This window comes from Equus przewalskii, chromosome 2, assembly GCF_037783145.1.
Source record: "Equus przewalskii isolate Varuska chromosome 2, EquPr2, whole genome shotgun sequence".
Lineage (NCBI taxonomy): Eukaryota > Metazoa > Chordata > Mammalia > Perissodactyla > Equidae > Equus > Equus przewalskii.
The window spans coordinates 117998050-118138901 of NC_091832.1; the positions used below are offsets into that span (position 1 = coordinate 117998050).

Below are 140852 nucleotides of genomic sequence, written 5' to 3' on the forward strand. Positions count from 1 at the left end.
AAATTAAGTTAGTGGCGGAACAACTTGCTGATTGCTAGGTCACTCCATCTTTGATTGCTGCTTCCTTTCTCTTTGATCTACAGTGATTTCATTTCTGTATCATATACTCCTGGATTTTATTGTTTCCATCTTTCATTAACAGAATGCTGTTTTTAAATGTAGAAATGACCTTATCTGCATGGCAAATGGCTTGTGTTCTTTGTTTTCTTTTTTGGGTCCCCAGCGGAATCTTGACAATCACATTCAGACTCGGTCAGCTGGGTTCATATTTAGCCATAATTCACACCCAGAAGGAAGGTGAGGAAGTTAACATCATTAACACAGGCCAGAGGTAAAATGATAATAGGAAAAATTTAAACAACTTTTTTAAGTGGACATGTGACACGTCAGCCACATTAAGTTTATGAACTCTGGTAGAGTTCCAGAAATGTTGCTCTTTCCCCAAATAATTAAATGTGCACAAGTCTATAAATACATCTATTATGGACTGAATGGTGTCATCTCCCCCAAATTCATATGTTGAAACTCTAACCCTCAGTACCTCAGGATGTTACCACATTTGGAGATGAGGTCTTTAAAAAGGTACTTAGGTTAAAATGAGGTCTTTGGGGAGGCCCTAATCCAGCATGACTTCTGTCCCCAAAAGAAGAGGAAATCTGGACAAAGACAGAGTGACGACCATGTGAGGACACAGCAAGAAGGGTGCCATCTGCAAGCCAAGGAGAGGGGGCTCAGGAGAAACGAAACCTGGTCACACCTTGATCTTGGATGTCTTGCCTCGGTAACTGTGAGAAAGTACATTTCTGTAGTTTAAGCACCCAGTCTGTAGTACTTTGTTACAGCAGCCTGAGCTGAGTAAGACAGCGTCCTCAGAGCAGAGAGCCATTTTCGGTTCTCTGCTAAACAATCATTCTGTTTCCATGAGGCTGAACTACACTGAGCATAGCTGCATGAGCTGCGGTCTTGGTGTCACTACTTTTGCTCTTGGTGTTATCTGTAGCCTTTACCAGGTGGTTTCTCTTGGCCCCTTCAGAGGAATCAACATTAAGCACAGCTGCAATGATGCGAAAGCACCTCCATCCTCTTCTCACGGAGCCCCCTTTTCTCCAGTGCCTGCACATTGCTGCATCACTTGGCGTCTGAAAGCACAGATGAGGGCCGACTGTGCTGCAGGCTCCTCTTCGCTCGGCATTAGTTTAGTACTGGACATTGTTGTAAAGGCACAAACTCTAGGATACAAACAGGGGACAGTACATGTAAAGTACTTAAGTCCGGCACTCCGGCACAGAGTGAGTGAGCATTCAATATATTTGGTTATTTTTATTACTTTTATTTTTGCTATATATTCCAAGCCAGTTATCTAGAAAATTCCTTAAGCTGATGGAAGTTTAGTATCTTGACTTTTCATACTCCAAACTGTTTTTGAGCATTGTAGTCTATTCCTAGAGTATCCAAATGTAGGCTCTATTACAAAAGGATCCTTTGAAGATAAACCAAACACAATTTACGTTTCCTCTTACCAAGCCCAGCTTTGCTTCAAACACAGATTTTGAAATTGCCACTTGGGAACCTATTTCCTTATTTTTCGCAAATAGTTTTCCCTATGTTTTCCTCTGTGCCACACTTTATTTTATAGTTAAGGTTTTTCCATGTTCGTTAGTCATCAGTTCAGATAATTGACCAGGACGAACACATTGCAGCAGGACTGGCTTAGTCAGCTTTCCCTTCCATTTTCTGATAGTCCTCACTTCAAATGACCAAATCACTTCTGACTGAATAAACTACCAGATTTTCAATAGTTTCCCCATTTGACTAGTGTTTGTTTTGGAAATAATCTGTAATGATAAAAGGGTAGAAATCCACCCGTCTTGTTGTTAGTAGCTTGAGGGCTCATAGAATATTTTGCCCAACTCACTGTAGCTTCCAAATCTGAGCAGTTAACAGTTGATTAAAACCAGCCAACCAACACCACTTCCCTCAAATGAAAACAATAGCAAAAACAGGCATTTAAAGATGCTTGTTCCTGGAGCCCTCTCCCCTGAGGTCTCGTCAAAAATACAGCAGCTCTAACTTCCATGTGGGACTCGTGTAGAACCCTGGTGAGGCAAGGAGCAGAATTTGGAAACCACTGGTCCAGGTTATTTAAAAGTTGTTTGTTTTGTTGCTCTCCAAGATGAGATTTTTTGCAATGAACCTCTCTTAAGAATTAAGAACCTCTCTTTCACTGCCAAGTATAGTACTGTTTCCAAAGATGAATCTTGAAATAGCCTGCCAGAACTCAGCAGTGGGAGCAAGCAGAGCACCAAGAAGCATGCGCAGTGTATAGAACCAGCAGAAACTGTGCATCATGAAGGGAAGAGCTTGGTGTTAAACATTTGGAGATTGTTTCTAATCTCAGTTCTACCTAAGGTCATTCACTTGCATGAGAATCAATAGAAGTTTGTCTACCTGAGTTTGTGACTATGTCATTTATACGCTTTTTATTAGCTGGGTTCAGGCTCTAGGAGAAGGATCTGTTCAGTAATTCTCTTTCATTTGGGTGGCAGACAAAGTATGGAGAAGGTGATCAATACGTGAAGGGTTAAAAACCAAGCCGTTAGCTAAGCAATTACTATGTTTCTGATTGATTTACTGTGACGTCCCTTGAACCATCGCTTGTGCATGTCTGTGCACAGCTAGAGATGTGAGTGATGAGACCTCCGCTCATCAGCTGGTCCTATTGTCCATGAGATCAAGGCATAAAGGAGTCAACAGCTGAAACTATGGCAGAGGTCAAATAAGAGATGCAACTTTTCATATCTGGTATGGAAATTAGTCCTATCAAGAAACACAAAAACTGTTCACAATACTAGTGCCAATTTACATTTATTACAAATTATTTAAAATGGAATTGACAGAAACACATAGTGCTGTTGCTCCTTAGGCAGAATGAAGACATAAAATTCTCGTGTGATAGGATCCCAAGAGTGAGAATAAAGGACTGGGTAGCCCGGTTTACTATGGAGAGAGGAAACCCACATAACCATACTTTCTAAATCCTTTAACATCCAACAAGATGAAGGCCTTTCACGTTCATCCTGTGTGGACAAGATGATGTGGAGTCCTACAGGACCTACTAAAAAATAATTTCCCTTCCCAAGTTTGCCATAGTACCATACTTCTTTCTGTTCTTACGAACCTAAAATGACCACAACTAGTGTCATTTCTTTGCGTTCAACCACAAATGTAGCAGTGTCTCCCTGTACATTACTAAAATGTACATCTAAATTATAAGGAAAGGAAAGACTCTGGGGGACATCTCTAAATTTTTATTCCCATAGTCACATGAATTCAGCCCAGCTTAGAAGTTCCAGATGCCCTGTGAGAGACTGACGCAGGCAGAATTTGATAGTGGGTGAGAAGAGAGGAAGGCTCAGAGCAGTGACTCCTGAGTGGGGCCAGAGGCAGAATTCAGGGAGGCAAGGCCTGGACAGCGGACTGCCAGCCTCTCTCGGGCCGAGGCCCTGACTTACTCACCTTCGTGTCATTAAGGCCCTAAACTTAATAAATATGCAATGAACACATGGACAACTGCTAAACGGACTATTGTAGGAAGCGGTTACTAATACAGGGAGAGAACTAATGGGATGAAAAACAAGAATACAGTAACAAGATGTACACTTAACTTACCTTGGGGCTAAGTAGTCAAAAGAAAAACAGGATCCAGAAACAACTGCTGAGACAGTTGTGGTTTTTCTGTGGAACTAAAATGACCCCACAGCTGGAGGAGCAGAGAGAAGAGCGAAAGTATGGCTAAAGGCAAAAATGTCCACAGAGGCATTTTCTTCCTATCCTTACCTCTGTACACGCTGCTTTTGTATATTTACTCCTTAAAGATGTTGTTGCAAAAGGCTTAAAAAATCTATTTTTCCAAGTAGAACATGAAGCTTGTATCTTCCTACTTAAGGAAACTCACATGAGAAAACACATGTGGGCTTATGACAGTAATCCAGAAGATTTTGTTTATTTGCACTTAGTTGATTTGGGGTATTTACATTTACTAGTCTACATATGGGTAATGTGTGTCTGTCTCTGTCCGTTACACAATTGTGCAGAGAGCATTTGGATCATGAATGAAACTAGTTTTTACCTCCTTTTTAGCCTGAATCGTAGTTGTATATGTTTTAGCATTTGATCCCATAAGTGTGATTGTGTTTGATATATATATGAGACTGTCTGTGCAAACAAACTTCATGTGGACTTTGATTTTTAACTGTAATTGTACCATTTTCTTTGGGAGCTTGTGGGATGTGGTGTAAGCCTCTGGGATACTCTCTTTATCATGATACCCAGAGGTGAGGGCTTTCTTGAGAGTGAATTCACTGAGCTGGACGTTACTTTTTATCAGTACATGTGACAAGAATTAGGTCTGACTAGGTGGGCTCTTACTTCGGTTGGAAGTAAAGAAAGAGGGAACTGACAGAAGCAGGCACAGCATCTTCACATTTTCTCTTGGTTCACCTGAGTTTCTTCTCCAGCAGGTGGTGGGCATCCACACGCTTCCAGGGGCTGGAGAGTGACTGCTTGCCTACACTTGTAGCTCTCTTTTGTCTTTTCCTTTTGCTCTACAATACTCTGGAAAAATATCCAAACCAGAGGACCCTTAACTTAATTTTCTCCTCCTCTCTAATGTTTTCTGATTTGCAAATCAGAACTAAGGCAAAAGACACACCCTGTGCAAAGTCTGAGCACTGAGTCCCTCTGCTTATTTGTAGAGTCTGGGTCAGTTTTCCTCGCCCTCTGCAGTGTCTGGGAACATTCTTAAAAAGTGAATAAAAAATTTAAACGTGAAAATCTCTACCCCGAGGAAGCACAAGGCACTCCAAAAAGAAGACAACATGCAGGGGGTCCTCAAGTTTTAGTCCCCTTCTGCTTGTGTATTAAAAAAACAACTCTGGAAAATGAAGAATTGCACAGCAGACTGACTCACAGATCGGGGCAGAGAAATATGCAGAGCTGGTGCTGTCCACACTTTAGCACTCTGCCCTTTTTTGGGGAAAAGAAAGGAGTCGCTAACGTTCTTACTTAGCGACAACATGTTGCCCGTAGCCCCCTGCACGTGCTACTGTCTGCCGGGGTCAGGTGTGAAAGCAGAGGAACCCAGGTTCGAAAATCCTAGACAGCGGCTCCGCACAGCAACCTGCTCCCCCAGCTGTTAGCCGCCGAGTTGTGCTGCGCTGCCTGGATTTCTCTGCGCGCAGAAGGAGAAATGCAACCGCTTGCGAATGCCCGCTCTCGTTGCCGTGGAAGCCTCGGGCTTGATGGCCAACCCTCGCCAAGCCCGAGCCTGCTGGGGAGGCGCGTCGCCCGCCGCTCCTCTGCGCCTCGCCCCGCAGCTGCCGCCGGCGCCCCGAAGCGCCGCGCGCCCGCGGAGCCTCCTTCCACCTTCGCAGAAGCAAACTGGACCTGGGGGGCCTTGGGGTCTGGCAGGAAAGGCTTCCCATGGAATTCCCAGAGGCTAGAAGGCAGGAAGCCAAGGAAGGCAGGACCTCAAAGGCTCCTCTGCCCCGTCCCTTCCTGTCTAGTAGTTCGTCTTCGCAAAGGGGGCAGTTGCCCGGCGCGGTAAAGATGCCAGGTAGAGCTGTGAGGTTCAAACTCTCGGAGCGTCCTCAGCGGCACCCGGTTCCTCCCAGCCCCGCAGAGACAGAGACATCTCTGCGTGTGCGGTGGGTGGGGGCTGGAGAGTGGAGAAGAGGAGACTAGAAAGTCCTAAACCAGAAAGTCTCCGGGCAAGGAGACTAGGAGCATCTTTCCCCTTCTCTGGTCCTCTCCTCCCAGATTCGAAAGCCCCCCTCCGGATCGGCGCACCAGCACAGCGCCAGCCTCACACATCCCCCGGGAGGCACAGGCTCAAACCCGGCGCGAGCGCGCACAGACAAGGTATTAACGCCGGACGCTCGCTTCCCTAACTCTTTTCTACGGCTTTTGCAGGGCTCCGTCCGGTGTCACACCCTAGAGATGGGTCGGGGGCCTAAGGAAGGGTGGTGGCAGTCCAAAAGCCCGGGGGCAGCTTGCCTCTCTCCACGTCCACATTTGCCCTCCGTCTGTTTCCAAAGGTCCTTCCACCCTCTGGAGCTGTTGTCAGGAATTAGGCGCCCTCCTGCTCCTCTGGGGTGAATCCCACTTTCTCAATTGTGGGGCGGAGGAGGAGCGGCAGGGGGGAAAGGGAGAAGCAGGAGGGGCGGCCGCAGAGGGAGCAGCCGCGGGGGAAGGAGAAGAGGGGGCGGGAACGTGGGGGGTGAGGGAGACGTTTTCACTCTTTGTCACTCTTGAATTGGGGGCGGAGGAAAAAACCCCACTGTGGGAAGCTATAAAAAGCATAGGCGGCGGCGGGGAAAGAGCAGACGGAGAGAGGGAGGCCGCGCAGAGCGCAGGGCCGCTGCCAGGGCATCGCTGCGGGGTGCGACCCGGGACAACGCTTCGGGGGACTGTGCGCGCGCGCGGGGACCGCGGCTCGCTCACACCTGCAGGGGCCGGTCTGGGGGCGGTTCCTGGTCCCTCATTCTAGCGCCCGCTAACTTTGAAAAGGAGGATTTGTGTCCTGCAGAGGTTGAGACACAAAGGGTAGGGAAGGAACAGAGGAGAGAAAAGGGACTGAGGCCGGAGGAGAAGCAGCTCGAGCAGACTCTTGAGCCATTCGGAGGAGGACTGGACCGCGGAGACCCGGGCGGACCCGCGGAGGTGCGGGGCCAGGAGCCACGCAAGCAGCGCGGTCCGCGGGGCTGAGTCTTCTTGCACCTCGGGTCACGCCTCCTTGGCTGGAAGGCTCGTCGCCTTTGATTACTTCCAGTTCCCGAGGACTTCCTGCCCTGGTGGAGAAGCGGGTCTGGCTTGGGTCACGCTCGCTTCAGGTCTGAGGCGTGAGACTGAGTTCATTCACGGCTGGGAGCCCACAGCCAAGAGGGGTCGGGGGAACAGAGTCTGCGAGCCCCCGCGCCCCGAGTGAGGGGCCCCGAGTTGGAGTCCTCTCTCCCCTTGCTTCCGCTCCCCTCCACGCTTTGCGCCTCCCCGGAGACCCCTCGCCGGGAGATGGCCGCATTGATGCGGAGCAAGGACTCGTCCCGCTGCCTGCTCCTTCTGGCCGCGGTGCTGATGGTGGAGAGCTCACAGCTGGGCAGCTCCCGGGCCAAACTCAACTCGATCAAGTCCTCCCTGGGCGGGGAGACGCCTGCACAAGCCGCCAATCGATCTGCGGGCACATACCAAGGACTGGCATTCGGCGGCAGTAAGAAGGGCAAAAACCCGGGGCAGGTAGGAAACACCCCAAATGCACTCTTCAGCCAGCTCTCTTGAGCGCGTCGTTTGCCTTTGCGCCCCTCGAGCGCGCCCCCAGGTGTGGTGCGCGCCACAGCTGGGGAGGGATTCCCAGAAGCAGGTTTGCGTGGGCGGGAGTGGCGGGAGTGGCCGGGTGGCTGCTGGTGCTGGAGCTCTTGGAGCGGGCGGCTTAGGGTCTGTCTAGCCCTTGCTAGTGCATGCTGGTGGGGAAAGTGACCAGAATGGTCCTTCTCCAAATTTAACACGTTGATGCCGAGGACGATGTTAATAGCGACGGTTATGTGTCAGGCACTGTTCTAAGCGTTTTACATATATTTAATCTTCACAACCCTGTGAGTCAGGCGAAGAAACTGAGGCGCGGAGTAGAAGCTGTTTGCCCAAGGCACACAGCTAGTGTAAGTGGCAGAGCGGGACTCCAATCCGAACCATCTGCACCCAGGTCCTGGGCTCTAAATCACCACACTTTACAATCTGGAGGGAGAATTTACCCCTTTTCACCTTCTCCTCCTCTCTCAACCACTGTCTCTCTTCAAAGAAGTGAGGTCCCAGAAAAGTGCAATAGACGCGTGTTTCTCACTCTTGTAGAACTGTAAATAAAAGAATCCAGGAGGAAGCAAAATAATGAAGTGACCACGACAGCATCGCGAGCGCGGGCGACCTGGGTGTCCACAAGGAAGACGCCGAGGGCATTTTTGCGAGAGGGACTTTTCCGCCGGCGCCTCCGTTTCTGTGTCATGTAGACAGATTGACAGTCACATGCAAACAGTTACACAAAACAGACACACACAGAGACAGGAGCGCGCACAGTCGTGCACCCGCTGTGGCCGGCGCGCACAGGCCAGGATAAGGGGCCCTGTGGGCGCTGGGAACCGCGACAGCTCCCCCTTCCGCTTCTTTTGTAGGAAGCCAAACCGAGAGCCAGTTTGCCCAACAGCACACACACCTCGCACAGCTGCACTGTCAACCGATGAAGGCAGCTCACAGCCCGGCAGGTCCCGGCCGGCTTCCGGTGTCCACCAGCGGAGCGCGTGGCAGCGGCTCAGCGCGCTCTCGGGGTCCTCCACCGCCCCTGCCCGCAGCGCGGGCGGCAGGGGGAAGGGCTAGGCTGGATGGCAGCGAGGGAAGACTCGGCCAGACTTGGCCCCCTGCTGCCCTCTGACGGGACAGTTTTGCTAGTTTTGCATTTCCAGAGCGCTCCCTAGGTTTAGAAATGTCAAACATTTCAGCTATCTTCTCAACGGAATATACAGCCTGCAAACACAGGAGTTTTTTTTTTTTAGATCTTAAGGGAAATAAACTATATATGTGCATACATACTACATGCATACGTATCCTTTGCAGTTTCTCACGCACTTGCACATACCTCCACACTTACCTGACCACTCTAGTGCCCTTTTCCTCTTGCCTTGGAAACACCGTGGCATTTTCAAGAGGATGGACTTCGCATTCTCTTAGGAGACCATCATGAGACAGGCAGAGGTTAGAAAGGGAAGATGCTCTCCATCCGCATCATAAGACTTTTCTCTAATGCTACTGACTGCAAGTTCCACAGTGTCAATGTTGAAAGAGCTTAATGTTTAGTTCAGCAGAGGACAGAGGGATGGACCCAATGCTCTTTTGAGATTCCTTTCGATTCTAATCTGTGTTCATTTGGTGAGTTTCTGTAAAGGACTTTCTGTTTCCATCACCATTGGGCCCCAACACCCGATGTTCCTCAAATTATCAGTTGTGTCATCACTGTCATTGCCAACAAGTTACATGGACCAGACGGGGGATGCACCCCAGAACCTAGCTTATCCCTTATGTTTTGATAGTATATCTGTATATAACTATGTAGAAAACATGTCTATTTATTTTGCTCCCTCTCCAAATATTTGCTCTTTAAAGAGGTTGCAGCTCTATTTGCATGTATTCAAATTGAAAATTGATTTATTTTACAAACAAGTTGAATTTCTTCTTTTTTTGAGTTGAATTTCTTGTATGCTTTCCATAACTTAGTGGTTCTATGGAATATGTTTTATTGTATTTACCTAACTGTAGTACCAGATCCTTGAAGTTTGACGTTGGGTTTGTGAGCAAATTGTAACTTATCAGAGATAATGTTCACAGAAAATAAAAACATTGAGTTGAATCACAGGACGATAGCTGGGAAACGTGAGGATTACCTTTTGTGTATTGTGGCTTCTCACTTGTTTAGCGAGAGACCTGAATATGTGTACTGTTATGAAGAAACAAATAGAAACATTTCTCTTCTTTCAAGTATGAAAAGGAATTCTTTGACTATTTAGCATCTCTTTATCTTCTTTATTCCACTAATTATGTGGTTACCAAATTCTTATACTCTTATTTTCAATAATGGAATGAAAATTAGAAAGACTGTTCAAAAGGGAGGATGCCATATATCATTTTGAGGAGAAAAATACTAGAATTGAATTGTAGGTGAGCTGAATTTTTATCCATCGTAATAGAAAAATATGATTGATTGAGAAGTTTGGAAGTAAAGTGGCAACTGATCAAACTAGCTAATTATGTAGTGTCTTCCCGAGGCCTAAGTTTGATTCCCCACGGCCCGCTCCCCCACATCCTTATGGACGATGCTGAAATACTTGCCTTTCAGAAATACAGGAACAAGAAGTCATGGGATGCAACTTCAAGTGAGCGTATTAGAAACTTAGTCTTTGGTCTTCTTTTCCTTAAGTGAAAATTAAATCATTGTTCATTTATTTTTTCTGATTTACTTTCAGGATAGAGAATTAAAATAAAAAATTGTATTACCATTGCAGAAGAAATGATTGAAGATATTTGATAATTCATTAATCTACCAAAGTGAAACTGAGACTAAACGGGCCCTGAGGTTTTCTTGATTCATCGTAGCCTGATTTCATACAAAGGAAACATTCGTATTCCTGGGAATTCTGCTTGTTCTATAGGCCAGGTGGAGGATTTGTAAATCACTCCTGGAAGAGGCGCCTTCAGAAATCAGGGAAGGTTTAGAGAGCTCATAGGAATAACGCACTGTTCTCCAGAGGTCTTACGATTCTCCTTCCTAGGTTTGCTTTCAAAGACACAGTTCTGAGTTAGGATGGAAGCTGATGTAGAAAATTGAGTGTGGTGGTATTCAGGTGATGGATAAGGAAGTAGCAAAAATGATTTGCTTAATTATTCACATTAGTGTTTTAATTTGACTTTCCGTTTGCATCTATTGCTAATGAGTTTTATAGGGTAGTGTACATATGCACATGCTCTTAGGATAAGTTAGGTTACAGGATTGTTACTGAACTTGTATGTGCCAATATTTGTATGTTTGAACTTCTAAAGAGACTATTTCAAATTTTCTAAATCAAAAGTAATTTTAAACAAAATCTCAGTATCATGTGGATAAATATATTCTGAGTAAGTTCGCTGTTACTCAACATCACCTCTGGAGTTTGAGGTATTGACTTTTACAGGCCACCTTAAAAACAAATTTTTGAAAAAGTCAGTTTATAAAATCAGTTTACCCTTGCAATTCACAATTACGTTTTGTGAATGAAAAACCTTTCGGATTTGTGTTTGTAATCACTTCTTTTAGTCTTTACTCTTTGCTTTGTCTTTTTGAGACAAACAGATTAATTTGAATACAGTGCTGTAGGATTTTGAAATATTGTTAAAAGTTGTGAGTAGAACTGTAGAAAATAATTATATTTAAAGGTAGATAAGCTTCCTGACACGTGTCTCTAAAAAGAAGCTGAAACTGGTTTGACGTAGATTCAGATCCTGTGATTTTCTGCCGTAACTTGGACACTTGACGGGTAGTGGTTTGGATGAAGTTACGTTACGTTGAAACAGAAGCTTGAGGGAGTCCGTTCAGAGCTCTAATATTCGTACATTGCACTTTCTTTAATAAAAGTGGTGTGTCTATTTGCATGCAGAAACACTCATGCAATAAACCGCATACCCTGTTGTCTGTAGGTGATCTCTTCACTTTCTTGAAATTATTCATGACTTTTTTTTTTTAACCCCAGCCCAACTTTCCCCTGCGAGAGAGTAAATATCTGCCATCTCCTCTGGACATCAACCAATGCTAAATGTAATCAGGAGAGCAAATCATTTTCAAAATTAAATTTTCCAAAAGAAAAAGATTTTGAAATAATCTCCGCTAAGGTCCCTTTTCTTCGCTGTGAATAATAGGGAATTGGTAGTTGATACAAGTGGAAAGTTAACTATTGCGTAGCAAGAATAGTATTTTAATGATAATCTCAGTATGAGCATGCATCATTTTAGTTTTGGGCAGAGTAGAGAGAGCAAGGGACAAGGATACTTAAACTCACGCAGCCGTGGCTTTGACCTGACCTTAGTCTTTCTTAGTACTCCCCTCTGATACACACCCCTTCACAAGATGTTTCAAATCTTACAGTTTTTAAAGTAGAGAAAGCAAGAAGAGTAAGTGATGTATTCCGTTCTGGGAGAATATTGCCGCTTCGTCCTCTTTTCTCTGCACAATCACTTTAAATGTACATTAAAATCATCTGTTAAATTATAGAGGCCTTTTATAATACTCAATATATTTACCATTTTAGACTCAATGTCTTCTGGCTGTTCATTCTTTGCTATTGATATAACATCAAAATGAATTACAATCTTATTTCTCTCTGTGACTCTCTGTCGGCCCTTCAATGTCATTGTCTTTCATTATACCTCTGGTCACTTGTTCTCATTTATAAAAAGGAGAGAAAACTGCTCCTAATTATTTAGCTGATCATTGAAAAGATTTATGCAATATTTGTGTCTTCCTGTGCCTCTTACTGAGTCTTTTTTTTAAAAAAAAATCTGACCAAAACCCAAAGGGAAACAAAGTTAATAATAATTAATAGATGTTTACATTGTATAAGATTGCTTTAAGGTTACATGGAAAGGTTAAATATAAAATGCGTAATGAAAATTTAGATTCCTGTTTCAGGGAAGCAGAAGTTAATTTTCTCTCCCTCCTCTGTCCACTCTTGCCAAGAACTAGAGAGGAACAACAATTCTTCTCGAATTGCTGTTTTTTTAGGACAAATATAAACCAGTCTCCCAAGCAAAGAGGTCAACTGATATAAAATACGGGAGATTATTTTGATAGGAACAGCTTTCTACAGAAAGAAAAGTCACCATCCAAATATTTTAAATAGTAGCTTCCCAACGAGACTCTCGCGCTAACAACTTTGGGTCACTGCCCACTTCTTTGGTTCGAATCAGCGAGGGGCAGGCCGTGAATAACAGCAACATCTCATCAGATGTCCTCCGGGAGAGCTCCTCCCATGAGCCTTTGTCTCTGGAATGACGTATCGAATCAGAAAGCTTTAAGGCTGAGGGATTTCGGTATCATATCTAAATTATTGTATTTTAACTCAAGTAATTGGTTTATGTAGCACTAAAAACAGAATTACTGTTCTCAACCTTATTCCACAACCACTGAACCTGTATAACAGATTATGTTTGTGGGATCTTAATACTAGTTTAGATTTATCTATGTGCTCCAAATAACAAGTGTAGAAATAAAATCAGCAAAGGCATGAAAGTAGTAAATTTTTAAAAGTTACTTATCCCTCCTCCATAGTCAAATAAAAGGGACAATTGTGCATCAGATGTCCTTTTAAATATATGACAGTGTCTAATTTAATGGGTTGGTTCTATTTATGTATTATAATTTGGTACACACAATAGCTTACATCACATATTTTATAGTTAAATGACATTTTAACTGTCCCACCCTGTCTAAACAAAAAAATAAATAAAATCAGTGAGTGAATAAGTACATTAACTGGCAAATCGTATTAAAGCACACGATTAGGAGGAGTAACTTCTTAAAGTGGTGGATCAATCCAGACATTTCCTAAGAGATGTTCGTTCTCTATGCTGTGCTTTCTTGTGTGGAATAAGAATGTTTTTCCTTCTGGGGACTGGAATAAGTGAGTGACCTTCAGACATATTATTTCCTTAAACTGGCTTGTAGGTAGTTATAGCACACAGTAAATTATGGTAAGAGGTTCCATTTCTTAATTATTTGCTCTGTGCCGGGCACTACTCCAAATGCTTCATTTGAATTAACTCTTTTGAGCCTCTCTGCAGCCATCTGAAGCAAGTCCTGTTGTCACCCTTATTTTTATAAATGATGAAATATTTTACAAATGATAAAACGATAATTTTCATGAGACACAGAGAGGTTATGCAACTGGTACAGGTTACACAGCAGCAAGTGGAGAAAGCCAAAATGCAAACCTGAGCCATCTGATTTTGGAGCCTGCACGCCTGACTACCAGCTGTGCTCCTGCAGCACGCTCAGGTTATTCTAGATTTAAGAGGGAACGTGACCTTCATTTTACCCTTCCCTCCTATTTTCTAGAGCTGTGGGTATAACTCTAGGTTCCTTAAAACCACAACAAAACCCAAACCCTCTGTTGCTGCCAGCTGCTACTCTGAGCAGTATAGTATGGTACATTATCTATCATATATAGTAAGTGTATTAGCATGTCCTGGATGCAAAGGCAGCACCATAGCAGTTCATTATTTTCGTCTCTGCTCCACTTGCCTCCTTGCCGGGTCTACTGCACGTCATCAAGGAAAACACACACATCCCTTTCTCTCTTCTACTCCTTCCCATTAAATTACAGTGTTGGCCAAGTGGAAGGGAATGCTGTGGGATAAATCCTGTTTTCTCACGACAACCACTACACACTCCCTGGTACCCATGTCCTCGCTTCTGAGTGCCGCCACTGCCCCCAGGCGGGAGCGAGGCAGAGGTCTTCGCAGTTACCTCTCCACAATGGCTTTAAGTCAGTTCGGCCACGTGCTTCACACTCTGATGGGCTGGGAGGAACTCGTCTGGGGTTAGAGTCGACTATTTCCTGTCCTTCTTCCTTACTTTTGACCCCTCCTAGCTGCCTTTCAGAGACTCAGATGCTCTGTAGCTGCACTGGTTTTCCAACAGACTAAATTCTGGCTTGCCACTGACTGGCTTAATGTCTTTGGAAAAGTTACTTAATCTCTGGTTCTTTTTTTTAAAAAAATTGTAAAATAGGGTAACAATACAATAGCAATCATAACAGTAATGATACTTTCCTCACTGGGCCATAGCGAGGAGGAGGAAAGAGCACTTAGTGACTGTGCTGTGTCATTATTACCCCATCTTTACAGAAATAAGTCAGGTCAAGCACTCAGGCACAGAATAGGAAGCGGCTGCCTGATCCTCTCGACCATGCTGGGCAGGGGTAACCAAGCAAATGCATGTGATGTACACCGAGGAAATGAATGAACTCAGTTACACCCATGGTAAAACACACAGAACCAGACAAAATAAACACACACACAGAGACCGTTGTGTTTCTTGCATTTAATGTTAACATTAAGAGGGATGGTAAGTCAGTGTTGTCTTGTAAAACATAAGAAAATAGTGCATAGTTGAGTAATTGGTGAAATTACGCAGAAACCAGGGTACATCAGACATTAACAATACTATCGCGATAAGTGGAGGTCCTAACAACCACGGCGATATGAGTTATTTAAGCACAGGAACCAAAACAATTGAACAATATTTTAGAGTTGGCTGCCAACAGCACTAATGTGATACTCTCTGAGGTCAGAAAGTCTCTGCAAGGCAAGTTTCTTGACACTTTCTGCACAGTGCCTGGGGCTGAGAGCTGGCTGAGAATTTGGGAGGTTCGCAGCCCTCCTTGAGAGTCAGCTGTCCTGCCAGGAGGGCTCAGAAGTTCGCGGCTCGTTGTTCCCATTCCATTTCCTTCGCTTTCTTTGCTTGTTTTACTTGACTTGTTTTTTTCATGATTCAGGTAATTTGGAATTATTTTAAGAATGTTAAATTGAGAGTGAAAGTCATCTCGTGGAAGTATGTGATACATTTCTTTTAACATATCGGAAACAAGCTGTTTGCCAATAAGCGTTTCTGGTTTCTGTCTACTAGTGAACTAAAAAACTTCATCCAAATAGGAGGACGGGAAAATTGTCGTTTAAAACCAACTGAAACGACAGCTCGCATTCAAATAATGGTCTTCACTTGCTCATTCTAGCTTCACTTTCTCTTAACCCTTTGAAATTTGGCTCAACAGGCACTTTGTTCATTTGTCTCTGGAAATCCAGTCTTTTCCAGCATCCATCCTCCGCACTCTGCAGCCTGTCGCCTCTCCTTTGTACCGCATACATCCCCTTGCTTCTGTCATGTTATGGTTCTCTCTTCCTCTCTGGCTCATTCCTCTGCACTCCTTTCGCTGATTCTTCGACAATCTTCTACCCAGAGATGTGGGCTTTTCCTCATGAACACCCTTTTTCCTTCTGTTCCACCTTCTCTTCTTTGCTAGTGCCATTTCCTTCTTTGGAGTCCTTTGTCACATGTGCAGAAATCCATTGTTAGCTTCATTGACTCCTGAGCTCCCTTGCCTGCTCAACTGTTTTGTCCTTCTATAAACGAACAAACAAAAAGTCCCTATATCAAAAATTAAAACTTTTGTGTCTAACCAACTTGTTAGGAGTCAGACAACCAAGCCTTTATGATTTCTCAAGGCCGTCAAAAAGCCTGGTGAAAGTGCCTGGGTGTGACGGATGCCGGCCCCGAGAGTCCAGCCTGATGGCCCCAGATTCTTCTGGTGCTCTGTCGTTTTACCACTGTCTGGCTGGTGATGAAGAAAAACTGTGTAAATTCCTATCAAGATAGGTGCTTTTATTTCTTGAACCTACTTATTTGAATGCATGGGATTTAAATAGCCTCCAATTTTTCTCTTTATGACAGACCTGCTGTTAAAGCTACTCACATCTGATCAGAATGTGCAAGTATCTATTATTTAAGCTCACAATGTTACATACTGTAATAGGCACATGTGTACTTTAAACAATAGTTATGTTTACATTTGTGGCTTGAACTGCATACTAAACAGTAATTTGTTTGCTATTTTATAATTATTTATTAATTTTTAGTGTGAAAAATCAAATTTATTTTCAACCTTATAAACTCTTAAAAATGCTTGAATATTTAAAAACCATATAAGAGGATTCTTCAGATGTGCTTAATGATTATTATTCAAGGTGGAGAGCTTTATAGAAAGAACCAAGAGAACTTTTTATAATCTACAAGTTTCCAGAACTTGTACCACAGGCGGAAGTGGGCATAGTGAGAGCTGGAGACAACTTAGAAATCGCCGAGTTTAACTCACTCATTTTAACGTGAGGCGACCAACAGGGAGAAGTTACGTGATCTGCCCGATGTACTGCGTGTAGTCAGTGCCCAGGACGAGGGGTTTTTCTGGAACTTGGATCATCTGACTTCTCACATAAGCCTTTCAAATAATCAAAAGCAAAGCTTCCTGTTAAATCTATAATAACACAGCTCCGTAGAAGAATTAAATTCAGTTGATTAAAAAGCTGGCGGGAGATAAATTATAAGCAGGGCTCTTACTCAGCTCCACATTTGTGTATGTCAAAACGTATTATCGAAGAATGCAATGGCATGATGACAATCATGTCAGGAGGATTCAACAAAATTAACGGAAAGAAGTGGCTTTGAGCATATTGTCCTGGCTCACTTATTCAACATGATACTTTAATGACATGATTAGCAAGAAGCCTGGCTGGAGAGAGTGTGCACCGGGATGGCAGGAGCAGAAGACAGAGCGGGGATAACGCGCGCCGCGGGAACGCAGACGGCTTGACCTCTGTGCAAGCATCTTCTCGGATGGGGCTGATGGTGTTAAAGTTTCTGACAGAGATGCATGGAGAGAAATATATTTACATTGCTATCTGGTGCACACACACACACAAACACACACCCCTCTGAAAAAAAGTTTTGAAAATAAACGCTCTTACAATGGGTAATGTAGTGTGACGTCTTTCAGTTTAGTCCTTTCCTTCTGTTCTGCTCTGTGCTGTTCTCTTATTCTGTCCTAGTCTCTCTCTCTCTCTTTAATCCTGAATTGATTGATGAATGAGTTGATTGATCAAAACCTGTGGTTTGAACACCACTGACCCGTTAAAGTCCTGCCTCACCCTGCAAGAAACTCAGTGCCCCCTGCTTGGAGCTCAGCAGGACCTCAGGGGTCCGCCCCTGCGGGGGAGGCGCGCGGCAGAGGCAGCAGGTCCTCGTGGAGAGAAGCGAAGCCTCCATCATCTCAGCCCTCTCCCCTGCCCCTTCTGCAAGTGCGCCTCAGCCTCTGGCTGCACGTGGTCAACCTCTTCACCTGGGGATGTGCTCAACCTCGGCCTCTTTCTCTGCTTCCAGAGTGAGCGACTAATAATTGTGCTGCATTTAGCACTTGGCTGTTTCAGGCATGTTTAATCTGAATCTGCTATTCCACAGCAGTATTGCTCTTTTGGGCTAGGTGCCATGTGTACCGTCCTACTTTATTTCTAAGACTATGCAGGTGAAGATAGTTGTAACTTCTACACAGGACAGCAGGTGAACCAGAAAGAGCACAAGTATAGAGCATCAGAAGACCTGGTTAGCCTATGTTTTAAGATACTGGACCTTAAAGGAATCATCTAACACCTTTAAGCCGTAGTTTCTCATCAGTAAAATGGTAGTCATAGTGATAGTGTCTTTTCCTATCTCTTTGCGAAATATAAAATATTGCTTATTTACATCAGTAGAGGTTGTTTTACAGAAAACAAAACTAAGACATTTCCCCTCTGAATTTATGAAGGACAAATCTGAATTAGATAGGATCAACTCAAGAATGAGTTAATCTAGTCAGATTTTACTTTTGTTCAGTTTTTGTTTTGACACGTGCCTTTTTTATGTAGGTAGAGAGATTGAAAGAGGAAGGTATTTTTTGTTTTTTTCTTTTTTCCTTATTTATTTGATTTTCCTGGATTTCTTAAAAAAATTCAGTACCAGAAGTAATACTTTCATCTTTCTGATTAAAGCTTAGGTTTTTGGTCTTTTTTTTTTAAATTCCTGCAGGTTACACAAAGTTCTCTTGCCTCCTGTTGGAATATCCTGCCTATGACATTCAAGAAGACCCCTATACCTCTTTTTGCTCTCATGTGTGAGATGAGCTACTATTTCTGTATTTTTAAAACATCTTGGAGAGGCATATTGAGGGTCTCAAAAATAGAAATAAGTATTTTTTTTTAAGCTCTGAAACTAAACTTGAGAGTCATATTTTGGGCACATTATAAGTAGTTATGGGGTTCAGAATGGAGGAAGTTCATGGAAATAGCCAATTGTAAAGTCAAGCTGTATGGGTGTGAAATCACATGGACTGTGACAGAGGAAACGCATTTCATCAAAAGTTCTTCAAACAGGAAGGTGGGTACTTTTCAAAGCTGTTGAAAAGATGTTATATATTGCTAAGGAGGCATTTTGTAGTGAACAATGAATAACTCTGATCATTCATGTTACATAGGCAGGAATCTCACCCACCATCTGTCCAAGCCAGAGATCGTCTAGGTTTCCTGCTGTCTATCCCCGCTCCGGAGTGATGATTCTCTACTTTACAGGATTCTACTTCTTCCTTAATACTGATCCTTTTTGCTGCCCTTTTTATTGCATCTCAATTGTCATTACCTTGATTCAGACCATTATCATTTCCCGGTGGACTATTACAATATTGTAATAGTTTTGGACTTCTCCAAACCATCCTCCATACTACTTCCAAGGTGAGATTTCTAAAGTAAGAATCTGATCAGGCTATTCTCCATCTTATGTCCATTTTTAGAGCGTGAGGTCTAAACCTCTCCACATGGCACATAATGTCTTAAGTTATCTTCTTTCTCTCTACTTTGTCCCGGGGCTGCACAACCGATGAGTGGCTAAGTGGCAGAGCTGAGATTTAAAGCTGAACAGTCTTCCTCGAGTCTGTCTACTCCATCACTGTGCTGTGCTGCTGGCTCATATAAACTGGAGGCCAGAGAAACCAGCTAGAGACTTTTTACTAGTACATTTCAAAATTCAGATGTGATTAAATTCTTCAGGGAAATCAGTAAACTTGCTAATTGCTCGCTTACTTTTTAGGTGTATTAAATGCTATGATCACAGTAAACAAACATTTATTAGACACATATGCTATGCCGGGCCATTGGTATAGGTAGCCATAAAAACAAATGGGGTCTTCTTGTGGAATCCAGTTGGAATTTTAAGGTTGAAAGAGGCACCCAGAAATTGTCTAGTTAATGTCCCTATTTCCAATACAATATTAGAAGTGGACAAATTGATGAGTTTTCCTTTTTAAAGATTTCTGAGGATGAACACTTGTATTACATCTCTTAGTTATCTAGCTATCTTAACTTTAATTATGTTAAGAATGGGAACATTCTGCTTTTTGCTGTAAGTGAAGCATGAACAAAACAAAGCTAGATATCAATCTCTATGTAAAAACTCTTCCTCATTCACAGAAAATGTAATCAACTTATTTTAGTCATTCTTCGTGAATTACACGCTGGTTCCCTTGATGGGCAGTCAGGCTGACCAGGGAGAGTAAGATTATCTCCATAAACAGTCATGAAAAGGTCTGTTCATGTTGGACATTATGGTGATGATGGAAAGAGGCGGTGTCTGCCTTTTCTTTTCCAAATATTTTACGAGGAATTAAATTTTTATTTCGTTTTTCCTCTGTAAATGCCTCGCTGTTCCCTCAGGAAGTCTGATCCTAATTTTATCACTTACAAGCTCTGAAGAAACATTAGTGGGAAGAGGCAGGCTCACAAGGAGTTAGAAGTATGGTAAGAAATCACAAAGCTGCACTACGGCTAAATAACAAAGTTTGCACTTCCGAAGCAGGAAGGCAGGAGTCTGGGGGCCTCAGAGTGGGCTGTGGGGGGGTGTCCAGTAAAGTGGACAAGATCTTACTACAGGGAGGACAGAGGGACACTGCATGCTCTGACACATCAAAGGAAGAAGTTTGATAAAGATGCAAGCTTAAAATCAGGCCATAGATTTTTTAAACAAGCACACTCCAACATTGTTTTTCCAAATTAGTCACTGCAGAAAACTCATTCCTTTGATATCCTCATTTAGACCTTTCTTTTGAAACTTACATGTTTATTTCTTTTAGGCCATAACTTTATGACCATAAACAATGTCATGCATCTTGATTAACATGTGACATTCAAAATTCTTGCCTCTGAGTGGCTTTGTGTTGCTTCCATAAACCGACTATATCCTACCGAAGGTGAAGATGTCAAAGAAATGTGGTACAGTTTCTGAAAATAATTCCAAAAAGTTCCACAAGACCTTCTGAGTCATGGGGTTGGTGTTGCGGTTGTACTGTAAATCCTTCAGCACTGATTGTTTTAAGGTGGAAGATCCTCGACTGGTTTTATCATCTCAAAATTAAAACATGTCTATTTATGATATTACCTTATTGTCAGGTGTTGTCCGTTAGAAGAACCCGGTCAGAATTTATGTAATATGGTTACTATTTCTCAGAGAATCATGACGTCCAGGAAGCAGTTAATGAGTGCAAGCCAGCAATGTGTCCCACCCAAAACCCACTCTTTTCCTGAAAGAAGAGGCAGGAACAGATCATACCCACGCAATTCCCTAGAGTCTAGTCTGGTGACACATGTTACTTCGTGTGTCACTTGTTAGAGAAAATGAGTGCGCTGAGGCCAAAAAAATTAAAATGAAAGTCTGTCAAAAGTTATTTTTTTTAATGCAAACACATTCTATTAAAATTTCAGGGAAAAAGCTAAACTGCTTAACTCAGTAAAAATGTTCCTGCAATTGTTCAAATTAATACAATGCTTCCAAAGAGCTCTTGGAAATCCTCGAGAATTTCCTTGCTTGCCTGTTTGGCCTACTGCTATCTTCGCAACACTCTTCAGAAGGAAATGGCTTTTTAACAAGAAAAATCTTCTTAAAATTACATTTCCAATGGGGTCTTGGCCACACCAGCTGCAACACATTGTAACTGAATTTTAGTCTCTGTTGGTTCCCATTGTTAAAAGCACAAGTGACCAACACGCAGGCCTTATGCCACAGCCATCCCAGTGTTGTTCACAAATTGGATTGGAGTGTGTGCTGTGCATTTTCTTGTTAGAAAATACAAGCTTTCAACACAGAAAAGCAAATATAGTTGATGGCCTGGCAGTTAAAAAATTAAGTAAGACTGAAAAATATAATTCTGGTTCTTAGTAAACATAATAAAAGAGAGCATAGCCCAACCTCACCAGTAATTCTGTTTTTTAAAAGAGTCCACTTTTGGGAGAGTTAGATACTAACTGGAGAGAATGCTCTGATGGTTGGGACCAAGATGTTCTGCATTTTCAAGGACGATTTAAAATATCTTAGGGAATCAAGGCAGAGTGGCCAGAGCAAGGGGTAAATTATTGATTTCAAACCCATGCTCTCAGATTTAAGAATTGCATTCTCAGTGGAGAGCCCATAGCGATCATAATGAGCTTTAATGTAAGCACTTGAAGGAGTGATATTTTGAAGCTAAGAGGTGTGGAAAGGAAAGGAAGAGTGTAATGGAAAGCAACTTGTGACTCAATCACAAAATCAAGCAGGATGAACAGGCCAACCTCTACATCAGGGTCATTGCCTATCCATGGCTAACGCAGTCTGATACTAAACATAGTGTCACTATACCTCTGCACTACATTCCTAGCAGTAGCCTACAGCCAGCAGTAGTGTGGTTGGATATTTGAGCAACACACACAATGCCTTGCTCCTAGAAGACAGGACAACTAACACTGGTTGAGAACCAACTTTATGGTATCTCACTTAGTCTTCTCAATACCCTATGAGCTTCTGTCACGTGCAGAGCACTCAGTGAATGTTTGAGAGAGGCAGTCAGGCAAGAAGGAAGATGCTACAAAAGTGACCATATGCCTTATGGGCAAGCTCAACATTTGCTATCTGCGGTCCCATACTGGTTCAGCTTCAAACTCAGAGTTAATTGATTACAGTTTTAATGTGTAATAGGTTTGTCTTGCTGAGTTAAGTGGAGAGACCACTTAAGTTTTTGAGTTTTTTTATGTGTAAAAGTGAATGAGATTCAGATGGCCATCAAGTCATCAGGCTATCATACTGATGGACAACAGATAAATGAAGAGATGTGCAATGTCATTAATGATTAGGGAAATGCAAATCAAAGCCGCAATGAGATATTACCTCACACCTGTTAGAATGACTATTATCAAAACAATAAGAGATAATAAGTATTGGAGAGGATATGGACAATAGGGAACCCTTGTGCACTGTTGATGGAAATGCAAATTGGTACAGCCACCATGGAAAACAGAAAGGAGATTCCTCAAAAAATGAAAAATAGAACTACCATATGATTCAGCAATTCTACTTCTAGGTATTTATCTGAAGAACAGTAAAACACTAACTCAAAAAGACATATGCACCCCCGTGTTCATTGCAGCGTTATTTACAATAGCCAAGCATTGGAAGCAGCCTAAGTGTCTACAGATGGATAAATGGATGAAAGAAGATGTGGCATGTTATACAGTGGAATATTATTCAGCCAGAAACAGGAATGAAATCTTGGCATTTGCAACAACATGGATGTACCTTGAGGGTATTAGGCTAAGTGAAATAAGTCAGGCAGAGAAAGACAAGTACCATGTGATCTCATATGTGGAATCTAAAAACAAAGACAAACAAAAACCAAGCTCATAGATACAGAGAACACATCGGTGTTGCCAGAGGCAGGAGATGGGAGATGGGGAGAACACAAAAATTTTTTTAAGTGAGAAAAAAATAAAGAGAAGTGGAGAGACAATCTAATCACTGAGACTGGAGACCAGTACAACTCCATGTGGAATTCATTTAGAAAGTGTGTCTGATTATTCTTTCACGTACTTCGTTCCTTGTACAAAATACTTTTTAATTATACAGAAACACAGAAGCATGATTTGCTGAAGTAGATCTTGCATGAACCGAAAAAGAAAAATGATCAGTGGCATTTAATCTGAATTGTGAGTAATTTCTCCAGTCAGTCTACATTCTTGGCTTAATTAAAATTATGAATTCTTGGTTCAAGTGCCTGCAAATTCAGATGAATATTCTGACTTTGGTCAAATTCAGATCTATTAAATGGGATTTGTGAAATCTTTGTTACAGTTACTGCATTTTCAGGCTGATAGTGCAGTTATAGATATATCTTAAAATCTAATTTTTCTCTCCATTTTCTTACCAAACTGAGAAAAAAAAGTGAATGAGATTGTTTCCCTATATTGAGGTTTTATGTTGTTTTGTTTTAGGAGCTTGGCAACTTTATAGAACTTTTGTGTTTGTAAACTCTAGAAATATTATCAAAGTCATTGTCCTCTCATCTCTGAAGAGGAAACCAAAATTGCCATAATCTTCAAGGGGAGTAACCTATAAATTTCCATTAAAGGAAAAACTAAATATTTTAAATATCTGATCATTGCTAATGGTTACTAGAAGGTAACCAATTGCTGAACAAGGACTTAAAGTTGGCTTGTTGGAAATTCAGCCTCTGAAATTGCGAAGAAGTGAGTGTTAGTTCTTCTAGATATTAGCTTTAGTGGCGGGGGGGGGGGGGAAGACAATTAATACTAATTGTTCAATAGATTCTGGATTGTGGACCATGTTTTCTCTGACCAGCTTTTCGTTAATGATCAGGAAATCAAGGTGTGGACCAAGTGTCTCATTACGTTTCAGGAGGATTAGGGGAGAGAGATATTCCCTTGCTGGTGTGATTGTTGCAAACCCAGCGACAGGAACATAGAGCGTTTTGGAATGTGCACATGCTTAGCACCTGGAATTTTCTGAGAGCTAAAGTCATACTTCATCAGTCACCAGACTAAAAAGCCAAATGCCGATCTGAAGGAGGACTTCTGAGGCAATTCTTGTGGAGCTAGCAATACACCCTACTTGTCATCTCTCAGACATAAGCCTTTAATCCCTCTTCCTAAAATTGTTTATTTTAAAATGTGAGAAAGGCTAAGGATGTCACAGCTGAGTTGTGAGTTTTCTCTTTAAAGAATCCCATCCTTCAAACGCATCTTCGGCGGGGAAACTGGCACCTCATGTGCTGAGCAGATGGCGTCCCGAGCACTGGCCAGCCCACAGGCGCAGCTGCGCCTATCTGGCATACAGGTGTCCTGATTTGGACCTTCTTGAAATTCTGACACCACGCTTTCCTCCATTGGGAAGTATGACTTGGCTATGCTATTTTCCAGTGACAACAGAAATACTGGCCTCACAAGAACAGCTCTGACGAAGGTGATAACATAACCCTCCAACTCTTATTTAGCTGGGACCCAGGGCGTGGGGTTTCTTCTAAGAGTCTGGGCCAACATTTTGGTTTTGATTTCCTCTTTTGTAATGTGTGTTGTCATTCACGTCTCCTCCCTTCACCTCTCTGAATTTTGGTACTTCTCAGAAGGGTGGGAAAGTCCCCTGGGAGTGGAAAATGGTGCTGTAATAAACAAACAAAAAGAGCTAAAAATTGTCCATAAAATGGGTGGCTTTTCTAATCATTGGCAAATATTGGGCAACCACACTCCAATGTTAAGTAATCTTCAAGGTTTAAAAATGATGAAAACTAGACAAGTTCATTAAACTTTTCAGAGCATTTGACAAAAACTACTGCAAAAGCAAAAGGAGATTTAAAAAATGTAGGCAACCAAGAAATTTAGTGGCTTTTCCTTCTGCATAATCTTTTACATAATCATTTCAGTCTCACCAAAAATATTCCTCAGTGCAGAGCCCAGATGTTTTGAAGTTTGTTTTTCTTTTTTTCGTTTAAGAAAGCAATATTTAAGAACTTTCTCATTTCTTTCCATCTTAGTAACAGCTGCCTCTAACAACTGCTCATAATGAATATGGCAGGTAGGAAAAGCCTTAGTGGAAATAATGAGGAAAGTACATAGTGTCACAATTTAGAACTTTAGGCAGTGTTCTTGCCTTATCTCTGATTCTCTCTTTCACAATATATAATTTTGAAAATTATGTCCCATTTATTAGAAGATACTTCTCTTTACTCAAGTGTGCCCTACAAAATGGCTTGGCTCTGCCTTTAGAGAAGTAGATATAATTACTCAGCTCAGGAGGGAGCTAGAAGTTTATTACCCAGAAGTGATTTCATCCCGCTGTGTTGAGATAATCCAACCTTTGCCACTGATCTAAAAGGAATCATGTAATTCGAAGAGACATTCTTATCTTCAAAAAGTGAAGGTTTGTTCTATAGAATGATGAGTTTTTTACTGGTTCTGTACTACATTACAAAGCAGACTATAAAATTAAGTACTTAGGGAAATAGACATACACAAGAAATAATATAGGTTTACTTAGAATAAATCATGACAAACTAATTTTATTATTTCTTGCACAAGGGAACTGGTCTGCTATCACTATGATGTATAGTCCTTGCCATCTGTGGTCATTTCCTTGTGACTGAATAGTCTCCTGGCTTTAAAGACCACCATAGGCCAGTGACTCCCATATTTATATCTCCAGGCAAATCCACTCTCTTGAACTTCAAAATAATATATCCAAGTGTCAACTAGCATTTCCACTAAGAGAGATTTCATACTTACCATATCAAAATCTCATGTTTTCCCTTTTCCAAACTTGCTGCACTCATGGATTTCCTCATCTCATTTGACTGCAAATCAGCTTTGTAATTGCTCAACCAAAACCCTTGGATTCATCCACAACTTTTCTCTTTCCCTCATACTCACATTCAGCCCTCAGGAAGGCCCCTTAGCTCTATCTTCACAGTATATCCACAGATCAAAATAGGCATCTCTACAAAGGTGTAAGTTAACGGTAGCTCACAGAAAAATGACTTAGAAATTTGAAGCAGGCTGAGCAAGATAAACACGGGGCAAGGCGGACCTTCCTAAGAAAGTAACTTCATGCAGATGTGAGAAACATATTTATTTTATAGTCTAGGAGGTGTTTTATCTGTATGCATTTAGAACGTTAATAAATTTTATATTCTGGAAATCAATTCAATCATCAAGTCTGCCATTACCAGGGCAGGGAAACTACTCAAGTGGCATTTATTAACAATCCCCTATAAAACACTTTGTAAATCCTGTTCTTTGTTAGTAAGAATCATTTTTTTAGTGACTAGACAATATCAAAACCCATTTATTAGCTGTGTTTCCTTGATGCCTTCCAAATGTTTTGTTTTTTAGTTTTTTTTCTGTGTTATGGTACACATATAGCTAACGGTAGATGCTAAACAGACAAAGAGGATGACTTCTTAGATTGCCCATGATGTTCCCTAATAGTCTTATATGGAGATGTGACTTGGCTCCTTAAACTCAGACTTTCAAATAGCTTTGCTCCAATATGACTCTGGTGGGGCAAGCCTTGCTTATTGTCTGGGGTTAGGTTATGATATTGTTATCACTCTATTTATAATAGTCCAATTTTGATCATGAGTATTAAATTTCTCTCCTTTAATGTTTGCATGTATTACCGATATGATTTATCTGTCATACTGGTACTTAGACATTTGAGGAAAATTGTATTTCATTTTAGCAACTAAAAGCATCTCCTTTCGTCTAAAGTTTAGATTATTCTGTAATCCTATTTGCAGGACTTAGTATTTGTGTCTCAAGAGAGATGAAAGATACAAAGGCATATTAATTAACTCTGAGGTATTGACAAATTAACCAACGAAACAGACTAGAAAGCCTAGATATAGATTGCACATTGATCATTAAGAGAAGGAGGGACTATTTAAAAACTCATGATGGAAAATTGAGTATCCATATGGAAAAAACTGATCCTGTGACACTACCTTATTGCCCACAAAAATCGACTCCAAGTGGATTAGTGTTTACAAGTAAAAAGAAAAAAATGTAAAACATTTAGGAGAAAATATAGTAAATATCCTTCAAACTTTGGGTAAGAAAGAATTTTTTAAGCAAGGCACTAACTAACTAAAGGAAAACATTAATAATAAATTTGACTACATTAAAAGTAAGAGTACTGGCCTACCCAATGACACTATAAAGAAGATAGAAAACAGGCACGTAACTGGGAGAAGTATGAGCACAGATAGACAACCCAGCTCTTGTATGACTGAGGATTAGTGTCCAGAATATTCAAGAAATTCCTATAAATCAACAAGGAATTAAAAAGGAAGTAAACAATCCAATAAAAATGGAAAAAAACACATAAACAGGCATTTAACAGAAGAGTAATAAAATGGCCAATAAATATTTGAACAGAGCCAAAGTCTTAGTAAGAAAAAGAATGCAAATTAAGATATTGACCTTCCATTTTATACACGTTGGGTGATCAAAAATTAAGAACTTGTTAAGGCCAAGTGTGTAGGAGAATAGGTGGAAGTTTAACACATTGTTCATGGGAGTGCAATCTACAACCACCATGAAACATCTTAGAATTCTGAACGTTCGTATATTCTATGACCTATTCCCAAGAACATAACTGAGAGAAATGCTTATTTATGTGCACCAGAATATATGTGTAAGAAGGGCTCTAGCAGAACTGCTTGTATTATCAAAAAACAGGAAACAACCAAGTTCATCAACAAGAGAAGGCATATATGAATTATGCTGGGTTAATACCATGGAGTGTTACAGAGCAGTGAAATAAATAAATGAGCTGTAGCTAGAAGTGAGCATGAACGAAGCTTTGAAATATAATGGCTAATGACAGAAAGAAAAAAATACATAAATAATATTGCGGAAGGTGTTAATTTTGGAGAGAGTCGGGATTGCCATATGGGAGGTATACTACATAGAGGCAAGTTACTGATATTGTTCTAATTCTTGAGTTGGATGGTGGGTTCACAGTTAAGTTTGATAACTTACAAATATTTAAATATATTTTGCATGTATCAAATATATTTTAAGACATTTTTAAAATTAAAAAAATTAAAAGTTAACACAAAAGAAAGTTCTGAGAATCTTTGTACAACTTAGGGATCTTCCATTTGGGTGGGATATCTGCAGATGAGAGTCAAGAGATAGGTAAATAGCTCCGAGCACATCCTCTAAAAAGTGTTGTCACCGTAAAAGTAACTTTTAGGGGCTGGCTGGTGGCATAGTGGTTAAGTTCCTGTGCTCCGCGTTAGCAGCCTGGGGTGCCTGGGTTAGGATCCCGGGCGTGGACCCAGCACCGCTTGTCAAGCCGTGCTCTGGCAGCATCACACACAAAATAGATTGGCACAGATGTTAGCTCAACGACAATCTTCCTCAAGCAAAAAGAGCAAGATTGGCAACAGATGTTAGCTCAGGGCCAATCTTCCTCACACACGCACACACACAAAGTAACTTTTAGAGTTTGGATGCTGATAACACTGTACTAAACAGATTAGAGAAGGTTGTGTAAAAGCAGGACTCAAACTTTAGAGGATGTAGTTAAAGCCTTTATGAGTTTCTTCCCCAACCAATGGTGCACACCTGTCCCACTCTCACATCCCCGCCTTCTGGTGTATTCTTCTCACGTTTAAACCTGGGTATCCCTCTGCTTTCTCACCATCTCTGAAAACATCGTGTTTTGGCGTGTTTTCTACCAAAGCCAGAATCTAGACACTTTTTTTTCTTTTAGAAAAGCATTCATGGTTCCAATAAAAAACCTTCTGCAAAATATGTCTCTATCTTATAACTGTAACTTCCTAGGATATTGGATAGAGATGAAGTTAATTAGAATGAATGAGGAGAATAATGAATTTTAAAATCTCAACTGATCTTAAAACTGACGTAAATTCTAGATGTTTATTTTAATCACATTTGCAAAAAATTGTTGCTGAGTTGTTCTACTGAGAATGTTATTAAACCTATTTGCTCCTTGGGTAACTTGCTGGTAAAAGGTGATAATTCTCATGCTGTAGTAAAGAAGGTTGAAATCCCTTTAAAGTCTGTGTTTACACTCTCCCTTCAGCCATTTTACTTTCATGGGATGTGAGATCTTTCAGCCATTTGGCTCTGGATGCATTTTGCATCTTGGAGAGACTGGTTAAAATGATTTTGTTATTTAAATGATAAGTTATATTTAGTTAGCAACTACCTGTTCTAAAGATGGTAAGAGTGGGTGCTGTAACTCTTCTCTTCAAGAGCAAAATAGAAAGTTACTCTTTCTAATTTATTGACACACAAAGTTGCCTTATGCCAGTGATTCTCAATTTGGTCTGTGGACTCTTGGGTACGTCCAGGACCCTTTCAAGGAGTGTAAAAGGTCAACACTCTTTTCGTAATACCACTAGGATGTTATTGCCTTTTTTCTCTGTTGACATTTGTTATCATTGGTGCGAAGCAATGATGAGTAAAATTGTTCATGCCTTAACTTGAATCAAGATCCATGGCACCAAACTGTGCTAGTAGCCATTGTGTTCTTCATCAACACACTCATCATAAAATTATACACACCCACATACATGCATATGTATGCCACTTTCTCTTAAGGATGTCCTTGATGAAGCAGTGAAAGTTAATTAATAGTATTACATCTTGATCCTTGAGTACATATTTTTTAAATATTCTGAGGGATGAAATAGGAGGTACGCATAAAGTGCTTTTGCTGCATACCATAACATGCCTGCAAGCCTTGAGTTGCAAGGGGAACCAGCTGCTTTTTTTCAGGAACGTCATTTTTTTACCTGAAAGAATGACTGGAAAACTAGCTGTGGTTATTCAGACTTAGCAAGTATTTTCTCAGAAATGAACAAAGTGAACTTGTTACTTCAAGGAAAAGAATTCATGATATTTGTTGCCATGATAAGATTTGAGCTTTCAAGCTCTGCCTAACTCCACAAACCAACATTTTCTAAACGATCAATGGATGATGTTGAAAAATCATCATGCAAAGTAGACCAAGGGACTTCAGTGTGATAGAGTGTGAAATGTTCATTGATAGAGTTTCAGATTCCATATTGCAACCAACCTCTAAGAAACTACCACCTGTCAGGTTTTGGTGTAATAATTAAAAAGGAATAGTCACAATGATATGAAAAAACTATGAAAATACTCCTCCCCTTTCAAACTATGTACCTGTGTGAAGCCAGATTTTCTTTATTTCAACCAAAACAACATATCACAAGAAATTAAATGCAGAAGCAGATAAAAGAATCCAGCTGTCTTCTACTAAATCAGACATTAAAGGGATTTTCAAAAATGTAAAAGAATGCCCTGCTTCTCACTGAAATTTTCTTCTGTTTTTGAAAATATAGTTATTTTTCATAAACATATAATGGGGTTATCATTATTTTTTAACATAAAATTTTATATAAATATAATAAATATATTTTTTTAAAGTTTTAACTTCTAATACGGTCATTATGGATAGATACAACAAAGATAAACAAAAGCTTTTTGGGGTCCTCAATAGTTTTTAAGACTCTAATAAGGTCCTTCGACTGAAAACTCTGAGGACAACTTTCTTAGGCAAATTCTTGGTCTTTCTCTTCCAGTGGTTCAGAGCCAAGCAATTAGAAAACTTCCAGCAGTTTCAGAACTTAACAGGAGAGCTAGGAAGGCAACTTGGTCCATTCTCCTTAGTTTGAGGTTCTAGTTTCTGAGACTTACTGCCTCTTAGTAAGGGTGAAGCCCACATTTAGTCTCTTAACCAATATTTATTGAGAACATTCTATGGGATAAGTATTGTTCTAGAACTGGGAATACAGAAAAAAGACAAATGCCCCCGTCCTCTCTTAGAAAGGATGTTTAAAGTAAATATTGGATTTGGCTGAAATTGATAACAGTGAAAGATTGTGCGAAAGCACTGATGTGTACCTAGGACACTATTTCAATTTAGAAAATAGTGGTGGAAGTATTATCTTTTTTATTGCCTGCCTACTCTAGTGTTTAGCTGTCTTAATAAAGGGTTAACCTACAATTTCAAAGGGAATCATTGGACATTTTGCAATTGTAAGCTGATGGATCTTTAACCAGGAACCAGAGCTATAATATAACTCAAAGCACATTCTGTCAGGATCGTAGTTACCCCTTTCCTAACCGTCTGGGAAGGCAGCCTCCTTCTAGGTAAATCAAATCATTTCAACGGAGGAAACAAACCACAGATTTGTCCTGTTTTGTTTTGTTTTTAGTGAAAACAGCAACTCATTTACATGTATAAAGTGGCAGTAAACTTCACAGATGGCAACATGCTTTGGGATGCTTAGAGGAAAATAAATCCTTTAGAACTACAAATGCGAAGAATTGAGGAAGCGTCACCTGGGGCCAAATTCCTATTCCCTGTGATTCCAGAAGAATTCCCACAGAATTACGGAGATTAAGAAACTGGTTAGCAAGTACACATTTAAACAAAAATCTCTGTTAGCCAAGGAGCATGAAATCGCTTTCTGTGTCACACAATGCCTCATTCCACTTTCATACTGATTCGAGAGCATCCCTTCTAATGCTGTGTCAACGTGAGGGCCAGCCTGTTTTATTAAAGTGACTTACTTGAAAAACACTGCTGTCCCTTTGCCCTCCCCCAGCTGCAAGTTCCCTTGTTGAAGCACGATTTAATAAATTTATTCTGAAATAAAATTTCCTTTTTCCTTTGCTCTGCCCCCTTCCAGCTGCAATCTCCTACCGGCTTTGTGCAATAATTAATACACGCATTTAAAGTAGGAGCTCATCTTCTGCCCTCTCCCCTTCCAGCTGCAGATTTCTAGCCCTTCCGCGGTTTTTCCAGCTTTCTGTTTGTAGTAATATTTCGTAAAGGCAGAACAAGTCCGACTCTCCCAGACCCCTCTCCAAGCCCGCACTCTTCCTGACTCTCAGTGGTTCTGATTCTCTCCAGTGGAGATGAGCCCAGGCCCTTTCTTAGTTGCAACTTTACTTTTAAATTACACTATTTAAATTTTATTTTTTAATTCTTCAGTCCTCAAAACATAACTAGATGTGCATTAGCAAAGAAAGGACATGTTATAATTTTCTAGTGCTGAAATTAAGGGGACTTTTTTTTTCTGTGTTTGAAGGACACAGACATTCTACCTTTTGAACTGATCATTTAGTGGGTAATCTATAATTCCTTCGTATTAAAAATGTAAAGATATGAAAGCATTTCAGTTGTTGAAAAGGCATATTTGATTTTACTTTGATAACCTTGATGTCCGTGTTTGTTTTCATATCAGATTTGCAAACACAAAATTCTCTGCTATTTGGCAGGTTATGAAAAGGCGTTACAAATAATCAAATATTCCTGATCATAGAGTAATGAATTGATATTTTTGTTATACAATCCAGTTTTGATTATGTTTATTTGTCATCTTTCTAAAATACCCTTGAAATTTTCTGCTCTGCAAAATATCAAGTCTAAGAAACCCTTCTATTTTATTATTGCTATTAATTTTATTTGACTTGTAATTTTCTTAGACTGTTAAACCCTGAAAACTTGGAAACAAGTATAAGCCTAATTAGACACTAAATAAATAATCTGAAGTGTGCAGACAGTTCAGTTTGCACGTGTGTGTGTGCGTGTGTGTGTGTGTAACATCAAAGGAGTTTGGCCCTCCCCTCCCCTCTTTACATCACAGCTCGAGTTCGATGAGCCTTCAAAAGTGCCAATCTGGTGGTGTTCCTCCCCTTCACAAGGAAGTCTGACTGCCTTACCGTGACTTCAAGCCCTTGGCTTACAAAACCACTTCCCTCCGCCTGTACGTGGGGCCGCTTCCTTTTCCCATCACACATTCCACTTGGATACCTGTTACTCATCCTACAGGCCTCCTGAACTTCTCAGGACAAACAAGACTCGTAGGGGCTCCGATAGCACCTTGTATTTCTCTCATTATAACTGTTGCTATTCTGAATATTTTTGGTCAGTATGACCCCTCACTGCCCATTCCCAGCCAAACTGGAAGATCAGATCCTTTCCCCATTGTATACCCAGTGTCTAGCACAGTAACAGACACAGAGGAGATGTGTAGCATCATTTGAATGAATGGATGAAAGTGAACTATAAATCCTTTCAAGTCCCTCTCAGCCCTGAAATAGGCTTCAGTGGCTTTTTATGGAGGCTCCTTAGGTTTCAATGGTGGTGATTAGAGAACACCTATTTTCTTCTGACCCTGTTTGATCGCAGGCTGAAACATAAGTAGGGACATAACCAGTAGAGGGCATTGGCGTTGAAGCGAACAACATGCAGTCAGGAAAGGAGAGGGATAAGACATGATGTGGAGGTCTCTTGGGGAGTTTTTCTGAGCGTGGATGTTTCCCAAGGATTCAGCAAACCTGTGTAATGACATGCAGTCCCCCCTACTGTTGACCTTGAGTCTTAACAATATCAGGTATGTCAGTACGTGTCTATACTCGCCATGCAGCATGACCTGGTCGCTAGTACACCAGCTCCTCAACTTAGCTACAGGCCGGAATCGCCAGACGCCCAGGCTGCACCTCAGACCGACTGAACCACATCTCCTGGTGTAAAATCCAGGTATCATTAGTTTTTAGAGCTCTTCAGGCAATTTCCATGTGCAGCCAACTTGAATCCTTATTTTGCAGTGGTATAATTTAGAACAGTATTTATTTAAAAATACTAATGGAGTCACTCTAGTTATTTTCAGGGGTGTTGACATAAATGGCTACTTTGGTAAGGAAAGACAATACATATGAAAAAATACTGGTTCCCTACTGCTGCCTTCCTTAAGCCCATGCTGAAAAAGAACTTGAATTTTTTGTGACCATATAAAGTGCAGCCTCCGTTACTGTTGAGTTCATTGACACAGGAGGAATATTAAAGTTCCACACAGGAGCTTCAAATTAAGCATGAACTTAAAAATCAGCACAAATCTCCTATTTTATTATTATTTTTTTAATGAATTCAGGCTCATTCTACTGGGGAAAAATCATTAACATCAAAAAAGCAAAGTTACTATGACCGTGGTTGCTCTTTCAAGATATACACACCCATTTATTTTATCCATTAGCTCTAAAAATTTGAAGTGAAGTTCTATTTTAAAGAATGCCTTCTCTTTACAACATCTAAAACACCGTTCCTTTGAAAAGTTTTCACAGTCTATCAATGTTTGACATATGAACACTCCTTATTTTCTTCACTTTCCTCTCTGAAATGATGCATTTTACAACCAAGGAAGGTTAAGATTTCATTCCAATTCACTCTCAAAATGCTTTACTTCTCAATCAAAATTTGAGAAGAATATTTTCGCCAAAAGGTTCTTACTTAACAGTTACATGTTTCCTTAATTTTCATTTGATTTGCTTTGTACAAAAACAGGACACAAGCCAGAGACTGTTGCCTGCCCTCTCACTTCCTTCACCTAAGTCAAGCTGGGAGGCATGCCCTGTGGGTGTGGGGGAGAGGGGGTCAGAGAGCAAAATGAAAAGTGGGAACCACCTGCACTCAATTCAGCCATCAAATGAATCATACAGAATTTAACACTTGACAAATCCTGTGCACTTAACGTGATCTTGGAGTCACTAAAGATTTCAACCAGATCCTAGAAATTTGAGCCAGACAAACAAACCTTGGTTACCAAAAGATTGTTTGCTGAAGGTATTCTTTTTCCCACAACCAGGTGCTGCTAAGCATGGAAAGAGGATCTGAGCCTGGGAAGACTCCTTCCCTGGGGCTTAGTTAGGTATACAGGAAAATGGAGTGCTTGGAAATTATCGTTGAGATGTTGAAATTCTTCCTTCTGGTTCATGCTACAACACTCACCCACATTACCAAAATTATATATTCAAACATGATTATCATTAATAACACAGAAAAAAAGACTTGTTGAAAAAAAAGCCACTTTAATGTGAGCCCTCAAACCATTACCTTCTAGCCCTGTAATTTTTATTTCCGACATTTACGTGCTAGCTCATTAGCTACATTCAACCTCTTGGATAACCTTCTTAGCTCCTTAGTTTTTATTTCCAACATTTTCTTAAATGTTGGAATTGGTCTTTGAAGCCATGACTGGTTTTTATGTGGAAGGGTGCTGTTTATTTTAACCCCCAATGGCGTTACGATTCTAGTTTCTGTGTGGTTACGCTGCCCTAAGACAGGAGACACAGTCCTCGCTGAGGAGCTTCTCCGGCGATTCCGGTATGCTGCCAGACATGGGAACCCTCTGCTCTAGAAACGATAGTGTTCATTAAATGAGACTGAAAAACGTCTGCTTGTAACTAGTGTAGCTTAGTCACTGGAAGAAGATACTTCATGGAACTCTGCTGATAACAGAATGATCATAATATACTTTGTCTAATGGAGAGGATAGGAGTCCATTAGAAACCAAAACCAAAATAAAAATCTCTGCGTTTTATCTCCCCACTTACAAAAATTTTTGAAACTACCCTCTACCGCTTTAATTGCAAGTTCAGAGTAATAATGAAATGGGATGCGCAAGGTATATAGGTGAATTAAGAGAATGGTATACACCAAATACCATATAAGGAAGAAAGAATAGGATGACGTTTGGCATCATCAAAATATCTCCATATATTTTGGGGAGAACTGTGTTAAAGGCATCAAGAAGGAAGAAAGAGATCCTCTAGAGGTTTCTGCTGTTTCACATTTTTTTATTTTCTATTTTCTGTTTTTTGTTTTCTCTTGCTGCCATAACAAATTACCACAAACTTAGTGGCTTAAATCAACACAGATTAATTGTCTGACAGATCTGTATGTCAGAAGTTCAACACTGGTCTCTTTAGGCTAAAATCACTGTGTCATCAGGGCTGAGCTCCTTTCTGGAGCTCTGTGGGGGAATTCATTTCCTGGTCTTTTCCCATTTCTAGAGGCTAGCCACATTCCTTGGCCTGTGGGACCCCCTTCCTCCGTCTTCAAAGCCAGCAATAGAAGGCCAAGTCCTTTCTCATCGCATCTCTCTGATCTTCTTCCTTAGTAACGTTTCTAAATCTTAGAGTCCTTCTGACTATAGCCTGAAAAGCTTTTCTAGTTTTAAAGACTTATGTGATTGTATTGGGCCTACCCAGATATTCCTGAATAATCTCCCCATCCCAAGGTCTTTAATATCCGCAAAGTCCCTTCTGTCACATAGGGTAATATATTCACAAGACCCGGGGATTAGCATATGGGCATCATTGAGGAGCTCTTATTCTGCCTACGACAACATGTGTGACCTTTAAGCATTTATTCTGTATACCACATCTTCTATAATTTTATTGAATTATAGAATTATAAAGTGTGGTAAATTAAAAATATTTATTAGAAGTACTTTTTTGACAACTGCACATGACTTGTGCTTAATGATAGAATAGATGTTAATAGATTCTTACTGGGGCGTTGGTCTAAATCACCCTTGACAATTTCTTAGGAAGACATTGCTGTGACTCCTACCTGGGTCTATCGATAATAACCAATAGGATTTGTTTTTTCTTCATTACTGGAATATTTTACTAGAATTGTGATCTCTCTGAGTAGTTAGTAAATGAAAAATGCATATCTCTAAACATTTGTATCACAATGAAGTGAGACACCACAGTATAGGAAGCTCTCTGGGACTGAAAGAGTAATTCAATAGCATGTTTATACACCCAATCCCTCACCCACTCTGATTATGCAGTCTGGAATGGTGGGCTTAATTTAAATTGTCCTTTCTCTTGCACTCTATTTTGTAGATTCTTGTTCTCTCTCTCTCCCCAATCCACGTAGCATTATGAATATAAGTTATGTTGAGTCGTGTGGCTTCATCGATTCTAATTTTGACCATCCCTCATAAAGGAGAAAAAAGTAAAACAAATAGGGAATATGAATTCCGTGTGAGATTGCCCCATCTAGTAGTTCAGTTCGGAATGCAAGACTTACATAACTTCTAGAGCGGTGCTTCTCAAATTGTAATGAGCATGCAAATTACTTGAGGATCTTGTTTGAATGCAGATTCTGATTTAGCAGGTCTGGGATGGAGCCTAATATTTTCATTTTAACAAGGTCCCGGGTGATGCGTTTTTGCTTGGTAACCCTGCTCAGTAGACAGGTTAGTTGCGCCCTCCTGATGATGTGTTGTTGCGTGGTAACCCTGCTCAGTAGACAGGTTAGTTGTACCCTGCTGATGACGTGTTGTTGTGTGGTAACCCTGCTCAGTAGACAGGTTAGTTGTACCCTGCTGATGACGTGTTGTTGTGTGGTAACCCTGCTCAGTAGACAGGTTGGTTGTACCCTGCTGATGACGTGTTGTTGTGTGGTAACCCTGCTCAGTAGACAGGTTAGTTGTACCCTGCTGATGACGTGTTGTTGTGTGGTAACCCTGCTCAGTAGACAGGTTAGTTGTACCCTGCTGATGACGTGTTGTTGTGTGGTAACCCTGCTCAGTAGACAGGTTAGTTGTACCCCGCTGATGATGTGTTGTTGTGTGGTAACCCTGCTCAGTAGGAAAGGAAGCTGCAGGTTCAAGCATCTGGTGCATGTGCTTGGCTGGGGGGCCATAGAGGCAGAGCTGCCATCTGTGGGATTATGACTGAATGCCTCTAAGTGAGAACCCTACCAAGGCGGAACCTAGGGCAGTGCCACCGATCCTCGTATAGCCCTTGGCTCAGTGATGGTGAAGGTCCAGGGGCTCTCCAGTTGGCCAAGGGCACACAGGGGGCCGTGGGTGGCGGTGGAGCCTAAGCACTTCTGATGAACTGGAATGATGGTAAATGATGCTGGGCAGAGTGAAGCCAGGGGGAACTCTGGCGGAGGTCTGTCGTGGTCCTGTGCAGATCCCTCATCTGGCCTGGGTGTAGGGGAGAAAGACTGAGCCACCCATTAGCTAGTCCCCTTCAAAGTTTCCCCCAGTATAGCAGGCAAATGTGGAGAACACCCTGTGAAGAGGAAGGCAGAGATCCACAAGCCCAGGACCACTAAAGACAGCCAACAGCCACCAGAAGCTATGGGAGAGGCAAGGAGCAAATTCTCCCACAGCACCCTCAGGTGAGACCACTCCTGCCACCACCTTTTAAGTACCAAGCTTTTAGTGGACTTGAGCCGTGAAGGCTCTCACTTTCAATCTATCCATAATCCTGTAGTAGGTTCCATGAGTTATATACTATTAATCATTTACAGAATGGAATAACCTACATGACACTATAGTAAGAATTTTGTATATGTTATCTAACTTAATCCCCACCATGGTACCCAGAGATGAGTATTATTCCCATTTTATGGAAAAGGAAGAAAAAGCCGAGAAAAGTCAAGTGATTTGTCCAAGATCACACAATTTATAAGTTGCACAGCTGGATTCAAACATATGTACGTTTATTCTAAGACCTGGGATTTTAATGACTGTGCTGTGGTAACTATTTCAACATGGGGTAGACCCAGAACCCCAGGTCCAGAAGGTAGAATATTAGAATGAGATTAGCTTTTAATTTTTTATGCCATTTTCAGGGCATACCATGTTTTCTTTTGACTCAACATTTGTTCAACGACTAGTGATTTTCTCTTCCTTTTGCTTTTTCTTCTCTCTTTCTCATTTTTTTTGGCAGTAGCAATCACTGGGCCAGCAGAGCAGAAGCGTGTGAAGCCCTCTAGCCAGTAGACATTTCGAGTCACATTTTGAAGAGAATGAAAAAGTCAAATAAAAGAATCCAAATGGCAAACACTGTGAAGCCATTCCTTCGTAAAAATAAATTTTTCGGTGAAGAGGTCTTTCATTCGGAAATTAGATCCAGCTTCTGCTTGTGTAAAAAGCAAGTCAAAGCCAGGGAGATCCAGCAGGTGTGTGACTGCACGGCCCCAAGGTCAGCCTTAGCGTGCCAGGTGCGAAGGTGTGGGCTGAGAACACTGGCACGGTTTGTCTGCGTATCTCCGCACTGTGAAATCAGGCATTGTAAAGAAACAGCATCCTGTAGCTAGTTCTCAATGATATAATTCAGGACAGATTTTTTTTTTTTCCCCCAACACATGGTTTTGAAATCGAAGATTTCTTTTCTTTGAAGGAAGATGGAAAAGTCATTATGTACCAAGTGCAAAAACAATTAAGCACGGAGTAAGATTTTCATGGCACATAACATTCCACTTCCTGCTTACCTTTGATTGGGTGGGTGTATTTCTTGTCAGCCAAGACCAGTGGGTTTTCCAGGGCTGAGATCTGTCAGAGTCGAGTAAAGGTAATGATGTAATGGTAAGGCTTTCCCATTCCAAAGGACAATGATTTTTGTCTGCTCTGTATTCAAAACGTTTCTTTTTCCTAGTTATCCCAGAAATTGTCTTTAATGCATTGTTATATGCCTTTGCTTATGGAAAATAAGTAGCCTTTCATTTCTTTAGGTTAAAAAAATAATAGTTCGAGGGGCTGGCCCAGTAGCGCAGTGGTTAAATTCACATGCCCCACTTCAGAAGCTGGGGTTCACAGGTTCAGATCTGGGCACGGACCTATACGCTGCTCATCAAGCCATGCTGTGGTGGCATCCCACATAAAAAATAGAGGAAGACTGGCACAGATGATAGCTCAGTGACAATCTTCCTCACCAAAAGAAAAAAGTTCATTCTTTTGTACACACAATATATTGTCCCTTATGAGCAAGACAATGCACCAAATGGTGTGAGAGATGTGAGGTCTTTTCCTTCTAGGACCTTCACAACCTACAGATACTCTGGGATCAGAGGGAAGAAAAAGAAGGAAAATGATTTTCTTTACTGAGCATGAGACACCTCTCAGGCTATGGGCTAAGAGCTTCAAATATATTCTTTAATCCTCATGACAATCAGTACTAGTTGATTTGTGCCCTGGTCCTGTTGCCTCAAAAAGCTCTTTCCTTAATTTAGTCCTGAAGCCACAAACATCATCATATAAGATTGAAATTGTTTGTTTAGAGAATTCTTAGAAGAGGAAAGGATTTAGGATTGCCAAGATCTGTTAGCTTCCTAGGACTGCTGTAACAAAGGACCACAGACTGGGTGGTTTAAAACGACAGAAACGTTTCCTCTCACAGGCTGCAGGGAGGAGTCTGAAATCTAGGTGTTGCAGAGGCATGCTCTCTGTGAAGGCTCTAAGAAGGTTCTGTCTTGCCTCTCCCTCCCTTCTCATAGTTGTTGGCAATCCTTGGGGTTCCATAGTTTTGTGTGTTCCTTTGCGTGTTCTCCAGGCTGGTGATGTTGGAGAGTTATAACACCTGGTCGCCTTGGGGCTATATGTGTCTAAGCCAAGAGTAAGTTTTTTGCTTTTTTTATTTTGTCCATTTTGAGCAGAGGGCAGAGCCCTGTCCGTATGACATGGAGAGACGTGGAAAGAGGTCAGGCCCTAGACCAGTCGTACCTGGGTTTTCTCTCCCAGGCGCTTCAGATCTCTGCGTCTATAACGAGGCGCAGTTAGTGCAGTTCAGGGAGTCGTGGACTGAGAATAATTACTCACCTCACCTCTCTCGGACTTTGCACTTCCTGCCTGGATATCCATGGACAGAAGACTTCATTCGAATTTCAAGTTCTTCATCTTTGAAATGGAGGTGATAAACATTGCTTGAGGATTTCATTAGTCAATACATTTAAAGACTCTGGTGTCGTGTCTGGCACATAATGGACTGTAGAATTCTGTTCTCTTTGTCCTTTGCTGATGTAGGCACACTATGTCCCACAAAGGGGTCACAATTTAGGAAACCTGGAACAGGGCCCCTCTGTTAGCATGTAGAATAGGAAAAATAGTAAGATGAACCAAGATTAGCATATATCATGACAGAAAGATATTGAATAGTTACAAATAACAGATTGAGGTTTGCAGGTATGAATCGCCCTTTTGCTCCCTGAGGGGGAGCCTCCGTTGTGAGCGATGTTTCAGGCGCTGCCAGTAGTGTAGCGTCCAGCGTTACAAAATTGACAGTGCGAGTTTGGCTTAGATTGAAAAAGCCATGGCATTGTAAACAACATTCTTGCTATATTGTTGATGAAAGAAACACTGTATTTAGTCTCCAGTCATGAACATCATTTCAAAACAGTTGAACTGTGGTTTTTCAGTCTATAACACCAGCAAAGAAAAATCTACAGCAAAAGCAAATATGCCATTAATTAAGGACTATTCTTCTTAAAAGTAAGAATTTATTAGGTATATAGCAAATCAAGTCCAATACATAAGTTTTAGTTGGTTTTTATTGTTGATTATTCATAAAACTATGCATTGTTTTAACTATTTTGGCCTGTTGACGTTTACATTTCTGTCCTATCACCCTTTACACACTTTCCTTTTCTCCGGTTACAAGTGCTCTTATCGCCTCTTTATGTATTTCTTTTCACATTACATATTTCATTATCATGTTTATTCATTTTCATAGCGATAAGGTTCCAAAACATTCCCCTTTCTTTCACAGGCACAGTTCTTCCTACTATAATTATTTGAAAAGTTGAAGTCTTACCAATTTAAAATACTTCACGTTATACTTAAAATTTAAATTGTATATATGTCTGTAGAACATTAAAGTGAAAAAGATGAAAAAAATACAAAAGTTTGACTTAGAGTTTTTAATTAGCAATTTATTTTTTATGTAGCCATATCCTCTCTAACTAAAGAAATAAAGACTGAATTAGAAGAAGAAGTCCCCTTACAAAAAAGATATGTACATACGTATGTGTGTTCACACACACATGCATGTATATAAAGATTTTCTCTATAAAGCAGGGTTACATCTAACGCATTCTCAAAACCCCACCGCCTACGATGAGTCTGTCTTTAGCAAGGTGGTGTACAAATTTCACCTGGGATGCTCACAGCAATTCCGGAAGGCAGGCACAGGATTATTTTCAGAAAAGTGAAGTAACTTGGCTAAGAACGCAAAAGCTGAGCTCTGAGATCAGAATATTAATCCAGGTCTTTCTCATTCCAGAGTTTGTATGCTTTCTCTGAAGCCAATTCCTGACTTTTTTTTCCCTAAAGAAACTTAAAGTGGATGCCTCTAAGGAGTTGCTGTGTGCGCATGTTGGTTAAGTCAGTGACCCCTATTTGTAATTCTTCCGCTGCCCCCTGACAGTTTTCACATAGTACTCAGGAAGCTATGTGTATCAGTTGCAAAGTCACATACTTATAGTGTGATCAATGCATGTGAAAGCAGAATTACTTGCGATTTCATTGCCTCAAATTTAAACTCTCCGACATGGTCCTCAGTACGAAGTACTATGTAATACTCTCTAACCAGCACAAATAGACCGATTGCTCTGTCCAAACAGGACATGGGGCAATTTTCCTGATTATCTATAGACCTTTGGATGTGGTTCATCTTAAGAAAATTTGACAATAAATTTCTTAAACATACACTTTTGGAAAGTATTATTGATATTTTACGGAACTATTCCTTTTACATGAGAATCTGTTGAATATTTTCATTTAAAATTAGTATTATAATTTTTAAATTCACTCTTCTTTTTTGACTGGAGCTACTGAGTAAATGGAATTTGTTGTAATCTGCTTGCTGGCATCCATTTCAGAGACTGCCCACCGCAGAAACATTGACTGGTGGTCCTTACTGAAGTAAAGGAAGGGACGTGGATAGACCTTTATGTCCATAAAAGTGATTACAACAATTGACAGAAAAATGTGGAGACACTGTATATCCTCTTCTTCCAGAAGAAATTTAAGCAAAATAACTTGTTTTGTGGCCAGACTAAGGGCTACCACCTTGTGAGGCTGAAACAGAATGGACTAGAAAATCCCAGTGCATTCAAAATAGATTAGAAAATACGGTTCACTTACTTTGCGGGAAAACAGAATGTCTTGACAATGAGAAGAAAAGACGACGTTCCTCTGCTGGGATATTTCACGCTCTCCAGGCCGGTGGTTTAGCATTCTCCTGCCTCACCTACCTAAACATTCACAAAAAGGGTGTTTCCTATGCCAAATGGGCTCTGGATCATCTTTGTTCTTGAAGAGTCCTGATAGCTTGAAGCCTGTAATTCTAGAAATAAGAGCCTGATATTAAGCATCTGCACATGTTGTCCATTGTCTCCTCCAGAAGAAAACAATAGTTGGGTAAGACTACACTCTGATGGAATCCATTTTCACCAAGTAGGTGCATGTAGTCAGATGTAATTTGGTAGACTATAGAAGAGAAAAAGAAGAAACTATTTAAAAATGAGCAGGGCAAAGTGTCAGAGTAACTGTTTACATATAGGTGCATAATTGCAGATCTGAATATTTATTTCAATACCTCTGAGTCTTGGAGACTTTTGAGAAGAAAAATCAGTTTCTAAGCCACCAGCACCTTTATCACAGATGTTTTGGTTTGTGAATTGAATATGTTCCTCTCCTCCAATAGCTTTTTTTGGATGAAATTGTGAGGAAGTTTTCTAGTTGACATGATAAAGGAAGACTTGAACTCTGAGGAAATTATGAAATTTCTCTCTCAGGTGCCTGGGTAGCTGATTGCCCCCCGATAACCTTGTTGATCCTCTTGGTAATTTCCGACATTTCAGGAGGAATTGAATCTATTTGCATATGGACATAACATGGATAAGTATGATCTATATATTCCCACCGAAACATGCAGCACTTGGCTGGTAAAAAATCCAAAAACCTGATTTTCACAGGATGAACAAATAAAGTAATTGAAGCATTCGCCCTGGAAAGAATGGCTAGCAGTATTTTGAGCGTTGATATGGAGTGACTGTTCATTCATTCAACCAGGTATTTAATAAACACTTGTTGAGAGCCTGTTGTGGTCAGGCCCTGTGCTGGATGCCGAGGCTGTGGGAAGAACTCTTGCGTGATACAGCTGATATGAGGGGAAGAGTTCTTTTCTGTAAGTGGTGGAAAGAGTGGGACTAATGGGTGGGCATTACAGAGATTCAAATCTTGAGTTTTGCATAAGGTACAAATTTCTAAAAATCAGAGATTTTATAAAAATAAATGGGCTGTTTTATGTTATAGAACTTTCTAGGAGTCTTCTAAAGGTAACTTTATGTCAGTTTGTAGGGAATATTTACTATGATAGTTGATGAAACTTTCTATGCTTCCTCTCAACTCAATGATTTATTTTTAAAATCACATGAAATTTACTATTCGTCAAATTAAAATTAGGTTCCCAGAATTAACCTTGGCCTAGAGAAAAGGCCAAACTAGGTGTCGGACAGACACTCCTCAGCAAAGCAGGAAACAAACCTACTGGTTGTCTTCCTGCCACGACTGCCTCCAAAAGGAGAGAGGCAGTCTCGTGCAGCTGTTTCTCCTGGTCCTGCTGGTTTTCAGACTAACGAAACAGGCCACCGAGGGAACTACGAAAACCGGTCTCCTCCCCTGACCCAGTGATTCTGTGTATGAGGTTAATCACCAGACGTTGCCCTTTCTTTGATGTCTTGGAGTGTGAGGGCAGTGGTGGCCTCCAGGACCTGTGAACTTCAACACCCACATGATTTCAGAGTTTACCTTAGAACTCTGGGCTCCAAAGAACTTCATTTAAAAACCTTTCTTGTTTGTGTACTAAACTTACAACCTGCTTCAGTTACAACCTGCTTCTGATCAGGAATACTGATCAGAACACTTGAAACAAGAAATCTCTGTTTATGCTTTTTCCCTTAGAGTTGCATGTTCTATATTCTCCGTAAGTCGAATCATAGTGTATTTTTTAAATCTTATCTACAAATCATTGTAGGTGATTTGTATCTGAACACTTATCATTTAAGAGATTCTGTGACTCTGACGGTCTTCAATGGCAAATATATGCTGTTTTTGTACATTCTATTTGATTTTCATTACAAATGAAAGATTTCCGAGGTCCAAACTTTTTTGATTTTTAATTGTTCAGGACTATTTTCTCCCCCTTAAGATCTCTCAGTATCACAGAATTAAGAGTTTGGGGCAGATATTCACACAGCGGATAAGGTAAAAATATAGAAGTAAAATTTCTCTCGGATTTCTCATGGTGAAAGGTACTTAAAGGTTCAGAGTCCTGTTCCTCAGTAACCTCGCTCTGCGTGCGAGAGTGACGTGCTTTTCCTCCTGCGTCATGTAGGATTATGAAGATTCATATTGGTGGACTTATTTTTCAAAGATTCTTTCAGCAAAAGGTGAATCCTTTCTGTGTATCTTATTTCATGAAAAGCAATAGAACATCCATTGAGACTTTTAGCTAATCTGAAAAATGACAACAAATGGGATTGGTGAAATTTCTGAGATAAAGTTTAACTTTAATTTATAAATTCTTATATAAAGTAGTTTAAGTAGGAAAAAGACTTTGAGAACTCTAATGAACATATTTCCAGTAGTGTCTATAGCTAACTAGAAACGAAGTAAAGATTAACAAAAACACTATATATTTTAACTCCTAACTCATTAATTTTCAAAGATGTTGTCTTAGAAAATGACATTAGGACTATAATTAATCTTTATATAACATTTAATATTATTAGATCCTGGAAACATAAAAAAGGAAACAAATTGGATTATAGGAAGTTAATATTTTAGGTAATAGATCTAGTGTTATATATAATTCATACTGTTAATGGTATTCATAATATTCTCCATAACAAATGAAACAAATTTTTAAATAAAATAATATACCAGTCTTGAGAAATTTTCTGTGGTAGAGCAGCAGCATATTTTACAAGAAAAATGAATGCAGAAGTGGGTCCTGCCGTCTCCCTGAAGCTGTTTGAGCAGAGTTGCTGCCTGTGCCCCTCTGATGGCCACACGGAGCCCTGTAGGACTTGCTCTAGTGTCGGGGCTGCAGGACAGTCCTCGGAGGAAACCCAGGACCTCAGAGGAGAGCAGCTGGGGCCAGATGGGGCCGGGGGAGCCGGCAGAGGGTCACCTTCATAAGTTCGTTGTCTGGGTCTCCTTGTTCTTCCCTGGTTACTCCCCTTTTATTTACACAAAGAAAGTCATCGTGCTGAACTATAAAAGAGAAGAAGAGAATTGGTCTCTAACTCTTAAATGATTTTTTTTTCTACAATAGCTGTTTCACTCAGTATAACCCTTTGAATTATTTAATTCAGAATTATTATAAAGTTGAATTACGAATTTTTAATGAGGATCATTTACCAGTGACTGTTTTGGAAGACTCCTTCTGGAAGAGAGAGGGATGGATGTGTCTAAATCCCGGGCTGAAATTGTACAAGTGGACTCTGAAAAGTTGTCTTTAGTGAATGTAAGCAAAGCTGCAAAGGTGCTGTGGCCACTTTGGTCTTTGGAACCAGCCAGCAGCACACGGGCGTTGCCCTGAAAGCTCTGAGAGCTTGCCTTTGGTCCTCCTGGGGTCTTACACAGGCTGGTAACAACGCAGAGACAAAGACAGGCAACTGGCCCCACTGGTGAGAAGAGAGGATGGTATGTGAACCAAATAGTGGAGAGGCTGCTAAATACAGTGTCTGCTGGCAGTTTCCACAGACCACAAAATGCTCTTTAAGTTCTTCAAACCAAATTGCTTCAACCACTAGATAAGGTTTCAATGCGTGATACGATTAGGCTGCAGGCTTTCTTCCCCCTCCAAGTTAATATCTTTGTTTTGATTTTGGCTGGGGAAGTTCCTTTGTTGGTCAGCCACAGCCTTTCCATTAACTCACATAAATTCCCCCTCTCACAATGCTTGCCAGCTTTCTCCCTACCCAAACAGGACAGATAACATTAGCAGTGTTGCATGAAACGTCTAAATTTAAAATTATTTTTCCCACAGCTTCCGACCACTGGATTGTGAATAACTTCAGGACTATTCACAAGCTTCCTAATCAAAGCACCGAGCTTGGGAATACTTTTCATTTTGACTAACAACTGTATCGCTATGCATGATATTAGAAATCATTCATAGGTTTTGGAAAATAAAGGGGTACAAGAGTTGCTTCAGAGATTACTTTCTGATCCTGTGAAATCTAGTTGGACTGTTTTGTCTGCCCAGAGCAGCGGTCACTGGGAGGGGGTACGGCTCCCCCTTCAGTTCCTAGGAGCGTGGAGTTACCATTAGGCCTCTAGGCCTAATCCAGCAGTCCAGTCAGTCTGCAATCCAAGCCGCCAGCATGTTTACTAAATTGCTATTCGTTGTGAAGCAAACTGGTCCTTGTGGATCCTGTGGCAATGACCACGTGAGTAAAGCTAGTTCATATTTCCCGTGTAAATGAGCTAGAGAATTGAGTCTATTACTGGGACAATTAGGACCCGGCATTCATTGAGCGTTCTGCCACGTATCAGGCTTGGCTAAATACTTCATAGACATAATCTCTTGAATTACTGACAACAAACCAGAGTGATAAGTATTATTTTTCATGTTTTACAGATTTATGGGCACAGTTCCTTTAAAGAATTTGCCCAAGGGTATATGGTCACCAACAGAAGGACTGAGCTTTAAGCGGGACCCTGAAGGCTCTGTCCTAAACCACTGACTCCATGCTATCTAATTCAACTCTAGCCAGCCAGGCTTTGGCAAGAATGGAGAAGAAGAAACTTCCCTGTACTTGAACTAGTTTCTGATTCACAGGAACCCAAAGAGAAGTCCATATTGGTTCTGTGCAGTAGCCATGCGGGATCTCCATGGCTCCTGAAAAGATCTCCATTCAATCCGTGTGCAACTCTTTCTTTCTCAGAGGACATGGGCATAGCTGGCGAGGTCTCAGTAAGACATCTGTGTGACAAGAGTGATAGCAACAAGCCCAAAGAGTTTTTATCTTCTGCCGGGCACTGTTCGAAGTGCTTTCCATGCAATAACTCATTTACTATGCTCGTGTGCAATTACTCATTTACAGTAACTCAGGCACTCTCATGTTCTAAAGGCAGGGTACAGTGGGGGGAGATTTTTCTATTCAAATATATGTGTCAAATGCTACCCACCATATTCTCTTTTTAAAGATTCACATTTCACATTAGCCTAGTAAAGTCTCTGAGAAGTTCTGCAGTAAAGAAACTTATCCTTGTTCCAGTCAACATATCCCAACTTTATTTTAATATACACTCCCATCTCCACTAACATCTCATATATAGTATAGATTAAGGATTGCTATTCCAGATCATTAATAATAGACTGAATCCAGAAGCAAACCCATGGGCAAAACTTTAATGGGCAGGAGGTGGGGAGGGGACAACACGTGGGGACGGATGTTACTCCAGCAATTGTAAAGACCACACTAGAGACACTGGCTCAGGTAAGCAAAGCTGCATTCCACACGTCAATCAGAAAGTTGTTTGCCAATGCAGACATAAATATAGAAAAAGTTTGGCCCTTAACCACAGGTTGGCGCTTAACCAACCCAAAGCTTTAGAATTTCTATTTCCGAATGCAAATCTTTCATCTTCTAATATGGTGATTCCAGGATTCAGGGCAGACTAGCAGCAATCTGTGACTGCTGATGATAGGACAAATCTGTTCAAGCAGAGATAATCTTGTTACATGTACTTGTAAAAATCGTTAGTGTTTCATAGCCAGCTACTTATCTCAGAACTCAGAGGACAAGTTCAGTAAGTGACTTAGATTCCTTTCTGGCTCCATGGCGTCACTTTAGAGTTTAGCGTGAGGATGGAAACAAAAAGGAGTGAGGCAAGGTTGGCCATGGAAACAACTGGAGAGAGGATCCAAGGGGCATGATGAGGATGGAATTAACTGTCATTGGAGATCAGGGTTTAGAGCTGAGGATGTAGGCTGAGTGGTCATGAAGCCTTTGCAAAGTCTGAGCCTCACAGATGAACCTCAATGATGGGTGGGATTTGGAAAAATATGGATGAGGAGAAGTAATATTCTGATGTGTGTAAGCTTGTATGTGCGTGCATGTGTGTGTGTGTGTGTGTGTGAGAGAGAGAGAGAGAGAGGCCAGGCAAAAAGAAGGCATCAGTAGGGAACAAAGACACTGAGACAAATTGGGCCTGTGCTCTGGGATTGCAAGAACTTGATCTGGCTGCATGGAAGTGCTCATATGAAACATTAGAAATGTGAATTCAAGTTACAGAGTTCTTTGAAGTCCAGACCAAGAATTTGGACTTGTTTCAGTAGTCAAAGGAGCTCTGAAGGTTCTCGAGCGGTGGGTTGATGTAAGAAGCAGGGTCTTGGGAAGACTCACCCAGTGGTGCTCGGCGGGGTGATCTGGAAAGAAAGAGAGAAGGCAGGGAGCTCTGCAGCAGGCAAGGTATAGAGCGCAGCCTGGAGAAGACTGCATGGAGTGCGGTGGAACGGAACCAAGAGGAGGGCCCTGACGGATTACTGTTATAAGGGTGAAGACAGCTTGAGAAGAACATAGGAGTACAAACCCGGGTGATTCCTAAAATGCAGGTTGAAATGATTAACTCGGAATCACACTTTCTCTATGTAGCACGTCAGTTTTGAATAATTACACTACTAATGTAAATAAACTCATTGTTTCATACCAAAAAAGTAACATTTCAATAATTGCCTGTAAAAATTCTCTTCACAAAGGATTTTTCTAATCCATTGTGGAAAAAAGAAATGTGCTCTTTCATAATTTGTGAGGGTATATTAACAATTTTTCCTAAGTAATGTACACTGTGGATTTATATGGGAAGGGCATTCCTCTTTTGCATAAATTCTATGCTCACATAGAACAAAATTTTGTAATCTAGAAAGAAGTAATCTGTTACCTGTTCTATTTAACATCCCACCTTCAAAGTCTATGCTATTGATTTCAGCTTCTTTATGGTAATCATTTTCTTCTATATGCGCAGAAGGAAAAAGAGAAAAACATAGACGAGTCATCTTTATTTTGAACACTGAGTGCATTTTCCATTTGCCCTTTCTGACCCTTCTCCACCCTGGTCAGTGCCCTAGGAAGCTAACCTGTGAGAAATGCATCAGGGGTACCCTTGCTTCTGGTTACCTGTTGAGTTTGGCCATCAGAAGAGACCAGCAGGAAACTGAACGGTAGCAGGAATGCAGTGGTATGTTGCAGAGGACCAGTCTGCACATTTTCCCCCAATTCTATTTTTAGTGACATTGTGCTGTTAGCTTGCAATCAGCCATGATGGGAGAATTTATACCAGGGACATGAGCGAATGTTGCAAATCAGGGTTTTCATTTTTGGACAATCAGGTTACCAGCACACCACTAGAGGAGTGTGGCACCAGGTATTCACACCTGTTGTTCCTTCTCTACTTGGCCATCTGGGTTGGCTATGTACTTCAACCAAAGGCGTATGGAGAGACTCTTTCCATAAAGCAACATTATTCAGGTTTCTGTAACCACTCCCTCTCTTCAGGCTTAGAAGAGAAAATGGTTCCCTATGCTGTTCACCTCAGACTACAGTGCCATCTCTTTTGTTCTCTAAATCCACACCATACAATATCGTAGCCACTGGCTACATGTGGCTATTGACCACTTGATGGTATGACTATCAGAATAGTATAACTGATGATTTTTAAATTTTATTTAGTTAAAATTAATTAATTAAAATTAAAATTTAAAAACAGAATTAGTATAAAACATTTTTTTCCATTAAACATAACTTTATTGTTTTGGTAGAATTATATTTTACTTGAGAATTTATTATTTGAACTGAGATGGCCTGTGAATGTGAAATACACACCAGATTTCAAGGACTTACTATGAAAAAAAGAAAAACATCTTACTAGTAACTTTTTCATATTTATTACATGTTAAAATAATATTTTAAATATGTTGGACTAAAACATATTTATTATCAAGATTAATCTTACGTTTCTTTTCACTTTCTTCATGTGGTTGCTAGAAAATTCTAAATTACTACATGGCTTCCACTATTGGACATTCCTGCTCTGAACCTGGCCCACACTACTGTAAATAGCCGCTTTATACTCTTTTCAAATATACACCTTAAATATGCCATCAGTTTCTGCTTGGTGGGACCCTAACTGATACCAATACCAAAAAAAAAAAAATCTGTGACTAATTCATTTTATTCCTTATAAGCTAAATTTCCACTCTATTTTTAAAGAGAAAAGAAACAGACTTCTGTTGATGGATATATTCAGTGGGCACTATTAGATAGCTGTCACTTGCTTCTAATGATGTTTCCTAAACAATTTTTACAGCGTGCTCTAGTGGAACAATCCTCAAAGATGTTTCTGTAATGGAAGGAAGTATCAATATTGTTAAGTAGCTATCAAATGCCAGACAATTTTTGGATAGATTATCCAATTCAACTCTCTCAGTAATCCTGAGAGATGGGAATGTTTTGAGGTATCTTCATTTTACAGAGCCGAGAACTCAGGCACGAGGAAGTCACTCACTAAAGGTCACACAGCTGGAAGCATGGAGGACAAAGCCAAGACCAGATTTGCTTGACTTCATAGCCCAGGATCATTCTAGCACACCAAACAATAAATATTCCTTACTCTAAGGCATTTTAAAGAAAATTTAGGGGAGAAAGTTGTTGATTTTGCCAGACAATGATTTAAAAACTTTCCTGGCAACGTAGGGGGTCTTTGGCGCTCCTTTTCCCTCTCACCCAGTCTCTCAGACCACATTCTACTTCTTCCTCGGCCCAAGGGTAACCACTTTTGAACAGACCTAGAAAAGGCCATAAGCTCACAATACTTCCATGAAAAGTTGCTTCTGAGGGTGGCTTGTCCGGTCACTTGCAGGAAGCGAGAGCCAGAGGTTTGGTAGAACCAATCAGGCTGCGTCGGGCAGGCTGCGTTCTGCTGAGCCCAGCCCTAACCCCAGCCTTGGTCTCACCCCATCCTGCTTTGATCTTTAATCTGAGTGTTATGTGGATCATTAGATAGTCTTGCTTCCCTTTGATGACCCTGGGAAGGATGAAAACAGAAGCTCAGAGGTGTAAGCTGTACCCAAGTCACAAAGGGATGGAGGTCCTTGACCCTGGGCTTGAAGACGTCACATGCTGCCTCCCGTTCTTATTTTCCATGGATGCATAATTGGATCCTCCTGCATTTGACTCTGACTTTCAGTGTAATTCTTCATGGGAGTTTTGAAGTGATGTTTACACACATGTTAGCACTTGTGGCATTGGACTTCACGTATACTCCCCTGCTAAATGGGTGTGAAATAAAAATATTTTTTTAAATGCAGGTAGGGATTGTACTTGAACCCACGTTAGGTCTGGAATTGGGCACAGCTGTGTGACATTAAACACTAAAAAGGGAATGACAAGAACGTCCAGATCTCTGTAAAATCGGTCATGGCTTTGTACTCCTTTGTGCTATCTGATTAAATGGGACAAAGCAAGGGATGCTTCCTCCTGTATCCACTTTATATTTTTGGTCTGATCTCGTACGACTGCGTGATCATCTAGGTCTCCTCTCACTGGAACTCTTCTGAAACTGAAGGCAGAGGAAATGGTGCTGAGGGATTAAAAGTAGAGCTTGGAATGAGGTGGACCTGAGTTCAGCTGTTATCTAAATGCCATGTGATTGTGGACAGTTCCTTCACCTCTCGGTTTCCTAATCTTCAAGAAGAGGATGACATCATATCAGTTAGGATTCTTCGGGTATAAGAAACAGAAATCAACTCTTAAGAAATTTACACAAACCTTTTTTGAAAAAGGAATTTATTGTAAGGATTTGAGGTAGCTGAATAGATCAAATGAGTGAATGAGCTGGGCCTCAGAAGAGTATGAACCCATGGAGCTCCAGGATTCTAGAAAACAAGACCTTATGGGCATCATTAGGGCACCTCAACCAGAACGAAAGAGGTCTAAACAAATCCCATGCTTTGGCCTCCCTACTCAAGATGCAAATTCCCAGGAAGGGTCTGAGTGGCCTGTTTGGGGTCCTGCATCCCTTTCCTTGGCCAACGCAGAACAGGACAAGGTAGGTGCCCACACTGACAAACTACAGTAGATGAGGGCGGCTGAGTTCTTACATAAAACATCAGGGTGTGGCTGCCCAGGAAAGGGACACAGGTGTTGGACGAGTAAGGAAAGGAAGTGTTTTTACAGACTCTTGACTTACAGAGTCATCATGCCCTTCACATGAGATCATTGGCATAGTACACAGTAACAGTACATGTGAGTTGTCAATAAAGACCACTTTTAAAAGTTATCGTTAGTAAAGAGTTCATAATCCAGTTTATTCTTCTCTACTAAGAATGGTCATGTTCTCAAAGAGCATATTTTACACACACACATGCACGCACACACACACACACACACACAGAGCAGTCCCTTAGATTTTACTAATAAGGCATTGTAACAATTTGCTATCTAACTGGATGGAGATATATGGCAAACAAAATACATAGTAATTATGTCCCAAATAGTTAGTATGCAATTATTTAATTCAAAAATCTGCCTTTGCTATTTCAAACATAAGCCAGCAATAAATCCCACACCATCTATTTTAGTTAGGGTAAATCATAGTCGTATGTGGTCGTGATTATGGGTGATTGTGGGATAAAGAATTTAATCTTAGAGTATGAATGAAATATACTCTTGTTGACATTTATGCATGACAGTTGGGGAACAATAGGGAAAAAGCTAACAGCTAAGTGATATAAATCCCCTTACAGGAAGAATAATGAAGAACATTTATATCAAGGACTCTGATTTTTAATGATAGTTCTGATGATTTTGGAAGCCTGGGCTCTCCATATTTAGAATGCACCAGCTGCTTCAAATTAGAGAGACTATAGACTCTTCCGACATGGGTTCATTGATGGGGGGTGTGCGTGTTTGTGTGTGCGCTAATGTCTCTCCAGTTATGTGCAAAGAGAAAAATCTAGAATACTTCCCTGAAGTATTAGTTTATAGAGGAATATATTTGGTGCCAAACTGCTTTTCCACACTAAGACTGCCCATCTACACTGAAATTTCTAACTCTTTAAAGAACATTAAGAGGGAATCTACTATTTACACTTGACCTGAAATTGCTTATGGACTGCATGACCACACGAGTGGCTTAAAAGGAACCAACTCTATATTTTTTTTAAATTTCTGCTTTCACTTCACAACAGACAACGTCTTCCATTGAAACTAAACAATTAGTGCCATCAAAGAAAGGCCTCAAACAATTAACGTAAGACTCAGAGTTATTTTCCTCATTGGAACTCTTTAGTAAAAGGCACAATATTTATCCAAAGTGCAGAGGAACCAACGTATACCCTCGCTTCTGTAACACATCTCCATAAGAGAACCTCCCGCTACACTGGTGGTAGCTATTTGGTGTCAAGATACAGTTCCTGCCAAACTTTTCAGGGAATTCTGTGAATAAATAGGAGTTGAAGGAAATTTAAAATTATGCCATTTTATAGTTGCATTGTGTAGCAGCCCACTGTGGGTATTCAAATGACTCTGTCACCACCCTTCCATCCTGGAAATATCTTAATATTCCTGCAGGGCCTCTCGACCACCATTAGGGACAATATGGAGGAAGCTTGCCTGGCTGAGATCTAAACTGGGTCCTGATGAGAGACTCGGGTTGGTTTTGTACTGTAGATTTGTATATCTGAGTAAGATTCCTTTCCTTCCTGCCTCGTTTACTTCCTTCCTCCCCCTCTCCCTCTCTTCCTTTCTTCCTTTTAGTTAAACATTTTGTTTTGTGATAATTGTAGATTCACTCGCAGTTGTAATAAACAACATAGAGAGGTCTAGAATACCCTTTGCCCAGTTTCCAGAAGTGCTAACGTCTTGCAAAACTGTAGCACAAAATCACAACCAGGATATTGACGTTGATATAAGTCAAGACACAGGACATTCCATTCCCCAGGGATCTATCATGCTGCCTTTCATAGTCACATCCACTTCTCTCCTGCCCTAATTCTGTCATTTCAAGAGTGTTCCATAAACGGAATCACACAGTGTATAATCTTTGGGGAGTGTTTTATCTCACTCAGCACAATTCTCTGGAACTCCATGGGGGCTGTTGTGTGTGTCAATAATTCATTCATTTTTTTTATTGCTGAGTAATATTCCGTGGGATGGGTACACCAGTTTGTTTAACCATTCACCTGCTCAAAGACAGATGGGTTTGTTTCCGGCTTTTGTCTATTAAGAATAAACGTGCTACAGATATTTCATCCCAATGTTCATAGTAGCATTATTCACAACAGCCAAGTGGTAGAAACAACCCAAATGTAACATCAACAGTTAAGTGGATTTTTGTATGAACAGAAATTCTTGATTTCTCTGAGATAAAAGCCTAGGAGTGCAATTGCTTGGTTGTATGATAGTTGCTATTTTTTTTTTTTTTTAAGAAAATGCCAAACTGTTTTCCAGAGTATTGCACCGTTTTCATTCCCGTCAGCAATGTCTGGGTGATCCAGGTTCTCTGCAATCTCACTAATGTTTGGTATTGTTGCTAATTTTTTTTTAATTTTAGCCATTCTGATAGGCGTGTACTAACATTTCATTGTGCTTTTAATTTGCATTTCCCTAGGAACGAATGGTGTTGAGCACCCTTTCGGATGCCTTTGCCCTCTGTCTATCGTCTTAGGAGAAATGCCTCTTCCTGCCTTTTGCCTCCTTTCTAATTGGATTTTTTGCCTTTTCGCTGTTGAGTTTGAGAGTTGCATATATATATATTCTATATACTAGACCTTTGTCAGAGACGTGGTCTGCAAACATTTTCACCTACTCTGTCACTTTTCTTTATCTTTTTAACAGTCTTTCATAGAGCAAAAAATTTTACATTTTGATGAAGTCTAATTTATCATTTTTTCTTTCTGTGGATTATGTTTTTGTTGTCAAGTCTAAGAATTCTTTGCCTAGCCCTACTTCCCAAAGTTTTCTCCTACATTTTTTTCCTAAAAGTTTTGTTGTTTTATATTTACGTTTAAATCCATGATTCATTTTGAGTTAATTTTTTGTATAAGGTATGAGATTTAGGTTAAGGTTATTATTTTTTTTCTATAGATATCCAATTGTAAGAGCCAAAAAGAAACAGAAAGAGGAAGGGAGGGAGGGAGGAAAGAAATGGCATCATTTTAGCATAATTAAAAAAATTCAATGGAGAAAGGATAGTCTTTGCAATATATTTAACCAATTTATTGTTTTGGCTACTGCTTTACATAATCTACAGCATCTCCACTGTGGTTTCTCTTTCTGTAAACTTAGGTTTCAGCATCTTTGTGCTATGAGCTGTGATGCTTAACGTGTATATGGAAGGCCCAAATTTATATTTTCTCATATATTTACAAGGTCAGCATTTTACTCATCCAGTTACGTGCTTTCATAATTGTCAAGTTAGTTAATTAAAAAGAGAGAGAGGTGGAAGCAGGTAAGCCATTCTCAGTGTTCTCTATGTTATACAATGTCCCCAGGTCAGCAGCCCCACTTCCTCTGGGTTTGTTCCTGTTCTGGTGCATTAGGAGCACCAGAAGCTAGGGAAGGAGGCACAGGTGACTGTCTAGTTAGTGATTGTGGTGACGAGAGGAGTAACTTATGCAAACAGATCTTGTACATTCCTTCTTCCTTCCCTCCTTCTACAAATGGTTAATAAATACCTGGGAATAAAATGTTGAACAAAGTAGACAGGTCTTTGTTTTCACAGAGGTTTTATTCTAGCGGAAAAGGAAGAGAATAAGTAAACAAAGGAAATAATCACAGATTGGAATAAATGCCAGTTCATAAGGTTTATCATTGCCATACATTGAAATACTCCAAACCTTCAAATATTAGCTGTGTTGCTTGTAATATTAGAATTACAAAATGCGTCATCGGAAAGATATTAGTGTTGAATTCATTGGCAATATTTTATCGATTTGCCCAATATTTGTTGAGTATACCAACATTGCCCTAGTTTGCTACTATAACGCCAAAGAAAAAAATTGTTTTGATCTCTAAGAATTTATAATTTAGCTGAAGAGATACGAATATACATAAACACATAAATATATGAAATGTATCATATAAGGAGAATGAATTGTAGAGAAAGGTTAAAAACAAAAATCATTCAGTGAAGAGGAAACATCCCGTCTCTTGGGAATGATCATGGAAAGGCTTCGTTGAGCAGCATCATGAAGATGGGCTTTGCAGGAACCCTTAAAGGGAGACAGGATTCCAAACAGAGAGCACGGAGGAGACACAGGGCAGTGAAGGTCACCCTAGGAAGGGCCCGCGTGGAGAGAGAGCACAGCTCCTACGTTTCAAGAGCGACAGAACGACCAGTGTGATGTTACAGCTTAGAAAGTAGGCAATTCAAACACGAGGGGAACAAATGTGTGGTGATGCATGCTGAGGGCTCGTGGAAAGATGCTTGTTGGTACCTCGACCCTCTGCTCATAACAGCCTCCAAAAGAATTCCAACGAGATTGAGGCTTTAAAGAGGATGAAAGAATGTTTTTGTAAGTGTAATCACTTTTTAAAATTTTAGACTGAATACTGGATAAAATGTAATGTTTTAGAAGAAAAATCTTTATTTTCTAATGAAAGGCTAGAAATATTTGTTTGCATAATGTGTCAACATGAAATTACAATAATTTTGTTGTTAATTCAATTAACTTTTAAAAAAATTCAGACCACTCCTTGTGAGTCCTTCGGGCACAATTTTGCTTTACTCTGACTCCATCCCTTTTTCCCATATAGGCTGACCCTCCAGTAATAGCAGAGTCAATCGGCATCGTAAATAATTGAGTTATTATATGCTCATCGGCAAATTAGGAGCAGATCCTTCTCACCCAGTTGTTTTACAAATGGGCGGCATGTTCAGGGGCCAGAGGCCTGACCTGTGTTGAATTCATGCTCATGCCACGTGCCCTCTCTGAGCGGGGAGATAATAATATTTACTTCATATTATTGTCCTAAGGATAAGACGAGACCATGGATGTGAGTTTTTAAAAAAACTGGTAGAGCGCTCATCTAATACTCCTAGATAACAGACTTCGCGATAGTCTGGACTGCCCCTCAGCACCTCCGCATTGGCCCAGGGCCTCCCGCAGCAGCTCAGAGTGCCTGTTACTATCGGTAGCGTTACCGAAAAGAGCCACAATACCGCAGTGCATTAGTCTGCCTTTACGCACAGAATCTGTTTAATGAGTTTGTTGATGAATGAGTGAACATTATGTGAACTTGTTTACAGAGAATTTAGCATATCTTATTTAATCATAGTAAATCATTCAGAATAGAAAAATCATATTACTGTGTCCAAAAAAAAACCACCCCAAAATTCACAGAATTATTACCTGTTATACTTCTGGGATGATATACATAGTGAAATGCTGAATAAAAGTAAAATTCCGTGTCTTCCATTGGCTTCACCTTGTGTTTAAGCAGACATAACATGTGATGTAATATGCAGAAAATTTAAGAAGTTTGAACCTAAACATTGGTTTGAGCCTAAACATTTAAACAATTTTTGATAACATATGGATAGATATATGCATATATGTGTGTATATATGGATGCACGCATAAATATATCTACAGGTAAATATCTATATATGTAAATACATGGATGGATATATGTTATAGATATACAATCACATAGTCTAAGTTGAAATTAATAATGCTAGTGCCTCAGAATGTGCTGTTTCAAATCACATTGATAGGGAAACAAAATAAACATATATAGCTATACAGCAATTGAAGTTAAAATTAAAACTTTATTTCGGAGCTCTTACAGCATCTTACGTGGGAGGAGCTTTCTGTAGGCTAGATTGGTGTAGCAGATACCATAATACATTCACCAAAAGGAAATTTTATGTGTAGATTTGTGGATGAATACTTTAAGACTTACGGTAGTAAACTGAACTGCCCGGTTTTATGGATTGCCCCCTTATGAATCTATTTGAACATTTAGAACAGTCTTAGGTGGTTAAATGTCAAGGTTTAACAAACAAACAAACACCTGGGTCCTGTGACGTATGAGGAAAGACGGAACCTGCACCTGTGCCCTGCTGCAGCGAGTGAGAGTAAGTCAGCAGTAAGGCTGGGAACAGCCAGCATCTGCCGACGGTTACACGCCGAGCAGAGCAGATCCCGGGCACGTGCAAGCCCTCACGGTTTGGTCAGCAACACTGTCCCACAGTGATGCGGGGCTCCTTTAAGATGTCACATGTATGTAATTTACCGTGGAGTGGCTTATTTACGGTACACAGGAGGATACCTTGCTGGTTGTTCTCCTACAGTTATTAAATCTTAGCAGCAGTTAAAATCCAAGATACCGCATGACCTTGCACAAAATGACAGGATGCTTCCTACACTCTTTCTGTCTTTGAAAAATTAAGTAGTCTGATCAGAACTCAAGGAAAGGGAAAAATGTGAGTTTTTGAGCCAGATGAACTTGCCTTCAAATCCTGGCTCTTTATTTAACTTTTCTTGGCCCATGCTTTAGTTTTTTTGCACAACAGACAAAACAATATGTACCTTGTATGGCCATTTTGAGTATTAAATGAGATAATGGATGGAAATATACAGAATAACGCCCAGCATCTGTTAGATAGCCGCATTCCCTCGTCCTCCCCCAGCACGTCTCCTCTCCCCTTTGTATCGTCCATGGGGAAACCAACAGAAGAATCAGAGTTTTATAAATTCTAAAGTTCAAAATGTTGAATGTTTTCTTACTGAAAAGTAATGCTAACTCATATGAGAAGAACGAAATAGCTTTTCATATATTGGTGCCTATAAGAAAAAGCCAGAAACTGTTCTAAGAACTTTACATATGTTATGATTTTAGTCCATACGTTAATAAATATCCCATTCAGTAAATATTATTATAAGCATTTTCCAGATGCTTATCGTCATTAATTACGAGGAAAAAGTACCAACTTATATTGGCTTTATAACAAGAATGCAGACATGTTTATCCTTCTTGTGTTTTAACAGAACTTTGCTTTGCACTTAATAGGTAGTCAAGAACATTAGTTGATTTTTTTTCTTGAGAGTTCTCATTGCTGAACCTAGAAAGATGTCGTTATAGAGACTGCCTCTCTGATCCAAGCACCAATTAAGAAGCTCTAGGTAGACAGATCTATTTGGGTAGGAAGCGGGAAATCAAGAAATTTGCTCTGTAATTTGTGAATAACCTTGATAAATTTTGCTTCTGTGAACCGGTTTGTTCAGTTATGTAAAGATGGTGGGGGGCGGGGAGAAAAGGAGAGGGAGGAAGGGAGATAACACAATGCTCTAAGTTCTCAGGTGTGAGAAATTACTAGTGAGTTGTCCTTGAAATGATCAGATTGCACTTCGGGAGGTTGCACTAAAAAAGATATATTAGCAAACAATTTATCAGAGCACTGCCAGCCTGAGGCCCTTACTTCTCTGGATCTATTAACTAGCATCACAAATAAATGGATGCTCCATGACAATGGATTTAAAGCACCAAAGAAATTAGTGTCAGGTTGCTACATCTGGATTATTTTCAGGGTGGAAAATAAAATAATGAGATACCAACTGGGCCACCCACTGCAAAATGTGGGTGACCAAGTGAGCCAACGGGACCTCTAATGACTATTTACTCCAAAGGACTCTGCATGTAAACTACTTCCAGACTGATGTGGTGCCAAGCTCAGAGGATTAAGTCTCTCAATGGCTTTTGTTGATTAGCAGCCAAGGCATCTAGGAACAAAGTAGGGGTCTCCTTATTAAACATATCAAGAATATTACTTTCAGACAAGTAGAATGCAAAGAATGGATCAAAGAACACTATAAAATAGATGGAAGACAGTGGAAATAAGTAATAACAGCCTCACTCATGCTCTGGATTTAGGGAAGTTTGTTTAGTTCAGGCGTTACTTTTCAGAAGACTTTGAAGCACTCACATTAGTGATCCGGCCTCCACTGGAGGCAGTTGTGTGCCTGTCTTTGGTGCTGACGACCTTGAGGGCGGGAGTTTCCCTCCTCTGTCTCACCAGTATACTATATACCTTCTAGTCCTTTCCTCCTCCAGCATGAAGCAGAGTATAGACATAAATTGTGTAATAGTTGTTTCTGAAATATGTTAAATTGAATTATGTAGCTACTATTGCTTTAATCATATAGAAAGCATGAGGAGGAGCGTAACATGGTTTTGTTTTAGGAGAGAGAAATCAGTAACACAAAGAAATTGCATGTCCAGGAGGAATAGTTCAATATCACTTAATGTGTGGCTGGGTTTATCCTGATGCAGGGGTCTTGTATATCTCAGACTAATCCAATCCCCTGAAGCAATGCAAACGACAGAGTACATGTGGAAAATCACATTCTCTATATGTTTACCCAGAGAAAACACAAGCAAGGAAACGTTTGCACACTATGACAAAAGTCAGCGCTAGAGTAGATCCTAAGATGGCCACCCAAACAAATGTTTACTTCTGTAAAGCAAAGCAAAGCAAAGCAAAGCAAAGCAAAACCTAATTTGGTATTTTAGGAGTCTGAAACATAATAACAACGGTTATTTGATTCTTTTTTTTCTGTTTCCAAATAGTCGTGCTAACATTTTGGAAACTTTACCTTCCTGGTCGTTCTCAGAGAACTGGTCAATTGCATTTAAGAGTAAGATTTCCTAAGACACACTGTCAAATGTAAATTGTGGCTGCCAGTTTGCCCTCTTTAGATACAAGGCAGCCGTGTGGGTATTAGGGGTTCACCTGCAGTTCTGGAACTGCACTGTCCAGGTTTAAGAGTTTTCCATTGATCAGTGATGAAGTTTTGCCACACTCCTAACGTTCTGTGGGCTCAACAGGCCCTGTGCGGATGTAGCACTTCACAAACTAGACCAGAATGGGGAAAATTAGATTGAATTTTGACCAAAAGCAATGAGTCTATGTTGGGTCAACCATTTGAGAAGTTCTGTAACAGCAACAGGGCCTGCCAATCAAGACAGCCTGATGGATGCGCCACTGGAAAAAGAAAGTGTCCTGTAACAATAACTCACGATGAGGAGGAGGATGAGGAAGATGGGGATGGCCATAATGACAGCTCCTGTGGAGCGCTCGCTCTATGCGGAGCACTTTGCTGAGAATTTCACATCCATCATCTCACTGACTCTTTAGAGAGATAACGGCCAAAATAGATAACCATTACTCTTCTCTAAATGGACTACAATTGCATGTGTGCAGTTATACACATATTCAGAAAGCTTCAAAATGTTCATTTACATTTTTAATCTAACAATCCCATGGAGCAACAGAGAATGTCCTCATTTCTTTACATTAATTAACTCATTCAATCCTGACAATAGCCTTGTAAGGCAGATAGCAATATTGTCCTTATTTTATAAATGTGAAAACTGAGGTTGAATAAATTGTCAAAGGTCAGGCACCTCAAAAGTGGAAGAACTGAGATTCAAACCCAAGCCACAGGGCTGGAGCATGCTAAAGTGACCCAGACTCAAAAATACATGTTCTGAGGAAAATAATGACAGTGGTTGGCTTTTCATAAAGTCCTATGCACCTCATAATATCCCTGAAACTGTGTGGGAAGCATCTCCTTTTCCTCTATTCTGCATTCAGCTCTGCATAGAAACAAGAAGTTCTCCAGGTTGTCTGTCCCAGTCAGTTGGGATGCCACAGAGCGGAGCTTGAGGGAGGTTGGAATTGTAAGAATGGAGAATCCTTGACCAGTTTAACCCCTGGGGAGAGTCCTCTGCTCTTGAGGACCCTGTGTCTGCCTCTGTCAGCTCTTTTCCTTTGCTTCCACCAGTCAGTTCCAAGTGACGTTTTTCTCCCTGTTTTCCTTAGCTCATAAAGTGGCAGAATATTGTTCACACCTGAAGCAAACACTCAAAGTAAATATCAAAAGCCCCAAACTGGAGCCTGAAATTTTGGGGAAAGGCTGAATGAGGGAAGCCAGATTTCAGTTCTAAGCAAAGACCGTGAAACTGCTTCTTTGGGGTAACTGACTCTTAATTTTTTTTTTTTAAGCATAAATCAGCCTCATCCTCCAAGAACCCACCACTCAACTTAATTCCAGAAAGAAACTGGGATGTGCTTTAGGTCAAGGGCCAAATCTTCTTCCTGAGTACTTTTGTTTCACTCTGGGATGTCTCTAAGTTGACCACTTAGGCTTCTGCGGAATCCAAATTGGCAACATGGGAAAGGGAGGAGGGGGGACTGTAGATCTTGAGTGTCTTTGCATCTTCCCTGCAGTGGGGCAGTCAATCCTAGCAACTCCTCTCCTCCCAACCTGAAGGAACTGCAGCCAGAGCCAGCTCTTCAATTTTCCATAAAGCCCGTGTCTGACGACAGCCCAGGAATCCCGCCAACACTTTCGAAGCCAAACTGCCCAGAAAGCCGTGTGGAAAATGAAGCATCAGTGACTGCATTATGCAGTTCGTTTTACGCAGTAGGTCTCTCTGCTATCTGTTGGGCACACTGTGTTTCACAGCAACTTTAATTAAAAGTAAATGCAATATTTGCAATAACTTAAATATGAGGCAGGATTCCATTATTTAGATTCTTTCTTTCAGTCTCAATCGTGATCAAGACCTCCTCAGTGGAGACAGAGAGAAAAAAATATGTATGTGTGCACACATGTACACACATACACACATACACACATGTACTAGTAAGCTGGAGAGAGGACTGGTATGAGAACTCGTTGTATCACCTTAAGCAAGTTGCTTAATTATCCTCATCTATAAAAATGATGCTAACAACCAAAATGAGACACGCTCTGGAAAGAGTTGAGGAGCCACAGCAGTGGATGGGGCTCTACTTAACTTAGCTGTCTCTGAATCTTCTACCTGTACTCTGTCTCACTCTCCGAGGTTTCCTTCCCAGCTCCCTTCATTCATTCATTCTTTCTTTTCTTTTAACAAGTATTTATCAACTCTACTAAGTGCCTGGCATTGTGTTCTAGATGTTTAACAAAATCCTAACGGAGAAGACAGAGCTGTGCCCTAGGATCACGTGATCATTCTCCTGAAACTCCTTCTGTGACTTCCAGTTTCTTTTACACTCAAGACCAGTGTCTGGGTCCTGGCTGAGCAGGCCCCCTCTTGCTCTGTCGCCACCTTGTTCTCATCCCTCTGGACGTTTTAGCCTTTGTTTTCCTCATGCTGTCTCCTGCCACAGGGACTTTACACGAACCATTTCCACTTTCTGGAACCATTCTTCAGCACAGCCCTCCCTTCCACCAGTTAACTCCTCAGCCCCCTTCAAATCTCAGCTCAAATGTCGCTTCCTTGGAAGGCCTGTCTCTGACCCTTCGTCTGGATGAGCTTCTTCTGCTTGTGCTTCTAGGGCACTGCGCCACATTTAGTCAGGGTTCCGACCTAAGCTTCTCATGTTTGTTTGTTAATCTCTCTCCACCAAACAGCAAGCTCCATAAGAGTGAACATCGTGTTGATCTTCTTCCATCATTGTGGAGCTGGTGCCTCCCCCGGTGCCTGACCTATGATAAATGCTCAATATTTGTTAGTTGAATGAATGAGTCAGTGAGTGGATCCACCAAAGAACTTCACTGTCATCAATTCTTATCCCTATCAGTGATTGGAAAGCTTCAAATAAATCAGTCCCTCCTTTAAAATAAAAAAAAATTAAAAAGTTGTGCACATCTGTAGTACACAAATGGTAGTAATGACGACAATTCTTTGAAGATAGTTCCTTACTGTGACCTTTCTTCTTCTTGTAATCTATTCTTAACCAGAAACCTATGGCTGAAAAGCCTGGTAGTTCTGAGACAGCCTCCAGAGAATTATGACTTCCAGGCTCTTCATTAAGATGCATGTTGTTTAAAGAGGGAAAGAACCAGAGGCTTCCAATAGGCTCTCTCAGACAACTAAATGCGAACAATGGTCAAGGCATCTCGTTTACTTCCTAACAGATGAGATTTAAATAAAAAACACACGTCCATTCTTGGGAAAATTAGAAGGGTTGAAAATCTAGAAGCGATGGAGAGTTGGCTACCAGTGAAAGCCCCAGGAAATGGATGAGATTGGTGTTCAGTTGCAGCTTTTGTGGCTGGAGTTGAAGTAATGCTACATACACTTTGGCGGATAACGCATGTTCCCACATAAATTCCATTGTGTGTGAAAAAAATGAACGAAGTGCATGCTTTTGTTTAAACTCAGAATCTGATTCCAAAGTTTGGAAATGTTTGTTATTATTCTTCAGTGAAGGAATATTATGTCACAAAAGCCAACTTTTTACTAGAGTCACTATTTTAGCTACTGCTTTTTGGCAAATTATTGTGTTAAATTACTACTTGGTCATTATCTCATCATTTCAATCACCTTAAAAGTATAAATCAATTATCCATGACTTATTACAGACATCCAAACCTAAGTTCATTTGTAACTATGTACTTAAAAGTCTTCAGATTTTCCCAAGTTATTTTTAAATCTTAAATTACTATATGTATCACTGGATTTTTCACTGGACTTCAAATACAACCAAGAACTTCTTAGTGCTATTAACATTCTTTGGAAGAAAATGCAAAGAATTATATAAAATATTTAAAAACAAGGGAAGTAGGTTACACATATTAAATCTCATTTTTGGTTACAGGCTCCAGTTTTTATTGCTTTTTAATTGGGAGGATCATTATGACTCTTGGCTTTGACATTCTTGGGAAACCTATTCCTGCCAAACTTTTGGAAATAACTCATTAGACTCTCAAAAAGATATGTTGCCATAGTTTTAACACAGTGGCTGATATTAGCTATTCCAAGAAATAAGAAATATTGGTTATCCGGATATCAACAAAACAACATAAAGGTATATTTCTATTTTGTATTTTCAAAACTGCTTCTTAGGTGGTATTTAAATGTCAAGAAACAAAATTTATAAGAGATAGATAAAGTAAAAAGGATGTAGGAGTGTAAGAGAAATGTGGAAGGGGAAAGATTTCTTCTTTTACCTTGATTCTGTTTAAAATCAAGTAGGCTGTGTGATAATGAACACTGTATCAGTCAGGGCTTTCCAAAGGAACAGAACCAATAGGATAGATATAGAATATATTTGTAGATACAGATACATGAGAGAGAGCGAGAGAGAAAGAGAGTGAGGACGACATATAGATCTCTATCTCTAACTAGCTATCTTTTAAAAGAAATCAGCTCACATGACTGTGGGACTGGCAAGCCTGAAATTCGTAGGCTGGAAACTCAGAAAGAGTTAACACTGCAGTCTTCAGACAGAATTTCTTCTTTTCTGGGAAACCTCAGGTTTTGTGCTTAAGGACTTTCAACTGATTGGATGAGTACCACCCACATTACCAAGAATAATCTCCTTTCCTTAAAGTCAATTGATTGTAGGTGTTAACCAGATCTACAAAATACCTGCACAGCAATACCTAGATGGATCAGTTGGATTCAATAACTGGGCACATTAGCCTACCCAAATTGACACATGAAAAAACCATCACAAACACCAATTTGCTTATTAGTCTCCAACTTTCTTATCTGCCCCTTGCTGGCAATTCAATTCATAGTCTTCATTTAAACTTCAAAATAAAGAAGTTTTGAAAACTCTGGTACTTCTGATAATTACCTTTTCTTCCTTTAGTTGCTCATTCTTTAATAATTTTATTGTATGTTGGTACATTCATCTGAGAATCAAAAATGGAGGAGATACACGAAGCTCGCTCTACCCACCGTGTCCTTGATCAGCAGGTCAAGTATACAAGATCCTGTTGGCAGCCTGATGAAACTTAGGGACCCCTTCTCAGAATAATGTTTAGATACAATAATAGAACTAAAAGGAACACCATTTATCTTGACATATGATTACTTGAATTTGTGATATAGCAATATATGTGTTTATTTCTGTATTAAATAACAAGATCTAGGTGCAGGTTTAATAGCTACCATAATTTTAAACTGGTGGTGAGTGGAAACAGTGTTTTGAGATCCAGAAATAACTGTAATGTGATATGCACATGTCTGTGATTTCTGTTGTTGACAAAGTCACAGATACTGCTAATACCACTGTGATCGCATTGTGCCTTCACAATTGAAGGACATGCAGCTAGAGGTTAGTGAAAATAAAGACGTCGTGTTTTCCCAACCAAGTTCAGAGACCTCTGGTTAAGAACCAGTCCTCTGTGTGATGAGAAAAAGAATGACGGTTCGACCAGCTGCGACTTGGAGATTCTGCGTGATTTAATTTCTCCTGCTTCGCCCCGATGACAAGAACATTAACAGCAGTAGCTAACACTTACAGCACTTATTCAGTGCCAGCCATTGGTCTTAGTGCTTTATATGTTTCATCACATCACTCTTAGAAAAACTTTACGAGGGAAGATTGTGCAGATGCACAGAGAGGCGAACTAATTGCCCAAAGTTACACAGTTTTGTAAGTGATGGAGCCAGGCCCATTACGGTCTTTTAACTATTGTGGTATACAATTGATAGTTGGTTTCTTTGTATTTGCCTGAGTTTGGTAGTGAATGATGGAGGGGCAGGATTATGTGAGAAATTTTTTTCAGTAGAAGAAGTTGCAAAACATATTTTGAATATCATAAATTTGCATAAGAAGTTTATTATTGTCTATCTAATTTATACATTGTTGTAACTCAATTGTTCATGTCAGAAACACAAGAAAGAGAAAACTCACATTTGCAAAGAAAGCCTGTGATTGTTAACTATTACCAGACTTTTTCTTCTTCTTCTTTTTTTAGTACAAGCTGTTGGCAGTTGCAAACATAAGAGTTTGAAATTTCTTTATAAGGTTAAGACATTTTAAAATTTACTGTTACATGGTTGTTTGACTCTGTAGGAATTCTGAAACAATTTTGTTGTGAAAATGTCAAGATCTCAGAAGTTTTAATAAGGTTAAAAACTTAGGAAAATTAACATAATGTTAAAACATGGCTACTATCATTAAATGTTAAATATTTTTCGACTCTAAAAATTTTGCAAAAGAGATAACCGACAACATGTACCAACTTTTCAGCAGAGTCAAAACACTTTTTTTCTGAAACATTTAATGGGCTGAGGATTACAGTTTAGAACACGCAGAAATTTAGCCAACTTTTGATTTTCCAGAGAAAGGGAAGGTGAGATGGCATAAGGATTCCTATGTAGCGTCAAGCCAAAATTAGTATTAACATTAATATCAAAATTTTCCTTTATCAAAATATTAGTTAAGCTTCTAACAAATAGATGAATTATTTAAATCGAATTAACCTCTTCATATATTAACTTGTCAAAAGAGAAAAATTTGGATAAAAAGAAGGAAAAAAATCAAATGCTCTGATTCCCCAAATATGCATAAATCTAATGAATAATAAATATACAGTGACCATGTTATTAAACCATTTTCTTCAAGTAAAGCAGGCCTATGACAATAGAATGAACAAATCAGCAAGAAAGAAGAAAATAGGAAAACTATAAACCTGCCCACTTTATTGTTCTTTTACAATTTAATTAATCATTATTAAGATTCAGTAGGAAAAGAGAATTTAATTATTTACATGCATTTTTCTAATTATAAATTATAATTAATGTTAAGAAAAGTTTACACTTTTTGTAACACTATGAATATCAACATGAAACATCCTGAAACTTCAAGCAGTGTCTTTTAAGGCTAGTTGATCTTTTATTTGATGAGCCATAAATCACTGTTTAGAAATTTGTAATGGATATCTAGATATGCAAGTTCTTCTTTCTGCACATAACTAGTTTTATCCTTTTTGCCTAAGTTTGCACCCATTCAGTTCAGTTTTCACACCAGTGAGCAAACTGTTTCACAAATTCATGACATGTTAAGCAAACTCAGAAATTACATGTTAAAAATTACTTAAGCATCATTGTATACGAGCTTAAATGAATATCTATACACTCTATGGTAGGAAGGGCCAATCAGTTTCACAAGGGGTAAAAAAATATTTGTTAAATGAATAAATAAGGGACAGAGGAGTGAATTTCTGCCAACCATAACTCTCCCAACATCCTTTATTTTCGCAAACTACTATTGTCATGGATTTGCTCATATTTTGGATTTTTAACTTATTCTTTGTTAAGCATGTTCCATATTAAAATTTTTTTTTGGGAAATTCCCATTAAAATCTGACTATTCTGTTCTAGGAATAAAGTTACTTATGCAAATTTTACAATTTTACAAATTGTGGGTCTAGGTCCTACTTAATCTCTGTATCCTCTTAAGAAACATTGGAAAAAATAGGCATAGACAATCAAGTAGATTTCGCAGATAAACAGAGAGATTTACATGAAAGAGAAAGGGGTAATTTCCTTGTGTTGAGTACTGCAAGCCAACCTTAATGGCACGAAAGACCAATATTCTAAAGTCCCTGAGAAAGAAGAATGAGATCAATCAAGAATGCAGACTTGTATGAAGCAATCAGGCACTCATAAAAACAGCTTAATATACTCAATTTTTGTGATGTGGAGACTTGGGCTATTTCGTTCCTAATCCACCAGGAAAACCCTTTTATATGTTTGGAATATTTTCCCACACAGGCAAATAAAATCTTTTTTTAGACGTCTTGTGAATTTAGAAAGTCAAATACAGTAATTGGGCATATATTTTTGGCTTTCCAAAATATTGTCTGCTTGATATGGTCAACTATTAAGAAAAGAAATGCAAACATATGTCCGTCTTTAATGTCATTTGTTTCATCTCTTAAATTCTTAACAATAACCTTTATAGTCATTTTGTTTTATTTAAGGAATGGAGAGAGCAAGAAGAAAACTGGATCAATTAGGCAGGAGAGCAACTGGTTGAACTGGATACCAAAAACTAGAAGCAGCTTGGCTTAAGCTCATAATTTTTGTCCTCCTTGGTTACTTAAAATTTTACCAAACCAGATCCTTTAAAAATGATGCTAGGCATGCACCTACGAATTTAGACTTCCTTCACCGGTCCCACCATCTATTCCATACAGTAGGACTTTCTTTTTTTTAATGGGAAATTGAAAGTGACAATATCACCCTTGTTTCTTGAATATAGGTGCAAATCTTGGAAATTGTAGGTAATGTGTAATCCAGGCATATTCTCCTGGATTTCAGATTTGCATCTATTTTTGATTGATCCTTTTAAAAAGGATTGTGATTAGTATTTATTCTTGAGCTGAGGATAATTAATATTCTGTTAATAAAACTCTCAACAAAGATAAAAGATAGTAAAACAGTTCATTCCAAGGACCCTTAATATAATTTACATACAGTTTATATGTCTAACATACCTTTTAACATACATTATCACGTTATCAGTCATTTATATCCTAGGTCATAGAAATTGCGAAAAGAAGTTTTGCAATGCAGACAATTCTGAATGAATTCTCAGTTCTTTTACTTCAATAGAAGTGGTCAGCTAAATTTTTTCAAGAGTTCTACTTCTTTTTAAAAATGCTAGTAGAGTATCATCTTAACAAATATGGACTACATTCTTTTACTCCTTAGATTAAATGCTCTTTAGACTTCAGAATTCCCATATTTGATAATTATTCCCAGATCCTTTCCTGTGGATCATAAACCATATCATGAACTCGCATATAGAGATGAGCTATACACTTTACTTGTCCTTAGAGAAACTTCTAAACAACTATAGCAGATTGTGATAAACACTGCAATAAATGGAAATGAGTTCAATTGGGAGCCTGGGTGGGAGTTCCGTTTCTGGGGCTGGGGTGCAGGAGGAGAGAGCTCCACAGGAGGGTAATATCCACTTAACTCTTCACAGGGCTTTGTCATGACTTAAACATAGGATTTCTCATTTTGTCAGTATTCTGTAGTTAATAGCAACAGCTTAGTACCAAGAAGTGTTTTTCATTTGCTCTCTTTGCATTTCTGATTATGGCACGTAACACCGTTTGGTCTATCTAGGTGTAGCTGCAATTTCACCAAAGGTTTCCATGGCACGTCAGATAATTGTTGACCTTTATTGGAAAAAAGTAATAATTGGCTTCCCCTTTGAATTGTTAAGTGTGAAGGATGAGTTGTGGTGAATTCATGGGTGATATGTTGTGTGTTGAGTGTGATTCTACGGGAGGAAAAACAATTCTCTAACAGATACACTATGGTGTGGTGGCTCCTTTGCCTGTCCCATAAAACCTCCCCAGACGTCACACTCTACCTCAGCAAGCGGAGCCAGCCACAAATCTATGTTAAAACTATGTTCACCTTGGGGCTGGCCCTGTGGCCGAGTGGTTAAGTTCGCGCGCTCTGCTACAGGCGGCCCAGTGTTTCGTCGGTTCGAATCCTGGGCGCGGACATGGCGCTGCTGGTCAGACCACGCTGAGGCAGCGTCCCACATGCCACAACTAGAGGAACCCACAACGAAGAATACACAACTATGTACTGGGGGGCTTTGGGGGGAAAAAGGAAAAAAAATAAAATCTTTAAAAAAAAAAAAAAAAACTATGTTCACCTCACTCTTCCTTGCAGAGAGGCTCAGCTCTAGAGACGCTTTCCTCTTCTGAGTTTAGAAGGATAGGAGGAAAATATAGCTGAGGGAGAGGGGCAAAAAGCCACTCAGCCTCCAGTTTTGGAGACGTCATGAGTATAACATTAGAAGAGAAAATAAAACCCATTACATTTCCAGTAAGTTGGTATTTTAGAAGATAATTAACATTGAAATCTAGCACACTCTGTCTTGTTCATTATTACTTAATTTATGAATAAAAAAATAATTTCCATTGAGAAGACATGTGAGGTTGCCTCACTGCACAGTTTCCCAAGGCTCTCCTTTGGAAGCAAAGCAGTGTTATTAACTATGAACTTGTGAGGTCGTATTCCACAATGGGGAACCCCCTCCGCATTGTCCAGAAATGTTTCCATTCCAGTCTCTACAGACACAGCCTCTGTTGAACACTAGTGGTGGTTTCTGCATACCATGAACTAAAGCTAAAGACCTGCTTTTCTCTGTCACATAAAAACGGGCATCTCTCAAATCTGCTTTAGGTTGTCATTTGAAATAACGGAGTGGCGTGTTGAAGAACGTATTGTGTCTTCATTAAAATTCAATTACAACAGTCATCTCTTCTTTCTCTCTTATTTTCCTGTGATAAAAACAAACTTTTAGGTAATCCAAAAGAAAACTATAAGCAAACGATGGTAACAGTATGTCAGGCGAAATGAATCAACAAACAAAACAACTCCAAACTTCAAAACTCCAATGCACAGTCCTAGGAGGTTTAGATAATGGCTTACCTTCTAAATTTTTTGTCTGTGAAATTTTAGCAGGCACAGAGGGAACTTTGGCTACATATGGGAGAGTAAACAGCTTTCCATCACACCAGCTAATTTCTATTTCAGGGCTTTCATGTAAATCAATGAGAGTAATAACGCTTTTATTTTTGGTGAGGAAGACTGGCCCTGAGCTAACATCTGTTGCCAATCTTCCTCTTTTTGCTTGAGGAAGATTGTCGCTGCGCTAACATCTTCTTCCTCTATTTTGTATGTGGAATGCCGCTACAGTTTGGCTTGATGAGTGGTATGTATGTCCACACCTGGGTTTCGAACCCGTGAATGCCAGGCTGCCCAGGCGGAGCATGGGAACTTAATCGCCATGCCACTGGGCCGGCCCCTAGAATAATAACACTTTTACAACATTTAGAATGTACTTTAGATAATATATTATCTCATTCTCCCACTCCATGATGCATAGGTAGAATAGTTCTTATTACCGTAGTCATGCATTTGTGGGAACAGAGACTTGGCTGATAATTTGCAAGAGATGGCACTCACAGTCTACCCACAACGCGGATTTTCCCCACTATACTGCACACCAGGGCCGTGTCGCCATAAGAAAACCAGACAGCAAGAGCTTAATAAATTTACTAGATTCATAAAGTAAGTGAGTACAGATTTGAAGTCTAAAATATTTGATTTCATTACCTGAGAGAGATAGCGTTGTACTACATTATCATAAGTTCTGTGTCCTGTGATTCTGTGATTCTGGAATGTCCGAAGGAGGCTGACATAGTGCCCTTTCTGCAGAGAACACTCTGAATCTCTTGATTAACTCTTCACTGGGCCATGTTGTAACTTAAATGTGGGATTTCTCATTTTACGTGAGAGGCTGCCTCACATGGACACAGAAGAAACTCTCAGTAGCCTCTGAGCTTCTGAGGGAAGGGAAGGAAGGATGAGATGTCTCAAAGCTTTCCCTTTTCATCTACTGAGTAAGGCAACTCATCTACAACCTTGAAAATCATCAAAATATGATCAATCCTCCAAGCGGTAATGGTTAAAGCCTTCTTTGTCTCCCATTTTTCTGTATTAAATGCTTGTTACTTTGTTCTTTTCATGTACAGCAGAACTACTGGGAAGGTATAAACAGAGTTTACACCAGAAGGGTGGCCTAGCCAGCTCTTTAACTTTGTGCTACATATGTGTTTTTGTCTGTTTTATTTCCATAGAAAAAGGTGAAGTTCAATCCCCTCCTTGACTCCAAACAGTGATGGGAATGGCCCAGCACTCAGGGCTGGTTGTCCTGGTAACAGCATCTCAAATCTTATGCTAACATCTGGTGTTCTTAAGCTTAACAGCTGGTTGTCTATGGAAAAATTTGAACAAGGAGTTGAAACACAAATGGGAATACCACAAAATAAAAGTGGTTACCTAGGAGGAATACCAAGAAATAACTAAGCTAAAGCAGGAAATTAGATGCAACTTGCAAAAGACAGAAAGAAATATGTCAGAGATTTTTAAAAAATGGATAAAAGATAATGTTGTCTCCCCAGAATAAAATAAGATGAAGATTGTGAGTTTAAGTTTTGCTTTACTTTTATAAGCATATTGACTAACATGTTGGGAAGATGAAAGATCAAGATTAAATTCTGTAGAATTTGGACTAACAGAAATAGATTGCTTTTTGGAGTGTCTATAAATCCTAAGAGAAGTGGCAACCATGTCTATAAGTTCAGTTAAACCTCTTGAGAATTCATGGTAAGGTGTTTGAAGATTAGAAAAAGCTCAGGCCTTCCACTAGAAGTGGTTGACCAGTAACTTTTAACTTCTTATTTCTGTTCATGGAATTAAACATGTTATCATTATGTTTGAAGGATTTGAGGCAATTTTTATTTTTTAGAAGATGATTTTTACTGAAGGACTCACCAAATACATACTGGCATTGAGGTAGCGCTCATTTTAAATCATAGCCTTAAAACAAATAAAGAATTTTGGCATCAACATCACTCTTCATTTTGAAGGGCACAATATCTGATTATTTATAAAAAGTAGTTAACAGACAGTCATAGTGATACATCTTCATTGCATCTCATAAGTTGGAAAGTTCATTAAGTTCCCAATTCCGATAGATAAAAAAAATCCTGCTGTATCTACTGTCAGACTAGGTGATACCAGATTATCTGAATAGAAATGGGTCCTTTCCTAAAGGAAATTGACCAAAGTCAAGCAGAGGCTTTCTTGTGGTTTAAGAGATAATCACAGAAAGTTAAATAAAACCTTCGGACTGATGAGATATAAGAGTTACTCTGAGTAGACTTAATAGGCAGAACCAGAAAAGCTGGATAGGAATGAAAAGGGAATTGGACTTTTACTTGACATGGGGAAGAACAGTTTTGGAATTCATTTCCAAAATGGAGCGGACAACCCCTTGAGGTCATAATTTCCTCATTGGAGCCAAGGCTGGATGCCCACGTATCAAAGATGCTGAACACAAGCTTCAAATAACAGCTAAATAACAACAAATAACATGAGTCAAATAACAGCTAAGCTCACATCCAAATGTAAGATTTAGTTTTCTCTTTGTTTAGTCAACACGACACTAAACATGCAGTTATTTCCAAACTTAAATTTTGTGTAATGGAATTTAGAAAAGATAAGCAAATAATTGACTTCATTATTTTCCATATTTGCAAATGTTTTCCCAAACAGTAAACATATCAATTTTTTTTCTTAAGAGCCATATTTTTAGAGAAAATTTTAAAACATTAAAAATTTAAAAGAATAATTAAGCCCCTGACTTCCACCACCCAGAATGAAGAACTTTTAGTGCTTTTCTATATTTGATTAAACAATAAAATGTTAGAGTTTAACATATTTAACTTTATTGCTAAGGATGCTCTGAACACTGCTTTCCTTCACTCCCTCCGCAATCTCATCTTCTGCTCCACTAGTCACAAGGTTTTGTTGGTCTCCTTTTAAACCTTTTGAACCGCTACAAGTTTTCCCCTTTTGGGAGGAAGTTTAAAGAGAAATAGGAGTGTCATGAGGAAGAGATGGCTTCACTGAATCATGGTGAGTGCCACGTGCAACACTGAGGATGCTGGAAGAGAGCCAGAGATGGTAGGAACGGGAAATGTCTGGTGTTGCAAGGGACAAGTTTGAGTCGTTATTGTCTAGACGCCATCTGCACAAGGCAGTCAAAGCCACAGAAGTGGATGGAACTCTGGAATAAAAGATTCTACAAAAAAATTAAAAATCTGTTTAGATTTACTATGTTAGAAAGGAAGCGAATGAAAAGGACCTGGTTAAGACAAGATGAAGAACCAGGATAGTGTGTGCTGGAAACTAAGGAGAAAATGATGTCCATAAAGGACAGCCATATCCTGGGAGAAGAGTAGCGAATGGTCCAGTCAAGGACAACACTTTGAGTTGGGCTCTTGGAAGGCTCAGCACGACCAGGATTGAGAGATAAGCTTCGGCACATTGGCAGCATCAGATTTGAGGTTAAATGGTGAGTTAAGGAATAAATTAGCAGCCAGAAAGAGGAGACGACGTGTGTAAACTACTCTTTCAAGAAATTTGCCAATGAAAGAGAGGAAATTTCCATGGTAAGATTTTGGAGACTTTGTTAGAAACTCTGTTTAGAGACTTTGCTTTTAGTAAGAGATTTTTGCAAGAGAAAGAAAATTTGCTAGTAGATGGGGAGAAATAAACAACACACTATCATTTTTAAACTAACCTCTCCCTAGTCAAATTCAGGAAAACAACTTATTCAGGTAGCCGGGCAAACTTTTACAAGAGAAAGGAAAAGCAGTTGCAGGAGGAAGAGTCTATGGAACCTCAAAGAGAGAAGTAGGGAGGAAAAGGACCTCCTTAATGCTAGAGCAGCAAAACTATGTTTATAAAATGTATCTCTTCATTCATTTATTGAGCATCTATTACAGGCCAGACCCAGTTTTGGATGTTGGAGATAGTTATAAATGAAACAAAACAAAAAGTGCTTGGCCTCATGGTGCTTACACTTCAGAGTATAAACAATTAAATGATTAGAATATAGGGCATGTCAGATGGTGAGGAATGCTAGAAAGAGAAAAATAAAGAGGTAAGGAGGTGAGGGAGCGGTTGAATGGGATGTCGGGGAGGCCTCAATAGAAGGTGACATATGAGCAGAGACTTGAAGGAGAGAAGGGGGTGGACCACCTGGCTCTCTGAGGAAGAGCTTTCCAGGCAAAGAGAAGAACTGGTGCTGGGCCCTAAATTCGAGGACTCACAGTGTGGAGGAATCACAGCAAGGAGACCAGGGGACTGGAGCTGGAGCGAGTGGTAAGAAAGAAATACAGGGTCAGCTCACGTCAAACAGAAGGGGCTCAGGCTCTCGTGCTGCGTGAGACACAAAGCCAGTGGACAGTCTTTAGCGAGTAACCGACAAGGTCGAACTTCATTTCAAGAGGCCCCCGAGGGCTGCTGTGTTGAGAATAAACGGTGAGAGAGAAATTCTGGGATGCAGGGCAAGGATGCAAGCCTTGGAACAGGGTGGACAGTGAGAAGAAGCTGGATTCTCAAAACACTTGGCAGAGAGAGCAGCCTGGATTTGCTGATGGATTTGGATTTGGAGTGAAAGCAGGAAGCCGGCTCGGCTGCAGGGTTTCCGGCCTGACAACTGCCATCACACACTCGCTGTTCACAGAGATGGGAGGGTCTGCCATGAACAAGAAATAGAATAGCGTTTGTAACATTTTTTCAAGCTCTCCAAAGGATCGTTCCCACCCATATGGATTTTCACAGAACGTGTTATCTGCTGGGACCTTTTTGAATTGGAGTAAATTGTTAAAGTTTGGCAATTCAAGACTTGTTTTCCACTGAGTGGGAGCCGTATACACAAGCGATTGCCTGTGAAGCACTAACACAGAGCATGGTGCATAGTAAACACTCAATAAATGTTGCTTATTAGCAAAATTTTTTGTAATGCCAGACTGTGCTAACAGTGTTGATGCTATTTCATATTCACCAACTGTTCTGTCTAGTTATCTAGATTTTCCTTCCTTTTGGAAACAAACAATAAAAGAAGGTAATATCATACTATTTCTGTAATGCAAAAGAAAAGCAGATTAATGACAAATAGCTCCCGGGAAATTGGCAATATTCTTATTAGTTGCAACAGATAGCTTGTTAAAAACAAAAATCAAAAGAAAACTTCATTTTTAGATGATTTCCTTTATTCTACAGATGAAAAACCAGAAGCCTACAGATGCTAAGTGAAAAGTACGAAGTCTGCATACTAACTGCTGGCCAAGTCAGGACCTGAACCCAGAGTCAGTCTCCCAATCCTCAGCGTCTTGGACCACTATATGTTATCTCTTTTGTTTGAATCCAAAAACCATTTGTACAAAGATTCTATGCCTTTTCAAGCAACTGCTTTTAGAGTCACCAGAGCTATACACGGTTTGTTTCTTCCCCTGATTATTTGTGCCTTTATTTGATGTAGGGGCAGAAAATAAATAGAAGTCATAGCAGTGTGACCGGAGCTGTCATCTTTTTACTCAAAGTAAAAAAGAGTCAAAATGGCTACCCACCCACAGAGCAGAGACCTAGAAATGTGTGAGTAATTCAAGTCACCTGGTACCAGCGGCTCCGCAGGTGATTGTAGCACACCCCCTTTGCTGGTAAATGGTTTCCTGGTGTTTCATTTGGTCCCAATGTCACTGCATAAAGAGGAAATCTCAGACATCAAAGGAAGAAAGAAGATTAAAGGATCCCAGCACTTTAGAAACAAGACATTGTCAGCTCTACCGTTTACTCTCCTGCAAGGCTCCTCCTTACTCAACCTCCAGCTGAGTGGCCAGGAGAGCACGCACAGATCTGGCAGGCAGATGTTGGAACATATGTTGGCTATATTGCAAGTTGTCGTCTATACACTTGTATACACATAGGGGAGCAAAGAAAGTGGTTTGAGGTTGGTGCTGAAACACTGGCATCAGGTCATGCAGAGATCCAGGGGAGGAGGAACGCCCCAATTGGTGTTTTAAGACCTTTTAGTGCAGGCAGAGTAGGAGCCTGGCATGAAACCTGACTGGGGTAGGATTAACCTATGCATAGAGCTATGTCCACAACGTCAATCAGATAGGGTAGTCCACAGCCGTCTATTTGGAAGTGCCTCAAGTGATGGTAAAGAAGCCCTATTCCCTTGGATTGTTAAGTAAACTAATTCATTCATCATCTCATGACCATGCTAGGAAGGCACGGTGTGTCAAGCTCATGATGGGAGACTCGTCTAGTTCTGGCGTTTGGGAAGTACAAACTTGCACAGTTTAGGAGTTTCCTCAGACATGCTGGAAGAGAGAATAAGTTCAGCTAGTTAAGTAAAAGGGCTGAGCTTCAGCAAGAAATAAGATTCTAATTTACATGGTAATGTTTAAGCTGACAAAGTGCTTTCACCCACATTTTCATTTTGATGTTGACCCAGTCAATAAACACGTGAAGCAGAGAAAGCGGACACCTCCTATAAGCCTACTTTGTTTAAATATATAATATCCCTGATCGAATTAGCAAAACCTATAATTAGAAAATAGGGATCAGGCAACTCAAGACAGCACGGTGGTTCTCAAAGTATGTTCAGCAGACCAGCAACATCAGCACCACTTGGGAAATTTTTAGAAATGCGACTCTCAGACCCCACTCCAGACTTAACAGAAACAGAAACGTTGAGGCCGGAGCCCTGCCATCTGTGTTTTAACATTTCTTCCAGGTGATTCTGATGCAGGCTAACGTTTGAGATGCACTGGTCTGGTAAGGAATTCCTGGGCTCTGTTTCCAGTGCTAGCAGGTCACTTACCAGTCGCTGAATAAGCTTCCTTACCCATAAAGCTGAGGTTAATGCAGCCTACACAAACCACTCAGTGGGCGTGGGGGCTGGTATTTTGGGGTGATGGAAATGTTTTGGAACTAGATAGAGATAGTGGTTGCACAGCACTGTGAACGTACTAAATGCCACTGAAATGTTCACTTTAAAATGGTTAATTTTGTCATGTGAATTTCACATCAATAAATTTTTTTAAAATGCCAACCTAACTCGCCTCCCTAATCAGAGGAGAGAACGTGCGTGAAGGCTCTCTGCCAATCAGAATGTGAAATACAGCGGTGAGTTTATGGGAAGGCTGCTCAGAGAGTAGCTATCCTTTGCTACTTTTATTTTTCCTGAAAAACAGAAAGATCCCTGTCATGTCAATTAGACAGGCGTTTAGCAAGTATTGCCAAACAATGCAACATTTTAAAGAAAAGACTTTATCTTTATAGTACCTTTCAAGTAGCTGTCTTGGGGTGAATTTGGGGCGGGCAGAGGGGAACCCAGCTGCAGCTGATGTGGTTAGTACTAAGAGATTCAATCCTACACTTGCAGGTCGTACATACACCCCGGTTATTCCAAAACCAAAGGAATAAAGAAAGAAAGAAAGAAATTGAGACTCTACGTACTTAGAAAATTTTCACTCAGTCTGGTATCCAGTCTCTTTCCCTCATTTACCCATTCCAGGATGATGAAGTTCCTGTGTGTTCCCCGAAAAGATGGGCTGAGAGTGAGCGTGCTGTCATCACCTGGGCCGTGACTGCCCACAAAAGCAATGGCTTGTTTCTGCCTTATTAATAGGTGTCTCCTGAGGGCAGTGACCATGTCTCATGCATCTTTACTACCCCTAGGACACCGACATTAGCAGCACCTCAGGAAATAATCAGTGATGGCAATGGCTCAGAATGGATGTTTTCCCGTCGGCCTCTGGCATAATTTTCACTCTAGAAATTTGAGGATCAGAGGCTGGAGCATTAATTTATAAAGCTAATGAATTCATGGATACCTCCATGTAGTAGATGGTGAATAATCCCATTTGTCAAAGCTCAGAAGATTACTCACACAATCAGAGGTCTTGTCAGCCTGAGGCAACCTTACCAGAGGTGGGCTTTCCAGTCTCTCCAAAGTGAGGATGGAATTAAGAGAAGGAGAAAATTCTGATTCCATGTTGTCAGGATGCTTCCTGTGCTCTGTGTGTGGAACCAAGTGATTTCAGATTATGTTTAGAGCTGGCTGCTCCTTGAAGGTTAGTTTTAGAGTTATGCCTATCTTGCAGGAATTCTTTAGTTGTTATTTTAATGGAAATTTCAAATATACACAAAAGAAGAGAGAATAATATGAGTGAACCCCCATGTGTCCATCTTGTATCTTTAACAATTTTTAACTCATGACTGATCTTGCTTCATCCACATTCCCCAACTCATCCGCATTTTCTGCAGATCATTTTAAAATAAATCCTGCACATCATGTTATTTCATCCACAAATACTCCAGTTGTTTCTTTAAGAGGCAAGAAGTTTTTTAAAAAACTGCTATACTATTATCAAAACTAAGTGTTAACAGTAATTCCTTAATATCATTAAATATCCAGTAAGTAGAATTCTTGAATGCTTACAATTTTGGAAATTATCGAGGAAAAGTGATTACAATTAAAATTTGTGATTTGTAATAAAGACCAGTGGTTGGTCTTTATTCATCTGTAAAGTGGCACACTGATAGAATGCCTAGGCAAATTGTGAAATCTTTTTGTAAAAAGCACATCTGCAAAATATCTGTAGTTTCCAGGAGCCTGTTATTTTCAGGGTCTCATGAAAATATGTGCAGTCTGTGGAGAAGCTCTAGCAACCATGGCATCTGTTAGCAGGAGGAGTCTTTTTGGCTGGTGAGATGGTGAATTTAAGGATCCGTGGCTGGGCTGGGGTTATGTGGAGAGTCACTGAACTCTAGTGAGAAATGTAAAAGCTCATCCTCACCACACCCAGGTTATGCACCCAAATTCCCAGACAATTTTTGTATCATTTTCGGCAAAGTCTGTCCTCAATGAAAACCATACCGCTCTATCACTGGAAACACATTTTGCCTGGGATTGGGTATGAGTTGAGGACTCAGCAGTAACCAGCCAGACGCAGGACACGGGTGCGTGTTATCACCCCACCTCTGTGCATCCAAATGTGTTTATCTAACGATGGAAAGATCCTCCTGCAGACATTACCAGGATAGAACACACCGACGTTAAGTGACGTTCTCCCCAGAGCTCCCCAAACATTTGTTGGCAGTTGTGACAGAGTTAACTTGTTAATGATACTTAAGAAGTTCACGGTTTTGAAGACAAAGGGTCCTATGTACAGTTGCTATTAAATATTAATATTAATTGTTATTATATAATAAGTAACTGGCTGATTGCTCTTTTAACTGATTCATTCTGTGAAACTGTGTTTTAAAGATCTATCATTTCTCTTTGGAAGCTTCCCAGAAAGCAGGACTGGATGTTTTTAGCAAATTTACTGCTATTTATTAATGTCTCTCTATAAGAAAGGCATCCTAATGTTTCTTGGAATCATCATTTGCAAGTTGTAAACAGTTTTTAACATACCATTTATAAAAGTGCAGCTCCGATTTTTGTTGTTTTGAGATGAGCAGTTTTATTTCAAGAGCTCACTCTTGGCTTTTCCAAACGGTCCTGTTTAAAATCCCAGGCAGAATTTGATCAGTGTGTACTAGACGGTGCTGTGCTCAAGGAGGGGAGATGAAAAGCAGCAGGTCCTTATGCTTTTGATCTGCCCTCAGAAAAGAGCCTGCTGGTGCTGGGTTTTGTAATAAAAATCACTTATTCCAACATTAATGTGGAAACGACTTGTTTTGTGAATAAAGTTCTGGTGATCTCATTTAAACCCAGGAAATGTTAGATCCAGACCGTAATCCATCCTCTCTGAGACCTGCTGTGCCAGGTGTGGCGTCTCTGCTCTTCCTGCAGAACAAGGGGATCCAGCCACTCTGCTCTCCAGCCCATGCAGCTACACTGTGCAGGAGTCCGAGGGAGACCTAACCTGTTCAAACACACAGTGACATCCCTGCCTGGACTCAAAACATGTAGCTTAGGAAATTTGATCTAGAAGGTAGTGTTCTTATTTCTTGCCTCTTTGCCCAGGCAACAGGCTCATATTATCTTTCTACAAATACCAAATATCAATCCAGCTTAGGCTGAATAGTCATTTAAGTTCTCAAATTTGAGAGTGGGGCCTGAAAAACATATGGGTGTCTCTGAAATTCTGATGTGTGGGCATGTTGAGGGGTGTTGGATAGGTGAGTACAAGAATCACAGACGTGACGTAAAATGAATTTGGTTCAAAACCTAGAAGCACTGTCCACATTTTTTGGTAAAAATTGACACGCCAGTGAAATTTAAGTAATTTAACATGGCTGGTGAAAACCTTGTTTAACTCAGTTTGTTTAGGATCATAAGCAAGTCAGACATCAAATAAATGATTTGGTGTGGTGTTCCAGGAGGCAAGACTTGGAAAAACTACGTGTGTTATGTACTGGTTGCTATATTGCTGAGACTAAGGTGTATCAAGAAGTTGAATCCCCTTGGTATTCCATTGACGTCCTCTCAAGATGTTTAAAGGAAGCCATCATGAGTTACTTCTTGCTTCTTTGCAATAACACCTCATACTGGTGGAGGTTAACTAGGAACACTATCAGATGTGATCCACCAATGAGAATAATATTGAGATACAAAGCCAAAAAAACATTAGACAGAAGTATTCAGGATGGAGTGTCACCAGCTTCATCTGATCCTCACAAGTACCCAGTGTCATAGCTCTTCCCCACCAGTAGGCTGAACCAAGTCCCTGAGGACAATTAGGAAAGAGGAGAAACACAGAGACATTGCTGCGAATGGCTGTGGCAGAGCCCACTTTTCACCTTAGATCATTTATATGTGAAAAACGTCAGCTGTAGGAACGTAATGTAAAGGACTGATGATAGCGCTTGAAAGTGTGGATCGGAGGCTCAACATGCAACACTCGCAGTCGAGTTGCTGGCTGGAAAATTCCTCATCAACCAGCCTCCTTTCTTCTTGAGCACATATGATGTCACTAGCTATGTAGTTGTAGGTTACAGACAGTGTATGTAGCACTTGGCTGATTTTTTAGAATCAATTGCAAAATATATCCAAAATCACCTCTTAATTTTCAAGTTCTTTCTTTTTACCATATTCTGTTGGGTACTTATGCAGCATTTTTGTCAGTTCAATGGTACAAATTTCCAACTACTGTTGCAACAAAATCTCATTCATTAATTCATTACTAGACAAAATGTGGAATGCTAAATTACTGCAGGCATTATGTGACTACTGAGGATACAGAGATGGAAGGTGATTTCTATGATCAAAGACCATAGAGAAGGCAGATGAAGAATTCAACGGGGCATGGTCTATATCATGGTAGAGATAAGCATGAGATGTCAGCAGAGTGTGGGTTAAAGAGGAAGAGTGAGAGCTGGGAGTGGGGAGCCAGCCCGAAGTTTTCCCAAACGTGAAGTTACTGGGTGTAATCTCTGCATGATGACTTGGAATTATTCTGATGATGAAGAGAATGGCGGAAAGGTGTTCCCAGCAGAGGAAACTCTTTGCACCTGCATAGTCATGAGGGAGAGTGGCGGACTGAGGGATGTGCAGGTAGCCCCATGTAGCTGGGTGTATAATGCAAGTGCAGGGGCAGTACACGGGGATCACAGCCCATGCTAAGAACAGACATGCTTTCTGGTCATCTCTACTGTAACATGGATGCCTTCTTTGGTTAAAACGAACAAAAACAAACAGGATAGATTTCAGATAGCATGCCAAATGTAGTTCTAGAAACACTTTACTGTTGGACATGAGGGGAAAAAATTTGAAAAAAACATAGGATTAGAGATTGTGTAAAGTCTCTATTAACCACTTGGCTAATGAATTTTGTTCAATTTGTTGTCTAAATTTCCTATTAATCAAGATAGCACTTGAGTTGTGTTGAGGTGGGACATATCTACCCAAATCACCGGGGTCCTTGCTTTCTTGGCTCCACCCCATTTCTCTTTCCCTCCAGCACTCTCCCATATCACATTTTAAAGCCCCACATTTGCTGCAAATTCTGCTGGAATGTGAGGCCAGACACAGAGGTGTTAAAAAAGAGCCCAATGCCAGTACATCGGGGGATCCTTAGTAACGAACAAGGGCTGAGAAAAGAAACAGCAGAAATACAGAGGAGCATATTCTTTGCACAGTCTGGGAGGACCAATGGGATGGAGGGGAGGTGTCTTAAGCCTGCAGACATGATTTCATTTTTTTCATCTAGTAACAAATCATCTGACCTCTCTTGCACTATTGAGAATGTGCTGGTCAATACATCAAAGCAGATGTACTGGGATGTGGATGGCGTGGGGGAACCAACGTCTTTAATGTATTTTCTTTGGGATTACTAACACATTAGGCCATCACAAGATGTACGCATTTCTGAGGCTGAGATTTGAAAATGAGGGTCACACACACAAAGGATCCGTCATCTGACTCATAATTTCCTCTTTTTCCAATCCTCTAGCAAAGCATTTAAGTTGAATTTTTTTGATAGAAGTAGATTATAAGCCAATGAGAGACGTCTTTCTCTATGCCACATTGTTCGCTAGATGGACATTTCCTTTGTCCTTACGTGCTCACTTTACCTTCCTTCTTCCATACAATAAGAATTTAAATTGGTTCATGGGAGGAGGAGGCTGAGAAGTAAGATCACATGTGTATTGGGATACTGATTATTTTTTTGAAAAATCTTTTATTTTAATAAACAACATACAGTCATATTATTGCTATTATCAGACATTAAAAATAAAAATACTCTCCACTATGGGGCTTTTCAACCCTCGTCTTGTAAATGCAGGTGAAATAAATGAGTCCTTGGCTTTTGCAGTTTCATCTTTCAGGAAGTTAGGCACCTCTTCCACCAGGAGCTTTAACCCTATCATTATGTTAGAGACTCTCTCAAACATAGTTTGTCCTGGTCTTTGGAACCCAGAAATGACAATATAAATGTACTAAGAGTGCTCTTTGCGTGCATTTCTAGGTGAGATCTGCCTTATCAACTGAACAGTCCAAAAAAATAAAAATGAAACACAGGCATGGAGCACAGATCCTTACCTATTTTACAGGTTATATAAATATCAGCTTGAGATACCTAGAGAAGGATTCAAGCTGGGAAATGGGAAAGAATAAGGTTGGTAAAACAGCTGATTATGTGAGATAACTTCCATTCCTTTCTCTTAGTAACAGACAAGCTGGCTGATCCATAGCTCAGGAGTTGAAGTCCTTCATCCTGCTGCACATACAACTTGCATCCCAGTCGCTCCATATCTCAGTAGCATAGAATATCATAATGATTCTAATCCAAGACTCTTCACAGACTTACTGTTTTTTTCCCTCCAACTGGCAGAGGCAGAAATAGATGAGTTATTTAGGCAGAGTTCTGTGTTAGAACTCTTCATCCTACTATTTAGTCAAAAGGTTTCTTTGTCGATTCAATCTTTGTGGCTATCGCTATTGAGTAGACCGCTAGCTCCAACCCTCTGGGTAATCGTTTTGGGCCATGCTTCTCAAATCATTGCTTCTCCTCCCAGCACATCTGGAGGGAGAAAACGCTGTCTGCCTTCCTGTTTGTGACTCTAAATTTGAATGATAACATTTTATATTTTCCAGCAATATTTATACAAGGCTTAAAGTAGTTCTTAAACAGAAATTGTCTTCTCACTGCAAATGAATTTTGAGGATTATAGTTTTCTGTGCTTTTTTCCATCTTCCCGGCCATAAAAGAGCAATCTTTTCAATTTATAGGCTTCCATCAACTGTTTCCTCAAAATCAGAATAGAATGTGGCGAGTGGCTATTTGACTATTAGACTCGCCTCATTCCCAGAGGAAATGAAAGAGAATTAAATGAGATAAGAGAAGCATAAGGTTTTCATGTTCTATACCAGATGAAATCAGCCAACAATAAACATTAGCTCAATGAAATAACTGTTGGAAAAATGGATTGTTTATATATATAAAATTTGAATATTGCATTGATAGTCTGATTCTGCTAATAGGTGACATTTTATGAAACAAAAAGAAAATTTTTAACCAAGAAACTTCAGCCTGGATTCTTGAAACTCTTCTAAGGAGCCCTGGCTCTAGGAAAGCCAAGCTCTTCCAAGCCTTCCCAATGTGAAAGCCACGAGGCACAATTAGAAAGAATCCGAAATTTCACTCTGAATCTCGTAGTATTAGTTCTTTTCAAAATTTTATTAATTTTAATAGATAATACACACACCCAATTCAAATTATAAAATGTTTAAAAGAGTTTACATGGAAACTAAACTTTCTTCTTTTCTCTGTTCTCAATAACCCTGTCTACCTTCCCATGGGTGAATTCTGTTACACATTTCTTGAGCATACTTCCCAAGATAGCACAAGATAACTTATGTACATGCGTGTCTACATGCACAAACACAAACATATATATACACACACACATACATCTTCACAGGACTCTCGTATCCTCATTTCTAAACCCATGATAAGTGAAAAATGACTCAAATTCATACAACATTTAAAATTCACAAGTGTTTACATTTGGGCACAGAAAAATATATCAACATTGTCCTATTCTATGATCATAAAGAAGGTCTTTTCTAAACAGCAGTTTGAAAGTGTGTTATGTTTTCATATCTACCTGGTCATCAATACTTGAATTTTAAATGTGCTTTTCATTGAAAAGGGAAATTTGATGTCATACAAAAAATAGAAAATAATAAAAACACACTTCATCTATTTATCATACTTGATATGGGGAGGAAGAGTACTTGTTATGAAAAGACCCACAGGATACAAGATGCAAAGAACACAGCAAAGCTGTGTGTTGCCAACAAGACACAGGTGTACACCACATGAGGCTGTGAGCAATCCAGCCATCATGGGTGTGTTGACAGCTCTGAGTCCACCCTGTGTTTCTCCCAAAGTGCACTGATGTGTTTGCTATGTGTTACTTTACTTTTTCATATAGTGTTAGAAACTCTCAGCCCACCCCTAAGCACAGTGGCTAAGTGCTGGGAGTCCAGGTGAACCCTTCTGGAAAGAGTTGTTGTTGTCAGTGAGTCTCTCACCTAGACTCATGTTGATGTCAGGGAACTACATCCCACTTAGACCCATGTCTACCTGAGAGATAATATTGAGTCCGTATCTCATGAGGCCCAGACCTTTTCTGTATGATGTATGTATAGGAGGCATGTCTAATCTTTGCAACAATTCTGTAGAGCAGTGTTTCCCTGTCTTACCTTATCATATGGTCACCAGAATGGTATTATTGAAAATATGAATTCTTGGACAACTTCCAGTCCTATAGAATTAGAGTTTCTATGAGAAGGAGCCTGCAAAGAAGTATTTTTTTAAAAAACCCTGTGAGACTTTTAAGATTAGATAAGTAGACAAACGCTGCTGACAGTAGAAATTATGTGCATCTTATCAAGGAGGAAACAAACTCAGTTAAGTAACTTGTACCAAGAAATTAATTGTGAAGGTATATTCCAATTGCAGTCTAACTCCAAAATTCTTCCTTCCACATCACCCTTCTGAGGTCATAAAGTTCAGGCAAATTTGTAGGGCTAGAGTGAAAATTTGATATTACAGACATTCAATCCTGGATTTGGAAGAAAACTTGAAATTGTATAGTTTCTTCCTCCATTTTGGTTAGGACAGTTCAACTCAAGCAATCGCAGGATTATAAAGGGCTTTATAACCATATACAGAGTATAAAGGGCTCCAACCACTGCTGCCCAAGCAGTCCTACGATGCTGCTTTTTGAGAGGGATAGCAGGGTTTTGTCCTGTATATTCCAAACTGGGGGGAAATGGGTCAAAAAAAAGCAAAAATAGGAAGCCAGGTAAACTACATGGTTTAGATTTCTCTGGGTGCTGAGACCACTTAGGAAGTGTTAGCTCTCCTCATTCACTCCGTGATCATTAGCAGTAATACTCAGGTTACAGTTGAGAATTTGGTCCATGTTCAAAGTTGAGAATTCCCTGGAATCTCCTTTCTGCTTAACGACATGCAGAGAACAGGGTGGAACAGCCCAAGTTAGAGAGGACCTTGTCTTCATTGCACAGAATTATTGTTTCTTGGGACGTGAGTGAGGCTTTCTGAGAACACTGGGAAGGTTAATGGACCACTGGCAGAAATCCATCATTCCTAATTTATAATCCAGGCAGTATTAGCAGAAATTCTCTCAACTCTGCACTTTTATATCAAAAACCAAATGTCTAACAAATTTAGCCTTAAAATGGATATGTGTAAAAGGTACAGGTTTCACGGTGTGTACAGCATGAATTGTTTTAAGGCAATCAATCTCCAGATCTTGGACTTCCATGATTCTTTTTCTTAAGATTATCTGGGAATATGCCTGTGTTTACAATAAGTCTTTTGCCATTTTACGTGGAAAAAACGGCAAAACTGTCATGCATTCCAAATCTTGATATACTGCATTAACCAGAGGTAGAAAAACCTTTTTTGGATGACAAACTAAAGTAGAACTTGGCCTATTGGTTTTAACAAAGATATTTTTTTCTTTAATTTTTTTTTGTGTGTGTGAGTAAGATAGGCCCTGAGCCAACATCTGTTGCCAATCTTCCTTTTTTAGCTTGAGGAAGATTTTTGCTGAGCTAACATCTCTGTCCATCTTGCTCTATTTTCTGTGGGATGCCACCACAGCATGGCTTGATGAGTGGTGCTAAGTCCGTGTCTAGGATCTGACCCATGAACCCAAGGCTGCTGAAGTGGAGTGCGTGAACTTAACCACTACGCCACCAGGCCAGGCCCCTGACAAAGATATTTTTAATGGTTGATCAGAGCATGATAAACACAGTAATTCTCTTAGCACTAATTCTTTAAAAGTGAAGCTTGGCCCCAGTTAATAAAGTTCTGGATACAAAACATCCAAAATAGTTGCGATGGTTTGTATATTTTAAAATTTAACTCAATGTCTTCTAAGACTATCTAATTTTTTCAAGTAAAAATACCTATCAATAGATATGTTGTGATTTTTTTTAGGGTCACCATGCATTGATCAATATGGTCGGTAAATCTATTTTATTGAATCATGGCAAATTACTATGAACTTCATCTTATAAAATTTCTAATATGTATCATATTAACAAAACCAATTTAAACATGCTGAAAGATTTTACCTGTCAAATGTATGAGAGGCTATATGTTTTTCAAAATTACTTTAGGGGTAACAGACAAATATTTGCAGATCACTGAGCTAGTTGCAAGTGTCTGGATCATAGCTGATGTTCAATAAATAAATGCTGAATAAATAATTATTGAATATTGAAGGAGTAACAAAGCAGCTGCCTTAATGAACCAGTGGCACACATGCAGAACATCACAAAATATCTGAACTTTTCCCCTCAAATTTAATATAGCTCAATCCTCCTGGCTTTATGTTCAGGATCCTCAGAGATGCCTCTAGTACAACCTTACCCCCCGGAGGAAACTGTGGACAGAGGAAAGGCTCGGATTGCACAGCCCTCGGCGTGCAGTGTAGAACTCCGCGTTGATCAGACTGAGTTCTGTGTCCCCACACCTCCCACACTTGCAGTTTTAGTGTATGATTTTGAAACAACCACCTGAAAGGGTAGCATGCCTCGCATGTTCATCAGAATATAGATCTGTCGTGTGGAATGTCATGACGAGGGAAATTAATCTTTTCTCTGGGGACACAGGAGAAGCCAGTCTGATCTGGTTTCCCACATGTAATTGCCAACCTTCTGCTGTGCTCTCTCTGAGACCCCGGACATGTTCCAGTCCCCAGCCCTTAGCTGCCACCTCCCTCTGTCCACTCCCTCCAAATGTTTTCCATTCCCACAGCTGGGTCCTCCCCCTGCAGGCTTTCTCCTGCCCACCCAGTTGATGACGTTTTTTTGGCTCCAGAAACCTTCTGAGATCGTTACAAACAGTGCTGGCGGGGACAAAGGATTGTCCCTATTAAAACAACAACAACAAAACCAGCCTGGTCTTGCAAGAATCCGGATGGGTGGCCATCCCACATGAACACTTTGGGGCATTTCCCTCTTCTGCCCCCCACTTCCGCTCGCCCCATCATTAAACAGGAACGATGTCATTATTTTGAAAACTTGGGAGTTAAACTAAGGATTTAGTGTGGCCAAAGGTCTATTCAGCAGTCAGTACAAGAAACACTTTTTCTCCTTTCTTTACTCTTAGGAATCTAATTACTTCATGGTTGCATTTGCGTGTTCAAAGGCATGGGCAGCAACTGAAAAAAAAAGAATAAGTCTACCCTAAATCTAAGTCTCGAATTAATGGGTCTTTTCTCCCTGCAGTTTTGAGAATAATTGAAAAAATAAAAAGACTCAGTTCCTATAAGATGCAATAATATTTCCTTTTATTTTGTTCACGAGAATATTATTTAATTATCATGATTTTCATGATGGACTTTTGCTTATAACTCTGGCTACACTGAGTTGAAGTGGACATAGAAGTGTGGTCCAGAAACTGAATGAGAAAATGCTGTTTTCAGTCTTGTCAGTGTTTTCTGCTGGCGTCTGTCCTTCCAGTGGCTGCAGCAGGACGTGCTGCTGGTAGTTGGAGGCTTCCAGAAAGAGAAGAGGCCAAGTTTATTTTTCTAATCTCTATAATCAGTACGGAGGTCACGACGCAGTCACCTTCCCTGTGAGTGCGTTACCGTCACTCTTACATGCTCCTCAACACCTCGTAGAGAGGCCTGGGAGCCAGCCGGGGCTCCGGATCCCCGAGTCCTCTGCCGCTGGGCACATGTGACTTATTTGCAGAAGTTACTTAACCTCTCTTCACTTCGCTGCTAAAATTTTAAATAATGATTCCAAATTAGGACAGAGTAAATGGACTTAAAAAAAAAATCCTTTATACTAAAAAGAAATGCTAACTTCTGATAGACTTTATTTTCAAGCTGTGTCCAATGTGTTCACTCTTTTTTTAGTTCGCGTCATGGTTGTAATGATAACTGGCGCTGCTATTCATGGAAATCACTCTATTTTTAGCCTAGAAGGGATTGGGCACAACTTCTTTGTTTTTCGGCCTGATCATGGATGGCTCTCACATATTCTTAACTTATGGCCCATCGTCTGCTGTTATTTCATGTCTCAGATGAATTCATCTCCTAGCTGTGACTGCACGAAGGCGAGGAGCCCAGGATGCTCATGCAGCTGGGTTTCTGGTTCCGTTTGGGGGCATTTCAGGGCGGGCTGGGTACTAGGGTCTCTCCCTGGTGGTTTCCCTTCACTCCCAGGCTTCCACACAGACTATCGCTGTTCCTCAGACTATTCGCCTGGAGCCAAGTCAGTGAAGAGCCATCAAAATGCACAATTAATCATTTCCATAGCAAGTAAAAAAAAATCAGTCTTCTTATTGGTTTATAAAATAAGTACCAGGGAAACGTATCATTGTGTGTGTTAGACGGAAACTTAGACTATGGTACTCAAATTCACTTTTTGTTTCTCACAAAACCATCATCAGATGGGATCAGGAATAGCCTTTGGAGGCCAGAGTAAATGGAAAATAAAGGTCTTCCATGGGACAGTTTCTGGATGGCACTTTTATTAATGTGTATAATTCCCTTCAATGGTCTGTTAATTGCCACATCATCACTTCTTCAGGATCCTCCATAACTATTTAACCAAGTACTTCTCTCTCTCTTTCTCTCTCTCTCTCCCTCTCTCTCGCTCCCATCACTGGCTCTCTCCCTTTCTCATCTACTATGAGACCATTTCCAGAAACGTTAAAGGAGTTAATGTAGGAAAAAACCCAATACCAAGCCCCAGAGCCCTCACACTTGAGTTGAAAATGCCTCGTTTAAAACTCTTTACTGAAAAATATTGCATTAGGCTGAAAACACTAGAATTGCTATTTGTGGGTCAGACCCATATTTTCTTATGTTCTCTGTTTCCTTGCTAATGGTTGTGCCAAGGGAAGTTTTCTGGCTGAGTAGTTCCTTGCTGGGGGACATCGATTTCAGAAGGCGAGGCATGCCCCCGAATATCTCTTGCTTTCCCTAAAACCTGCTTCCATCAATTTGTCTCATCCTTTGTTGATTTTATTCATATATAAAGGCTGTTTATTGGAGCCAAGTGTTTCATAAGCATACTAGAAGCAGTGTAGTATAACTTTGCATTTCAATTATTAAAATTTATTTTTTTAATTGTCCAAGAATTCCTCTTAATATTATGTTGTGGGATTCCATTCGAAGTACAAGTTCACATTAACAATAACCTTCCGTTAAAAAATATTTCCTGCATACTTTTTCTGCTTGTATCATTTCTATTCTAAGCCAATTGAAAGATATGTTGGAGCATAATAAAACTCCACAATACACATCCTCTCTTATATTTTCTCTCTTAGACAAATGAGCTTCCCTCTGAAAAAATTGAGAATTTTATCATATTCCATTCAAATAAAGGACTACTGCACATATTACTTGTTGTGATAACATCTGCATCAAATATTTCCCATTTCAAGTATTTTCCATTTCAATATTTTCCATTTCCCACCAACTGAGAATGGGAAGATGATGATGTGCCTTCCACAATTTTCCGCATAAATGAACTGCTGCTTTTAGCAAAGAACTTACTTTCTAGCCTATAAACCACTTTTTTTAGGAATGGAATAAAGTATCATTCTATATTCAGAATCCTTGAAGATTTGTTGTCTGAGTTGTAAATTGCACATGATGTTTTAGGTGGCACGTGTTTATTTCCATTGAAAGAACTTGTTCTATTTTTGAGGAAGCAAAAAAACTTGTAAGACATCAAATGTTTCTTGCAAAACAATTCGATGAAATAAATGTTAATGAATCAGAAACATGTGAATTGTATTTCATTCAAAATTAATGGGTTTAAATATGAAAAGAGTGAAGTGCTTGGGGGAAGGAGTATGGCAAGGCGGGACATGTTTTCATCAGTCTTGGATTCTTGAAAAACAGCCTAATACTCTGAATTCAACCTCATTTTCTCTTAAACCTAATGATGGAGGTCCAGAATGAGACGATAATATGAAAATTCACTTTATAGCTTTATCTGGCTCCAATTATAATGCAGGCATTAAACATCGCCACTGTGCAATCCTTCAAAAGCACTTTCAATGTGAAGTCTGTGGTTTTTCTATTTTCTTTCTGTAACGATGCTGAAAGTATATTTTTTCCCATAGAACAGCATGTAAAGTTTTCAGACTCATACATCAACTTCATATTTATTTCCCCTTTCTAAATGAAGATGATCAGATCTAAATGGAAAACACGTGAGGGCTGAATGTGTACAACATATGGGGGGAGGGAAGGCAAGGGCAGTGGAAGAAACAGAAAGGGAGAAAGAAAAGGGGAAGGAACAATCGGTGCTCACACAGGCCCGCAAACCTCATTTCAAGAGTAAAACACTCAAACCACACTAATGATTTGAGTCACAAAAATTTATCACATAGTTTTATCTTCACATCATTTTTGCTTGCTTAAAAACAACTACATAACTTCTTTTTATTTTTTGTATATTTTGATTAAATAGATAACCATGCATTACTCTGAAAGTCAGGGGGAAAAAAGGAACTATAGAAGGCAAAATAAAAGACTCACAAATAAGTATCCCTGTCAAAGTGCCTCAAAATCGGATTATGTTTGATGTGTGACATTTCAGCAGTTCAGTTCTCAGTCTCTGAAAATAGGGGCATTTTAAGTGTTCCAATAACTTCCAAGAGGCAAGGAGTACAAAACTAGAGAATATACTTTTATTTTTGGAGATAATGTATGACACACGTACGTAGCCTTCTGAACGTACACCTGGTAGAGAATTGTATCAAAGGAAGTCCCTTCTGTGTAAATTGAAGATGCGACAGCCTGTTGGGCTATTTTTGTACTCAAGGAGTCTGCTTTTTTGTCTCCTGAGAACATGACCATGTGATTGGACCTCAGCATCTCTCTGGCCACTCAGAACTCTGCTGCTGCTCATCGCCGAGTTTGGAACAAGGACTCCGCTCCTTGATTTCTTCATGCCAAATAGTTCATTGCCTCAAACCGTTCTGGAAGTGGTTCCCCTCCTTGCTCCTCAGAGGCAGGAATTGTGAAGAGTCACTCTTAAAATATTTGTTCCATAATTGGGCAGGAGATGTGTTTTAGCTTCTGGCACGGCCTTTGTGGTTTTGTTTAACCTTCCTTCATCCTAGTTTAGCAGATGAACAACAGAATGGCTGGGCTGTTCATTTACACCTTAAATCAGTGACAAGACAACAACTACGACTGTTTCTGAGCCTCCCAATAATGCAAAGTCTAAATCCTAACTTCAAAGTGTGTCCATGAAAATATGTGAATAGTGTCAACTTTATCTTTGTAACCATCGACAGTTTATATTTATACGGTCCTCACTTATGTCAGTGTCACTACGTGGAGCATTATTGCAATGGTGTCTTTCCTTTGGAGAGGACACACTGTGATTTATTTTCCATCGTGGTTTGCTGCAGTAGTTTTCCTAAGCGTTACCAGGTCTAATCTTTGCTTTTGATGTTGTTCCCTTTCGTGCCAGGCCTACCCCTGCAGCAGTGACAAGGAATGTGAGGTGGGGAGATACTGCCACAGTCCCCACCAAGGATCGTCGGCCTGCATGGTGTGTCGAAGGAAAAAGAAGCGCTGCCACAGAGACGGCATGTGCTGTCCGGGTGCCCGCTGCAACAATGGTGAGATGGCGCTGGGTGTGGACGGGCCGCAGGAGGCCTAGCCAGCAAGTAGGCTCGTTCTGCTTAGGCAGACCCCTGGAACGTAAGGAGCATTTCACAGCTGGCAGGGATTGGATCATGGTTTAGACTTGTGTTCGGTTACCTTGATCACCTCCCAAATATTAGTTTTCCTGGGCTCTGATCATCTTCTGTATTTTACAATCTGCGCTGATCTAGGATTCGTCTCGTTGAAGTGTTGCATATAAATTGCTAGATGTTCTATTCCACTAAACACGTGAGTGAATATATGCAAAAGAACCGAAGAAAGGAACCTGCTGTGATTCAGCAGCACAGCTGTGAGTCTGTCTGCCAGTTTCAGCCCAGTTTCACACCTTGATTGTTAGACTCAGGCGTCCTTCTTTGAAGGCTCCACCTTGTGGCACACTCAGTTGGTGATGGAGGGATTGGCTCCTCCAAAAGGAAACACAGGAGTCCGTTCCCCAGCCTTTCCATAAGCATGGCTTCACCCAATCTCAATGAACACAGGCAGACAATCAATGTGAATGATGAAATGAAGAACCCCAGACGACACATGGTCAAACCGTTCAATAGTTGCAGAAGGTGATCAGAAACATACACTCAGTCATAGAAAGCAACACAATCAGGCTCACATTCCTATACTTGGTCCTGACCTCTGGGCATTGTCCTACTGGAAGTACCTTGTACAGGAGGTGATGGGAAGAAGACTTGTACCATTAGGGATGTTTACGGTGTAGACTAGGATTGTGTTATTGACTGAACAAAGGAACCTGGATCCTGAGGTTGATGTCTGGTCAGTTTTAAAGTACTAATAGCTAATATTAATTTAATACATGCTTTACTATGTCACTATTCTAAGTACTTCACATGTATTCACAATAACTTAGTGAAATGAATTCTAGTTTTTTTCCTATTTTTGCCCAGGGCCAATTGGTCTTAAAAGAGACAAGATTCAAATCAAGGAAGTCTGGCTTAGGGCCAAACTAGTCAATACTCAGTCTCAATAAATTTGTAAATAAATGAATGGATGAATGGATAGATAGATAGATAGATAGATAGATAGATAGATGGATAGATAGATGATAGCTAGACGGCTTCATCCCTCACATCAGGAGAATACTTGGCTAAGAACCACACCTTGTAGAACCGAACAAGTCTAACTGCTCACCTGACCATCTCCAGGCATCTGCATCCCGGTCACCGAGAGCATCTTAACCCCTCACATCCCGGCTCTGGATGGCACTCGGCACAGAGATCGAAACCACGGTCATTACTCAAACCACGACTTGGGATGGCAGAACCTAGGAAGACCACACACTAAGATGCCACATATAAAAGGTAGCACTATCTGTAGTCCTGTGTTTACTTTTTCTTGTTTTATAATGAAGTAAGAGAAAAATACAGACAATTAATTCCATTGGTTTTAGAAAAAAAATACTAGTGAGATACTTTAGTGGCAAGATTTTAACAGAATTTATTAATTCTTAATTTTGAAGATGCTAGAGGTTTCTTAGAGATCTTAAATCCTTAGAAGACATCTATTATGAGAATTGCAGTACCTGATCAAGCATGCCATTTCCTAAACAGGCCTGCTGTTTAGAAGAAATCTCCTCTACCAGCATTTCTGTCACAGATCAAAGGATAAAGGATTCTGAAAAATAAATGGGAAAATGTTCGCTGCTATGTGATTAAGTCACTAAGTTTTTGAGTATCTTTCTCACCTTTGCAGATTCAGAAATTTTATTTCACTAAACAACCAGGTAAACAACTGGATTCCTAAACCAGCTTACCAAAAATAATTGGTTTCTAGTGGGATTATGTATGGCCATAAAAATCCCCTTCCTTGTAGCAAAATATTTGGGAAGCCTGGTCACTAATAGTAAAATTTGAAAGCATGAAACACCTCCATTTTTATAGGAGGCTTTTGCAAGTGTATTTCGTGGAACACTACTCTTTCAAGACATTCTGTGAATAAATGTGCCCTGTGTTCAAGACTTTTGCGATAATGCATCTCCCCAGTTTTGTAACATTATAATAAACATTGGTATGTTAAAGGCTTTGAGAAGAGCAGCAAGGCGGAAAATTGATTAACATTTTTAAAAACTTTATTTCCCCAGCTTGCTTGACCACAAAACCATTTCTCCACATTCATGTTCCACAGAGCTAGTTCCTATAGAATATCTGACCTGTTAGTCCAACCTGGAATACTGATGCTCACACGGAGAGCGTAAAGAGATTGACAGTTCCTCATCAGGGATCCTTTGTCTTGTCTGCACTCCCTGAGGGGCTGAGCCCTCCATCCATGTCTCCTCTTTCAACCCACTGGATTCACACACATTTGTTAGTACATGAGTATCCTTCCTTATTCCAACAGATATCTATGTCACAGTACAGTTTCCAGTTTACTAATTATTTTTATATAATTGTATGTGCAATATTCTGATGGCAACTAGGAAGAGATCTTATGTCAATGGCGAGTGAACTGTGTCCACATCACACAGTGGGATTGGTGACCTCTGGGAGGACAAACAACCTTTTAGAGCAGGGTTAGGACGCTCCGGCCTGTAAGCCAACTCTGTCCACCTGTCTGTTTTTGTAAATAATGTTTTATTGTGAAACAGATGTGCCTGTTCTTTTAGGCATTATCTAGAGATGCAAGATAGTGGCAGAACTGAGGAGTTGTGACACAGATCATATGGCCTAGAAAGCCTAAAATATTTACAGTTTGGCTCATGACAGAGAAGTTTGCTGACCCCCTCTTTCTGGGTGCCCTTTGCTGACTTAATCCTTTTTTCTGAATTAAATGCCCGGATTTGTGCTTCCACAGGTTTTTCTGCCGGGTTCTCGGTTGACTGGGGCTGTGTGCTGTGTCTCTGCTCCACCCTGTATTTCCCAGGCTCCCTGTCAGGGGGCTTCTGGACACATGGGTTTGGCTGTGGTGGGAACCTGAGAGGCAGAGGAGGGGAACAGCCAACACTTAGTCTCCCTGCCTCAGGTAAAGCTCCTGGCAGAGCTGTATCTCCATCTCCTTGGGGCTTCAGCTCCTGCCAAGTGGATCCATTGGGATTCTAGTCCCAGCCCGTGATTCCAGCCCCGGATTCTGGCGTCACTGGCTCCTGCGGATCCCCCAGCCTAAACGTGGGCGTGTCTTCCTGCTGTGCTGCTGTACCATCCTCTGGGACTTCTTAGCCCTGCCACTATCTGTTTTGAACACTCAGAGTTTCTGTTTTCCTGGCTAGACTCTGACTGATGTGCAGTCTTAGGGGTCGCTGAGAATTTCAGCCCTCTCCTGGTTCGCACCTTCCGAGAAAGTATCAAATTAATTAATTTGAAAGCAATTCTTTTTATTTACTTATTTTTCACTCACCTAGTTAAAAAAAAAAAAAAACGATGATCAGGGAAATATCTAAAAGCAGAGCGTGACAAAGTAAAGAGAAGCACAGTCCTAGCTGTTCATTAAACTTCATATTCAGACAGCTAATAATGGAAATAAACAACAATGGATTTACCTGATTATAGGGAGAGCCAATTGATATGAATCCAAGACTTTTCATTATAAATGGTGACAACATGGAAGATAGTACAAGTAAAAATATTTTATGTGCTTCTGTTGCAAAGTAGAATTTTTTGTAAAGTGTCATGATAATATCTTTTGGTCACACGTCCGCAGGGCATGACGGAGACCCCTGCCTACGCTCCTCAGACTGCATCGAAGGCTTTTGCTGTGCTCGTCACTTCTGGACCAAAATCTGCAAGCCTGTGCTCCATCAGGGGGAGGTCTGTACCAAACAGCGCAAGAAGGGCTCTCACGGGCTAGAAATCTTCCAGCGGTGTGACTGCGCGAAGGGCCTGTCGTGTAAAGTATGGAAAGATGCCACTTACTCCTCCAAAGCCAGACTCCACGTGTGTCAGAAAATCTGATCACCCCAAGGAGAGGCGCCGTCAGCAGAATGTGAATCTGCATATTCAATGCATCATCGCACGTTGGAAAAGAGGACTTGCATCCCAGGAGAATGGCTAAAGGAACGTGCTGCGAATCTAGAGCACAGAAAGAGAGAAAGAAAAAGAGAAGCAAGTGGATGAGAAAGGGTGACGAGCGTAGTACAGCCAGTGTGTTTCCATGATGCAACTTGTTGATGTAAATAATGTACACATTTGTGAAAATGCTGTTCCTGAAAAAAATCACCGCGTGGAAATTAGTGACAGATACTGTGTGACTTTCCACAAGTTTAGCTTGTGCTGGAGGATGTTTCCTTCAGGTTGGTGATGGCCCATAAAAATAATCTAAAAGCCATATTTCTATTCAAACTTACAGTTTAACAAAATACTCCCAGTGTATCTTGTCATATGATAGGCTCTAAAACATGAGAAGAGTTGTTAACTAGGAAATGAAAGCATGGAGCATAGTTAATCTGCAACACAGAATCACCTCTTAACTTGGAGCACTGTGTCTACTGCTCAATTAAAGGGCTTGCTAGACAAGAGAAAAAGCAGTCAGTATTTTCCACATATTTTCAAAATAATTGCAGGTCTTTTATCAAGGCCTTTCAAAAAACAACCTTGGTCTTGCTCAAACTGCTTATTTACATTTTTCAAAAATTTAATTTCACGTATAATTAATAAGAACTGGTGTAATAAGACAGGAACAGTCCATTCAGATTCGAAAGGAATCACATCGGATCTCTCTTAATTTTATGTGATTCCTACCCTGGATGTCTTTTACTTTCCAAACTATGCCCATTAAGTATGATTAGCACAGAGCAGTATTTTCACAGGTTACAAGTATTTTTAAGATCTTCAAAATAGGTGGGAAACAGAGCTAATAGATGATTATTTTTGAAGGCTTTGGCATTCCCTATGCTTTGGTAGAGTTAGACTGGTGAGTACACACATTCTTTACGTCCTCTGCAGTACAGCAGGGACAGCTGACACAGAGCCTTCAGTTCCGTCTATTCTGCACTGAAGCAGAGCAAGGCAACGGGAAAGACTGTCAAGGATCCAGGTTTGGGCAACGCATAGATCATAGGTCTGACGTGCAAACCGACTTTGCATAGTTGAAGCCCCTGGCTGCCCAACCTAAATGGAAATTTTCCATGGGATTTGCTATCACAATATTTACTATGCAGATGAGTTCGGTGTGAGGTCACTTGACCTCAAAATATTTATTTTATATTTTTGAGGTCCTTAGATAATCTCAGTATGAGGAGGTCTCACAGAATGACCTCCCAGAGTGAGATTCCATCGCCCTCATGAGCTTCTAACCTGCCAATGACACCACCTGATTTTGCTGCACCAATCTCTCTCTCAAACAACTGTTTTATTGCCAAAGATACAGTTTCCGTTTTCCGAAGCCATTGAGATTAAAAAATAGAAACAGAATAACTTGTAAAATCTACATATCGCTAATCTATGGAAACCATAGGTTCCAAATTCTTTGAAACCATTTTATTGCTTTTTTACATTACTCAGTCCTAAATATTACGTCTAAAGCATAAAGCAAAAAAAAAGTTATCTTGTAGTTGTTACCTTTGACCTTTTCTTTTGTATTCTGCAAGTCACTCCTTAGTTTTCTTTTACTCAGACCCCATCTGCAGTCTCAAACTCAAGGTCTCCCAGCAGAAATTGAAGCTGAGCCCACGTCTATTAAGAATTTCAGCTTCCCACACATATTTACTAGGATGATTAAGACTTACATTTTCCCCACATGTCTGCTAAAGCAACAATTACAAGCTAATCTATCCAAGAAGGAAAGTCTGTACAACAGGTTTCTACAAGCTTGGCAACATGAAAATGGAACATTTCAGTCAAACATTTCCTATATTGCAATTACATTCACAATCTGGTTTCTGCATTATTCCCCTTACGTACATCCCTTCAAAAATTATTATTTGAAGTAATTTATTTACAGGAAATGTTAATGAGATGTATTTTCTTATAGAGATATTTCTTACAGAAAGCTTTGTAGCAGAATATATTTGCAGCTATTGACTTTGTAATTTAGGGGAAATGTATAATAAGATAAAATATATTAAATTTTTCTCCTCCAAAAATTGAATTCAAATTTCCTTGTGTTTTGCTTATGGGAAAACTTCCACTGAACCATAGATTCTGAGTTCAACTGGACTTGGTCTCATTTTGCAGTCTGCGTAGGAATCCTTTGGACGACACCACCAGGAGATGATCCAAGGCAGTTTACTATTACTGAAGGCAGCCTATTTCATGGCAGGACAGCTGTAATTGATAGAAAGTTATTTTTTCATTAAACTAAAGGATTCCAGCTTGTATTTTCCACCCATTTATTCTGACTTTGCCTTCTGGAACATCTTGGAACAAGGGCCCAACAAACCTCTTCAAATCTACCTAGCGTATTTCCTGTAGTCTTCTCTCCAGGTTAAAATTTTCCAAAATAGAGATGCCAACATGCTTTGGGCATTGTTTCATTCCCCTCTGGCACAAAGAAGCTATAAAATATCTTTAGCCCTGTATGGATACAGGCTGAGTTACATGGCCTGAGTGAACTCAAATCCACTTTCTGGGAAGGTCTTTCTCTGCTTCCTGAACCCAGAGATGTCAGGAGCATTTGACAAATGGTACGCACCGATTAAGAACCCATGTTGTATGAGAGATGTTAATGGGCTGGAAATGTGGAAAATCAACATTCTGTGCCATAGTGGAATGGATTAAGCATAGCTGTGGCAGTTAAGGAAGCTAAAACAGTCCCATAGCTAGAGGTCAGAAGTGAAGATAGCCCCACTGCTGAAATAATTCCCACATTATTCTAATCCACCACTTAAGTGTATTCTTAAATAGTTATCCATTTCCTCAAATTTAGAACAGCTATATTTCCTAGCTACAGTGTATTTTCAGACTATAACAGTCATGAGTGATATTTTTCTTTTCCACTGAGCTCAGTGAGATGCTCTGACAAATCATCCTGACTTCCTTTTTAGCCAAGAAACAAAATATGCTATCGCAGACTTAGGAGTTGAAGGATGAAACAATCAGTTATATTTTTCTCCTCCCCCAAACTCAGGCCATTTGAGAAAAAGGTTAAGAAAGAAAGGTAGATGACAGATGACCTTATGGCTGACAAAGTTAATACTGGAGAATATGGTGTGTATCTGTGGACAAGAGCACACCAGGAAGGGACAGACTCTATGCCCATTCCCAGGCAACACCAGACAGCATCGGTGCTACCGGTGGGAGCTGCCCTGTAAACTGTGCAACGTGGATGAGCAGAACAGAAATGACACACTTTCTTCTGGGAGTTAGTGCCAAAGAAGAATGGCAGGGAACAGAGAACCATGCCTTTCTCATTCAAGAATCTCATTTGAAATTCTCCAAAACTGGTGCTTCATATCCCATAAGAGGAGTGAGGAATGGAGTAAGACAAGGACTATCATACACTCTGCATTAAACTAACATTAAGAACTAGAAAAAAAGAACCTTCCCATGTCATCACCCAGATCTTTATATTCTTAACCCATTTTACATATCCATTTGTCTAGATGCCCCACTTTTGAATATAAATTCTCTCCATTAAAAAATCCCTAGGAGAAATTAAAGTACAAAATTTAAATCCTCTCACATGTTAAAGTCAAAATAAGTTGAAGTCTCAATCATCCTCCCAATGCCAGCTGCTCCTTCTTTGTGGGTCCTCTCAGGACTAGCAGTGGGCAATTTAGATTTTGTCTCTAAAAGATTGCAAAATGGATGAAAATAGTTCACTAATTCAATCGATTTCAAGACCACACTACAGTCAGGACTGGAAAATCACTCCTTTCTCTTTTTACCATCCCAAATTACACCCATCATATTACTGAACACAGTCTCTCAGAGGTTTTGCAGTGAGATTAAATGACACACTGGGCATCTGATAATAAAAAGTAAAAAAGCACTTCCATCATAAAATTTCAACAATACAGCAATGCCCCAATTTTGAATATAAATCCTGTCCATTAAAAAATTCCTAGGAGAAATTAAAGTACAAAATTTAAATCTTCTTACATGTTAAAGTCAAAATAAGTTGAAGTCCAAAGAAATCAAAGTCTGTATTTATTAGCTTCCTCTTTAGAATGAGGAGTCCAAAGAAATTGAAATTCAAAATCCTCAAGTTAATGCCTACAGTTTTCCTCCCTTGTCGTATTTTCCGCTCCGTCTCCGCCGGGGGACTCTTGACACCTGGAGGAAGCGTGTCTCCTTCACCCGCCACGGCCTGGACAGCGTCTCACTGGAATGAGAGGCTTCATTTTTAATAAAGGCCAATGAATTTTTAGGACACACAAGATTAACTGAAAGATGTCACCACATTTAGAAAGCAAGCCAGTCTCCAGCTCTCAGAGCAGATATCTCAAGCAATGTGCTGTTAACATATCTAGGGCACAGTATTGTCAAAAACCATGCCAGAGATGCTTGGAACCTGAGCGAAGGAAAATAGATGGAGAAAATCTTTGTTTTTGCTTTGCTAAAAATGTCAACCAATCCAAATCAATTGTCTGGAAACCCATGACCTATGAACTTAAACTTACTTTGGAAAAGTGTCCAACCAAGATGTTAGATATGGCATAATATTTTACCATACGGTAGAGTGGGAGGAGAATCCACCTATGCATTCCATCTATCTAAAATCCCATCATTTTAGAGAGTGAGTTGTATTAGAGGCATTGCTGCCTTCATGTAAAACTGATCAGGTGTAGAAATCAGCCATGACATTAGCCTCACTGGGGCTTCTTTCTTAAGCACCTAGCATATTCAAAGCATCACCAGTGCCTCACTGAGAATAGGTTTGGTCTGGAGATGTGGCCTCCACAGCATCTTGCAAGCTGACTGTTTTTAGGGGTGCCACAGTGGCTGCTTCCACTGCTTCATGCTGTGGAATTACTTATACCCTCACCCTGCATTTGTTTTAGATGTAGAAGCGCATCAACAGATTCCTGAAATAAAATTGCTATTGATCTTTCTGAAAACTATTTTAGCAAATGGTGCCCAGGAGCCCATGAGACACTCCCAACTTCCATTCCCTCACTGAACACATACTCACTGAGAGCAACTTCTACGCCCTAGGCAGCCTTGTAGGCTCAGTAAGTAGAAGCAGAGAACCAAACCAATAAAGTCCATCCTCTCATTGTGTTTACATTCCAGTTGTTTTTTAGGGCAATAGCTAGGAGGCAGAAAAATAACTAAAAAACAGTTCAACGAATAGTACGGGAGACAGAGATGAACACTATGAAGAAGACTGACGCAGGTAAAGGAACAGAGGGAGATGATCGTGCTGTTTCAGATTCTGGGTCAGGGAACATCTCTTAGGGGAGGAAAATATGAGCATGAACCTGAATGAAGTGAGGGGGTGGTGATGGAAAGTTCCGGAGAAACAGTGGCACAGGAAGAAGAGCAAGTGCAAACTTGACCATGGGAAGGAGCTGAGGGGGAAATGGGTGGGATGGGGAAGGGGGCGACGTAGGAGATGAGGTCAGAGAAGGAGCTGGGTCAGGTGGTATAGAACATCAATTGACGGTCAGAAGTGTTCTATTTTGAAACAGATGGATGGCAAGACCTTCTGAGCATGGGGGTAGCATGAGCTGAGCATGATCACCAGGGCGCTGTGCGGAGAGCAGGCTGTAGGGAGTCCAGGGAAGGACCACTGGCAGCTTAGACTAGCGAGGTGAGGTGGAAGCATGAGGAATCAGTGGGTTCAGGGTATGCTGGAGGGGGAGCCAACTGGATTTGCTGTTGCACTGGATGTGGGTTGTGAGAAAAAGAGCAGAATCTCTCCAGCCTGGCATGAGGATCAGAAACACAGAAAGAGAAACTGTGGAGAAGAAAAAAAGGTTAAAAAAGTTTCTTTCCTATACCGTGTCCTTGTGTTTAATACATAAAAAAACAAAATGCCCTTGGTAGAATACTGAGAATTCATTAGAATATTGCCCTTTGTAAGTTTCTCACCAGCCTTCTAGATAACTTAAGGAAAAACTCTGTGAAGAAGGGATTACATCAACAAAAAGAGAGAACTTGTTGGATGCACTAAGGGAAGCAGTTGCAGACAAATAGAAGAATGGGGGATGGGGGCAGGAGGATAGAGAAAAGAGAGTAAACAGGGGCCTGAGCACAGAGATTGAGCAGAGGTTCCCAAGAGAATGTGTGAAAGAGATGCATCAAGTGGAATGCTGGAAATCCTAAAAGGTGCTAATAAGAAGCTTCAATTTGATACAGATGTCAAAGGGTGTCAAGGAAAACTTACGGAAGAGGATAGCTGACACACAGCAGTAGGTTTAGAAAATTGTTTTAGCAAAAGGTGTAGCTCCGGCAACACTCCCATTGACATGGGGCCAATGAATTGCATTAAAAAGTAATTTGTCAAAGCAAGTCCTAGTTCTCTTTGAGTCTTAGGTAATTGTGTAGTGTAGGACCTGGAATGCTAAAGAAATAACAATATGCAAGTAATTGAAGTACTTTCATGAGAAATACATTTGCCATCATACTTCTCACACATACGTCATGAATATCACAGCGCACAACCTTTTAAAATTTCCTGGGGTCAACCTTTCTTATAGATGCCACGGACTTGTTTTATTTGCTCCACACCTTCCCACTTCACTGCACCTGCTGTACCAGTCATCATTCTGTGTTTAATGGCCAGTCAGCCTCCAGGGCCCGGTAACAGATGGAGAACATCAGATCAGCTAGTGCGTGTGAAATATTCTAAGTCCTACTTAAGCTTTTCAGGCAGACTTTGAAATTGAGATCATTTCACTTCCATTTCTTTTCCTACCTTGCCTATCGCTCCCTACAGCTCTATTCTTGTTTGTTCCACTAGCCATTTATCCTGTGCCCAATTGTGTGTTATCCTTAAAGCTTATTTAGATAACAGTAAGACTGAGCAATGTCTATGGAAATGTCACAGTATCTTTCAAGCTATTTAACACATGTCCATGCCTTATAATTTTCCAAGATCCAAACATAATGATGCTGTCTTTTACAGTGCCTGAGAGGAATCCACAGCAAAACTCTTTTTCACATGTTTCAAGGGACTTAGAATTCTCTTTAGGGGTGCTGGCCGCATGGCTGAGTGGTTAAGTTGGTGCGCTCTGCTTCTGCGGCCCAGGGTCTCGCCGGTTCAAATCCTGGGTGTGGACATGGCACTGCTCATCAGGCCACACTTAGGCGGCGTCCCACATGCCACAACTGGAAGGACCCACAACTAAGAATGCATGGCTGTGTACTGGGGGGCTTTGGGGAGAAAAAGGAAAAATAAAATCTTTAAAAAAAATTAAAAAAAAAAAGAACTCTCTTTGGGGAGTAAACTCTCCAGTACACTCTGGGCTTTGGTTTGGTACTGTTACAAATCAATGTCAGCTGTGGAGAAATGTGGGAATGCTGTGCCAAACTTTCCTTAAAATAAAAGCGGTAAAGGTAACTTGAAAGCAGTTAGGATTTCTTTCTTTAATGAGTGTGAACTTGTTCAAAATACTGCTTAATGATTACAGAAGAGAATGAGTATTTGTTGTTTGGGAAAAACAAATTCAGGACAACCTATCAGTGTTAAGAGTGGGATAGGCCGAAGACACTGCCCCTCTGGAAGAAAGGGACAGGCAGAGACAACTCAAGACGATGCCCAGGGGGCAGGGGATGTGTGAAATTTCTTTTGGAAAAACTTTTGTTTTAGTAGCCTTGAAATATGTCAAAGGGAAGGATTGATTGGACAAAAACTGGCTGTTGGGGGTGTGAGCTTCACTGAAAAACCAACAATTTAGGGAATTTCCAAACAGAACACTGTGTTAGTCCAACATTCTCCGATTCTTCAGTCATCTTACTGAGAAGCCCGATCTTACCTCATCATCAGTTGGCAAGGATTGCTCTTCTGTAGGACTCAGACACATAGTTATCCAGCAGTTTGTACTTTGCCTCAGAATGGCATCACAAGTGTCACTACACTTTTTTCCTTACAACAGGCTTTTAACTCTCGTCTCTTTCAAGTGTTTGCCAGGTGCTGGCTTAGTGGTATCTCTCTGTGATCTCAGGTCATTCTTCCCACAACCTCTCTAGAGCCGTGAAGATGGATCCAGGATTTGAAACCCTAACTCTTGGAGGCCAGAGCTGGCACTCTTGTCCATTAGGTTATGCTGTCTCCACTGGAAATAACTTCACCTTTTAGGACTATGGGGATTCTGTGGTTTGCCTACTGTCACAGAGCTCGTTAGTGTGAGAGTTGAGCCCAGCGGCTATCCTTCATAAATGCTTCTTTACTCCAAGATTACTCAGTACTTCCTAAAGCAGTTTCCTTATTTTCCCGAAAACCACGGCTGTGAGTGCTGGAATTAGGCCTAACAATATATTGTTCTCTCCCTCAGCAGACATTCCTTCCCAATCATTTCTTTCAGGAGACAAACTTGCCCAGGTAGCATTTTGGATCATGTTAACAAGAACAGCTCATGGGTATATAACCCTCTACAGTTTATAAAGTTTACAAATAAACACTGTGTCATTTGACATGTGGACAACTCAAAGGTAATTCAAAAGTTCAACATTTCACAAGAGTGAAAAACAGCTTTGTTCTTTTTTCTCAGGATTGCTTTGGCTGTTTGGGGTCTTTTGTTGTTCCACATAAATTTTAGGATTCTTTGTCCTATTTCTGTGAAGAATGTCATTAGGATTCTGATTGGGATTGCACAGAATCTGGAGGCATCACAATCCCTGCCTTCAAAATCTACTACAGAGTGGTAGTAACCAAAACAGCATGGTACTGGCAGAAAAACAGACACACAGATCAGTGGAATAGAACTGAGAGCCCAGAAATGAAACCACACATCTATGGACAGCTAATCTTTGACAAAGGAGCAAAGAACATACAATGGAGAAAGGAAGGTCTCTTCAATAAATGGTGTTAGGAAAACTGGACAGCCACATGCAAAAGAAGGAAAGTAGACCATTATCTTACACATACACAAAAATTAACTCAAAATGGATCAAAAACTTGAATATAAGACCTGAAACCATAATACTCCTTGGAGAAAATATAGGCAATATACTCTTTGACAGTGGTCTTAGCAGCATCTTTCTGAGTACCACTTCTACTCAGGCAAGGGAAACAAAAGAAAAAATAAACAAGTGGGGCTGCATCAGACTAAAAAGCTTCTACAAGGCAAAGGAAACTGTGAATGAAACAAAAAGACAACCCACCAACTGGGAGAAAATATTTTCAAATCATATATCAAACAAGGGACTAATTTCCAAAATATATAAAGAACTTATACAACTCAACAACAACAAAACAAACAACCTGATCAAAAAATGGGTAGAGGATATGAGCAGATGTTTTCCAAAGAAGATAAACATATGGCCAATAGGTACGTGAAAAGATGTTCAACACCACTAATTACTAGGGAAATGCAAATCAAAACTACAATAAGATATCACCTTACACCTGTCAGAATGGTTATAATCACCAAGACAAAAAATAACAAATGTTGGAGAGGATGTGGAGAAAAGGAACCCTCATACATTGCTGGTGGGAATGTAAAATGGTGCAGCCACTATAGAAAACAGTATGGAGATTTCTCAAAAAACTAAAAATAGAAATACCACATGATCCAGCTATCCTACTACTAGGTATTTATCCAAAAAGAATATGAAATCAACAATTCAAAGAGATTTATGAACCCCTATGTTCACTGCAGCATTATTAACAATCGTCAAGACATGGAAGCAACCCAAGTGCCCATAACTGATGAACAGATAAAGAAATGTGGTATATATATACACAATGGAATACTACTCAGCCATAAAAAAGACAAAACCATCCCATTTGCGACAACATGGGTGGATCTGGAGGGTTTTATGTTAAGCAAAATAAGCAAACAGAGAAAGACAAACACCACATGATTTCACCCATATGTGGAAGATAAACTAGCACATGGTTAAGGCAAACAGATTAGTGGTTACCAGAGGAGAAGGGGGTCAGGAGGTGGGGCTGTAGGGTTAAAGGGACACCTATGTATGGTGACAGATAAAAACTAGACTACTGGTGGTGAGCATGATGTCTATACAGAAATTGATATATAACAATGTACACCTGAAATTACACAATGTTATAAACCAACATGACATCAATAAAATAATCAAATAATGATAATAAAAGAAAACAGTATCAATTTCAGGATACAGATTAAATAAAAATTACAGCTTGGAAAAAAACCAAAAACCAAACCAAAACAAAAAAGAATGGAAAGCAGATATGGAGTTTTTCAAAGCAGGATTTAGGGAGTATGTGGCTGGAATTAGCTTTAGTATGACTAACACGCTAAAACAGCAAGTGAGTCTCCATCTCACCCCACCTCACACTGTGTGTGATAACACGGCTCAGAGCAGAAAATTAATCACCGTTTCTTTGAAAATATTGTTTTTTAAAAAGTCAGTTTAAGATTCCATTGAACTTGTACTGCTTTATGTCCCTTACCAAAATATTACTTCTATTTAGATAATATACAGAATTACTAAACATGATGGAAATATGTAAATCATTCTTTGACTGCACACTTTTTTTAAATGTCCAGTCATTCTGCCAGGGAACCAGAAACACAGACTGAACAGAACGACTTGCCAATATCACTGGGTGGGGGCCATAGGAAGTGGAGGTGGAGATTGGCCCAAACCATGACCAATATGCTTTGATTTTACACCTGTGCTTTACTTGTGGGCCAAGTCATTTTATGCACTCTTTTAAAATATTACTATATTTCTTTGCCTAATGTGGCCTAGAGAATTTAACAGCTTCTGGAGGAATGGTGATTTCTTATACTACAAACAGTGTTCCACTGATGGCATCCGTCCATCCACCCACCCGCCCATTAAATTTGGCTCCTTAAAAGGGAAAATGAGGGGGCCAGCTCTGTGGCCGAGTGGTTAAGTTCTCACGCTCCGCTGCAGCAGCCCGGGGTTCAGATCCTGGGGGTGGACATGGCACTGTTCATTAGGCCACGTTGAGGCGGTGTCCCACATCCCACAACTAGAAGGACCTGCAACTAAGATATACAACTGTGTGGGGGTCGGGGGGGAATTGGGGAGATAAAGCAGCAAAAAAAAAAAAAAAAGAAAGTTTGGCAACAGTTGTTAGCCCAGGTGCCAATCTTTAAAAAAAAAAAAAAGGAAAATGAGGCTGATTGTGAGTTCAGATCTTGTTATCTTAAAAACCCTGGATTTGATGAGTAATTTTCACCAGAATATGAAAGGTACTCTCGAGAAGCATTTCTTTCTTTGAAGAAAAGCAAGAACTTGAAGAATGAGAGTCAGATAGAAAAGACTTTGTATAATGACTGTATTTCGCTGGTTTAAAAAGAAAAAGCCACAACTTTTAGTTTATAAGTGGTTTCCACGAAAACGTGCTAAGTTGCAAAGATCATTATTGCTTATTGTATGGGTATAATTATTAAGTTGTAATATATAGGAAATCACTTTAAAAAAACGTACTTGACTGTGCTGGATGGTCTTCCTTTGCCCTCCTGTGTCCCAGGAAATTAACCCAGTGGGCTCCCTACATCTCCAGCTCCTGGCTGGTTTGGCCAAAGGGAGACACCTGAGGAAGATGTGACAATGAGACGAGGGCTCAGAGTCTATCTCCTCTTGGCTCTTACCTGATGTGGCAGAGTCGGACAGTGATGCTATTTCTCCACCAAAGGCCACAGATGGGGATGAAGACCCTTCTAACTCCTCTCTGGGTTTCACGAATGATGCCTTCAGACCTAGCAGTGTGAACACCTGCTGATCCTAGCCCTGACGGCACCAACATCCCGTGCGCTTTTCCTTAACCCTGCCTACACCATTGTAAATCCCTTCATGCTAAGTCCCTTCATCAACCTCTCCTCAGTTACCTGTCTCTGTCTGCCTTCTGTTTCCCGATACCCAACCTAAGGATAAGTGTTCCTCTGTTTTCCTTTTCACTGTTCTCCTTCACAGTCTACGACAGTCAAGATGTAGCATCATAAAGATGGTCAATTATCAAGGCCAGGCCTTCATATGACTTCCAAATATGTTTAGTGTTGTCTACAGAGTGCTGGCTTGTATACTAATTTTAGGAAAATTTGTATTATTTGCTAACATTTAGAAAATTGAAAGTTCTTACATAGAAATCTGGATTTCTAGATTCTCCTGAAAACAAAAACCCAAAACACCCTGAACTTCAGTAGAATGTTGGCCTGCATTCTGCCCATCACCTGTTGACCAGAGCTAAGAGGGGCGCTGTTCTCACTCTTTCCAGCTTCCACCACTCCCTGATGTTTCTGAGTATCAGTTATTTCTTTTAATTGAGCTTGGGCTTTTCTTCTTATTGTACATTTAGAAAAAAGTGAAATGTCACACATTCCTCTGTTACAAATACTCCAGTGTCCCATTACCCTCAGAATGGTCTCAAAATCCAACATGATCTGGTCTCTGCTTTCCTTCTTGACCTGGCCCCTCTCTCTCTCCCCTTCTGTCACTCCACTCCAACCAAGCTTATATTCTTTCTGTTCTTTGAACTCACCAAGGTTGTTCCCATCAAACTCACCCTTCTCCAGCCCTTTGCCTAGCACAGTTTCCATACGCACGCCCCCACCCAAACGTCACAGGCTTCCTTCCCTAATTCATAGAGATCTATCGAAAGCTCTCTCTTCAAAAAGGTCTTCTCTCTAGCACCTGAAGGTCTCTATTTTGGTTGGAGGATCTAGTGTGTATGCACACAACTTCAGGATCTTCTTCTTTCTTCTGAATCCTGTACCTGTGTGTGTGTCTAGATATATATATATTATATATATACATATATTTTATTTTTAGCACCACTACCTCTCAGCTTCTCCACCGGCAAATCCATAAATTGCAGCAGCCAGTGAACTAATACCACATGACCTCTGCGTGGTCCAGACTGTGAATGTTGCTTCAGCCCTGGGATTAAGGAGTAGAAGAGTTATTGTGTGGTATTAAAACCAGATGGTGTTATTTTAATTAGAGTAATGGGGGTTCTTAATCAGAGAAAGTGCACTAACAAAGCCAGGATATATCATCATGACCATTAAAAAAATAGGCAAAGAATTGCGAAGCCATTACTTTAGAACATCCTTGAAATTTTTCTGTAGAAATGTCTCTGTTTCCATTAACACGTACTTGTGAGACTTTTCCAAAATTCCTTCCATAATCTTTTATTTTTTTAATTCTTTCAATGAATACACAAAAAGCATAAATGTCTTAACAGGCACATAAACAGTTCTGGTACTTCATTTTTGGGGTGTGAGTGTGTATGCATGTGTATTTTCTGTGTGCAGAAGGTGTGTTTTCCTTAGAAATAAATAAAAGAAAAGACAAATCCTCCCTTTGGAACAATTAACCACAAAAGATTCCTACGAGAGAAGTGAAGTTTAATTTGGGAGGGATGAATGGAACAATCTGGTCCCATAAGTAGTGCAATATACTTAGCTCCATTCCAATCGTTTTAATAACTCACGCCCACTCCTTATCCTTTTCACTTGCCTGTGTAGCACTTCTATATATACCTCTAGAGACCGGAGCATTCTTTCCATGTTTCTGACACTTTTGCTTATATGTATTGGGGCTGATCTTCTCTCCTCCATTAGATTTTAAATTTATGGCGCACCAAGAACTTTATAACTCCCCACTCCACTTAGTATCCCCACAGCTGAAGTCTTACCTCCTTCGTGAACTCTCCCTCAGACCCTGCTGACCCCTGGTGATCCTTTCCTTCTCCAGATTCATATTGCCTTTTTCATTGCATCACATCCCACAGCGCTGCGCTGTAATAACATTTAGAGAGCACTTGTTATACGACACACACGTTTCTCTGTACTTCGTTTGCATTACTAAAGTTAATTCTCACGATAATCCTATGCATCAGGTGCTGCCTTTATGCCAACTCAATAGACCAAAATAAAATATTTGCTCAAGCCACACAGCCAGTAAATGCTCTCACCCACCGAGGTTTCTGAATTTAGAAACACTCTTTTTAACCATTCTGCTTGATTATGTTACACTATCTCCTGCATATGTTATGTCTATTCATTTATGAATTACGTCCTATAAATTAGTTGAGTCTCAGCCAAATGCTGTTGTGTACTCACATAGCCGCTGCAGTGCCCAGGTCTGCATTATAGGAGACACTCAGAAAATGCATCCTCGTGAGTTCAGAAGCTGAGGTTGGAACTAAGCCACCCTCACGAGTCGCTGCAGTCCCGCGTCAGCCCACCTCGCGGCAGGCAGCCAAGTTTTAAAATCTATGAGACTTGAGCATTTCTATTTTTGAGATCATCGGAATATTCCGAGGAAATGGATTTATGCTATGTAATTGAGGTCATTATTTTCAGGATCTAAGGAAGAAAAGCTGAGCCTGCAACGCTCCCCTACACCAGCCTGACCAGCAGTACTGCTCCCTTCTGGGCTAAAATGAGTTACAGTGTAGCTAGAAATACTTTGCCTTAATTTATGCTGTGGGGAGAAACAGAGATGACAGGAAAGAGAGGCGAAAAAGGAACCACTATTCACCAAGCCTCCCTTTATCTTATCACCCAAATTTACCTTAAATCTGTATTTTAAAGAAGTCAATTACAAGAAACCAGGATATCTGGGTTTCTTTCTGATCCTTGTGCAGGAATTCTTAGACCCTTATGGTGTCAACAGACAGACTTATGGGTGATTACAAACATTATGAAATTCTTTGTAAGCCGTTGTGTTTCTGTTGTTATTGTTTGGTTGCAAGAGTTCATAGCTTTCAACAGGTCCTCAACAACTTCAGAACAAGAGCACAATAAGACCCACTGCTTTCCTGAGATTATAATACGTTATAAATAACCTGAAAGTTGTTCACTGCTCATAATCAAATAGAATAGCTAATATGAAACTTCCGTGACAGAAAATTTTCAGGTTTTAATATATAGTGAAAATAAACAAAATTGTTTGCATTTAGAACAGCAGTTCTCAGAATCCTTTTACACTCTTAAAAATGATTTAGGATCCCCAAAGTGCTTTTGTTTATGTGGGCCGTCTCTACTGATAGTCACCATAGTAGGAATGGACACAAAAAGCTATTAAGACGCAAGCATACACAGGCACACGGTCCATCAGCCTTCAGATGATCACACTGTCAGAGTGACCATCGTGTGGCCTCTGGAAAACTCGCCTGTGCCATCATGAAAGAATGAGATTGAAAAGGAAATAATGTTTTTGTCTTACTTTGAAAACAGTTTCAATTTGCATCCCCCTTGAAGGGTGTAAGGGACCCCCAGGTATACTCAGATGAATTTTGAGAACTACTGCTTTAGAGAAAATAAAATCTTGTAATTGGTAGTGTTTTCCCACTTCATTTTGGCTTTTGGAAAGACGAGGGCCAAATGTGAGACTCACCCCTGGGGACCAGAGTGAACTTTACGAAAGTGTAAATGCCAGCCTCACTCTAATTTTCTCCCTTATCTTTTCTTTGTCCTACTTTCAGCACATATTTATTTCATCTTACTACACTGTGTACATATTCACAAATCCCCAGAAGTCCTTTTTGGAGCAAGATAGTATTTAAAGACATACCAAAAAGGCACTAAATCGCCATAAAATGCTGAGATGGGGACAATAGTTTTTTAAAATAATTTATTCTGAAATTACTAAGTGCAGTGTCATGATACTATTAGAAAATCTGTACCTTTGAGCAAACTAAAAAGTTTATGATGGAATAATTTTAGATATAGAAGGGGTTTGGATGTTTTAGTAAAATCTCATCTTTTCACAGAGGAGGAAAGTGAAGCGATGTTTTTGCTCCAGTTTCCTCCACAGTTAAATATGGATTTTTAAAAAAGAGTTTTTCAGTCCTTGAATATAGAAATTACCTTGATAGAAATGCAAGGTATTTTGTCATGTTTTTACTGTTGACTGTGATGAACATTTGATAATTCTGGTACACAAGTGAGCTGTGATGCCATCCACACACGTGTGCTCCGTACATGATGGCCAGTGTTACATACGACAGAGCAATGGTGGTCCTGGGGGCAGTGGGTACACTGCAGGAAACCAGGGCTCCTGTCTGTATATTGTTCATCATCGACAACAAAATATCATACCTTTCACGAGCAGCTGGTGGCTTTCCCTCCCTGCCAGTAGCCCATTGTTAAAGACAAATGTTTGAAAACAGGAGATTTCTCCCACGAAGCCATAAATCTGTGTTTGTGGTATTGTCTAATCTCTGTTGTGGGAATGGATCTGACATCACCATTTGAAAATTATGACTTCTTTCAACCCAAAAACCAGAATGCAGAAAATGGTGAAGAAAAAGTTCCTCTTTCTATTCAGGCAAATGTCACAACTGTGTATAGTTCTGTTACCCATGTTGAGAGGCAAATGGACTTAGGGTTTACTATCATTTAATTAGAATTATCTTCCAGGAGATGTCATGGTTTATGTGCTCACTAAAGCAATTGAACTGAGCCCTCACTTCCTCTCTAGCTAATCCTGGGCTGGAGAATGCAAATGTCATCACTGTAATATTACAAGTCACAGAAACAACCCAGAAGAGAGGATTTTCATCCAAGGGTTCAAGTCGAGTCCATGTTTCCAGATCCCCAATCACTTCCCCAGGTCCTTTCATCAAACATTTCTAGTGTGCATCACACCTTGCTGAAAATATTCCCTAAGCTCCCCTCATCAGAGTGACATGATGCAAAGTTCTGCCTTATGGTAGGAAAGCCACCTGCCCCTGCGTCTCGGTGCACCCCGCTTCAATTCCTGACAACACCGCCAGGAAGATAGTGTGGCTTTCATTGTCCTCCCTTCTTTCTTAACATCTGAGCACATGCTGGAAGTCATGACATCATGTGCTAACCTTCCTCAAAGACATGCAACAGCTTTCAGGCAGGATGCTCAGAGAAAACATGAGACACGCGTCCAACCTCTTCTCTGCTCATGGGCGACCATCTCCACATCATCACAGAGGGGTCTGCTCACAGAAGGTCATTCCATGATCTGATGGTGCACCTGGGAATAGAAGCCAGAAGCCCCAGCTCTCTGTGAAGTGTTCCAACTGAAAAACACTAGGCCTGTTTGTTTGGGGAAGAAAGCACACTCTGGCAGCAGCCCAGAGATTTGGCTAAGGGGAGGATGGTCGTGCCTTTCTCAGTCCCAAGTGAGCACCCACCCAGATGCCTTCACAGTGGTCCCTAGGCAACTGTGACTTTTTCTGAGTAACTATTTCTCTCAGTGCAAAGACGATTCTGCTCCATGTTTGATAGTAATATCAAGGCAACTTTCTTATTTCAAAAAAGAGAATCAAGACTGGAGAAGTGCTGCTCTACCTGGAAAATCTCACACACATTCTTTGACCTATGAAACAGATCAGAACAAGCAAACAAACCCACCCCATTGTGCACCTCCATAAACTCCAGGCAAAAAATATATTCACTTTTCTTTTTAGGAATTAATAAGTTTTTGTGGCTGTGAGTTGACTTAGGTGTTTTGGGCAGCTATCTCAGGTGATACCGTTAACAAGTGAACATTTTGATCTTATTCAGACCATAGAAGCTGAAAGCTTCAGTCCATCCTCTCTGTGTCCACCAGCAGGGCTTAGCTCAGCACCACCAGGGGGGAAATAGTCAGTTAAAAGAAAAACATAACTTGTTTTCCATCTGCATTTCAAAACAGGTTCTCAATAAGTATTTGTTGACAATAATATAAAAATCTGTTGAAACTCATGCCTGTGAAGGATGGTCATTTCCCAAGCTCATTTTATGGGGGAAAAAAAATGGGTTTCTAGGGAGAATGGGGTAGTTCACGGGATATTGCAGAATAATTTGATAACGTCTGCTGTAAAAGTATTTTGAGACACATCATTCCACAGGCAGGTCCGGCTGCCACATATTGAATTTAACATGTCCTTCAACTTTGTTTTACTTTCCGTCCTGTGTAATTACCCTCTGTTGGCATTACCCTAATTAGCCAAGGCAATGACGCCATTGTGTCTATTTAAGTTTTAATTTTTCAGAAAGACAAGTCCCAAAGGAGGAATCAGAAATTTTTCCTTTTATACATGCAGCATGAGTCAGATTTTAAAGTTACTTTTTATTCTTAGTTATGAAGTTTCCCTATAAACAAACCCCCCCTCTTAAATTATGTTTAAAATTTTTCAACTTAAATAATTATAACCGTATAGAGATAAGCAGACATTTGTCAACCAGTAGCCTAGAATCCAGTATACGGTGACATATAACCTTGTATTAAGGAGTGCTAAACACGAGTTAATTACCAGGACAATGGGAAGAGATCAGAGGGAGAGAAAAAAATCAAAGTAATTTTTAAGTTAGTAACCTTTCACCTGACTCACGTTGGTCGGCATCCAATATTGACCAGAGGGACTGGAATTCATTCTGATGATGTGATGGTAAAAAGTTGAGTTCAATGAGTCTGGTGGTCTCGGCACTGTTCCCAGAGAACTCCATTCCCAGCACATAACTAAAGGACCTCCACTTTGGTCCAACTGGCAATCTATTCTGTCAAAAAAGACTCAGGGTGGAAATGGCCCATGGGGACACATTTTTTCCTTCCTACTGACAGGCTTCATCTCTGAATGAGTGGAAGGAACTCTGATGGTCACCTCTGGAGAAGGATGGCCAGGACCCTGTTCTCAGTCTGACTTGCGATTGCAGTGGACTCAGGGTTTGAAGGAGTCCTTCTCAAAGCCTAATGCTATCTTTGGGGAGCATAAAGGAACATAAAATTTATCACTTGGAAACAGAGAATGATTTCATGTGCAGCCTTCGTATCAGAGTCCTCAAGGAGAAGTGATGAATAAGCTGAGAAATTTTATTCAGCAGAACTCTTCCCTTGGGTATGGGGCAGAGTGAGCCACAGCCATCTTTATTAGAAATTATGCATCTGAATACTCCCAGACAGAGTGAGAGAACATGCACAACCCCACTGTAAAACCTTTTTAAAAACCCTTAGACTGCATTAGTGCATTAATACACAGGTGCTGGCTCTGACTGCCTGATATGAAAATCCCAGCTGCTCATCTTTAAAAGCTAACACTTTCCATTATGAAGTGGTTTTTTTGCACCGGTTTTCCTCTTTCTTTTAATTCATGGTATTCATCTATAGAGTCCTTATGTGGTCCCTGTGGTTTCTAAAATTACTAAAGGAAGAGACTCTCCCCAAAGTTGTTGTAAGTGGCTGGGTGCATGGTTCTTGTTCGTGGATCAAGCTCCAAGAATACATGAAAATAAATGCAAGCTGGGTTATGGAGAACAGATTCTGTCTCTACAATTGCACCATTCCACTGATACTCCAGTCCAAATGGATCATCGTCAAGAGAATGATGCAAAGCTCAGACGTTCCTTGGAGAGTTCAGTCCCAGTGCAAAAAGGATGCAGGAAACCAGAAAATGAATTACAAAATTAGTTCTATCACAGAGAGCAGAAGAAGCCCCAGACAAGATTCACAAAGAAGCAAAATCACACCCTAAGCAAGAAGGTGCAAGATCAAGGCTTCGTCAGCACCTCCAGATGGCATTTTACTTGGCTTCTTAGTAACGCCCAACACTGTCTGCACGCCCTCTGTCGTGAAGCATCCTCTCACTAACGTCCTGGCCAGCCTCCTCCTCGCTGTCCTTCCACCTGGAAAAGTTGATGCTTTTCAGAGAACCAGATCCTCTTTCCCTCATATTCTGTAGCCTCTCCCAGGAATGTCCTATCCTGTCCTTTGCCTTTAGATCCCATTAGCTTGGTAGCAATTCCTCACTTGGTCAGGACTCATTCAGAGGCTTGTGACAGCAATTCAAATTAAACCAAGTGAATTTCCAAAAAGAGTATTTATTGACTCACACAACTGAAAAATCTAGGCCTATTTATTATAAGGGTGCTGTGTCTTCATTCACTTAACAATTTTTATTGAAGACCTACTACAAGCCGAGTGCCATTTAAGGGTTAGGGCTAGACAAGCCAACTAAACAGACAACAGTCTCTCACATCACGTAGTTTACAAGAAACAAACAAATGAATAATTTTAAAAGCACACAAATAAAATACATTGTATGTTAGATGCTGGTAAGTGATAGGGAGAAAAATAAGGCATGAAGGGGAGATGGGGAGGGCCAGAATAGAATGGGGCCGCTATTTTAAGTAGTTAGGGAAAACCCTCACAGACAAAGTTACATCTGAGTCAAGATCTGAAGGAGCTGAAGGAGTAAGCCATGTAGACAGCTGGAGAAAGAGCATTCTAGGCAGAGGAAACAGCAAGTGCAAAGGCCCTGGAGTAGGGTAAGCCTAGAGAGTGTCAGAACTGCAAGGATTCCAGAGTAGCTTCAGAAAAGTGAGTGAGGGAGACAGTCATAGATGGAAGCAGAGACGTAACCAGTGGGAGATCACATGGGGCCTTGTGGGCATTTGTGAGGACCTTGGCTCTTTACTCTGAATGAAATCTGACCATTGCTTGTGTTTTGAGGAGAAGAGTGTCACGATCCAACTTATGTTTTGATGAGATTATTCTGGTCGCCAGAATAAGGGAAGCAAAGTTGGAATCAGGAAGACGAGTTGATGGATGGATCACCCCAAAACTCAGGGACTTAATGCCATAAGCATTAGCTATATCACTCATGCATCTTCAGGTCATCTGGATGTTTTCTTCGTCTGGTCTCAGCTAAGCCTACCCATGCATTTGTGGTTGGCTGCAGGTAGCTCTGTTGACCTTGGCCCTCCTACATTTTGGAAGATTGGCCGACTGTAGGCTGGCCTACGATAGTCTCAGCTGGGATGTCTGGCATCTCCTCCTCACCCTCCAGCAGGCTCGCCTGGGCTTGTTCATGTGGTAGTGGCAGGGTTTCAAGTGACAGAGCAGGAGCAAGCAAAACCTTTGTAACCTGGCTGCAGAACTAGCCCAGTCATCTCTGCCACATTCTGTTAGCCAGAGCAAGTCACAAGGCCAGTCGAGATTTAAAGAGTAGGGAAATGATTCTGTCATTTTATGGGAAAAGCAGCAAAATCATTTTGCAGAGGGTTTACTGGGAGGCTCGTGATCCACAGTAGAGTATTGTTGATAATAGGTGATTGAATTCTCTATATTTTGAAGGTAGAGTCAAGAAAATTCACTGAAGAACTGAAGGTAGCGTGGGAAAGAAACGAGTTGCAATGGACACAAATGTTTCTGTCTCAAGCGATCGGGATGATGGAGATGCTGTTAACCTGGGAGGAGGATGGAACAGGAGGGCCAGTACTTTGTTCTCTCCATCAGGATTCTGTCTCTAAGCTCTGACTCCCTCTGTAAGCAGGCTTCCCTCATTGCTGGCAGTTTCTCAAAGAGAAATGGAGATTCCATCACCAGGGAAAATGGATGTTAGGCAAGCCAGAACAATGTGCGTCCTCCACAAATCTGAAGTCTGTCTCTACTACCAAGATCTCTTCTTCCACCTTGGGTCTTGAAGATATTGTCACTTGGATATTCCATAGGCACTTCCAGCCTAACGTGTAAAAAAACTGTATTCTTCACCTTTCTACCTCCCCTGAGAACACCAGATGCCCTCTTGTGGTTCTTACCCCAGTGAATGGCACCACTATCCCTTCATTTGCCCAAGAAAGAAACCTGGGAGTCATCACTCATGTCTGCTTTTCCCTGCGTTCGAGGAATCATGAAGTCCTGTGCATTGTCTATTCGGAACATCTACCGGTTTGGCCCACCATTCACAGGATTATTCCTGCAGCTCCCTGACTGATCGCTTTGTCTTCACTCTCATGCCTAGTTAAGCCATCCTTTCCTCCTAATTCATTTTTCTTCTTGCAGACAGTGTTATTTCCATGACAAAATGCAATCGCATGATTTCCTTGACTGATGCCCTACCATCAGTCCCTATTACTCTTAGAATAATACAGCCTGAAAGGTCCCTTGCTTCTCCAGTTTCCTGTTTTGTTTTATTTTTACTTTTTACCACACCGACTGTCAGACTGTGTTCTCAGTGTACGAAGCCCAGTCAGTTCCTCTGAGGAACTCACCATTTTCCTCTCATCTAGGGCAAGTGAATATTCTATTTCTTTCCCCTGGAATATATATATATTTCAAGATAGGTCTCATATCTTCTAGGAAATATTTTTGCTCCATCCTTCCATTGATCTGGGACATTGCTTTTCTTCTATACTCTCCCTATCATAACACTTTCTACACTGTGTTGTATGGACTATTTATTTGCCAATAATCAACAACTCGATTTTAAATTTCATGAGTAATGGTCATGTATGCCTTCTTGCTCACTATTTTCTCTCTCAGTAATTGGTTCATATCTGTCAGTCAAAGTATCATATGAATCAATGACTAGAAGAACTCTTACTTGATCCTTTTTTGTGGAGAAAACTTTAATCATCATATAAGAGGTATGAGCTTCCTGAAAGTGGTTGGTGTTGTTTCAGTATTATGGAGGTAACTCTCAGAAAAGTTTGTATAGGAGCCATCACAAGGACTAAGCTGAAACACTGAAGAAACAGCAGAGAGAATGAGAAAAGAGTTATGATAGTTTGGGCGAATTTTTCAAAAAGTCAAGATGAGCAAATTCCCATTTTATTGGTTAGGGTTCAGTTGGAGTAGCAGAGATGCAATGAGTGTTATGGAAAATTTGTTATGTTTGTTATGTCTAGTCAGTTGTGGAGGAGTTGGAAATAGGGTCTAGAGTTTGGAGCTGGAGAATCAAAGGGGGAATTGCCAAGCAGTTACTCTAAAAGCCAAGTGTATCCACTGCTAACGTGAATCCATGCAGGGGGAGCTTGTGCTAAGATCTATGGGGAGCTCTTCTCTCTGTGTAGCTGCCACCTACAGATGACCAAGCGGCTATAGCGTAAAGGGATGGTGGGAATGCCAAGAGGCCTAAGTATGGACTGCAATGATCTGAAGATCAAATAAATTCATGGCATATGGCAGAAAGAATGAGATCTAGTCTTAATTATAATTGTTTTAAAAATAGAAAATATCCTGCCAAAAAATAAAGTACAGGGGCCAACCCTGTGTCCCAGTGGTTAAGTTTGTGTACTCCGCTTGGCAGCCTGGAGTCTGCCAGCTCGGATCCTGGGTGTGGACCTACCTGCTGCTCATTAAGCCATGCTGTGGTGGCATCCCACATAGAAGAACTAGAAGGACTTACAACTAGGATACACAACTATGTCCTGGGGCTTTAGGGAGGAAAAAAATGAATAAAGAGGAAGACTGACAACAGATGTTAGCTTAGGGCCAATCTTCCTCAAAAAAAAAGAAAGAAAAGAAAGAAAGTACAAAATGTTTAGACTGGGTTTCAATTATAGTTAAAAAATGTAAATACAATGAGTTAGAAACTTTGGGTTTATGTTGTGGACTTGGGATGCAAATTGAATGTCTAATAGAAGGTGTCCCATGAGTTAGTAAATTTTAACAGGAGGTGTCTCTGTGGCTAATGTTAAGGATATACTCTGTAACCTTGAGTCCCGGGTGGGTCACCTCCTCCTGGAGCCCTGTGTCTGACTTTGAGTAAGATCTTAGTTTCTTCTCCCACAAACTCTGCCCTTAGCCTCAGAGCTTCTTGACTGAGGATATTGGGAAAATACCTGACATCAAAATACTCTCTCCGCAAAGAAGGCTTCATCAGTGATGCAGCCTTTCAATTATTAAACAGACCATCTGACACAGCCAGCTGAAGTATCTGCATTTGGATGCTGTCCCCAATGTCCTGGCTGTCCAAAAGACAGGTGATATCAAGCAAGATGGCAGACAGGTTCACCAAACCAACAACGAAAAGATCATACCAAATGTAACTTCTACTGCCCCTCTTCAAAGCCACACAAAGTCAGTCTCTGGCAATTCTAATATTGTCCCTTTGTGCCGGCGTCATGGTAAAGCTGCTGCTGTGCAGAGGCGCAGCCTCAGAAGCCTCGAACAGGGCAGTGAAAGCTTTCAAGGTTCCTCCCATAATGGGATTAAATACAGATTTTCCAAAATCACCTCCCTTTTGCTAGATAGAACCTCATATAAACTACTTGAGAGCTATCTACCACTTCGATTCAAAGTCGGCCACCGTTACTCGTTTTCAAACCAGGGGAGGACATTTAACGTTTCCTCCGATTTATTCCCACAACCACTTCTCTCGCCACCACCCCGGGAAGGCTGCTGCCCTGCCCATTATGTATCCTTTCAAATAAGTGAGCTCTGACACTGTCATTTAACCCCTCTCAGGGCACTTCTCACCATTTCTGCCTTTGTCTTAGTCCTTAAGATTTTCTGCCTGCAGAGAAAGGGTCAGAGCAGAAGATTCCATGGAGAAGGAATCTTCCCTACCACAGGCCATTACTCATCTTCTGACTCATCAATAAGGCTGGGGCTCAGAACTGTCGATTTTAATTAGAATTAATTTTTAATAGAATTAAAGCAACTGTCTTGAGAAATGTCATTGGCACATGACGTTTCATATTAAGTGTGTGTGGGGGGGGTGCTTGAAAAGCTCATCGTGTACAGTTCTTAAAATTCTGTTTAAAGAGACAAGAAAATAAAGTAACAAACAACTTTTATGGAAAACTGCGTACTTAACTCTTTCTTTTTTTGGTGAGGAAGATTTGCCCTAAGCTAACATCTGTCACCAATCTTCCTCTTTTTTTGCTCGAAGAAGATTAGCCCTGAGCTGACATCTGTGCCAGTCTTCCTCTATTTTGGATGTGGGATGCCTCCACAGCATGGGTGCTGAGTGGAGGAGGTCCAGTGCCCTGATCTGAACCAGCAAACTCCCGGCTGCAGAAGTGGAGTGCACAGAACCTTAACCAGTTGGCCACAGGGGCAGCCTACAAATTAACCCTTGTTTAGGAGTTAAATGCTGAAAGTTATTTCCAGGCTTTCAACTTTTTTGAATATTAGTGAAGAAAAAATTAAGAACGTTCACTGTCAAAAAACTGAGAAAATTTTGGGGCTGACCCCGTGGCCCAGTGGTTAAGTTTGCGTGCTCCACTGCAGGCGGCCCAGCGTTCCATCGGTTCAAATCCTGGGTGTGGACATGGCACTGCTCATCAAACCACGCTGAGGCAGTGTCCCACATGCCATAACTGGAAGGACCCACAACGAAGAATATACAACTATGTACCGGGGGGCTTTGGGGAGAAAAAGGAAAAAAATAAAATCTTAAAAAAAAAAACCTGAGAAAATTTAAATTTTATGGGACATAATTTTATCTTTTAAAAATCATAATTATTTATATTTCAAATATTTTACTATTATTTGATATCAGTATGTTTATTTTAAGAGAGAATTTGGCTGCGTTAGCTGAGTAGCTGACACTAACTGATAGAAAATTTAAGACTGAAGTCGCTACAGAGAGTAATGTAGACTCTGCCCCCTCAAATTCACCTTTTCCCAGGAAACCAATTGCCATCTTTGGACAAGTCTCAGCGTCAGGAACTGACTTAAGAAGAGGATAGATTAAGAGCATAATACTCTATCTTATTAATGCATATGAGATGGGAAGCAGAAATTCAGATTTGAAAGTTGGAATTAAAGCAGAGATTATTCTTGTTGAAAGGGCAATCTCAAACCTTTCTACTAAATCAAAGGAAAAAAAATCAACATCCCAAGCAGTCATCAAACCAAGTGAAACTTACTATGTAGACACATGGACAACTGAAACAGGCAGAAACTAGAATAACTCTTTGAACATATTCCATTGAAATACTTACACATTTTCTGGACTAAAATAACGGAACAAAAAGACGTCACTATGTAATCCAGCACCCAAATTCTATTTAGGGGGCTATAGTAAGCAAAGCTGATAATATTTGAGGAGTTGGCCACATGTGAGTTTGGAGCTCAGGACCATCAGACTGGACTCTCCAGGACGCTGAGCGTTCATCCAGCAGAGGGCAATGGCGCGCGCTCACAGCGCGGCTCTCAACTGGAAGAGCAGGACAACACAGTTGGAACTCATTATAAACATCTTCAAGCTTTGTTACTAATGAGCCATAAGGCGTTTCAAATCTTCAAGGTTTATTGAGATGTTGATGGGAAGAGCCAAGAAGGGGCAAGAACCAACTTCTGAAATGCTGTATCTCAAACAACAGAATCGGCGGATTTTGCAGCGGTGGGAATCTTGCAGCTCCCTGGCGCGTGCTGGCTGGCTCTGTTTAATCTTTTTAACTCTGTTTCTTACTTTTTTCACTTAACACTCTTAAAAATCATCTTGTCATATTGTTGTATGCAACAATAAAAACAGTGGTAACTAGTATTTATTGGGTATTTATAATTTTGTCAAGTGCTACCACTCTTTATGCATGGACCAAGTGTCTGTGTCCCCCCACATTAGCACACTGAAGCACTGCTCCACAATTGATGGTTTTAGGCCGGGGGCCTTTGCGAGGCGATCAGGACTAGATGAGGTCCGGAGGGTGGAGCCCCCGATGGGATTAGCGCCCTACAGGTCAGGAGAGAGCTTGTCCCCTCCCTCTGCTCTCCGCATGTGAGGAGACCAGAAGTGCAGTCTGAAAGCCCAGAGAGGGCCCTCACCAGAACCCGACCATGCTGGCAACCTGGTCTTGGACTTCCAGCCTCCTGAACTGTGAGAAATAAATGTCTGTTGTCTATAAGCCACGCAGTCCATGGTACTTTATTCTAGCAGCCTGAATGGACTAAGACATGGTATTAACTCATTTATCTTCTCAGTAACACTATTGCATGCGAATTCTTATCATTTCCTTTTTAAAGGTGAAGAAACTGAGGTCCAGTGACTTTCGTCCGTCTAGCTTACTGCCCCTCAGTGGTGAATCGTATCAGAGCATTTCCTCCACCACTTTCTACCTAGGTGGTGCTGTACTGCAGAGGTAGAGATTGCCTCCAGCTCCCCACCGTGGCAAACGCTACTGCAGCGATCCAGTCAAACTGTCCTCCTGTCCAGGAGGAACTCTGAACTGTATATTCACACATGTAGTTACCTGGTTGAAAGGTATATCAATGTTTAATTTCTCTAAGAATTGCCAACTTGTGTTCCAGAATGGCTACACCTGGTTGTAGAGAGAGTTCTTGGCTTCCCACATCCTCACTAATGAATATTTTAATATGTATCTTTTAAATGTGTTTATTAATTTGCATTTTGCTCGTTGCTAATGAGTTGTATCATTTCTTTAATAAACTTATTAGCCATTTGGATTTCCCATGTACCATTCCAAAATAATTTTGTGTGGTAAAGTCCAGTTTTCACTTTAAAGCTTCTCTTTTGAGGTCTTATTCAAGAATTCCCTAACCTTAGATCACAAAGATGTAATTTGATATTTTCTTCTATCAGCCCATGGTTTCACTTTTCAGTTAGGTTAAAAACCACATGAAATCCACTTCTGAACCTGGTGTATAGCAGCGATTGAGCTGGTTTTTCCATATGACGAAGTTTTCCTGACACCGTCTTTTCCCAATCATTTCGCAGTGACAATTCATCGACTAAGTTCTCACACACGTATACATCTCTTTTCAAATCTCGATGGTGTTCTATTGGCCTAGTTTTCTATTTCTATGCTAGTTTTGCAATTTTTTCACTACCATATCTTTATTATATTGTAATTTTGTTAGCGTTTTAAGGTATAATTTGCAAACAGTGAAATTCATTGTCTAGGGAGAGTTCTACGGTTTTGGACAAACACAAGTCAGTGCAATTACCACTGTAGCCAAGATATAGAAAAGAATTCCATCACTCCCTCTCAAACACCTCGTAGGCCTTTGTAGTCAACATACACCTCCAACCCAACCTCTGGCAACCACTGTTCTGCTTCCTGTCCCCCTAGATTTGCCTTTTCCAGAATGTCACACAAATGGAATCATACAGCACGTAGCCTTTGAGAACGGCTTCTTTCACTTAGCATAATTCACTTGAGACAATCCATGTTTTGTGTATCAGTAGCTTGTTATTTTTTATTGCTGAGCAGTAAGCATCCTTTGGACATACCACAATTTGCTTATACATTCATTAGTTAAAGAATATCTGGGCTATATTCCATTTTGGTGGTTATGAATAAAGCTAATATAAATACTTATGGTTTTTGTATGAACAAGATTGCCAGGTTATATGTTTAAGCTTATAAGAAACTGCTGAACTGTTTTCCAAAGGAGCAATAAGATCGTGCATTCCCTCAGTAATGTAGGAGACTTCCAGGAGCTCTGTGCCCTCTGCAACATCTCCCTCCCTCCTTGCCTGCTTCCTTCCTTATTTCAATGGGCAGGAACTGGCACCTGATGGAGACTTGAATTTACTTTTCCACTGTGACTAACGATATTGAGCTTTTTCTCATGTGTTTTCTTGCCATCTTTGTATCTTCTTTTGTGAAGTGTCTCTTAAGACCGTTTGCCTCTAATTTTCATTGGGTTGTTTGTTTACTTGTTATTGGGTTTTGAGAGTTCTTTATGTAGTCTGCATGCAGGGCTTTTCAGATGTGTGTTTCACAAATATTTTCTGCCAGTTTGTGGCTTGATATTTTTCTTAACAAGGTCTTTAGAAGAGCAGAAAAGTTTAGTTTTGAAGAAGTCTAATATATCGATTTTGCCTTTTATAGATAGTGCTTTTGGAGAGATATGCAAAGAATATTTGCCTATCTCAAAGTCACAAAGATTTTTCTCGTATGTTTTCTCCTCAATGTTTTATAGTCTGGGGTTTTACAATAAGGACCACAGTTTACTTTGACAATTTTTGTATATGTTTTGATGGATGGTCAAGGCTTATTTTTCTGATTGTCCCAGTGCCATTTGTTGAAAAGATTGTCCTTGCTCCATTAAATTTGCTTTGCACCGTTTTGGAAACAATGACCACAAATGTGGGTCTATTTCTGGGCTCTCTGCTCCCTGCCACTGTTCTGTACGACTCTCCTTCCACCAGTGCGACACTGCCTCGATCCCTGCGGCTTTAGAGGAAGTCTTGAAATCAGACATGGTGTGTCTTCTTTGTTCTTCTGTTTCAAAATTCTTTTGGATATTCTAGTTCCTTTGCCTTTCTGTGTATATTTTAGAATTTTCAATCTCGAAAATTTCTGGGAATTTTTAGTGGGATTACAGTGAACGCATAGATCAAGGTAGGGAGAACTCAAGTTTGGCACTATTGTCTCTTTTGCTCTGCGGACGAGAAGAAGCTGGGTGGGTGGATTTAGCTCCCACAGCAGCAGCCTGGCCCTCCCTCAAGTCTGCACTCCTCACAGGAGGTTCTTGACCGGCTCATAATTTTTCTCGTCTGTGCCCACTTGAAGTCTGTGGAGAGGAGGCTACAAATTCATGCAAACTCCCCTCGTATCTAGGTTCACACTGGCCCAAGTATTTTATACCTGCATACTCACCCACACTCGGCTTTAGCGATTTGTAAATTGCAAATTCTTCCTACCCATTTGTATGGCAGTACTGTCTTTCTGTCATGCTCAGACACGAGTTGGGGGCACTTGTCTTTCTTCAGATTAGGGGCAAACAGGTCTCTCTGCAACCTCAGTTCACTGAGATGCTGAAGGACCATAATGAGTTTGTAGATACACTGGGGTTTTCTTGTCAGAGTGGGAGCGATGCTTTCTCCATCTTTCTACATCATGGGTAGAAGAGCCAGAAGCTATTATTACAGCTTTATAATATCTTTTAATATCTAGTAATAAGTCCCTTCTCTTTGCTCTTTGTATCTTCCATATAAATTCTTTCCATATAAAACTTTGTTAGAATGCTAATTGGTTATACTGTGGAATAGAATTTATGTGAAAAGACACATGCACCCCCATCTTCACTGCAGCATTATTCACAATAGCCAAGACATGGAAGCAACCTAAGTGTCCATCGATGGATGAATGAATAAAGAAAATGTGATGTGTGTTTATATATATATATATACACAGACAATGAAGTATTATTCAGCCATAAAAAAGAATGAAATCTTTTTCTGTGGTTACCAGAGGTGGAGGGTGAGGGGAGGGGGAAATGGAGGAAGTTGGTCAAAAGGTATAATCTTCTAGTTACAAGATAAGTACTAGGGATGTGATGATGTACAACATGATGACAATAGTAACGCTGCTGTGTGATGTACATGAAAGTTGTCAGGGGAGTAAATTCTAAGAGTTCTCATCACAAGGAAAGATTTTTTTTTGCTTTTTCTTTTTATTGGACCCACATGAGATCATAGGTGCTAATTAAACTTATTGTGGTAATCATTTCACAATATATGAAAGTCAAACCATTATGCTGTACACCTTAAACTTACCCAGTGATGTATGTCGATTATATCTCAATGAAACTGGAAACACAAAAGAAACCCTGCCATTTGCAACAACATGGATAGAACTTGAAGGCAATATACGCTAAGAGAAATAAGTCAGACCGAGAAAGTCAAATACTGTACGATTTCACTTATACGTGGAATCTAAACAAAAACAAAAATAAGCTCATAGATAGAACAGATTGGTAGTTGCTAGAGGCGGGGCGTTGGCTAAATGGATGAAGAAAGTCAAGAAGTATAAACTTCCAGTTACAAAATAAGTAAGTCATGGGATATAATGTACAACATGGTGACTATAGTTATAGTTATTTGAAAGTTGCTAAGAGAGTAAATATTAGAAGTTCTCCTCACAAGAAAAAAAATTTTATAACTATGTGTGGTGACCAATATTAACTAGACTTATTGTGGTGATCATTTCACAATATATATGAATATCAAATCGTTATATTGTACACCTGAAACTAATATATCAATTATATCGGAAAAAAAAGAATTTATGGAAAATTTGGAGATAATTGGCATATTTTCTAGGTTAAGTTTTGCATCTATAAACATGGTTTGTATTTTCATGCATTTGGAAGTTTTTATGTTAAATAATAGATATTTATTTTTTAGTGAGATGAAATTCACATAACATAAAATTTTATACTAAAGTGCACAGTTCAATGGCATTTGTACATTACAGTGTTGAGCAACTACCGCTTCTATCAATTTTCAAAATATTCTCATACCCCAAAACAAAACCTGTGCAACCACCACCGTTTCTGTTTCTATGGATTTACCTATTCTGGATATTTCATATAAATAGAATCATACGATACGTGACTTTTTGTGTCTGGCGTCTTTCACTTAGCATGATGTTTTCACAGTTCATCCACGTTGTAGCATGGATCAGTACTTGATTCTTTTTTATGGATGAATACTATTCCATGGTAGGGATATACTGCATTCTCTTTATCTGCTCATCTGTTGATGGACATTTTTTCCCCACCTTTTGGCTACTGTGCATAGTACTACTATGAATATTTGTGTGCAAGCATTTGTTTGAGTGTCTGTTTTCAATTCTTTGACTTTCCACCTTGCAGAAGAATCGCTGGGTCATATTGTCATTCTAGGTTTAACTTTGAGGAATCACCAAATTGTCTTCCACAGTGGCTGCACCATGCTACGTTCCCACCAGCAAGGTATGAATGTGTCAATTTCCCCACACCCTCTCCAGCACTTATTTTCCATTCTCTTGATTTTAGCCATCCTAGTGGGTGTGAAGTGATATCTTCATGTGGTTTTGATTTGCACTTCCCAAATGACTAATTATGTTGAGTATCTTTTCATTTTCATTCCTTTAATGGATTTTTTATGTTTTTCTATGAGAAGGTTTGTGTATTGTTTAAGATATTTTTAATTTTATTATTTTATAAAAGTTATATATTTTATAATTTATTTCTCTTGTAAATGGAATTCCATTTTTTACTTATTTTCTAGCTGTTTGTTGATGATAAAGAATGATGTCACTGATTTCCTAAGTTTAACTTTCATCCAGGTAAACTCTCGTTATTATTTAAAAATTGTTTATGTTGTATTGTCTATATAGATTTTTTTTTCTCTTCCTTTATAATCAACTCTTATGCCTTTTCTACCTGTATCTTAACTGTTTGGTGTCTTAGTCCATTTGGGCTGCTATACCATAATACCACTGACTGTGTGGCTTATAAACAGCGGAAATTTATTGCCTACAGTTCTGGAAGTCCAAGATCAGGGTGCCAGTGTGGTCAGGTAAGGGCCCTTTTCTAGGTCACAAACGTCTCATTGTACCCTCACATGACAGAAGGAGGTAAGGGAGCTCTCTGGGGTCTCTTTAAAAGAGAATTAATCTCATTCATGAGGACTCTGCCTTCAGGACCTAATCACCTCCCAAGGCCCCACCTCCTAATACCATCACACTGGGCATTCAGATTTGAACATATGAATTTTGGAGGGATGCAAACATTTGGACCATAGCAGTTGGCAAGGATCTTCAATATTAAGCTAAAAAGTAACTGTGATGACGGACAAACATATCATATTCCTGATCTTATGTTATCTAAATTCATCTAAATTTCCTCCATTAAGAAGGATACTTTCTTCTATAGGTTTAAGGTATACAGACTTTTATTAAGAAATTTTGATCTAGTCCTTGTTTTCTGAGGTTTTAAAAATCACTTATAGGTAATTATTTTATGAAATGCTTTATCTGCATTGTTGTAATACTCAAATAATTATGTGGTTAAAAAGAAGGTGATTTTAAAAAAGGAATAGTTCATGATGTTGAATCATCCTTGGTTTCCTAGCATATTTTGGACTCAGATGAAATTTACTTAAAATATTTACTTATAGATTTAAAATAAAAATGGTCTATCACATTTTTGTTGTACTGTTCTTGACTGGTTTTACAGTAAGTTGTGCTAGCCTCCTAAAATTTACTGGTGGACTTCCCTTCTTTCTCTATTTCGTGAAAAAAATACATAAGGTAGATATTTTTGTTTCTTCAAAGTTTAGCAAACTTCAGCTATAAAGTAACACAGACCTGGGCTTTTAGTGGGAGAGTGATCGGAAAGGAGGAAAATGGTGTCTCTTTCTTTTATCATTTCAATTTCTTTCAATAATTCAAATGCTTATCCTGGGCTTTGGACACTAAATATGCCAATTACATCCTCAGCCATTGTGAGAGTTATAAACACTCTTTGATTTCCAAACGGGATTGATATTGACATAAGGCCTCTGGCTGAAAACAATGGTTATAGATTATCGACTTCATTAGCATATATTGTTCTAAGTATTCTTATATTGTTTTTTTTAAATCTTTGTTGTATCTGAGATTACTTTTCCCTTTCCTGGTACATTTTTGCTTTGCATATTCTTTTTTTACCTAATAAATCTCGTCAAAGTTTTGACTTTTACATCAACCTTTCACTTTGGTGTTCTTCTTTTCTCGTTATTTCTTTACTGAAATGATTTTTGCCTTTATATTCATTGCATTCTTCTTGTTCATTCGCTTTGTCCTGTTGCTCTTTTTCAAAATGAAATAACCATTATTTCAATATTTCTTGCTTTATGGCTAATGTATATCAGGCTATAACTTTCTTTCCAAATTCTGCTTTAGCTGTGTACAATAAATTTTAACTGCAGTGTTTTCATTTTCAGTTCTTACCATTTTATAATTTCCCTAAAGATTTGCTCTTTAACTCAAGGGTTTTTTCATAGTACATTATTTAATTTTTTTCCAGACATTAGGGATTTTTTAAAAGTTCCTTTTAATTATTAATTTCTAATTTTATTGCTTTGTGATCAGAAAACACATTCAGTACAATATTCATTCCTTTGAATATATTGAAGCTTCCATATGGCCTTGCAAAATTTAATTTTTGACTGCCTCGTGTTTAGTCATGCAACAAATATTTATTAAATATCACTTTGTGTCTGGCACTCTTTTAAGCACTTGGGAAAAGTTAGTGAATAAAACAAAATCTCTTTCCTCATGGAGCTTATATTCTACCAGAAAGAGAAAGATAATCAACGATAGCTAATAGATAAATGGAAAGTTAAATAGAGACAAATGCTATGGGAAGGAAAAATGTAGAGTTGGGTAGAGGAGATTGGGAGTGCCAAGTTGGTAGGATTTCAATTTTACATAGAATGATCAAGGTCAGCTTTATTGAAAGGTGGCATTTGAATAGAAAGCCAAAGGAGGTGAGGGACTTAGTCATCATGCTGTCTGGAAGAATGTCATTCCAGGGAGAAGGGCTAGCCCACACAATGTCCTGTGGTAGCAATCTTCCCAGACTCTTCAAGGAGCACGTGGTCACAGAGGCCAAAGGATAGCGAGCCTTGCAGACCACTGTGAAGACTTTGGCTTTCATTCTGGCAGAGATGGGAGTCATGAGAAGTTCTGAAGAGAGGAGTGATGCGATTCTCACTGAGGTTTTGAAGACCGGCTGTTGAGTGAGAGATAGACTGTGGAGTCAAGGATGGAAAGAAGCAGAAGGGTTAGGAGACTGTGGCAATAATCAAGATGATTCGCGATGATGAATCACATCACGGTTGTTGTAGGAGAGATGGTGAAATATGGTTGGATTGTGAATATATTTTTAAGATGGTGCAAACAGGATTTCCTGATAAATCAGATGTGGGGAGTAAGCGAAGAAAGGAGTGTAGGATGCTTCCAGGCTGTGGGTAAGGTAGGTTTTAGGGAAATGATAAGTTTCGACAAGATAAGTTTGAGATGTTGACTAATAAGCTAAATGTTCAAGTCAGAAGAAATCTGTGGGCTGGAGATACAAATGTGGAAGATGTATCTAAAATTGGATGACAGCTAAAAAATGTAAAGTTTTGATATGTTGAAGGTAACATTCTCTATATATCTATTCATTAGACTGAATCATTATTTAAATCTTGTGTGTCTTTTCTTGCATATGTGTTCGTGATTGCTATATATAGTAGATAATTGCATGGAGCCTGAAACCATAGTGTCGGGGTTTTAATTCTGGCTTTAACACTTTGTGGCTGTGGGCGAGTTACTGAACCATTCATGTTCCCTCTTCTCATCTACTGAATGTGGATATGAGAGTACCCAAACCTTTGGGTTGTTAAGAGGACGAAACGTGTTATAATACGTAAAGCGCTTAGGGCAGCCCCTGACATATAATGATCACTTTATATGTGTTCGTTAGTATGTGTTGCTAGCATTATCATTTGACCATTATAAACATCTTTTTCCTCAGTTATAGTTTTTATTTCCAATTCCATTTTGTCTGATGATATGGTTGCTCCCACATATTTCTTTGTGCTCAGTATACATTTTTCCTTTTCTTTCATTTACATTCTCCTTTGACTTATGTATGTCCTCCTGCTGACAATGTATTGCTGACCTTGTTTTCCTTGATGCTGTTAGTCTGGTTTTATTCTGATTGGCAGTGGGTTTTCCTTTAGACCTCCTGTAACATTTGTTACACTAAGATTGATCTGCAGCATGACACTTTCATCTACCACTTTATCTTTGTTTCTTTGTTTCTGGTTTTGTGCTTCCATTGTACAGATTGAATTTTCTTCTTTCTGCTGGTTTAAAACTCATGCATTTTTTAGTTTGTTTTTGGTAACTTCTAACCAAGTAAGACCCATTCTTTTTTTTCTTATCAATTGTCTAAACTTCTCATGATCTGTATGTTCCACTCAAACAAATCAGCTCCTGTCTTTCTTTTTGTCAACTTCCCCCAACCAGCTACATAGGGGGGTATTGTCTGTTTTTTAAATATTCTGTGTTACATGGATTATCTTTCTTCCTTTTTTTTTCTTTTGAGGAAGATTAGCCCTGAGCTAACATCCACTGCCAGTCCTCCTTTTTGCTAAGGAAGATTAGCCCTGAACAAACATCTGTGCCCATCTTCCTCTATTTTATATGTGGGATGCCTCCACATCATGGCTTGACAAGTGGTGCATAGGTCCGCACCGGGCATCCGAACCAGCAAACCCCAGGCTGCCAAAGCAGAGAGCAGGAACTTAACTGCTACACCGCTGGGCAGTTCTTTCCTTCTTCTTTTCTTTCCTTTCTTTTTTAGATTGCATGTGCATAGTAATGCTCACCATTACTTCTCATACACATCACAGTGACCTCCTGGCTTTATTTCTCTACTTAATGGACAGTGTCCTCACCAAGCATTTTCAAAGTGGGTTTTTGCATGGTAACATTCCTGGGAATATTTTTATATTGAGTTCTTATTTAAAGGATAACAACTAATTATAAAATTCTAGATTTTGTATTCTTTTCCTTTAATACTTTGAACATTTTAATAAATGTTTTACTTAATTTTTTTAGTATGTCCCTAGTCACTATAGACAAGGCAACTTAATTCCTGCTTTCTTTTGATAATCTGCTTTTATACTTGGAAAGTGATCAGAATGCTCTCCTTTTTTACATTTCACTCTCACGTATCTGTTGGGGTCCCTACCCCTAGGACATAGCCCTTGGTCCCACAGGGTGATCCCAACTGCTAGGTTTGGGCCCTGCTTCTAGGGCGGAGCATTTCTGATTCTCACTTGGAATACAGTGAGCGTATGTGAAGGCTCATCACACTCGTGAACAGGGCCAGGGCTGGAACTGCAAGCTTTTCAACTAACACCACACAGGTGAACTCTCTCTTCAACTCTCTACCCTCCCACTTGTTATTTTCTGCTTAGTTTCTTGGAGTTTTGCCTTGCACATGGGAATCTGAGAAAATAGCCAAAGACTTATGGAGAATGTCTATGAAGATTTTCATTCTCCTTCTCTGCCGTTTCCTCTTCTCCTTGGTGTTGTTCCTCAAGTCGCAGCCACGTTGGGCTCCATCTCTGTGGCACCTGTGGAAGCTGCCTTCAGAGAATAAGGGAAGGTACCATGGAGCTCACCCATGAGCTTCTCTCTTCTCAACAGTTGTCACCCCCACGTCCTCATGAGCTGGCTGCTCTCAGCGCCTTCAGACAGTTGCTTTACGTACCTTGTTCCGCATTTATGGTGATCTCTGCAGGAGACCTAGCTCAACACAAAACCAGCCCTTGCATTATGATGAGCACTAGTCTGCATGTTTTCTATTTCACTTTATGCACAGCCATACTGTGGCCTGGAACCCTGCCCGGAGCTGCACCAATGATAGTCTCATGCCACACCCCTTCACCTATGAGCCTCCTTTATTAGAGCATTTATCAAAGGGTGAAGATGGGCTCTGACACGACTGAATCTGGGGGCTTCCACAATGTCATCATGACATTGCTTCTCTTCAACTGCTTGTCACCTTTTCCTCTATGTTGACTTTATTTTCACGCAGGTGACTTTCTAATGGCAGCAAGGATGAGTCCTAGCATCCACAAGCTTATAATATTCTTTTAGCTCATATTCCCAATTGGAGATAGCATAAAATTCTATCACCCATCATCTATATCAATCCTCCCTCAAATAATTCTGATTTGTACTGATTGGGTTATATATTTACCTAGGACTAAGCACTGTTTCTAGAGGGATGCAGTACACTGAGAGGTCAGCCTGGATCGCATACCTATCCTGTGGTGACGATGTGTTGCCACAAATTCTCATCACCATCAGAATTCCAGAGTTGGAAAATATCAGTTATCAAATAAAACAAGTGTGTCTAGTTATCAGAATTTGCTAGGTAGGCAAAACAATGGTTGGGTCACAGAGAACGCTCCCTTGGGACTACAGAGATGAAACTGAAGAGGAGATTAAGTCCGGTAGGTGTGAGGCTTGGAAACAACCTTCTATGGAATGTGAACCTTGGGAGCCGCTAGGGGCCATGTTCCCAGCCTCTCAGAGAGAGCCATTGGCCAGTGTGAGAGAATGAAGCTAACTAACAGCAGTCCTGGAAGGCATCAAGCTGCATGTTCTCTTGGTCCTTGAGTTCCCAGCTACATCTCTGTTTCTTGGTTTCTTGGTTTCCCTGAGCCAACACATTCTTATTTTGCCTAAATTATGTCACTTGCAAGCCAAAATCCTAGGTATAACTTTCCAATATGGTAGCCACAAGCCACTTGTGGCCACTGAGCACTTAAAATGTGGCTAGTCCAAATTGAAATGGTTTGTGTCTATAAAAAATACCTGGGTTTTGAAGTCATAATATAAAAATAGAACATAAAATGTCTTAGTAATGTTTTAACGTTTACATCTTTAAATGATATTTTTATATATTAGGTTAAATAAAATTATGAAACTAATGCCATGTTTTAAAATTATTAATGTAGCTACTAGAATATTTAAAATTATAAATGTAGCTTACACTATATTTTTATTGACAGTGCTGATATTGCTGATTACATGAGATAGATTTCTAAACATGTATTTTGTGAAGTCCTTATTTCTAATCTGCAATGCCCTGAGATAGTTAGGTAGAAATAGGAATGGGTCAATATTGTTAGGGGGATATATAGCATTGGACCAATAATATAATTTTCAACTTTGAGAATGACATTTTCTTTAAAATACGTGCCAGAAAATTAGTAATCAGTGTTATTTACAATTGTTTCAGTAACACTGGGGAAAAGGAACTTAATGAATATAATGGTAAAGTACAAGACAGAAGTCAATCATCCTTCCTCATTTAAAGAATGTTTTCTGAAACTGCAGCACCCTGTGAGTTTCGCCCAACACAACCATGGTCCAGACCAGGTACTTCTGAAACCCCAGCCCAGGCAGGGGTCAGGCCGCACCTCCATAGTCGGACTCTCAAGTTAGCAAACCAAGGAGCACGCGAGGAGTGCATGCTTTCACATGTTCTGCAGAGTGACCTGAAACCATGGACCAGAGCAGTTATTTCTAAAACCTAGAGTCATAATTCTTATTACAGAAGAAGTCCTTAAATTCACTTATTACCATTTTTCCTGCAGAAAGTCACAGTTATGGAGATTAAAAAACAAAATTAGTTTCTTCTACGACGACAGTAAAGTGTAGCAGCTGACCGTGGGCCTTGGAGTCAGACAAACCTAGATTTCGTTGTGGCTTTACTGTTCTAATTCCATAACCAGGGATTTGTCACTTCTCTAAAATGTGGAGGATAACAATGGCATCTACCTCAAAAGGATGTCGAAAAGAATGAAGAAAACAATTCAAGTGCCTGGCATTTACTGAATGAATGATAAATATTAATATTTATAATAAATCCAAGGAGACAAAATAATAAAATTGTATTATTATCCCCAAATTATAGTTTTACTTCTTATAAAAGTTAAACATAATATATGTAAAAATATAAAAAAATTAAAATCAACCCAACTCTTACCATTCAAAATTCATACTTTAATAAAAAATGTAGAGATGTAATAAATAGTCCAGAAATAAAAACTGATTTCAAAATGCAATATTTTCAGGAAGGATTTTTCCTTCCTGAAAAGTTCCATAAGCTGCATTTCAGCAAATTTCATCATTATAAATGTTACCATGAATTATACTATATGATATATGTTATAAAGCTCTTAGAAAGAAAAGAAAACAAGATAATGAGTAATAAGAAAGTAATGATGTCGTAAGACATATAGTTTTATCGTTGATTGTACCATCCCTTTGTGTTTGACCACCCAGATGCAATTTACAGATAGCACCACTTATTCCAACAAAAACTTCATGTTCCTGCCCTCGCACAATTTGTTTATTTCTTATTGTTGTTTCATTACTTTATTCTTACCATACTTTTACTTGTAGGAAACAGATTTTATTGAACAGAGTCTGCTCTGAGAGTACAGATTGGAGTTAATTTGGAACCATTTGTTGAAAAGGTGGAGAGACCATATAGCACATTTCAACAGACACATCACACTTTGTGGACTAAGAACAGTATATTTCAATTGGTCTTGAAGTAAGTTAAGTAAGCTGTTCTAGGGAACTTGCTAACTCTTTTAGGAGGAATAAATCAAACATATTTTAGTACACATGAATATAACAACACGATACATGCTGGAACACAGGTACGACCAAATGTTCTTGTATCCAACTACCGCTTTATTAGTACAAAGCACAGATAATCCCTCTCTGATCATTTTGTAAAAATTCAATTGTTTTCCATTTTTTTTCCATCTGCTCAATAAATGGCCAACTCGTATGGCACTGGTTTGTTTGTTCTGTCAGTTGGGTATGAAGTATTTTACTGAAAAGGATGAAAATCCACTTATTAAGTGTCCATATTCTCTCTCCTGTGAGTTGACCATCACGAGGAGTGGTCTTCTGAGTAGGATTAAGAGGAGACCAGAATTCCATTTTTCTCTGTGTGGGTGTTCTTTTTTGCCCAAATTCTCAACCTTTAATACTGATACCACTTGATACTTGGACATTCTTTTCTGGTCCAGGAGTTATAGGCAAATATATTTGAGGAGAGTTTGGGCTCACAGAATTTCTTAAATCTATGAATTGATATATTTCATCAGTTTTTGTGTGTATTTAATATTCATGGATACTTACCCAAGAAACTGGTGACGGCAATTTTCTCTTGTGAGTTCGGGCCAGGAGTGAAAGGCAGACTTATTCCCATATATACACTTTTCAACTGTTTATCGTTACCATTTTGACCATTTAATAGTTACATGAAATTTGCACTGACTTTTGAATATGGGCAATATTTGAAAATGGAGTGGGAAAATTCAAGAAAACCAAACACTTTCTCATGTTGCAGAGGTGATAAAATCTATCATTTTGGTTAAATTTTATATGTATATATGGAAACTCATAACATTGAATAGAGACATCATAAAAATTATATCCAAGCTTAGTGTTCAATTTTAGCTGTTGTATTTTGATAGCTAAAGCATAAATACTGCTTACAAATATATCACAGAAAATAAACAGGAAAATTCAATATCAAATTGATGAAAGTTTCTTTAAAAAAAAACAGAAATGAACTTCTTTGAGTGTCTTATACGTGCCAGGCACAGCTGATTTGACAGGGAAACTTCTTAAATAAAAGGCCTATTAGGATTAAATTCCGTAATAAACTAAATGTTTACAAATTTTATAAATGTATTTAATTGAGCAAGCGTGTATGCCCTGGAGATACGCAGCCTCACTGCACATGCCGACGTGTGACCTTCACTCTGAGATTGTGTATAAGAAGACTCAGAGACACATACAGCTCTGCCTGTTCCTTTGCTCACCCCCCTTTCTATTCTTCTTCTCTTCTCTTAATTCCCCTCTCCTTTTTTCCTCCCTCTCTCTGGATAATTAAATTCAAAGCCATTAGATGAGGCTAAGCCAAGTCATCATCTGCACTGGGGAGATGTGACAAGTCACGGTGGTCCAGATGGAGGTGGAGATGCCCGAACACAGTGAGGAAGACTTCTACATAGCAGGGCGGCCAGGCCTGGGTGTGGCAACCCAAGAAGGATAAGGGCATCCATGCATTAGAGCATCCTGTTGTAGGGTATCAGAGCCCATCAGGGTGAGTGACCCTGCAGAGGGTCGGTCTGAGGAGTGCCAGAGCCTGAATGCGGATAGGAGGACTGTCCAGAGCTGGGTGTCAAAGCCCAGACTGTGTGAGCACATCATCCATCCAACAGAAAGTCCTGCTAAAGGGCATCAGAGCCTAAGACAGAGAAGAGGGGATTCAAGCAGGAGGGCCTGGCAGGGACTGTCAGAGCTTGAGTGGGATGAGAAAGTGTCCATGCACACCAGCTGCCTGGCAGAGAATGCCAGGATTCAAGCATGGTGAGGAGAGCGTCCATATGGAAGGATGATCTGACATGGAGTGTCAGAGTCCATTTGGAGTGAGGAGGGCATCCATATGGCAGTAGGGGTTGGGCAGCCTGGCCTGAGGATTCAAACTTCAAGCAAGGCAAAGAGAATGGCCATGCACACAGGAGGAGGGGGTGAGGGGGAGCAGAGGATGCAGCAGTAGAGGTTGGGGCAGTATATGAGAGCCCGAGTGAGATTAGGAGGGTGTCTGCAAAGAGGAAGGGGCACTGGTGAAAGGAGATTAGTTACATACAGGGGATCAACGTAAGTTTATTACCGATGATGAGAGCTGGGATGCTCACTTCTGGACAGGTGCTCCAAATGGCAAAGGATGAAGCTAGAACGAGCCTTACTGTGTTGACTGGAAGTGGAGGCATCAAGGCACCAGAGTGGACTCACAGTTCCCAATACATGCAGATGGAGATACATATATTCCCTAACTCTGTCCCCAGAAAGGGGCTGTGAAGAGGGACATCATGATATTTCAATAGTGATGAGCACACATTGAGCCCAAATTGTGGTTTCTAAAAACTATTCTCATTCAAGAAGAGCCAAGGACTCTTGGAGAAAATAGCTGACTCCAGAGTTAGGTAAGAGAAGTATAAGATGAGCCTGTAACATCTCATTCTGCCAGAAAGCAAGGAGGTGATCAAAGAATGATGGGCACATGTCAAAGGACACAAAAGCCCAGTTGAAGGGGTTCCACTAGCCAAATCTGGGACACTCTGAGCATCAGAATAAACAATGAGTAAAGAATAAGCAATCATAGGTCAATATTGATATAAACGAGTAAATGAATAAATTGACCATTTGATTAATGTATGAGTTTTCTGTTGCTGTATCACAAATTCCCACAACTTAGTGGCTTTA

At 40.1% G+C, this 140852-nt stretch overlaps 1 protein-coding gene and 2 long non-coding RNA genes across 4 annotated transcripts; 2 read left to right on the forward strand and 1 right to left on the reverse strand.

Moving 5' to 3' along the window:
• The first annotated feature begins 6304 nt into the window (after positions 1-6304).
• DKK2 (dickkopf WNT signaling pathway inhibitor 2) lies at positions 6305-100592 on the forward strand. The gene is made up of 4 exons (XM_008512809.2): positions 6305-7290; positions 94374-94524; positions 95725-95880; positions 98213-100592. Exons 1-4 carry the CDS (start codon positions 7069-7071, stop codon positions 98461-98463), a joined length of 780 nt encoding a protein of 259 aa, XP_008511031.1. The 5' UTR covers positions 6305-7068; the 3' UTR covers positions 98464-100592.
• LOC139081854 (uncharacterized) lies at positions 72707-77436 on the forward strand. The gene is made up of 2 exons (XR_011537299.1): positions 72707-72967; positions 77144-77436. It is a non-coding gene; the product is annotated as an uncharacterized lncRNA (long non-coding RNA).
• LOC139081853 (uncharacterized) lies at positions 95711-112976 on the reverse strand. 2 transcript variants are annotated; one of them, XR_011537298.1, is made up of 5 exons: positions 112641-112976; positions 112214-112316; positions 98425-98580; positions 96102-96193; positions 95711-95843 (listed from the first exon to the last, which is right to left on the reverse strand). It is a non-coding gene; the product is annotated as an uncharacterized lncRNA (long non-coding RNA). The 2 variants fall into 2 exon arrangements; XR_011537297.1 differs by having other exon boundaries at positions 95715-95843; positions 98052-98580.
• Positions 112977-140852: the final 27876 nt, after the last annotated feature.

What these genes read in the sequence shown, in the direction of transcription:
- DKK2 (XM_008512809.2), top strand. Translation starts at nt 7,069, where the DNA reads ATGGCCGCATTGATGCGGAGCAAGGACTCGTCCCGCTGCCTGCTCCTT. An exon ending in AGGGCAAAAACCCGGGGCAG is followed by an intron (nt 7,291 to 94,373) that starts GTAGGAAACACC and finishes CTTTCGTGCCAG; the next exon opens with GCCTACCCCTGCAGCAGTGA. An exon ending in TAAGATGCCACATATAAAAG is followed by an intron (nt 95,881 to 98,212) that starts GTAGCACTATCT and finishes ACACGTCCGCAG; the next exon opens with GGCATGACGGAGACCCCTGC.